The sequence below is a fragment of the Salvelinus namaycush genome, chromosome 5 (assembly GCF_016432855.1).
Source record: "Salvelinus namaycush isolate Seneca chromosome 5, SaNama_1.0, whole genome shotgun sequence".
Lineage (NCBI taxonomy): Eukaryota > Metazoa > Chordata > Actinopteri > Salmoniformes > Salmonidae > Salvelinus > Salvelinus namaycush.
In genome coordinates, this window is record NC_052311.1 from 27,957,776 (window position 1) to 28,101,452 (window position 143,677).

At 43.3% G+C, this 143,677-nt stretch overlaps 7 protein-coding genes and 1 long non-coding RNA gene across 13 annotated transcripts in view; 4 read left to right on the forward strand and 4 right to left on the reverse strand.

Moving 5' to 3' along the window:
- LOC120047472 overlaps positions 1 to 224 on the forward strand; it is a 2,389-nt gene extending 2,165 nt beyond the window's left edge. The window contains exon 3 of the long non-coding RNA XR_005476888.1: positions 1 to 224. This exon is cut by the window's left edge and continues 195 nt beyond it. This is a non-coding gene — a long non-coding RNA (uncharacterized LOC120047472).
- Positions 225 to 13,013: 12,789 nt separating this feature from the next.
- LOC120046998 (probable G-protein coupled receptor 101) lies at positions 13,014 to 14,357 on the forward strand. Its single transcript, XM_038992545.1, has one exon. The coding sequence runs from the start codon at positions 13,014 to 13,016 to the stop codon at positions 14,355 to 14,357; it is 1,344 nt and encodes a 447-aa protein (XP_038848473.1).
- Positions 14,358 to 17,359: 3,002 nt separating this feature from the next.
- Positions 17,360 to 37,962, reverse strand: LOC120048142 (transmembrane 9 superfamily member 2-like). 2 transcript variants are annotated; one of them, XM_038993872.1, is made up of 18 exons: positions 37,656 to 37,962; positions 33,680 to 33,747; positions 33,494 to 33,587; positions 32,113 to 32,240; positions 31,712 to 31,841; positions 31,311 to 31,438; positions 28,582 to 28,693; positions 28,362 to 28,441; positions 27,649 to 27,754; positions 27,447 to 27,494; positions 26,892 to 27,024; positions 26,590 to 26,709; positions 26,311 to 26,368; positions 25,962 to 26,121; positions 25,582 to 25,733; positions 25,313 to 25,424; positions 24,852 to 25,023; positions 17,362 to 18,375 (listed from the first exon to the last, which is right to left on the reverse strand). In XM_038993872.1, exons 1-18 carry the CDS (start codon positions 37,788 to 37,790, stop codon positions 18,308 to 18,310), a joined length of 2,004 nt encoding a protein of 667 aa, XP_038849800.1. In that variant the 5' UTR covers positions 37,791 to 37,962; the 3' UTR covers positions 17,362 to 18,307. The 2 variants fall into 2 exon arrangements, with proteins under 2 accessions (XP_038849801.1, XP_038849800.1); XM_038993873.1 differs by lacking the exon at positions 27,447 to 27,494 and having other exon boundaries at positions 17,360 to 18,375; positions 37,656 to 37,961.
- On the forward strand, positions 37,320 to 43,693 carry LOC120048144 (RNA-binding motif protein, X chromosome-like). 4 transcript variants are annotated; one of them, XM_038993876.1, is made up of 9 exons: positions 37,320 to 37,337; positions 40,813 to 40,938; positions 41,240 to 41,346; positions 41,444 to 41,597; positions 41,755 to 41,895; positions 41,994 to 42,108; positions 42,234 to 42,365; positions 42,450 to 42,535; positions 43,082 to 43,693. In XM_038993876.1, the coding sequence occupies exons 2-9, from the start codon at positions 40,830 to 40,832 to the stop codon at positions 43,393 to 43,395; spliced, it is 1,158 nt and encodes a 385-aa protein (XP_038849804.1). In that variant the 5' UTR covers positions 37,320 to 37,337; positions 40,813 to 40,829; the 3' UTR covers positions 43,396 to 43,693. The 4 variants fall into 4 exon arrangements, with proteins under 4 accessions (XP_038849804.1, XP_038849802.1, XP_038849806.1 ...); XM_038993874.1 differs by lacking the exon at positions 37,320 to 37,337 and adding an exon at positions 40,086 to 40,174; XM_038993878.1 differs by lacking the exon at positions 37,320 to 37,337 and adding an exon at positions 40,086 to 40,174 and having other exon boundaries at positions 41,782 to 41,895.
- Positions 43,694 to 47,498: 3,805 nt separating this feature from the next.
- Positions 47,499 to 75,763, forward strand: LOC120048145 (rho guanine nucleotide exchange factor 6-like). 2 transcript variants are annotated; one of them, XM_038993879.1, is made up of 22 exons: positions 47,499 to 47,786; positions 49,040 to 49,123; positions 51,366 to 51,450; positions 57,790 to 57,902; positions 58,075 to 58,279; positions 58,394 to 58,446; positions 58,594 to 58,688; positions 58,871 to 58,966; positions 59,262 to 59,384; positions 60,653 to 60,791; positions 61,643 to 61,702; positions 63,243 to 63,389; positions 64,649 to 64,735; positions 64,841 to 64,922; positions 65,857 to 65,972; positions 66,275 to 66,463; positions 67,479 to 67,499; positions 68,357 to 68,450; positions 69,261 to 69,347; positions 73,795 to 73,894; positions 74,310 to 74,364; positions 74,581 to 75,763. In XM_038993879.1, exons 1-22 carry the CDS (start codon positions 47,622 to 47,624, stop codon positions 74,701 to 74,703), a joined length of 2,319 nt encoding a protein of 772 aa, XP_038849807.1. In that variant the 5' UTR covers positions 47,499 to 47,621; the 3' UTR covers positions 74,704 to 75,763. The 2 variants fall into 2 exon arrangements, with proteins under 2 accessions (XP_038849807.1, XP_038849808.1); XM_038993880.1 differs by lacking the exon at positions 67,479 to 67,499.
- Positions 75,764 to 88,612: 12,849 nt separating this feature from the next.
- LOC120046999 (CD40 ligand-like) lies at positions 88,613 to 90,732 on the reverse strand. The gene is made up of 5 exons (XM_038992548.1): positions 90,550 to 90,732; positions 89,710 to 89,844; positions 89,560 to 89,581; positions 89,328 to 89,420; positions 88,613 to 89,212 (listed from the first exon to the last, which is right to left on the reverse strand). The coding sequence occupies exons 1-5, from the start codon at positions 90,730 to 90,732 to the stop codon at positions 88,845 to 88,847; spliced, it is 801 nt and encodes a 266-aa protein (XP_038848476.1). The 3' UTR covers positions 88,613 to 88,844.
- A 7,289-nt stretch (positions 90,733 to 98,021) lies between these two features.
- Positions 98,022 to 113,600, reverse strand: tmtops3a (teleost multiple tissue opsin 3a). Its single transcript, XM_038992549.1, has 4 exons — positions 113,222 to 113,600; positions 110,832 to 111,160; positions 102,757 to 102,990; positions 98,022 to 98,276 (listed from the first exon to the last, which is right to left on the reverse strand). Exons 1-4 carry the CDS (start codon positions 113,598 to 113,600, stop codon positions 98,022 to 98,024), a joined length of 1,197 nt encoding a protein of 398 aa, XP_038848477.1.
- A 22,715-nt stretch (positions 113,601 to 136,315) lies between these two features.
- The window catches only part of LOC120047001 (transcription cofactor vestigial-like protein 2), a 10,025-nt gene continuing 2,663 nt past the window's right edge, over positions 136,316 to 143,677 (reverse strand). The window contains exons 2-3 of the mRNA XM_038992550.1: positions 136,751 to 137,146; positions 136,316 to 136,320 (exon numbers count right to left, since the gene is read on the reverse strand). Of these exons, the coding sequence (XP_038848478.1) occupies positions 136,316 to 136,320; positions 136,751 to 137,146 (401 nt within the window). The remainder of the gene's footprint in view (positions 136,321 to 136,750; positions 137,147 to 143,677) is intronic.

Consider the following 143,677-nt stretch of genomic DNA (forward strand, 5'->3'; position numbering starts at 1 on the left):
AAACCTAATCCTAAAATCAAATCAAAGTTTATTGGTTGTGTACACAGATTTGCAAATGTAATGGCAGGTGCAGCGAAATGCTTGGGTTTCTAGCTCCAACACTGCAATAATTTAAAAAATACACACATAATACATAACACAAAAATAATGTGTTATATAGGATGAGCCATGACTAGAATGCAGTATATACATTTAAAGTGGGTGAAACAGTATGTAAACATTAACGTGACCAGTGTTCAATGACTATGTACATAGGGCAGCAGTCTCTAAGGTGCAGGGTAGAGTACCGGCTGGTAGCCGGCTAGAACAGTGACTAAGGCGCAGGGCAGCATACAAGGCCGGCTAGTGGTGACTGTTTAACAGTCTGATGGTCTGGAGATAAAAGCTGTTTTCTCAGTCTCTTGGTCCAAGCAAAGCTGTTTGCACCTGTACTGTCTCCACCTTCTAGTGGGGTGAACAGGCCGTGGCTCGGGTGGCTGAGGTCCTTGATGATCTTCTTGGCCTTCCTGTGACACCGGGTGCTGTAGATGTCCTGGATGGCAGGCATTTCTCTCATGTAAATGTAGCTCCATAAAAATATTAAATAAACGATTTATATTTAGGGAAATATTTAGCAGGCTGATGATTTCAAGTTGTATTGGATGTATTTATTATTTGTATCTGTTAAGACATTGAATGCATGTTGTTTAGTATATTTAGTATGTTTAGTTTACTTTTCTCTGTGAGGAGCAAGTTCATATGTGATTTGGTTTATGTAGATATGACATTTCAATGTTGTTAATAGCCAAAGTAACCAAAAACCTGATCTAATTTGCATATTCATAATGAGTTTGCAGCAAATTTAAAGCAAACTGTAGAATCGTCGCCACATGTATCCCAGAACTGCTTGCCAGAAGTTTGCAAATTTGCAGCAACACTTTGCCACAAAACACATTTGCGTGTGACAATATAACCAAATTGGTCAAAGATTTGCCACAGCTGTTTGCCAGAAGCCTGTTTTTTTTCAGTAATGGTGTTTTGGAAGGATACTGTCAAGCTGTGGGTAGTCTGCCTCTGTGAGAAGAGAGATGAGAGAGGGAGATTGTTGATGGGGTTCCAGAGTTCATTAATAGGTCGCCAGCCTCAAAGCTGGGGATGTTTTTGGATAATCCTTTACTCTTCCTCAAAAACAAGCATACACACACTAATCTAAACGCTTATTTACACATTTACCCTACTCTCTGTCTGCCTAGTCTCCTCGGCAACACATTGCTATTTATATGCACAGACCTCGAACGCACTGTCACAAATACAATAAGCGGAAAACTAAAATATAATATTTTTCTCTTTCATTCCCTCTCTTTCTCTTTTCTTTCTTTTTCTGTCACTCCGGGACCCTGGGAAGAAAGAGAAGGAGCGGCAGAGGAGGGTCGCTGCTCACAGCTCGACTTTTGAAGCGTCTTTATCGGGCCTGGCAGCGTGGTCCTGCGTGTCCAAACCTCGCCGCGCTTTTCATCCTTTGTGCTGTCCAAGGTGTGTCCAATGCACTGGGGCTTTGTGTTGGGGAGGAAGACGACACATCGCATTCTGTCTTCTGTCTCTAGCGGGGGTTGGTTGGGGGATGGGTGCGGGGTGTAGGACGATGGGGGGGGACAAAAAGGCAACTTATAGAGGGACCCGGCGCTTCAAAGCTGAGATGCACAAAGGACTATAAAGCGCTAGTTCATGCAGAGTTGTGCCAGATGTAATTGCGGGGTTCCCGGAGATAGGGAATCACATGCAACGCCTTGGCCCCGCCCCTGACACCATGAAAGGGCCCAGGCTAAGAGGCTTCGACGCCGAGAGAGAAGAAAAAGATGAGAAAAGTTTGGCTCACTTTGATTCGCCATAAACAAGTGAGTAAATAAGCTATCCTTAAGGCCTTGTTACAAATCCACCACTTGCTGACGCAAAAAGGCAATTTCATGCAGCTTGATAGATGCTCGGTGTGAATGGCTGCCTCCGTCACGACAGGAGGGGTGGAAGCTCCGCCAGGCGACAAGTGATTCCCCTCCCTCTCCTATCTGAGCGATCGGCTTCCATGGCAGCCTCTTTCAAGTCCAAATTGGGCTTTCTACAGAAAATGATGTCGATTCATTGTTGATAATGGCAGTGGTTTGGCGGTGCAACGTTGCGACACGTCACTCAGGGACATGTAGGCCGCACTATTCTCCTGATCAACCTGCCTGCATCTTCATCTGTTTCCTGTGGCCTCCTGCGGAGATATAAGGGTGTGGAAGCGTGCATCTTTAAATATGTTCCTGGGCACAAACAATTGGTGTGGGGGGGGGCAGGTAAGTTTGCGCATGCTGTGCCTTTGTGGTAGTCTATCTATTTGTGTGTAATTGGGGGTGCACGCTGATGGGTGTAGAGGAAGGGGAGGTTCCACCATCACCACCATGGGCCTGCAGATGGGGTTCCCACAGGACAGACACGCCCCTGTCTGTCTCCGAAAAGACAGAGATGATGAGCACTTTGTGCACAAACAAAAATGGCGCCGACTTCGTCTTCTTCGCCCAACCTGACTTAGAGCACTACGGTCCTACGCTGTTCGCCTGTTGTCTCTCCACAGACCTACTGGAGCCATGGTAATTCACACTCGGAAGGTGTCCATTCCACACACTTGATGGGTCAAGAGCCAAATCTCTGACAGGGTACTGTCTTTTTGACCCTTATCTCTAATGCTGTGGTGAAATAATGATGTTAAGATGCATGGCGTTCTATTGTGACGGTGCACCCTAGGTGTTACTTCTCGGGGGAAAGAGTTTGGCAGCTTGTAGCCTAGTAGGTGGGGGATTATGTAGAAGGGCCAGGGCCTAGCCTTAGAGGATGCTGCCCTTAGTACCTCAGATCCCATCTCAGGTTTACAACTCCTACTCAGCCATGGGAAAGAACTCGGCAGTATCTTCCTCCTCTATAGGCCGGTGAAATGACAATGGCTCTGTTTGGAATGAAATCATCCCCCTGATTAGAGTAGAAATGAAGGATCCTGTGTATTTCCAAGTGATATTAAATGGATACCTGGCAGGGCCCAGGGCAGTAAAGCCATGCCAGGCTCTCCTTTGCATATCAATGAGCCGTACAGTGGCCCTATGAAACAGAATAATTCATCCCTCTGTATCACCGTACTAACGTCACTTTCAATGGGGGAGTCGCAACCTGCCACGCTGACCCACGCAGAAACAAAATGGAGGAGCAGAGCTGCTACACAGAAGCACAGTGGGCCGTCACTGCCGCGGTGGAAAGAGACAGAAGAAAACGCCCACGTCGTGTTTCATAATAGCATCGGCCACCCGTTAATAAAGGCGGCTAAGAATGAGGACGAAATTACACGAGAAGTATAAAGTACGATATGTACATTTTGAGCTTCCATTATCCAAGTTGGCTATTGGTTAGAGAGGAACACAGAGTCCAGTAGAAACTGGTAGGTCAGAGCAGTGTCAAACTCAGTGGGTGGGTTCGTAGCTCGTAGCTCCACTGCTACAGCTCATGTCCAGAGGAATATTTCTGCCCAGCTTCAGAACTGTATATCATCAAAAACACCCAGCCCTGATCCACTAAGGTCACAGTACAAAGCATTAGGGTTGGCTAGCAGGTCTCAGGGGTCAGGGGTCAGCCTATCCCAAGGGTAACGCATCTCACTCACCCCTCATCTCCAAAACGAACTCAGCCCCCCTACCAGCCAACCCTGCTCAACCACTCATCTCCAAGTTCCCCCTATGCTCCCATGCGACCCCATGCCCTTCTCTGTTGGGCAGCAGGGGTGGAGGGGGCATCAGGGTGGGTCACTTGGAGCCCCCGGTACATAATAGCCAGACTGGTTCTTTCCAAGACCCAGTCAGGGACACAGTGGGGGGGCAGTAATGATGCATAAGGGGAGAACACATCCAGGGGGGGTAGCTTCCACTTGTTCAGTATTTCATAAAAATCCGTTCTCACATTTTGGTGCAATTCAAATATGAGTGAGAGAGGGGTTTACCCCATGAGAGACAATTAGCCATAACCCAATGACCCTGCTACCACAGTTCATGTACATACACAGTCAAAACTGTACATCCTATCCCCCTCATCGCTCGGCTTAACAGAACAAGAAGACAAGCCACAATAGGATAAACCGCCTGTTTGTTTTGAGATAAAAAAAGTTATCCACACTTTTGACCATCAGTCAACCTTGCATTTCAACACTTTGAGAGGATATATACTCAGGTGCTACTTCATCGAGCACAACAACAAAGCACAGCACAACGGCAATGAATGCAAGGTAGACTGGATTAGTCTATCTTCTGCTACTCTTGGCCTGAATTGATCTGTCTGCGAATGTGCTTATTTTGCTTGATAAAGACAAAGCGATGGGGTTAAAACCATTGACGCAGGAAATCCAAAACCTCCTTCCCCTTGTCCGCCCAATCAACCATTGATAACGTCTCTCTTCCCTCTCTCCCTGAGATACACATAGAGCTGGGCCCTAGTCCTACACAATGAAGCCTCTGCACGGCCCTCCATAAGGTTACATGCACAAGATTAAGGAACACAGTTACACATATCTTAAAAGGGCTTTTACCCTTGTACTTGTTTCAAGAGGAAGGAATAGGGAAAAACAGCTAACTGCAATCCAGTCTAAATACCTAAACGGGAGAATATTAAGACGTTTTAGTGTGGGCTGCGGCAGTTAAACATATGCATACAACATGTTGGGGCTGGGGACCCCCTGCCAGGGCCAGGCACGACAAAGCCTCTCTAACAGGAATACCTCTGGGATCGCTAATGATTAATTAGCTTGTGTCATTAAGTGAGGCAAATGTCACCCTAGCTTCCTGGGGAAGCTGTCACACCACGTGTACTACTCTGCAAGCTTCCCTCGAGCAGCGCCGGGAGCAGAGCTCTGTTAACAAGGCAAACTCTGACATCTAGTGGCCAAATACTACAGTACACCCGTTTCTACCAGCTCTCAAACACATAGCAGTGTAATCGGATACAATACATGGTCCTCCCTTTTTCCTATTACATAGACATTTGTAGACGTGAAAAACTACACTACAATACAACAGCAAGAGAGACACAGATGCACCCGCTGGACTAATCCCTGGTGTAAAGAGGCTTGCTACACTCAGGCAGTAAACATGAGGAGTTGGTGACCTTTGACCTGGAAGTGCCACTCACCCCGACAGTGATGCATTATTACTGTCAGACTGGGACGACCTGACACATGATGTCTCTGTACACCCCAGTGGTGCTATGTGGTGAGCCTGGCACTATCATAATTGCTAGTACATATGACTTATACACTTTAGCAAATCTATCTTTTTTAGGACATAGCTTAAGTCAATGAATTAAATCAAAATATATATATATATATACTTAAGTACAGTAATGTTATACTTAAATCCAGAGTTTATACTGATTGTTTAAAAAAGCATTCTTACCAGGTCTCCAAAATATCCGCTTGGTTTTTGGGGTTTTGCGTTTGAAGACTTCCACGGGTCTTAGATGAACTGCCAGTGGACCATTTGGAAAAGATATTCATGCACCAAGGCCTTTCCTTCCATCGATTAGCATTGAACCGGTGTCTGTCTGTCTGCTCCATCCACCGCATCCCTATGTACCTATGAGCTGAACTGCTGGCCGGCGTTGGCCGTCTGGTCTGTTAAGACTGGAGACCAACAGAGTGTGAGAAGATGGCCCCTCATTTCCAAACCATGATGAGGGGTATGAGGAGGTAGCCAGGGAGAGGCATTAAACACACAACTTAGAGAAGCTTAACTGGGGAAACACATCCGTCTATGCCCACGCTTACACACACACACACACACACACACCGCATGAACACACATGCACATACAAAGGCACACCTGTCAGTGCCTTTCCACTGCATGAGCACGAGCAAAGAAGCCTGGCCCTCCCTCGGCCTCTCTGTATGTGGTAGTCCATGTCTGTTTTATATAAGAAGATCAATCCCCCCTTTCTCATCTATAACCCAGAAATAATTGCATGAGCAATTTCACATTTACGCAATGCATTTGGACACACATGGATTGTTTCTCTGTCTCTCCTTTATATTTCTCCTGTTTCGCGCTTCTTCTTTTTTTCCTTCTTCTCTTCTCTCTCTCTTTCCTTCTTTCTCCCTCTCTTTCTTTCTCTTGCTCATGCATACACAGAATGTGAAAAGGCAGGAGCCTGAATCTGACCCATGTGGCCACAGTCCCCGACCCATCTTATTAGCACAGGCAGTTCCAAGCTCAACCCTGGGTCTCTAGATGCAGAGTACGGGAAAAACAGACTTTTTCCTCTATCCTCAATTTGTTGCTGCTCGTAGTCTAAGAGACTTCCTGAAGTCAGGAAGCATAAAGTGTAACGTGTATCCTTCAGTGCGCTGTTTGTGTGTGTTGGTATTATGAAAGACTCACACAGACAGCAGTATATATCTGTGTTCTTGCAAAGTCTCTGTGTGTGTTTCTTGTGTGCTTGCTCAAGGCGGGGGGCCAGGGGCCTCTAGCCAGGAGACTCCTCGTTATACTGGTGTGTTGGTCTGTGACGTCCATTTCCAGGGGAAGTCTGTCAGATAGAAAGGTTTAATTAAAGAGCACTTTGCTCCGGAGTGGTGCCCTCTCTTTGGAGCCCTTCCCCACAACACTGCTTGTCTAAAATTAATTAGCTTGGGGCCTTTGGTGGTGGAGCGGGCAGATCCTCAATGGTCAATGGGAGGAATCGTCTGTCCGTGAATGGAGGCCTCCCATCTGAGAGGACACTTTATTTTTCTACACTTGAGGTTTGTTGCCTTTTGTGACCATTATCCCATTCACTTTCATGCAGCTGTGGCCCCTCTAAAAAACTCTTTGTGCTTGCTCCATGAATACGGCGAATGTGTCCATGGCAGGTAGCCCTTATAGCAAGTTAATCTCCTGAAAGAGCCCCATACAAGTACTTTTAAATTCTCCCTTGGCCACTGAGGGCTGTCATCAATCGGGCACTTCTCTCCTTTGTGTTCACTTGCGTGAATGTGAAGCATGGCCGGTGACAATGGCTGCCAAGTGTGGCGAAGTAATCACCTTCTGGGGAAAACACAAGTAATTACTTCTAAACTGTTTGGGCTCTGGAGACAAACACAATTGTGGTGAGCAGAAGAAGTGAATGGGTCCTTTTCAGGGGCAGTAGTGTGACGCTCGCTCTGTGAATCTCCTGTTTATCTGTTTGTTTATGGATACAGCTCTCTTCAGCCACTGCCCCTCACAACCACAGTAATAGGGGATGTGTGTGTGTGTGTGTGTGTGTGTGTGTGTGTGTGTGTGTGTGTGTGTGTGTGTGTGTGTGTGTGTGTGTGTGTGTGTGTGTGTGTGTGTGTGTGTGTGTGTGTGTGTGTGTGTGTGTGTGTGTGTGTGTGTGTGTAATTGAGTCAAGTTGCAGGTTGTTGGTCACTAGATTAAAGCTAAATGCATATCTGTTGATAGTGTTTGAGGTGAGACTGGAGGTACAAGGACCGAGAACGCACTGATTATTCACTGTTGTATGGTACTGATGACATTCTGTGAACACTGTGTGATTCTGTAGCAGCTGACATAGTCACTGCCTTTTTGTTTTGAAATCCTACCAGCCTCTCCGGCTGGTGTTTACAGAACAGTTGGTGCTGTCTGATTAGGATATAAAGGGCCTGTCTCCAAGAGGCTGGTGTTTACAGAAGTTGCTGCTGTTTGATTAGGATATAAAGGGCCTGCTCAGAAGCGGCCTGCTCAGAAAGGGCCAGCTAGACTCGTAATAAACCGGATGGATGTTTGATTGACTTTACCAATGACAGCTCTCCTTTTTGTTTCACCTGGAACTTCCTATTAAAGTGTGTGTGTGTGTGTGTTTGTTTGTTTGTTTGTTTGTTTGTTTGTTTGTTTGTTTGTTTGAACATTCCCTGACCCCTAATGAACAGAAGTTATGGAATTTTCCAAGAAGAATAAAGCAAAAAATGTATGGGAAGGTAGACTTGGTAGTCTCTAAATACATTTGACTCAGCTGCTACCAGAGTGTTTTAACTCAGTAAGTTCATCCATTTAACTTTTTCATTTTGGCTCAGTTACAAGAGCAGTGAGTCTGAATTGCCTTTCAGCAATTTAATTTCTAGCTACCCTAATGAATTGTCAATGTAAAATGTAACTTTACATATATGTTTTATGCATGTACATCAAAGAGCTCTCTAAGCTAGGCTATATAATACTTAATATGCCTAAAATATTTATGATGAGGCAGCGCAGCAGTAGATTTGAGGCAATTGTTGAATAATGTCATGTAGTTTGATGTATTAAGCATGTGGATGGGCAATGTGAAGGGAATGCTAATCATGAAGATATGGATATCAGTGGTTTAGAAACAGAATGACGTGGGCTAAGGTGTTGCTTAACATTGCCACACACTTCACTCTGCCTACATTTTGCTAAGTGCTAAGTTAATATTCATGGTTATATGAAATCTTTAGATTTTTCTAATTATTTGCATTAATCCATTCAATTAAGATGAATGTAGTGATGTATGGTGAAATAATTACGATAACTATGAATCAGTGAGGCCCCCACAAAAAATCTGATTAAAAGTCTTAATTTCAGCACTAGATGGCAGTATAAAACCACTCTTATGACGGTTGAAAACCAATGGCGTCACTAAATAAATGGTGCATTTAAAATCTTCCTAATTTACAACTGTAATAAGAGATTTCCTCACATACTCACATTGTTGTAATGTTTGACAAGCCACTACTACACAGAACATTTGATGGCTCAATCTTCATCTGACAAAAGAACAGGGTTCTGTGACCTTGGTCTGCTACCTGGGTGTTGAGAAAGAGCCCCCCAGAGAGCTAACACAGACATTTAGCCACTTTACACATAGAAGTACTTTTCCCCCCCCACTCACCTATTCGTACTTTACACCTCCAAAGACAGTAGCAGCTGAGCCTGGTCTGAAGTATCATGAGTGCCCAAACCCAAAGTGAAATGCCTCTCCCAAATATAGCTCTCCCTCATCAGACCGGTTCATATTACAACTTGATTTGAACACATCAAGGAATCCATTTCCATGGCTGATCATTGGGAACGTTCTTCCGATCAACAGTCTGGGGACTAAATATGTTTCATCTCCTCTCTCTCTCCTCTCTGTGGTTCTTTTCAACACTGTGACTTTCTCTTTTGATCCGTCTCATCTCTGCCAAAGGTTATAATGAGCACTAGTTAACAGCCTGTGTGTGAGAGAGAAAGAGAGACAGAGGGAGTTATAGGGGCCTCACACCTGGGTAGTATTGGCTGGAAGGCTCCAGAGACAAGGGGGCCCTTCCTGCCCAGTGTGTGTGTGGCCCCTGAGGGTGTCCCTGACAGAGCCACAGGAACAGAGTCTAATCCCACAGGCCACTGCGGGCTGCTGGGCCCGCGGGGCTCCCTTTGAACCAGGGGCCATGGTGCAATAAGGAGGAAGAAGAGGAACGTCTTCCTAGAGCCACCAAGCATTTAATATGCAGTCAAATCTAACAGGGAGTGCTTACTCAGCACTTCAAAGGACTTTTTGATGCCTTAGATTCTGCAGACTGGTAACAAGAGGCTTCAATACAGACGATGAATAGGACGAGGCTGTGGATGCTACAGTTTAATTGGATTGGGCAGAGTATCCTAGATGCTTTTGTTTCTCCACACTTTCAACTGCAAAGACTTCCGGATGATGATGTAATTAACACATTCAATCTAGGATTGTTTCAAGTCAAAACAAACCTAGTTCTACTTCTGCAAGACGATTGGTCTATTTATATTAATTATGAATTATTCCATACATGGTTTTACATATTTCCTGATCACATGATCTGACCAAGAAACAAATCCAGACCCTATTATAGCCTGGTTTACAGAGCCAAACACACAGAGTTCTTACTGGTCAGTCTCAGATCATGTGGTCAGGATCAGGAAAAGCTCTTTGTCACTCACTGCAGGTTGTGTCCAGTTGCTGTGCCAGCTCCTGACACGCTATGTTGTTTACATCCCAAACATTACGATACCCACTTCATCGACTGTCTGATTGGATTATTTAAACACTGAGACCATTAAGATTATTGAAGATCCAATAAAACAAACTGGGATAGAAGGCCGACACATAAAACTCCACACATTGTCATGTAACTATATATAGCTTTAGGATTTTACTATCAAATCATTTGACAATGATTCAAATGATTCACATGGCTGCAAGTGTGCACCTACCATCCATACAAAATGCACCTGTGGATATTTCAGAGGTGTAGGCCTTTACTCCAGTAAATTACTTTGGTCTAGTTTGGTCACAAATATACATTTAGAGTTACATTTTTCCATTTGTTTTATTGGGAAAGGTCTCCTCCTAAGTAAGCATTTCATGGTAAAGTCTACACCTGTTTGTTGTATACAGCACATGTGACAAATAACATTTGATTTGATAATGCAAAACAATGGAAAATCCCATTTGATGATATACTATATACACAAAAGTATATGGACACCCATTCAAATTAGTGGATTTGGCTATTTCAGCCACACCCGTTGCTGACAGGTGTATAAAATCGAGCACACCACCATGCAATCTCCATAGACAAACATTGGCAGTATTATGGCTTTTCTGAAGAGCTCAGTGACTTTCAACATGGCACCGTCATAGGATGCCACCTTTACAACAAGTCAGTTAGTAAAATTTCTGCCCTGCTAGAGCTGCCCCAGTCAACTGTAAGTGCTGTTATTGTGAAGTGGAAACATCTAGGAGCAACAACGGCTCAGCTGCGAAGTGGTAGGCCACACAAGCTCACATAACTGGACCGGCGAGTGCGGAAGCGCATAGGTCATAAAAATTGTCTGTCCTCAGTTGCAACACTCACTACCAAGTTCCAAACTGCCTCTGGAAGCAACGTCAGCACAACAACTGTTCGTCAGGAGCTTCATGAAATTTGTTTCCATGGCCGAGCAGCCGCACACAAGCTTAAGATCAACATGCGCAATCCCAAGCGTCATCTGGAGTGGTGTAAAGCTTGCTGCCATTGGACTCTTGCTGCCATTGGAGCAGTAGAAACGTGTTCTCTGGAGTGATGAATCACGATTCACCATCTGGCAGTCTGATGTACTATTTCTGGGTTTGGCGGATGCCAGGGGAACGCTACCTGCCTCAATGCATAGTGCCATTTGGTGGAGTAACGTTTGGTGGAGGAGGAATAATGTTCTGGGGCTGGTTTTTATGGTTCGGGCTAGGCCCCTTAGTTCCTGTGAAGGGAAATCTTAACGCTACACCACACAACGATATTCTAGACGATTCTGTGCTTACAGCTTTGTGGCAACAGTTTGGGGAAGGCCCTTTCCTGTTTCAGTATGACAATGCACCCGTGCACAAAGCGAGGTCCATACAGAAATGGTTTGTCGAGATCAGTATGGAAGAACTTGACTGGCCTGCACAGAGCCCTGAACTCAACAACCTCTTGAACCCATTTGAGATTAATTGGAACGGCGACTGCGTGCCAGGCCTAACTAATGCTCTTGTTGCTGAATGGAAGCAAGTCCCCACAGCAATTTTTCAACATGTAGTGGAAAGCCTTCCCAGAAGAGTGGAGGCTGTTATAGCAAAGGGAAGACCAACTCCATATTAATTCCCATGATTTTGGAATGAGAGGTTTGATGAGCAGGTGTCCATATACTTTTGGTAATGTAGTGTACATCATTTAAATCAGGATTGAAATATGAATGCAGGGGGGGAGTTAACCATGCAGGGGTTAACCAAAAAGCCTTTGCATTTTGCACAAAGAGAAAAGGGGCTAATGTAGCTGATTACAGATGAGCAGCTATCAGTCTCACAAGGCAGGTGTCGTTGTTTTATGACAAGCTCGAATCGACTGTGTATAGGGCTAACCCACTATCAATGGGTAAGCGCAGTATTTCTAGTCCGTTATGTTTGATCTGTCATGAAAATTGACAGTAAAGAGCAGTGGAGGTTATATGCTTGTGAAAATAAGATGCCCCCGCTGAGTGAGTGATGACAAGCCGTGGGGAGGCTGCTGACATTGACGATACAGCAGTGACTGACTAAAATGGGAGCGCGGTGAAGCAATGACAATCGAACCGTATCAATGGGGGAACCAGCGATCTGGTGCTGAGGAGAACGGAGCATCATCACCGACCAAAACACCGCAGCCTTCAGCATCTCAACAGAACCCGCCACATAACAAAGTACAGATGGCCATTTCAAGGTAAAACGTATATGCTCAGTGATATTTGTGTTGCTGTTTGGAAACAATGAAGAGCACAAGATACAAAATTAATTGCATGTCTACAATTGATTGTATGGGGACATCAGTGAGCAAGGATGAACAATGGAAATTCGGAGGGGTTGTTTGAATCCTTTTCCTTCTTCATTTCAATTCGCCTATGTTTAAAATATATATTTATTTGCATTTAAAGTGGGGTATGTTATAATACTGTGTCTCGTGAAATTTTGGTCTGTGAGAACAGTAGCCTAATGTGTCTGGTGATTGGGTCTCAAATTGGCACAGGCTTCTGTTGACAGATAATGAAATGCATGGACAAGCTCATTGTGATACTCTCATTACATGTCTAATGCAGCTGTTACAAAGAACAATTGCCATAAAACAAATGATACAAACCCCCCAAAAATCCTATTTAATTCCAGGTTGTAAGGCAACAAAATAGGAAAAATGCCAAGGGGGGTGAATACTTTCACAAGCCACTGTATGTGTGCAATGGTCTTGCAGCTAAATGAATGAATTCAGAGTGAAATGAATCCGCCTCAACAGTGTAGTCCTTTAGAATTAGAGTGTGACATGTTATGATGTTTGAAAGCAGACAAACCCGTTTGAGCTTGTGCTTTTCTCTTCTCTGTCATCCTCTCCTTCAAGATGGAAATTCGACTGACAGATAAAAAGGACCTGTGAGACGTCGGGTGCAAATTGCGGACCCTGTCGGAGCTACAGCCACACATGCTGTCTCCCCCACCCCACCAGCCTCAGCATGCCCACTTCCGAGGCGCCCAGTGTGGGCAGTAACTCCAGTACCGTGCCCTGGGACCCTGGTTCCTCTGGTCCTCCTGGCCCCACAGATTGGCCGTCGGTGGCCAACAGCGTAGTGAAGATGGTGCTGATCTCAGCCATCGTGTGTGTGTCTCTGTTTGGTAACGTGGTGGTGTTGTTGGTGTTCCAGAGGAAGCCTCAGCTCCTCCACGTGGCCAACCGCTTCGTGCTCAACCTCCTCCTGGCAGACCTGCTCCAGACTGTGCTGGTCATGCCCTTCGCCATCGCTGCCACCATGCCCGGCATGTGGCCCCTGGACGCCCGCCTCTGCCAGGCCCTGGTGGTGCTCATGCACCTGTTTGCCTTTGCCGGGGTCAACACCATCATCGTGGTGTCGGTGGACCGTTATCTGGCTATCATCCACCCACTGTCCTACCCCACCCGTATGACCCCTCATCTGGGCACCAACCTCATCGCCTGCACCTGGGTGCTCAGCCTGCTCCAGAGCACGCCACCTCTCTACGGCTGGGGGGCCATAGACTTTGACCGCAGGCATAACGTGTGTTCTGTGGTGTGGTCCTCTAGCCTGTCCTACTCAGCCCTGGTTGCCACGTTCTCCTTCTGGCTGCCTGTGCTCATCATGCTGGGCTGTTACTGGATGGTGTTCAGGGCAGCGAGGAGGCAGAACGCCCTGGTGCACCCCATCCAGACCCACTCTAAGTCCCAGCCTAACCAGCCTCCGGACCCCCAGGCCCCCTGCACCGGCAGCCCCCAGTGCCAGCCCCAACAGCCACCCCCACCCTTGGACTCCTTCTCGGCCGGGGGGTACCCCATCCGGGGCAGGCACAGACGTTTCCACTACCACTGCAAGGCAGCCCGGGTGGTGTTTGTCATCATGGCATCGTACATCCTGAGCATGGGACCTTACAGTGTTCTCAACACAATGTCCATTCGCTTCAGTGCTGCTGTGCCTCCATGGCTAGCCTCCCTAGCCCTGGTCCTCTTCTTTTTGCAGTGCTGCCTTCACCCGTACATCTACGGCTACATGCACCGCAGTGTGAGGAAGGAGTTTCTGGCCCTACTGTGTGGTCCGCTCTGCAGGCAGGGCCTTATCTGCCACACCTCCGCACAGGACAGCTGCTTCACCGTGACCGACGGACGATCCACGCAGCCCCATCTGCCCAGCCTGGCTGCCCGCGTCTGCCCCCTCCGCACCTGGGAGGAGGGCACCACCACGGAGGCTACCTCCTCCACCATGGATAGGAGGTCCAGGGACAGCCGCAAAGACACCACCTCCACCAGCCTGAGCTCTGAGAGAGAGCTCACCGTCCACACCACCACGTAGTAGACAGGTCTACAGCAAAACAGCCTGGGAGATGGGTTGAACTGTTTTTTGTGTGGCAGTTTTCCCCTCCAGTGAAGACATGGTTATTCAGCATGGCTAAACTTGAGCAGATTTGCCTTTGGTCTACAGGGTTTCCCATTCTGACAATAGCTATGTTTCCATGAACTTGTCCAGTAATTTTTTTTGTTAACGTTTAGAAAGTTCGCATAGATGATAGATTCGTCAAATACCTGCTACAGTGAGTTTCCATTTAAAACAAACTTATGTCGATAAAAACAGCTGTACGTAATGACGTCACACCTAATAAAACACGTTTTCGAAAAAACCTATAGTGTCGAATAAAAATTAAGTGGTTGAAGTGTTTCCATTACCCGTTTAGGCAAATTGCGCATTAATAAATTGTCGACAGCCTAGAATAATTGGGTGGTGAAAGCCAACCAGAAAATCTATGTGAAGCAATTCAGCCATTCTTGAATGTCAGGACAAAGATCCTGCAAAGAAAGATCATTTTTATAGTTAAAACATTGATTTAGCAGGCATTTAGAATTAAAATGTGGAGTGGAGCTTCATAGTACGTGTTGACATAACGTGCCCCGCGTACATTCAAAAGACATTATTCGGCAATACATTTTTCCGAAAAACACAGTTTCTATCATCATTTGTTGCAATAAAGAAAGTTTGACAAAAGAAAACTCCACCCCTGTTGAATGGATAAAAATGTTGTCGATCTTAAGAAAATGTCTCCTATATCTGCCGTTTCCATTACACGTCACAATGAGACCTGTCCGGCAGTGTTTTCCTTGAAAAGCCATTGTTAGTTCTCCTATTGTTCAGTTATGGTTGATGCGTTATTTTGAGTGTTTTCTACCCTCAGAGAAAAATCTCTGTCAAACATCCACGAAACAGATCAGTATTATCATATCAAATTGAAAGAACATGTCGCAAATGTATTTGACTGTTCTGTTGTTACAGAACACAAACTCCTCATGGTGACAGTTTATTATGTTTGTCTCCTGTGAGGAGTATTACTACTCACCCTGCCTGTAGTGCAATAATGTTGTAACTGTACTGTATAATATAACACATGATGTCAAGGAAGAGATGGCTGAGAGGGACAAAATGACCGTGATTCATGTAATTCATGAATCTGGTTCACTAGTTTAGCACTAGAATTATCACAACTAGCTACCTATCATATGCACAGCTGTCCTTCTGCATTTCCAGAATCTCATCTACTATCCCCATTTATCTCTGTGCCCCCTTACTCAGTAAGATTATCTCTGTGCCCCATTACTCAGTAAGATTATCTCTGTGCCTCATTACTCAGTAAGATTATCCCTGTGCCGCATTACTCAGTAAGAGTATCCCTGTGCCCCATTACTCAGTAAAATTATCTCTGTGCCCCATTACTCAATAAGATTATCCTTGTGCCCCATTACTCAGTAAGATTATCTCTGTGCCCCATTTCTCAGTAAGATTATCCCTGTGCACCATTACTCAGTAAGATTATCTCTGTGCCCCATTACTCAGTAAGATTATCTCTGATTATCCCTGTGCCCCATTACTCAGTAAGATTAAGCAGCCTGCCAGTGTTGCCAATAAACTCAGGGTGTTATGGGGACTGTGGAGTGCCCATGCATGTCCTTGAAGCCTCTTGAGCCTGTGAACAGCACTCTCTCTGCCCCCTGTACCGTCTGGTTCCCTTTCAAAGCACCTCTTGTTACTGAGCTGTGCAGTGTCTCATTGACTGTTCCCCTCCACTACCAAGGGAACTGCTCTAGGCAACCTTCTGAGAGGTACACTGTTCATGTTTGCCTTAGCCAGTTTGGCTCTCTCATCTCAGAGGTTCAAAGGAGGCCGGCTGAGAGCTCTAACAAAATCCACATCTTGCCTGAATGCGGCCATGCGTCATGGTAGGGCTCCACTGACTCCATATTTGCCCACTTTGCAGCTTCTGTAAAGCATAGATAGTATTAGTATACCATATCAGTATTGTTGTTACTTTATCAGAGCATAGTGCATTAAGTATCCGTCAATATGAAACAGGTTGCAATGTACTGTAAACCATTAATAGGGATTTTATTCATGTTGAGACCTCAAAATATTGGTTAAAATATTCAATACAGTAAAATGTACATAACTCATACAAATGTGTGCATATTGATTTGGAAATGTATTGCTCAAAGCCATGATGAATGTACAGTTCATGTAGAGATCAGTCTCTGTCCATGGTCTTGAGGAACCATAACGGTTGGTTTTCATAGTACCTCAAGTGAAATTGTTCAATCTAAAGCAAGCTCATCACAGACCTGTTGGTTACCAAACTGGAGCATGGTGCTGATGTTGTAGTTACAGTAGTTCTTTTCAGCATTGGTTCTTCTCTGTTCTGAGTGGAAGTCCTTCAGCAAGTGTAATCTGTATGCATGTTGAGAGGCTGAAGTGTTACGTATGAGTGAAATGGACTCGAGTGCTGAGAATCTCAGTTTTCAGCTATTTTGTTTAAAAGGTAGTTGACTCGGAGAGATAGTTGACAATAGACACTATTGTAAAAAGTACTGTGTGATATGTTTCCTGTTGAATATGTCATAGTGAAACTAAAGTAAATAACATGTTTTATATGCAGTCCTAGAGATGTGAGGATTTCTATTGTGCTTTTTTTATTGTTCATAATTTTCAACATGGTCCGAGGATGTGTTCATTTATAAAAATTAATAAAATGTGAGTTAACAACGCTGAACAGAACTCCTTCAATGCAATGTCAGTAAGAGTGATGCTTTTCCTTTAAAGAGGCAATCCGGCATTTGAAAAACAAAAAGGCAACCCAGTCACTTGTTTTGGTAAAGTGTTATATTCTTCAAGAATCAATGCCTGTATATCATTAATTTAAGTCAAGAAAATTGTATGTACCAATCCCGGGTTGCCTCTTTAAAAAGGTGTGGAAATGTTCAAATGACGTCACCAAGTTCCATCTGAGAGTATACAGGAAGTGAAAATGCAGTAGCTCTTTCCAATGAATCAAATGTATTTATTATTTGTAAAAACATTATCACCTTAGGCGATGAATCCACTGCTAAAAAGAAAAAAAACGCAGTAGTTTTATACATATTAGTTACAGTAAGTTACCTAATAAGAAATACTGTAATAAATTTGCGTCAACCACCAACTTGCTTTCTCCTGTGCCATGTGAGATATTACAAACCCCAAAAATGTATATATATATATAATGTCGATGAGTCATAAGCGTGGGCTTACATTTCCACTGTTATAGCAAATTAATCTACCACGTGCTTCATAACCACGGTTGCTATTTATTCTTATTTTCATAAACCAAAATATAGCCATAAAAATAAGAGAACAAATAGATTCTATCATGGCAAGGTCATTTATACAGTAAACTATAATACAGGCCATTAATGGTTAGGATTCTATAGCCCCCATCTTCACCTGTCCAAACAGATATAAAACATTTTTAAAAGGACAGTTCCATATTAGGTCACATTTTTTAAGTATCAACATTTATATATTCTCATTACAGCAGAGTTGGTGAAAAACAAAACACGTAAATAGACGTTTGGGGTTCTGAGAATATAAAAGCAAAATAAAGTACGTATTTGATTTACATTAGAAACGGAAAATAAAAGCATTTCGGCTCATCCTTCACCACCCACCCCTACGTAGTCGCCCGTTCAATTAGATATTTGGAACTAACCTGGAGGATCACGGTGCAAGTCAAATCAAGCATCACTTAATCTTAAGCAGACGGTAAAAGCAAAAACAATGACAGCAACATATTAAGTTTCCGAGCTTAAACAAAGGAAGGCCCTCTTCAGGTCTTTTCTGAGATATGTGATGATTTCAAGTCAGAGTGTATTCAAAGGGCTTCCTTTCCTCATAACGGTCCACTGTAAAAGCACTGCACTGGGAGAGCAGGGACTCCGGGCCTCCTTCCTTTAGTCCACCTTGACCACACTGTAGATTTTATTTACAAACCAGAAGCAGGCAAAGAAGCCAATGGTACCTGAGAAGAAAGGACAGGGATGAATTTCTAGAGGGGAAAATTGTCTTTAGACACACATTACTGCTGTATACAAATTACACGCAACATAATACATACATTGCACATTACCCATGTCAGACGCATTGTACACGTCTCGTACAGACACTCATACATACTACATATTTGCACACTGCCCTCGCAAGAAAGGGTCACGTTAGGACACTGAAAACATTGAATTTGTAATCTTGCAAGAACCCACATCAGCCTATTGAAACGCCTGGGTAAGGCAGAGAGGTAAGGTGCGTGTGGCTTTTGAACGGGATGCGGTTTCATCTACACAGGGATGATTTTAGCAGTGAGACGCAGGCCCCGTGGAGCGCGGGGAGGAGGGGACCAGAAACGAATGAATAAAAACACAAAACTAATGAACGAGCTCAGGGCGTGGCACTTCAGGAGCATACACTCCCAAAATAACCCTGGCGTCACATCTTATAGCCGCCCGGCTCGCTATCCCACTCAGCGCCACCAAATTCTCCTCCTTTAAAAGGCTGATCAATTCCGATTGAAAGAGGTGGCTGGAAAAAAAGAAGATGAAGCCACAAGTCTGCCAAGGCAGTAGGCACCAACCAGCATTCCGTTTGGCAGAAAGAAATCAAGAGATAGCTCAGTTTGTTTGAGCTCCTCTCTGGAGAGAAGCCAGTAGATAAAATGTTAATTGGGCAAAATCCCAGGAGATGAAGAATTCGTCAAACTCAAAGCCTGTATCTGACGGCTCAATGGGGGCCGTACAAGAAACTCCCGGCTTTAGTTTTGATCAAAGTTTAGAGGAAGTGAAAAGGAAAGAAATAAGAAACGTCTTTTCTTAAAAAGGCAATTAGAAATAGGGCAGATTAGGATTATTCCGATGAAGATCCTGAGCGGCCGGGAGAATGAAGATCTTTTTATTGGATTTATTTTGGGTAGCGATGATCTTCTGCCAGCCCTTTCCAATACTGATTATCCCAGTCTTAAGATAGGGTCTGACACTGCTCCAGCAATACAGGCTACTTATTTGGCCTTAAAATGCCAAGTTTCTATGAGGATGTCATCATAAAACCACAGGCCAACTATGGGAAAAAACGAATGGCTTCAGTCGTAGTTTTGTATCGACTTTCCTTACATGGTGTCCTATGTCACATATGTGTGTGGGTGTGTAAGACAAGGCCAGAAGGCGCCAAAGAGCGCTGTTACCATGTCAACCCTTTGTCCATTTCTAACTGTTCCACACCACAGTAAGGACAGAGGGAGGCAGCTCTGTTCATCACAGCATTGTTGTGTGTGGATACGAAGTAAACGCCCACATTGCTCTCCTCATGGTACACAGCTATATATTTTGAGTGCCAGCGTGGGGAAGTTGCCATAACAGCCGTAGTCAGGGATGCTGGTGCATCTAATAGAATCCATGGCAACTGGTAAATTGGGCGCTGCCCCACATCGATTTTCTAGGAGACGAAAGTCGCCATCTGTAAAACGAATACCTTTAGGAGGGTTAACCACAGATCAAGTACTACAAGCAGCAATGCCTAATACGTCTGTTACTTGTTTGCTGATGACCTAAAAAAAGAGATGTGCTCCGCTTTAACAGTGCTGATAATAGCTAAAGTCCAGTCAAATGTCTCACTGAGGAGACCAGGGGAGGGCCTGTTGATCTTGGCTAACATGTATTGAATCAGGTCTGATGAACACTATATGTGCATATACTGTGCGTTCGTAAAGTATTCAGACCCCTTTAATTTTTCCACATTTTGTTACAGCCTTATTCTTAAATTGATTAAATTGTGGAGGGGGTGGGGGGGAGAAACAATCTACACAAAATACCCCATAATAACAAAGCAAAAACAGGGTTTTTAGAAAATGTTACAAATCTATAAAAAAAATATGGGAATATCACATTACATAAGTTGGATGGGCAGTGTAGCTGCACAGAAATTTTCAGGTCTCTCCAGAGATGTTAGATCGGGTTCAAGTCCGGGCAACTCAAGGACATTCAGAGACATTCCAGATGGACAACCATCTCTGCAGCACTCCACCAAATCAGGCCTTTATGGTAGAGTGGCCAGACGGAAGCCACTCCTCGATAAAAGGCACATGACAGCCTGCTTGGAGTTTGCCAAAAAGGCACCTAAAGGACTCTCAGACCACGAGAAACAAGATTATCTGGTCTGATGAAACCAAGATTGGACTCTATGGCCTGAATGCCAAGCGTCACATCTGGAGGAAACCTGGTACCATCCCTACGGTGAAGCATGGTGGTGGCAGCATCATGCTGTGGGGATGTTTTTCAGCGGCATGGACTGGGAGACTAGTCAGGATCAAGGGAAAGATGACCGGTTTAAAGTACAGAGAGATCGTTGATGAAAACCTGCTTCAGAGAGCTCAGGACCTCAGACTGGGGCGAAGGTTCACATTCCAACAACCCTAAGCACACAGCCAAGACAATGCAGGAGTGGCTTCGGGACAAGTCACTGAATGTCCTTGAGTGTCCCAGCCAGAGCCCGGACTTGAACCTGATCTAACATCTCTGGAGAGACCTGAAATTGGCTGTGCAGCGACGCTCCCCATCCAACCTGACAGAGCTTGAGAGGATCTGCAGAGAAGAATGGGAGAAACTCCACAAATACAGATGTGCCAAGCTTGTAGCGTCATACCCAAGACGACGAGGCTGTAATCACTGCCTAAGGTGCTTCAACAGAGTACTGAGTAAAGGGTCTGAATACCTACGTAAATTGGATTTGTTTTTTTATTTTTAATACATTTACAAACATTTCTAAAAAACTGTTTTTACTTTGTCATTATGGGGTAGTGTGTGTAGATTGATGAGGGGGAAAAAGTCAAGGGAACTGAATACTTTCCGAATGCACTGTATAATGCGTGAGCAGGAACATGGAGAGGTGGCCAGAGAGCAAGGCTGAGTGCTGTTACGCCAACACTCCTCTGACCAGTCCCCCCCCCCCCCCCCCATACAGTTGAGTGAGAGGGGTTTACTGTGTAGAACAGTCAGTCTGGCCTTTCTAGACCTGACAAGAGGGCAGCCTTGTCATGTCACCTCCTCTCAGCATATGAATGAGCTGCTCAGTGCCAGACTTGGCACAGGAACCAGGAAGAGGCAAAGTCACTAAATATAACCGATTCATAACACTGGTCTGTTTCTCTGCAGTATAAATTACCACATTTATACTACAAGCTAACTGCACACTATTCCTTTAACTTTATGATCAAGCATAAAAATTGCCTTTATATAGTCTGTTTCAAGGATCCACTCCAGCATCAACAAAGACATCTTTAAGACATTGCTGTAAAATCGGAGACATCTGCAGTAAAAGTCTAAAAAGTTTACATTTAGCACAGTGTAGCTGTACCATGGCCTCATTTCTATTACAGCATATTGGATGACTGTCATTCATATTCCATTCACCCAGTTCAATGTAACATTGATAGATTTAGGCTACTACATGATACTCAATTTCCCTATACCCATCATGAGGTTGCTACAACCTAGCCTATGAAAAGTTTACAATGTAGGTGCACAGGTCGATAGAAAAAATGTTTAGTGATCAAGGTTACAGTGACACAATACCGCCTTGCACACTATTGCCTGCATCTAGCTGATCTAGGGTGTAATCATTAGCCCAACAGTTGCAAACAAGCGTTTCTATTGCACAAATTCAGGTATGTTTATCCCCTTTTCATTCAGTTTGCTTCCATTTAATAAATGTTTAACAGAATTGACGGAATTAATACACCCCTGATCACAGTTCACTTTCATAGCAGCCACATACAAACAGCATGATCCCTTTGATCGTTGTATAATTCCTTCTCGCATCTACGCGCTCTCCTCCTGTCACATTTCCCCATCATTTGTGGACTTCAGTGCACAAATGAAATTGTATTGGTCACATACACATATTTAGCAGATGTTATTGCGGGTGTAGCGAAATGCTTGTGTTCCTAGCTCCAACAGTGCAGTAGTATTTAACAGTTCACAACAATACACACATCTAGAAGTAAAAGAATGGAATTAAGAAATATATAAATTGATACATACTAAAGTGGCCAGTGATTCCAAGTCTACGTATATAGGGCAGGAGCCTCTGAGGTGCAGGGTTAAGTAAACCGGGTGAAAGCCGGCTAGTGATGGCTATTTAACAGTCTGAAGGTCTTGAGATAGAGGCTGAAAAACAGCTTCTCGGTCCCAGCTTTGATGCACCTGTACTGACCTCGCCTTCTGGATGATAGCGGGGTGAACAGGCCGTGACTAAGGTGATTGATGTCCGTGATGATATTTTTGGCCTTCCTGTGACACTGGGTGCTGTAGGTGTCCTGGAGAGCAGGTAGTTTGCCCCCGGTGATGCTTTGGGCAGACCTCACCACCCTCTGGAGAGCCCTGCGGTTGCGGGCGGTGCAGTTGCCGTACCAGGCGGTGATACAGCCCGACAGGATGCTCTCAATTGTGCATCTGTAAAAGTCGGTGAGGGTTTTAGTGGATAGGGGGGTGCTCCCTCTGCTGTTTTCTGAAGTCCACAATCAGCTCCTTTGTTCTGTTGACTTTGAGCGAGAGGTTATTTTCCTGACACCACTCTCCCAGGGCCCTCACCTCCTCCCTGTAGGCTGTCTCGTCATTATTGGCAATCAGGCCTACTACTGTTGAGTTGTCTGCAAGCTTGATGATTAAGTTGGATGCTTGCGTGGCCACGCTGTCATGGGTGAAAAGGGAGTACAGGAGGGGGCTGAGCATGCACCCTTGTGGGGCCCCTGTGTTGAGGATCAGTGAAGTGGCGGTGTTGTTTCCTACCTTCACCACTTGGGGATGGCCCGTCAGAAAGTCCAGGACCCAGTTGCACAGGGCGAGGTTCAGACCCTGGACCCTGAGCTTAAAGGGTACTATGGTGTTGAACGCTGAGCTATAGTCAATGAACAGCATTCTTACATAGGTATTCCTCTCGTCCAGATGGGATAGGGCGGAATACAGTGCGATGGCATCGTCTGTGGATCTATTGGGGCCGGTAAGCAAATTGAAGTGGGTCTAGGGTGTCCGGTAAGGTAGAGTTGATATGAGCCTTGACTAGTCTCTCAAAGCACTTCATGATGACAGAAGTGAATGTTACATTTAGTTCCGTTACCTATGCTTTCTTGGGCACAGGAACAATGGTGGACACAACACATCAGCTGCCTGACCAGGCAAAAAAAAAAAAAACTTCCAAGCCAAACCTTCATATCATAACTGTTAGCCTCTACACACAGCCTACATCGTTTTCCCCATATTAGCCAATGTCATAGTCAACATAACTACTAGAGCAGTTACACCAAGGGGCCCCAGTGGCAATAAATTAATAAAACCAAAAGCTTACCTTGACTTGGAAGAGTTCCAGTGTTTGATAGCAATAGCCAGCTAGCTAACATAGATAGCATCCCTATTTGAGTAGGCTAAACTAGCTGCATTCATTAGCTAAGTAACTGGAAGAAAAAATACAAATATAGCTAGCCCCTCCATTTAAGAAATTAATTTGTTAAACTGTCAACTAAATCACCACATGCTAGCTGTAGCTTATGCTTTCAGTACTAGATTCATTCTCTGTTCCTTTGATTGGGTGGACAACATGTCAGCTCATGCTGAAAGTTTAGTATAGTTCTCTAAAAAGGATCACTTTAATGTCTCACTATTTAAAATGTTTCTGAAATTCACTGAGGATGTTCCCTCCTCCTCCCTCTGAGGCTCCTCCACTGAGCTGAACTGCCAGTAAAACCAGAGGTGTGACACCTGTCACAAGGGGGGGGGGGGGGGGGGGTTGAACCAACAAAAGTGTCGCAACACTAGTGCATTCCTAGGTTTATGCCGTCACTGGAACAGGATACGAGTTCCTGCATCCTAAGTAAATGTGTACAGGAATGGGCCGAGCTGTCCCTTCTGACATTAACCTACTGGGATTCTTCAGAAACGAACCAATTCCCATTCCCCATGCAGAAACGTAAGATCAATAAAGCTCATATTCAGTTTAGAGTAATTAACACGTTCAGCATATTTATACATTTGACCCTTTCTGTTATACACATGTTTTACGTGTTCTGTTTGTGACGCCTCTAGATGCAGGTTGATGGTCACTAAACTTGGAGCTGGTTGTTGGATGGACTGTTCTCATCCGTTGATAGTGAATGATGCCAGACTGGAGGTACCGGGACAGAGAACACGCCGATTACTATCGAATTCTGTGAACACACAGATAGCTACTACAGAGGACCCGTCACTGTCATTCATAAAACTGCAAGCAGCAGCACACTTGACACCAAAGTACTTGGCGTTGAAGGATGGGCAAGTTAATGCCTCTTAACCATAGTCCGTGAACAAACAATAGGACGGGTCTTTGCAAATTACACAAGGTAAATGTTTCATTGAGGTGACGCCAACCTGTTTTAGTATCCCAATCAAAACCTGGCTTGCGCAGTGTTCCCAGTTCACTCACCTGTGAAGAGGAAGAATATGAGCACCATAATAGAGGTATAGCCAAAGTAGAGGATGGTGCTGGCGGCTCCTACGATCTGCAGCTTGGAGAAGAAGTAGTGGACGGCGTAGACGAACAGGTAGACCGCCGTGAAGCCGCTGGTCAGGAAGGCGCGCCACCACCAGTGATAGTCCTACAGGAAACAGGACGTAGGTTTGGCTACAGACAGTGACAGTCTGACTGTAAACAGTCGAATACATCATCATTACGTAAGTAGTAAGCCAGCAGTCGAAATTAAGTCATTGTGATGTCATTTCCACCCATTTCGCCCACTGGGAAGTCCCAGGAAACTCTACCCTGGAAAATGTTTGTAATGTTATTTCGTAGTACACCACAGTCCACATTTCAGTAACTTAACACCTAAACGTTTCAGTAGACCATTACTCTGAGAGAAAGACCCGTGAACAGTAGTTTCCTCTCACCTCTGCACACAAGTGGAAGTAGCACAGCAGGATGGTGGCCTCAGAGCAGGTGATGAGGAGGATGATGAAGACCAGGAAGAGGAAACCAAACATGTAGTACATCTGGTGAGACCTGGAACAGAAGATTACATTTATTTTTAACTTTATTACATCAATCAGTCAAACAAGACTCCCAGCTAAGCAGGTGAGTTGCTTCAACCAGAAAGACACAGACAGATGGTCGTACAGATGACAGACACACAATTGTATTACTGTTTTTCCCCCCCTACCAGATGCTGTTGAGGATGAAGAAGAGCTGGATGAAGATGCAGCCGAAGGGCAGGATGCCCCCCATGACGATGCCGGGGACAGGCTTGGTGAAGAAGGACTGTTCTGGGATCTGTCTGGGGATCTGGTTGGTTCTCACTGGCTGCTCAATGGCCTGTAAAATGGAGCAAGACAGAGGTGTGATAACTCACCAAGACATGGAAAGTTGTACGAAATACAAAAAAAACAAGGGCTGGGTATTAACATGGACAAATTATCATGGTCCGTAGTAATAATCCATCTTAAAGTAGGACTGCTGATCTAGGATCCGTTTTGTAATTGAGATTACATGGACAGAGAGGGGGGGGGGGGGGGGGGGGGGGGGGTCTGATTTTGGACTCACAGGTTTCTTGAAGCCGAAGTAGGCGCCGACGAAGGTGAGGGGCACGGAGATGCCAAACCACAGAGCTAAGATAGCGACTAGCGTGCCGAAGGGGATGGCAGCCGACGATCCCTCCACCCACAGGATCAAGTTCATCAGGAAGAAGTCTGCAAATACAATCCTGGGGGGAAGCGAGAGAAAGAAAGGAGAGACGTGAAGCTTCTGTACACTCCCGGGTAAGGAGGAGAGTGTGTCAAATGAATGCAGCTTTGGATGCTACAGTATGAGGCCGTCATTGTAAATAAGAATTTGTTCTTAACTGACTTGTCTAGTTACATTACATTTTTACAAATGAGAACAGCCGACCTACCCTGGACACAACAGTGCTGTCAACAGGACATTGGTCTTCCATTTCTCACCACCGAAAGCTGAGGACACAGGAAAAAAAGGGTGCAAGTTATAAGCAGGGCATACAGAATAGAGAGACTGTTCAGACAGAACAGAAATACATATCTAACTGAATGGTTGGATGGAATGTCATGGTCCTGAACTGACAATGATCTGGCTTTGCATTTATATCGTACCTTTCTAAAACTCAAATTTGTCCATTCACGTGTGGTACGCTGATGTGTGTGTAAACGAGGCTTACTCTTGTAGAGGCGTGACGACACGTATCCTGCAGGGGTCCCGAGCAGAACCCACAGCACCACAGAACAGGTCATCAGAGCCCCTCGGTTAGCTGGAGACAGGAACCCCAAGCAGGCCAGGACTAGAGGAGACAAGCCTACATCACTACACAGAATACTCATACTACAGTTATACAAACACTATTACTCAAGTAAAATAAGAGACGGTAATAACTATTACACGAAAGAAAAACTATTCTGAAGACGCTGTAATGCATTGCGAGTTTACATTGCTTATTAAAGTATCTGAGGAAGAGTTACTTACAGAGGGTGATGAAGGTCATGATGAAGATCTGGGTTCCCTGGCCGAGGAACACAGAAAGCAGCATGCCCTTCCTTGGAGGCCGGAACACATCCCCGTGCACCTGCTTCCACCCAGACTCCTCCTGGGCATCCTCCTATTGGGTTAGAGTGAATCACAACCAATCAAAACCAAGAGAACGGTCAAAGTTATGCACATATAAATTGCTTCGTTACGGATCAGCCAAATCACCAAGAGTGAGTCATTAGCCTATCTTCCAGCTTGTCTAACACATGCCAGTGCAGCAAAAAACACATCAAGACACATGACGTTACCACATTAGCCAATGGCTGTAAAATATGGTGTAGACATGAACTCTCAGCTTAGCCGAAAAGCAGACAAACATTGATGGAATCTTTTTTTGTTTTTTTACTCAAATGACTTGGCGGCTGTAAAATGATGGCCTGCACTACACCACATTTTAAAAAGGTTGAAGTTTTATGACGCCTCAAGAGACAGCTCCCAGAAATCACAACACCAATCCCCAGTTTGTGCTCAAATGGCTTTCGATAAGCTTACATAGGATATGGATTTTCCTTGTGGTGATGGAACCTTTATCAAGTCTCCCTGTGAATGTGAAATGTTACAAGGGTTTCATTCTTGTGGGTCGGTAAGAAACAGAACACACATTAACTTTTGGCAGACAAATCCTCTGCTATGTCCGACTCACCCATTCACTCTTGATGGATTCATTTGTGTACAATTGAATAATCTGGTTTACCTGGTCCACCTGGTTATACCTGGCGATGTCCTTGTGCAGAGTCCTCAGCATTATCATAGCCACCATGCCAGACAGGAAGAGCACGATGACCAGAGAGTTCATAATGCTGGAAAGAACACAAGTCATACACCATTAACATGACTAACAGCAGCAGATGAGCACCATATTCTAATCTACTGTATAACAGCACTGGAATGGGAATATTTAACATGACTAAAGTTCCTATCACATTTAGAGCGATCAACACAATGTTTAGCATATTTGGAGTTTCTGTTAGACACGAGTTCCAGTGTTCTGTTTGTGACATTTAAGATGTGGGTTGATGGTCACTAAACTTGATGCTGTATGTTATGGATTAAACTGATATCTATTGATAGTGATTGACATCAGACTGGAGGTACAAGGACAGAGGACTTACTGATTATTATTGTATTTTGTGAAACACTGATATATTAGCAGCAAACAAAGTCACTACCTTTTGTTTTGACTTCCTACAAGCTTCTCGGGCTGGTGTTTACAGAACATGTGTCTGCCTATTAGGATATAAGGGCTTTCTCAGGGAAGTCCTGTTAGACATTTTCTCTACTGTAAGATTTGGCCGGGGTAGGCCGTCATTGTAAATAAAAATGTGTTCTTAACTGACTTGCCTAATTAAAAATAATAATAATAATAAAAAGTCTCTTATGAGGGCTGTCTTGAGAGACCTAACAGACCTGAACCACTGGATGTTGGTGTGAGGCATTGAGACCAAAATGTAATCCCATCTGGAGGCCCACTTGATGTCATTGTTTTCCTGTGAATGAAGAAAGTATTATTCATAAAAGAGAACACTTCAATGAACTATGCTGAGGACCACACAAATTCAAAAATGGTGTACTTACATGTGCAAAACAAATCATTTTTGTGGTTAATCGTTCTATTGGTCTAACATACCTCGAAGGTGACAGAGTAGGTGTATGTGATCTTCAAGTCACTGTCAAACTCTACAGGAACCTCCATAGGAAGGCCTTCACATGTCGGTTTTTCACCATCAGCATTTTTGATACTGTCAATCAAACAAATATAAAAATCCACTTAGATCTGGGCAAGCGGAAGAATTAAGTACTGCCACTTATATTTGAATTAAATTCAGAGCATGTCGGTGTGTGTTTGAGGCCGTAGGTTGGAATTCTCCTGAAGAATCTGATATTCTCGTCAGTTTGCCCTACTTTGACACTAGAAAAATCACGAGCCAAATCACCAGAGCGCGCGGGTGTTCCCAAAGCATATCCTTAATCCCACATGCGGAAAAAAATAGCGCATCTCAGTGTGGATGGAGCGTAGTTCATAAACCACGAATCATCTTATCAGCTCAGTGACAGGTACATTTGCTGTAGCATAGCCTTTATATGCTCCAGTAATAGGGCTAATATATCTGAATGATAAATGTATATTAATCTCCATCGGTCACTGGGTATTATGGCTAGTTCTACAGCCGGTAGTTCCGGGGGTCACCTATTTTTTTTTTATTATGTAGACTAAATAATATATAGTTTAAAATTGCAGCTGCAGCGTTTTAAAAACGGCCTATCATTCGAATATCCTCGCTTGAAAAAAAAAATTGTGCGCACATGGTCACAGTCTATCAATTCCATGAAAAAAGATAATCCTGTTCAAGGTTGATATTTAAATGGCCTAGATGTCTTACCTTTGTGGGCACCAGTCCATTTTCTTGAAATACCCATTTGAATCGATTGATCAAGAGGTTATAACAAGTGGTTATAGCCTACTGTTATAACCTGGCATACTTGACAGATTGGTGCCATATCCAAGTTTTTATACTGCATATTTTACTTTAAATAATTTGAATAGGCTTACAACATCTGTAAAATGTTTTCCTTAGGCCTATATAAGTGTTCTGTTGTTCTGAGATATGCAACATTGCAGTTGCTTTTATGACAAGTATGCCTAGCCAGGGCTCGAAATTAAGGGCATTACAATTATTAGTCGTTTTTTTAAATTTATTTTTTTATTTTTATTTTTTTTATTTTATCCCCTTTTCTCCCCAATTTTCGTGGTATCCAATCGCTAGTAATTACTATCTTGTCTCATCGCTACAACTCCCGTACGGGCTCGGGAGAGACGAAGGTCGAAAGCCATGCGTCCTCCGAAGCACAACCCAACCTAGCCGCACTGCTTCTTTAACACAGCGCGCCTCCAACCCGGAAGCCAGCCGCACCAATGTGTCGGAGGAAACACCGTGCACCTGGCCCCCTTGGTTAGCGCGCACTGCGCCCGGCCCGCCACAGGAGTCGCTGGAGCGCGATGAGACAAGGATATCCCTACCGGCCAAACCCACCCTAACCCGGACGACGCTAGCCCAATTGTGCGTCGCCCCACGGACCTCCCGGTCGCGGCCGGCTGCGACAGAGCCTGGGCGCGAACCCAGAGACTCTGGTGGCGCAGTTAGCACTGCGATGCAGTGCCCTAGACCACTGCGCCACCCGGGAGGCCCATTATTCATTTTTTTATGTCAAAAACAGACTCTAGGACAATTCTGGGATGATAGATCCAAAGTTCATACAACTCCTGCAAATCCCAAAAGTAAAAAAAAACGATACAAGACAAAACATTGTGCTTGTTAAAATGTTGATACATTATTATTTCTTCCCAATAAAGGCTAAGCGCAGCAATGCACACATGGCAATACGCGCAAATGTTCCATAATGCAAGTAGGCCTAGCGGAAACCACCATTCTAATGCGCACTGCACATGATAGCGGTTTCCTTTTTAGAGGCAAATATTTGCTTGTGAATTTGCGGCTCAGTTGACAGCCGCATTCATCTATTTAAGTACGGTTACTATACTTAGCCTATTAAAAGCCATGTCCTACGCAAATCAAGGAACCATCATTGTTGTGTGTTCTCTCCCAGCTTCATGGTTTGAAAGAGGCACACAATTCCAGTCCATACTACAGGCCTACAGTATGCATAGCCGAATCATGGATACCATATATTTAAGAGTCCAGCCCCCCGGCTCTGACCCTTTTTTTTCTCTTCACACTGGCGGGACCACCATACGGACTGGTATACATTTCTAATTGGGCCGCGGGGTGGGGGCATTCCAATGATTTGGGTCCGGCACTGTTGTAACCTAATGCGTTGTGTTTATAACCAGCTACAACACAAAACCCTTCAAAAAGTATTATAAAAGGAGGGTGCTTTCAGTGCTTCATATGAAACTCTGCTTGTGTATACGGACGATTGCTAAAACTGTTCATTCAATCAAACATATTCATAAATATGGTTTAATGGATTGTATAATTAGGTTTGGACATTTTGAAATCACGCCATAACAATAGAACTGCCAATTAATTTACCTAATGATGCATGGTGAATTTATACCTGCCAGATACAGCAGTGGGGGGGGGGGGGGGGGGGGGAGAGGGAAAAAAAGTAGGTGTTTCGGCCTCCTCTTGTGAAATGTGGAAATGACACTGATCAACAATCAAATCAAACAAACGTGTGGCAAACAGTTTTAAAATGAATATAGGACAGTGCATATTCATAAACACCTAAGGAAGCGTCGGAGACAATAAGTTCAAGAGCTGCTATTGAAAAATGAATACATATGCTTACACACACACCTGATTTCCTCTGTCTGGGTCTTTCTGAAGTTCTTACCTCTTGGGCTCCAGTGTGGCAGCCACCAGCCGAGCTCCTCTCCACCCCTCCCCCTCCCCATTGTGGTAGGTGATTTTGATGGCCACATGGTTGAAGACGTAAAACGTATTCTTCTTGTTGAACTCCGACTGAAAGTGATAAAGATGCCAGTCAATTACCGCCAGATTCCATAGTGCATACTTATACTAAACACAACCACGTACAAAACAGGTTATCATTAGAGCTATTCAAAAAACAGCATGTCTCAGTCAAGGTCTAAACGTATGATGGTGTTATTATATTACTATAACACAACACAGCCTGGCTTGAACTACAATTGCCATAGCTTCAAATATCTGGCGTTATCAGATTGATATTGGGCAACCATCCTGTATGTGAGACAACGTAACAGTATGGCTCACATTGATGACACAGGCATCTTTAGCCCGGCCATCGGCAGTGACGAGGCAGCCAATGGGGAATCCAGGATTGCAGTATTTCTGGCTGTCTTCCACATCATAGCACCAGGTGACTGGCATGTTGTCAACAATCCTGAACACACACACATTTTGTTAAATCCAATTAAAATACTCTAAATACACTGGGGGGGGGGGGATCACTTGCAGGGTTTTTAGTTTAAACAAATCTGTCTCCTGTTCATCCATCTGTCTAACCAAAGGCTGTGCAAAAACACAGTGTTAACCAGTTGTATAGGATTAGTGTCATGCTAAGAGGCTCTACTATGCTTGGGGGGGTAAGTGGAACGGTTTCTGTAAAATTATGTACAATTATCTCAACCTATTCATGAGAAAGATTAGCTCACCAATGGTGCTGGTAGTTCAACTGCATTCCTCTCTTGAGGAAGTCCAGCATGTTCTTATCCTCAGGTTTGCCCTTCACATAGGCTTTGGTGCACAATTCCTGGCATTTCACATCTTTTTTGAATGAGAACTGAGGGAAAATGGAGGAGAGAGAAAAAAAAAAACTTTATAAGAACTACTGGGTATAACAGGAAGAACAGGGCAGACAAGATAGCGTGAATAACCGGTCTTTCCAGGAGTGATTTAGCAACACAAAACAATGCAATCCAATACCTGAAAGCTGAGCCCAGAGGACCTTTAGGGTAATTAAAGCCCAGTGGTAGATCAGACTATGAATGAAACCTGCAAGGAAGAGTCGCTGTTTGCAGATGGACTGCATTATTAGGGGATCTGAAAAACCACAAATCAATGATGGGAAATATCATTATACTCTTAGGTAAATTGTTTATTTTTAGTGCACTATCAGTAGAAATGTTACAAATAGGGAGGTTCAAGGTCCTCCTATGACATCGCTGTCAAAGTATTATACCATTTTGCCATTTCCTTTTGCAATACATCCTTCGTATTGTAGAAGGAAATAGCAAAATTGTATAATACTGGGAAAGATGGGTTAATCTGTGGACATCGGCACAATGGAGATAAGATTAGAATGAAATGGTTGATTGGCTGCCTGTGGGTGGTATTACAGCAATTGCAGAAAGAGGAAATTAGGAATATATGTGTAGCCTAATTAATTAACTACACGTAACATACATGTGAGCGAAAATAGCTCCAAGTAGCAGTATTGCTGTAAGTATTATTTTAACCACATTTTCTCCCCATTGCTGCAACTCCCCTACGGACTCGGGAGAGGCGAAGGTCGAGAGCCATGCGTCCTCCGAAACACAACCCTGCCAAGTCGCACTGCTTCTTGACACACTGCTCGATTAACCCGGAAGCCAGCCGCACCAATGTGACAGAGGAAACGCCGTCCAGCTGGCGACAGAAATCAGCTTGCAGACACCCGGCCCTCCATGAGGAGTTGCCAGAGCGCGATGGGAAATGAAATCCCGGCCGGCTAAACCCTCCCCTAACCCGGACGACGCTGGGGCAATTGTGCACCACCTCATGCGTCTCCCAGTCACGGCCGGCTGTGACTGGGAGATCGAACCCAGGTCTGTAGTAGTCGGGATCAAACCCAGGTCTGTAGTGACGCCTCAAGCACAGCGATGCAGTGTTTTAGACCGCTGCGTCACTCGGGAGGTGCTGTTAGTTGACTTCAATCAAGCAGGGATTAGAACTTATTCAAACAATTAATAGAACCCAAAATATTACTGCAATATTTAAAGGTGATCTACTACCCCCCCCCCCCCCCCCCCAAGGAAGATATATGATGAGTTCCACCTTGTATGGTGATGTCTCAATTCTCTCGCCAAATAGCACCTGGCCCAGGTTCTCAGACGGTCTCCTCTCGTTATCATCTTTGCAGAAGTCAAAGCTGTGAAAAAAAGAGATAACAATGAATGCGCAATGATCCAACAAAAATAAGGTAAAGTAAAGACGTATGTGCCAGTCAGAGCAACTACTTACACATCATATTCATAGGGCAGAACTGATTCTACTGAGTCCAAGCGATTCACAAATAGCTGGATGAGAGTCTGTAAGGAAGGAGAGAGGGTCTGTATATAGGCATGCAACAGTACAATGACAAGGGAAGACATGGATAATTATTGGGTTGTCAGTATTGGTATTGTTTCTAGCCATTTCAATCTGTATCATTACACACACACAGGGGCCTAACATTTCTACTTAAATAAATTACAATATGTTTTCCAAACATTATTCTAGCTACAAACTCTGCTAGTTAGCTATAGAGTAACTTACTTACAACCAGGCACGGATTACCAATCTGAACAGACTTGTTCGTCAACCTTATGAAAAGATAAGCATTGCATGACTCATGTTTTTCTAGCTAGCTAGCCAGCCACTGAGCAGCCAGCCGTGGGGCATAAGCTGCTAGCTAACGAGTTAATGATCTTGGCAAACTAAAAATCAAGTCTAGTTCTCTAACTAGTGAACAATAATTGGGACATAGTCAAATATCATATAGCCCACTTCAAATAATGAAATCAAAGTATATTGGTCGTGTACACAGATGTTATTGCAGGTGAAGTGAAACGCTTGTGTTTAGTTCCAACGGGGCAGTAATACCGAGCAATAAAAACACACAATTCATAAAAACAACAAAATGTCAGACCGAGCAACGTCAGGGACCGGAATATATATACAGTGGGGAGAACAAGTATTTGATAACCTGCAAAATCGGCAGTGTTTCCTACTTACAAAGCATATAGAGGTCTGTATTTTTTTTTTTCATAGTTACACTTCAACTGTGAGAGACGGAATCTAAAACAAAAATCCAGAAAATCACATTGTATGATTTTTAAGTAATTAATTTGCATTTATTTGCATGACAAAAGTATTTGATCACCTACCAACCAGTAAGAAATTCAGATCTCACAGACCTGTTTGTTTTTCTTTAAGAAGCCCTCCTGTTCTCCACTCATTACCTGTATTAACTGCACCCGTTTGAACTCGTTACCTGTATAAAAAGACACCTGTCCACACACTCAATCAAACAGACTCCAACCTCTCCACAATGGCCAAGACCAGAGAGCTGTGTAAGGACATCAGGGATAAAATTGTAGACCTGCACAAGGCTGGGATGGGCTACAGGACAATAGGCAAGCATCTTGGTGAGAAGGCAACAACTGTTGGCGCAATTATTAGAAAATGGAAGAAGTTCAAGATGACGGTCAATCACCCTCAGTCTGGGGCTCCATGCAAGATCTCACCTCGTGGGGCATCAATGATCATGAGGAAGGTGAGGGATCAGCCCAGAACTACACGGCAGGACCTGGTCAATGACCTGAAGAGAGCTGGGACCACAGTCTCAAAGAAAACCATTAGTAACACACTACGCCGTCATGGATTAAAATCCTGCAGCGCATGCAAGGTCCCCCTGCTCAAGCCAGCGCATGTCCATGCCCGTCTGAAGTTTGCCAATGACCATCTGGATGATCCAGAGGAGGAATGGGAGAAGGTCATGTTGTCTGATGAGACAAAAATAGAGCTTTTTGATCTAAACTCCACTCGCTGTGTTTGGAGGAAGAAGAAGGATGAGTACAACCCAAAGAACACCATCCCAACCGTGAAGCATGGAGGTGGAAACATCATTCTTTGGGGATGCTTTTCTGCAAAGGGGACAGGACGACTGCACCGTATTGAGGGGAGGATGGATGGGGCCATGTATCGCGAGATCTTGGCCAACAACCTCCTTCCCTCAGTAAGAGCATTGAAGATGGGTCGTGGCTGGGTCTTCCAGTATGACAACGGCCCGAAACACACAGCCAGGGCAACTAAGGAGTGGCTCCGTAAGAAGCATCTCAAGGTCCTGGAGTGGCCTAGCCAGTCTCCAGACCTGAACCCAATAGAAAATCTTTGGAGGGAGCTGAAAGTCCGTATTGCCCAGCGACAGCCCCGAAACCTGAAGGATCTGGAGAAGGTCTGTATGGAGGAGTGGGCCAAAATCCCTGCCGCAGTGTGTGCAAACCTGGTCAAGAACTACAGGAAACGTATGATCTCTGTAATTGCAAACAAAGGTTTCTGTACCAAATATTAAGTTCTGCTTTTCTGATGTATCAAATACTTATGTCATGCAAATTAATTACTTAAAAATCATACAATGTGATTTTCTGGATTTTTGTTTTAGATTCCGTCTCTCACAGTTGAAGTGTACCTATGATAACAATTACAGACCTCTACATGCTTTGTAAGTAGGAAAACCTGCAAAAATCGGCAGTGTATCAAATACTTGTTCTCCCGACTATCTATCTATATCTATATATATCTATCTATATATATCTATCTATATATATATCTATCTATCTATATCTATATATATATCTATCTATATCTATATCTATATCTATATCTCTATATATCTCTATATATATCTATATATATCTATCTATATCTATATATATATCTATCTATATCTATATATATATCTATCTATATCTATATATATATCTATCTATATCTATATATATATCTATCTATATCTATATCTATATATGTGTGTGTGTGTATATATATATACACATACATACACAGTACATACTGTGGTGTGTAAAGATATATGAATAGAAAAGGCATGTACAGCAGTAGTTATATAGGATGAGCCATGACTAGAATACAGTATATACATATAAAGTGATTAAACCGGCATGTAAAAACTATTAAAGTGACCAGTGTTATTACTATGTACATAGGGCAGCAGGGTAGAGTACCGGGTGTTAGCCTGGCTATAAAAGTGACTGAAGTTCAGGGCAGGCTACTGGGCCGAGGCCGGCTAGTGGTGACTGTCTGATGGCCTGGAGATTGAAGCTGTTTCTCAGTCTCTCTATCCCAGCTTTGATGCAACTGTACTGTCTCCTAGATGGTAGCGGGATGAACAGGCCGTGGCTCGGGTGGCTGAGGTCCTTGATGATCTTCTTGACCTTCCTGTGACACTGGGTGCTGTAGATGTCCTAAAGGGCAGGCAGTGTGCCCCCGGTGATGTGTGACCGCACCACCCTCTGGAGAGCCCTGTAGTTGTGGGCGGTGCAATTGCCATGCCAGGCGGTGATACAGTCCAACAGGATGCCCTCAATGGTGCATCTGTAGAAGTTCATGAGGGTCTTAAGGGCCAAGCCATATTTCTTCAGCCTTCTGAGGTTGAAGAGGAGCTGTTGCACCTTCACCACGCTGTCTGTGTGAAGGGAACATTTCAGGTTGTAAGTGATGTGCACGCTGAGGAACTTGAGGCGTTTGACCCTCTCCATGGGGGCGTGCTCTCTTTGTGGATGGGGGCGTGCTCTCTTTGCTGTCTACTGTAGTCCACTATCAGCACCTTCATTTGGTTGATGTTTAGGGAGAGGTTATTTTCCTGGCACCACTCTAGTGGTGGCAATCAGGCCTAGCACTGTGTCATAAGCAAACTTGATGATCGAGTTGGCGACTTGCGTGGCCACGCAGTCATGGGTGCACAGGGAGTACGGAAGGGGGGTGAGCACGTACCCCCACTTGTTACGTTAACGTTTTGATAGTTTAGCTTATGACCGGTAATAATAATAGCTGAGAACGCCACATCTGTGTGGCGATGCGTTTTGGCCGAGTGTACCTCCGACTAACTTACATCGAAACGGTAAACATGTCAATTATTTAATGCATACCTTGTTGTACCTAACTATGTTTGTCCTGTGCAAATGCGTTATTTTTTGGGCTGCTGCAATCCGTAGTATTTCCAACTCATCACCACTTAACTCCATTGTATCGTGGAGTTGAATTCTCAGCTAACGTTAGTTACAATAATAACTTACTCCTGGTGTCACTTGACTAGTTAGCAACTAACTAACCACCTAGCTAGCCAGTATGAAGGAGATAAAGTACAAATGGAACATTTATAAACTTCAATCTGAAAACATTAATATTTCAAAGAAAACCACCATCCGTGTTAATTTACCTGACAATCATCACCTCCTTTATCGTCTTCACAAAAGCTCACTGGGGCTAAACCCGGAAGGTAGAATCCTGAACAAGTACTGAAGACAACTAACGTGAACACAAGTACAAAATCCATGTCTATCCGCGTCTTCATTGTCCCGGTTTTGTTGCAAACTTAAATTCACCTGATGTGTAGTTTCGTTTTTAATTCTGCAAGGAGAAGTGACGTTAGCTAGCCAACTTGTCAGCCACTACGAAGACGGCCAGTTGAGTTTAGATAGCTAGCTAGTTAGCGTCCAACACGTCGTTTGTGTGATTGTCGTGAGGAAGAGGGAGGGGCGATACGTTTGATTGGTCGTTTTTCAGACTCTTCTTCTTTGGTTTTATTGGCGAACTACACGCAAAACGTGTATTATCGTCTCCAACTGGACGGCGGTGAAGAAAAAAATCACTAGAAAAGTTAATTCCACTACAGGGTGGGTGGGACCTGAGAGGGTGGGACCGCACGATTCATTAATCCATGTAGCGCCTCAGATGTTACATCTTCTAATCATAGAAATACCTCAGCTGCAGAAACAATGATGTCAATCTTTCTTGACATATTTTACATTTTGCGCTGTGCTGTTTACCATCATTGCTGTAAAAGCAACACAGTCCACTTTCTTCACATGTAGCATGCCTGGATCCTGCTGATGACACTCAGGCCTCAGTGCATGTTCTTCCAGACTCTTGTCTTCTCTGTTATTTTATACATCATTGGTCTTCTCGATAACATCATGTAATTTGAAATTTAGCAAACTACCTAAATTCTTCTTCTTCCATGCTTTCAATGTTCTATATTTGTATATCTTATTTAGAAAGTATGCTGAATATCCCATTAAATTGGGAAAACATGACATGCACATAAAAAAACAGCAGGCCGTGGTTGTTTCTGGACCCTTACTATCTGGGGTCCTTGGGACGGCACTACCACATTGAAGTTGACATTTAAAATTGTTATCGTTAGGAAAAGGGCTAGGAGGTTATCGAAAATGCTATCCTAACCTGCTACGAAAATCACTTCTGGTCTGAACTGTATCGAAGTGGCGTGAAGTTAAGGCAATTCCACAAATTATAGATGGATGTCAATTCTTAGATAAAATGCAATAGCAATTTCTTAAGAACTACTCTTACTTCTGAGTGTTTCTCTTCAACTTTGAAACGGAAATATATATGACAAGATTTCACTAGGATTTATATAGTCATAATAACAACCAGATACCTTTCTTTTCGTTTATCACCTAAAGCTAAATAAATTCTGTTCATCTCAAAACAATGAATGACATTTACCCATGTAATGATTTCTTAAGACACATATTTAACCTTGACCACTGTCTTTTTTGTAACTCTGCTATTCTACATTGTCGTCATTCAGCAGACACTCTTATCCAGAGTGACTTGCAGTAGTGAGCGCATACATGTCATACTTATTTCTTCTTCTCTGTAGTAGACCCCCTTGGGACTTAAACCCACAATTCTGGCATTGCAAGCGACATGCACTACCAACTGAGCCACACGAAAAACATCAGAACATGTTTTCTTCACATGTCAACTCACTAAAACCTGTTGGGATGCATTTCAATATGGTTTACATATAATAATCTTATTAAACCCACTTTAATTTATAACAATGCCAGATTTGGTTTCCTAATGTAGGATAGAAATGTTGCATTTATTTACAATAATTGTATTATTATGGAAACATATTTCAAACACAAATGTTGTTTCTTAAAATCTACCCCTCATTTTGTAGTATTTTTGAATGAGGTTACATTGTACATGAAGTCTTTGAATTTAGTTAATTCTAAACAAGCCCTATGTTTTTATAATAACTTTTGTACTCCGATGCTACTCCACGGCAAGCGGTACCAGAGTGCCAAGTCGAGGTCCAAAAGACTTCTTAACAGCTCTAACCCCAAGCCATAAGACTCCTGAGCAGCTAATCAAAGGGCTACCCAGACCCCTCTTTTACGCTGCTGCTACTCTCTGTTTATAATCCACGCATAGTCACTTTAACTCTACCTACATGTACATAATTACCTCACTTACCTCAACTAACCGGTGCCCCCGCACATTGACTCTATAGCGGTTTTTCTTAAACGTATTAAAGCATTGTTGGTAAGGGCTTAAGTAAGCATTTCACTGTAAGGTCTGTAAGGTCATCTGTTCTATTCGGCGCATGTGACAAATACAAATTAATTTGATCCCTGGTTAGAAAACGTTGTCTTTGTTTTGTTTACTTCTTTGTTTAATTTTATGTTATATTATTTATTCGTGATTTTTCTAGTTGCTCGGTCTGTTAATTAGCGCAAGTGTTTTTTTGTATGTAAAAGGTGGCAATTTGATTGTAAAAATGTTTGAATAAATTTAACAAATAAATAAATAAAAAGGTTGGCAACTACTTCCGGATGCGTGATACCACGTGATCAGTATACGTTTACCTTCGTCGTTTCGTATTTTCCTGGAGGAGGCTTCGAGCGTGTCGTGAAATTTTAAAAGGTAGGTGTTAGACACTGCTCACATTTGTGCACAATGGCTTGTCTGTTTTGCAGATATTAAACAGCCAACACACTTTAATGTTTTATAAAAATCCGTTGAACGATACATTTATGCACGCACGTTTGTTTTATCGACCAACAGCTTGCCAACCAGTCGCCATTTTGAGCTTTGTTGAATGAATCCACAGTTTCGTCTTTTTTTATTTTATTGTTAATTTACTAATAATGCACTTGAACTGACAATGCCCCCACGTGGTTATTTTATTGTAAACTAACTAGCTAGTTTGTAACGTAGCTTCCAAACAAGTAAGCCATCTTAACTGGAAGGAGTAGCCACAAATGTTTGGAAATGCTAGTTAGCTTGTCATTCATTCCCCCTTTGACGCCATTTTGTGCTGTTAAAACGTACCATTCTAGTGTACAATGCCGTTGTTGGTAAACGTGGCATACTTCCAACAGTTAGCCACCGCGTATATTTGAATTTAATATTATGCTAGCCAAGATGGCTACCTGCATGTTTCGAAACCGAGGTCAGGACAAGTTGTTTTCTCAAATATGCCCTAGTCCAAACATGCTCATTTGTTTCACAAACGTTGATCTGGTGTCTCCATGGAATAATGACTGTTCTCTTATTAATAGCTTAAACCGACCCAAATATGGCAGAGGCTGACCGACCAGGGAAGCTCTTCATCGGTGGCCTGGACACTGAAACCAACGAGAAGGCCCTTGAGAAGTATTTCAGCAAATATGGCAGAATAGTAGAAGGTAAAAATAAATGCGTTGGTTAACTAAATCATTCTAAATGGATTGCCCATGCATGGCTAATACATATGTATGAGGACAGATTCAGTAGTACCAAGTTGAAATGTCTTGATTCCTTTAGTGGATAAACTGTTATGATTAAGTAAAGTGTGAAAAAGTAAGTTAATAACCAAATGGTTTTGATGAGCAATAGGTTCGGAAAAACGCACAATACCTCTAAAAAGTAATGAGTATCAGTTCAGATTAATATTTTGTAACCTAGTACAGTTCCTGTGAGCACTAAGTAGATATTTTTCCTTTCCAGTTCTGTTGATGAAAGACCGTGAAACGAACAAATCAAGAGGTTTTGCTTTTGTGACCTTTGAGAGTCCGGCAGATGCAAAGGATGCTGCGCGTGAAATGAATGGGAAGGTAAACAGTTGTGCACTGTCTTTTTCTTCAAACGACCCCAACTTATGTAGATTGTATACATTTGTAATATTAACGTTATAATCTATTTACTCCTCAGTCACTTGATGGTAAGCCAATTAAGGTTGAACAAGCAACAAAACCTCAGTTTGAGTCAGCAGGAAGACGCGGCCCACCCCCCATGCGTGGCCGCGGTCCCCCTAGAGGTCCTAGAGGATCTAGAGGAGCACCAATGAGGGGTCCACCATCCAGAGGTACCTTTACAGAAGTACTCACAGGGGTTGTGGTGTTGGGCATTTATGCAAAGTCTTATTGTAAAACCATCTAAATAAGTATGTAGGCTATGAAACTGGATTTGTTTTGTGAGTTCTGAGCTTGCCATTAATATTTGCATTTCTTGTCTGCCGAAAGACTACTATGATAACGTAGGGATTGTAGAACCCTTTTTCAAAGGGATTTCGTCCAGAGGCCCCCCACCACTGAAAAGGGGACCTCCGATTCGTAATGGAGGCCCCCCACCCAAGAGACATGCTCCTTCTCCGATGGGCAGACGTAAGTGTGAGGACCTCTCGACTTTATCACTGAGGACTGACTAAGCATGTAGTGCCACAAAGACTTATGATGTTTACATGGGATCTTGTTTTCTTTAGCTTCCATGTCTAGGGACAGGGACCCCTATGGCCCACCCCCTCCCCGCAGAGACTCAATGTCCAGAAGGGATGATTACCCATCACCAAGAGATGAGTATTACAGCACAAAGGACAGGTGGGTGTTCCCGTGCAACAAATCTCTCACTACCCATTTGTGGTTGGTTACACATTCTGAATGAAACTTCTTTAGAAATGTCACATTGCTTGTTTACACATGTGACATGTTTTCCCATTTGGCAGCTATTCTAGCCGGGAATATGTGAGTTCCAGGGATACAAGGGACTACGCACCAACACCACGGGACTATCCGCCAAGGGATTATCCCCAATCCAGTTCCCGCGATGAATATGGGTCAATGTCAAGGGGCTACAGGTATGGTTGACTTGTGAATCTAAAGATTGTGTAGGTTTCCGTTGGCATCAATGTGAAGTAATGTTACACCATTTCTTTCACCAGTGATGGTTATGGTGGAGGCCGGGAACCCAAAAGCTATATGGAGCGCCCTAGTGCAGCCTCTTATCGAGAGCCCTACGATGGTTACGGTAAGATTGACCACTTAAGTGTAATGGCATCAAGTTGCTCTAGTCTCGCAACCTGCTCAATGTGGCCCTGGGATTTGGTGACCGTATATGCACCACGAGTCGGTGGAAACGCCCAACAAAGCTTCTTGACCAATCGTTGTTCGTTCGACAGTGTCACAAAGGAATCATGCACATAAGTCTGTTTTTGGGGGTTAAAACGACCCTCACAAAACCATCAAGACCTCACTGAAAAACACGTGTGACCAATGTGCGACTCGAACAACTGGAATTCTAAAAGGAAAAAAAACAGCTACTCAACAAAACATGGCATGCCGAAAGGGGTTTCATTGCGTATTTTATGTTCTGCCAAGCTTGGATAAATAATCTGCCAAAGCACCTAAATGTTCAGTGTACCTTTTTGTTCAGATCCGTAGCGTATTGGAGATTTAAACGTGTAGTTGCTATTGATTGTCATTAAGAAATACTCACGGAAAAGATTGGCTCATAACAATTCAGCAAAGTGTGTGAAGTGCAACTTGCCAATTACCTGACCCATTGACCCTGCAGGTAACTCACGCAGCGCCCCACCCTCAAGGGGCCCCCAACCATCCTACAATGGCAGTGGCGGAAGCAGTCGCTATGACGACTATGGAAGCAGTTCCCGGGATGGCTATGGCAGTCGTGAAAGTTACCCCAGCAGTCGGAGTGAACCATACCCTCCTAGCCGTGGTGAGCGAATGGGCAAGCAGGAGCGGGGGCCAGCACCTCCAATCGAGAGAGGCTACCCCCGTGAAGCGTACAGTGGCTCAAGTCGCGGGGCGCCCCGTGGTGGCCGCGGCGGCAGCAGAGTCGATAGAGGAATTGCCCGCAGCAGATACTGAGATAAATATGACATCAGAGCGATCGTTACACAACGCCTGCTCATTCACTACTTGTATAGTGAGGGGGGAAAAAACTAGGATGTCAAATTCCGTGGACAAGCTTAGGTTTTTAGCTGTTTATCCTCAGCCTGTCAATTTCTTTTTGTTTTAAGTGTTAAAATTACTTGTTTTATATTTCCCCGGCCCATGTGATACCATTGCCAAGTGATGAGTGTTTAGTTTTTGTACATTTAGTGCTGTTATGTCCTGCTATAGTCTTGGATATGGCTTTCATACACTAATAAAGTTTTTAACCAAAGACCTTTCGCAACGCTAATGGATGTTCAGAAACTGACATGAATGTACACCCATATCTCAGCGCACATCTACAAGTTCTGTCCACTAGAGATCAGTTGAGATGCAGTTAACTGTGAAGCTTGTAGATAATACTTAACAGTCCTGTACTTTCAGTCAACCAACCGGTTGTCTGAGGACAAAGCAAATGTCACTTTCCAAACTCTTCATCGGTGTAGTTTTCTCTGGATATGGATCCTTCGCCATAGAGCCAAACAATGGTGGCTTGCTACGACCTAACCAAAGAAAGACCCCAACAACCAAACGCAAGAGTCTTTTCAACACGACTGATAGTGTCAACAGCTGGTAAGCAAAGCAAACCTTTTTGTTTCTCGTCTGAAATTAATTTCATACCCGTAAATTGGTCTTCTCAAATAGTTGGTGTGCGAGCCACTGGGTGCACCAGGAAGTGAAATGAAACAATGGCGTTCAATTTAAATTGTCATATTTCGTCAACCAAATTGATATCAGCAACTTAAGGAGTTATATTTCGCTTGATAAATGATGACTTTGCCACTAAACCTAGGTTAAGGGTCAACAGGTAACTTGTCAACAATGTGCAGAATCACGAGGAGATCACCTTTGCCGGAGACCTTTTTATTTATTTATTTTTTTACTTAAAAGTATGGTAAATTAGTTTATTTTACTAGGTGCAATATTCATAAGGTATCTTTGTTTTTGTGTACCATGGATTTAATTTTCTATTTTTAGTAAGTGGTGTAGTCAAAGCTCATCTTGTCACAAGCATGCCGACTCTCACAAATGGAGACAACTCGGAAGACCAGCCATGTCCTAACAACAAAACTGGAAAGTGAATGGGAGCGAGAAAATCAAATCGGACCATTGACTTATTTTCAAGGGAAACTGGCGGGTTGGGTTATCAACTTTCTGTAATACAAAATCAAAGAAATGGCAGGACATTAATTTATATTGTCTTGTTTCAGGATGAGCTCTAAAAGAGCAGTCTTCTGGAACTATTGCTGATTCAAGCATTCCTGTTGGTTGATGTTGGACCATTGCACAGAGAACCGAACAGGTATGTCCAGCACCAATTCAGGGATCAAAAGAACAGTGTTTTAATAACTCTTAAACACATTTGAAGAACACCTGTGGACGGCTACATGCCCCATGTTAACTTTGTGATAGACTATGCATCTTTTCTTCACTGTTTCAGGTACCTGTGCTGTCACCGCTCCCAATTACAACTAAGAGTGGCAGGCGCCTGCATGGAAACAGCCAACATCATTGAACACAAACCAGGCAGAGAAATGAGACTCAAAAGGAAGGTCATTCCAATGCCTGGTTTCAAAAATAAAAACATTTGGAACAGCAAAAGTTAGGAATTACACCGTTCCCAAAAGCACAATAATCATTCATTGCTGGAGTTATGCAACTTCATTAAGATGGTACACTAGAATTGGAATGCAGATTCTGTTTGGTTTGCTGAGCCACATTTGTGATAGGCATCTCTTACAGAAATCTAGATTATGGAATGTTTCTTTGCCGGATATGGTAGAGCCCATCAGATAACGATTTTCTGTTTCCTGATGTTATTGCAGTGGAATTGGAATCACACGCACACAACCATAGCTCAGAATTCTCGAGTGTCTCCCAGGTGTGTACAGGAGAACAATTATTACAAAGAATCGAAAGACCCATTAACCCCTGTGTGTGTTTGTTATTCACCCAATGTCTAATGGACCCACAACATTATTGGGTTAAAACAATACCGCCATAACAATATACTTAGATGTTGACTTATCAATTACAAGCAATATAGACAACATACATGGTTAATAATTGACATTTACCTCTGCTAGATCACATTTATCAATATAACCGCTATTTATTTTCTAATGTTTTTTTTTTTTTTTAAGCCAAAAATCTATAATCAAGACATTGGTGGAATAAATCATGTTTATCTCGAACAAATATAAATGATTGGTTTTTATCACTATTGATGTTTATTGCTTTGAACTGGACAAATTGGAAGGACAAATTGTATTTTATGGAAAAGATAAATGAGCCCCACTGAACATAAATAATTAAAGCCGGTCTACACACCGAGGGATTATTTTACTGTGTTGGAAATGTATTTCTTGCACTAGATGTATGTGTACTGTGTCTTCTTGTCCTTGTGTCCATACACATCGCAGCGCCGCTTCTTGGTGCTATAGTTATAACATATAGTTACAGCAGGCCATGGTAGGAGAGTCAGGCACACACATGCAACAACATCACTCACTCTTCTGGTATTGGAGTGGTTGGTTCTGTGGGTTGAGCGGATGGTGGCGCCAGCATCCGCCTGAATCCTTATGATGGCTGCAGAACCTGGGGACCTTGGGATATGTTGAATCCTCTGGATTTGAGGTTTTACCCATGCCTTGCCCAGCTCTTTGAGAAAGAGCCATCTCTTCTGGAGCTTCCCTCTGCTCCAATCTGGGTGCTACGCCATCCAGATGACAAATGCGTTGTATGCCAAAATGTTGAAGAATATCATGTGGCCAGTGTAGGGTTGTTTTACAGCTGTAGCCAGGCACCAGCTTGTCTAAATGGTCCACCCCTCCTTTTGTGGCATTGTAATCCATTATGATTTGTTTTTTGATGTTCCTGGCCACAGATTCTCCCATCCCTTTGCAGTGTTCTCATGAGTACCACATTTTTGCCTTTCTTTGGCACGTAGGAGACTAGGGATGTGTTGGCCATGAACACAAACTTAGAATAATTTATTGGTCTGTTCTGTGTATTCAACAGCTGAGGTGGGAGCTCTGGCTTGTTTTTTTCGTACTGTTCCTACCATTGTCAGCTTTGTCTTGAGGAGCTTGTCCGAAGTAAAAAAGTTATTGCATGTGGTGTGGCCACGGAGTCCCTGTGTCTTGTCCAGGACAACCTGCCTCACTTGGTTCTTCTCAGGGGCTTCTTCTGGCTTCCCCGTAAACACATGTAAGTTCCACGCATATGATGAAGCAGCGTCAGATCTTGATTTCATATTTTGCGGGTTTAGACGGTATCGGCCCCTAAATGCCATAAGCTGCTCGTCAACAGTAACGTTGGGCCCAGGGTTGGAAAACGGGAAAGCGGTCCACCCATTTGTCCCACACTGACCTGATTGCAGCTAGCTTGTCGCTGCCGCAGAGCTGGTCTGGTGTCTCGGTTATCGAAGCGGATAATACTGGAAGGAATGTGGAAGATTTCCAGAGACATTGTTACACAGAAAAGTTCTCTGCCGGTTTCTGTATCCTACAGGGATTCTGTGGACTCCCCATTGGATCTGAAAACACCAGCAAGGATAAGAACACCAAAGTATGCATGTAAATGAGTTTGGTCCATCTACCTCATGGAGCTGGTTGAGAGAATGCCAAGAGTGTGCAAAGCTGTCATCAAGGCAAAGGGTAGCTACTTTGAAGAATCTCAAATATAAAATATAAAACACTTTTTTGGTTACTACATGTGTTATTTCATAGTTTTGATGTCTTCACTATTATTCTACAATGTAGAAATTAGTTTAAAAAAATAAAGATAACCCCTTGATTGAGTAGGTGTGTCCAAACTTTTGACTGGTACTGTACAATATAAATGAAAATGTGTTCTTTTACATGTTTTTCACAGAAAATGAGCCAAGGCCAATAAGTTGAAAAAATAATTAATTTTTTAATTTTTTAAAAGGTAAACATTGAAAATGGGTCCCTTAGATCCGAACGCCACACAAGGGTTAATGGCTATATGTCTTTGTACAGTGCTTCTTATTAACCAGTAGGGCTACCCCCATACTAGTGCTAACGGAGTTTTTACAAGCAGAAGTGTGATACGGATGTGGGTAACAACATTTTGATACAGAGTTCTAACTTTGCGCCTTCGTTGGGGATGCATAATAAGGAGGGTTAATTTGAGCTATGAACCCAGAGGAGCAGACGGTTACGTGGCTGATATCATTAGGGGTACTTAATTCACCCAAGAAGAACATAGCTGACCCAGAGGAATTTCTGAAAACATCTCTGAAAGATGGGGTCGTCCTGTGCAAACTTATGGAGCGGCTTGTGCCCGGCTCTGTTCCAAAGGTAAGCGCAGCATTGTGACTGCACTGTTATAAGTGCAATATAACAGTGAGTGATAACGGGAAAAGTAATTTACAAAGTCATAACGCTTTTCAACTGCGAGGGGGAAAAAACACTGGCAGCGCCTCTGGAGAGGAAGGGAGGGGTAGTTTGATCAAATTGCTCATCTAAGACATGTAATGTAACATGTCTTAGTTAAAACATTTGGAATAAATGAATGTGCCACATGCAACTTTACGATGAGCCATTTATCAATAATGTAAAATATTGTTACATTTGTATAGGATAACTTGCTGACTTCCTGTGAAGTGAAAAGTGTTCCGCATTCTGAAGTTCACTAACGACTCGGAAAGAGTTTAGTTATTGTTCTGTGGTTTAGTCTTAAAAGTAACTATAACGTTCCAAAACACATTATGTAACCAAATATCCTAATATATTCAAACTGATGCACATTCTGCTATCCGATGCTTTTTCTCACCTGTGCTAGATGCATTTGCATCTATTGTTTATGTTGAAGTCACATCACATGAAAGAATATCTAGGGTACAATTTTAGAATGATATGATGGTTACAAGTTAAACTTTTAGAAGATATCACTTTTCTTAATTGTGGTTTTATTAATGTATAGTAGTTCCACGTGCATTTTATGATACAAAAAGTAGGCTCCGAGACAGAATAAATGACAATCAACATGCACGCATATCGATATGCAGCGTTGCACTTTTAGCAGGTTGATTTATTTGGGGCACCAGACATTCACTGTACTGTAATGTATTTTGTACATGCCAACTGAATGCAGTCCGTTAAACAAAGGAAAACATACATGATTCATTTAGCATACATCGGCTGTAGGCACTCTTCTAAATTAATTTAATCCAATTTAAAACTGATGACTGTCACTGACTAAACAAAAAAATAAGACGCAACGCAGCGGAGAAGCGAGAGGTCATCTGCACGTCACTTCCTTCTCAAAGGCTCGCTTCCTGATGCGACTGCCCCCTTGAGCGAGAGGTGGGTTTATGACCTGGTGGGTTTATGTATACATGAATGAGACAGGCGTAGGAAGAATCCACAGTTACTTTGTAAACTGTAAGATATACCAACATTCTAAAGGATACAGTGGATTGTTACTTTGTTTCTTTTCCCATCTTAAGTTGTCATTTGCGTCAACGCCTATAATTAAACTAAATTAACCCGTTATCTTTATTTCCAAGGTATGCTATGTTTTTATATATTTATTTCATGTCTGGTTTTAGTACTGTCAGGATCCGAGAAACGAAGCCGACTGCATCGCCAATATCAAGGAGTTTTTGAGAGGATGTACATCCTTGAAAGTAGAGGCAAGTCATTTCAAAGATCTTTTGTTTGTGGTGGTTGTTTAATGAATCTATTTTATGTTGCAATGTTTTGCTTTCTTAAATCATATCACATTTTAATGGTCGCATACACATATTTCGCAGACGTTATTGGGGGTGTAGCGAAATGCTTTTCTAACACATCTTATATGATAATGTGTTTGTTGTTGTTGGACATTTTGACTTGAGTTGGTTGCCGAATTCTTGTTTCTAGGCTCCAGTAAATAGTTACCAACAAACTTATTTGAGGACTGGTGTCATAGCTGAGAAATGTGAAGCCATGGTTAGAAAATAATACTGCATGACTGTGGCAATATATTCAACACAGGTTAGTCTTAACTTGCCTAGAACTGGTTTGCTGTTATTTCAGCACAGGTTGTTTTCTTCTGCATGTAGAATGTTTTTGTCACATGTCTCTTGATTGCCTTGTGGAATGGGCTACCCTCTTAAGTAGGCATGCTTTCAGTCACTCCCACAGAACACACAGACAGACAGCGGCTTGTTGATGGGTCTCAACTGAGACTGCTTCTGTCTTGAATAAGGCTCCACTGTCCACTGTTTGAGCAGTGTGCATTGAGCAGCAATGCAATTAAACAGAAATTAGACATCTAGCTGTACTCTCTGCCTTTCAAGTGCAAATGATCCCCCCCCTTCAGCCACCATAAGAAGTTACATTGATATTTATGTCTGCATGTAGCATATTCAGCAGAATCCGCACTAAACTAGTCTCTCCCTCAGGCCTAACATATTTCCAGCACAATGAGTGGTGATGCAGATAATAAGAGGGTGATGGAAGTCCTTTCCTTCCCTATGCAGTATAGTGACTGCTGTGTTGGACAGTAGTGCCTCTCACTCCCCAACCTTTTATAAATAGTCCTTTCTGGTCTTGAACCACATAAGTTGGTTTGTTAAAAAAGAGTAATTGAATCAGCCAGGCTCGCTGCTGCAAGTCAAGTGGTTGAGGAAGGGAAACGCTGGCTGGCCTGTTTTTGTTTTGGGAGGTCCCTTCTGCTTTCATGCAGCGATCCCACTTCTCCTCCATAATTAGAGCCTTTGCGGCAGTGCAGTAGCTCACAACCGTACGGATTTGGAGAGCCCCAGTAAAATGGCATCTTGACTTTTTTTCCGGACCAATGCAGTTCGGCCCTTCCCATGCTCTGGTCAGTGATGTGATGCTGAAACCCTCTCTCTTTTTCTTAACCACAGACAAAATAGGCACGTGGGGCTGTCATGTGACTAGAGAAAGGCAGCAGTCACTCACAACTTTTCCTTCTGCGCAGAGATGCACAAAGGGGAAGCAGCAGCAGTGGATTGAGGGCTAACTTGACCAGTTCTAGTCGACTACAGTATAGTTTAATTTTTAGAGCCTGAGCCTGCAGTCTTTTTTTTCATAGACACCTACAGTAATATACAGTTATAACATATGTGAGTCACATACTACCCAGCCCCTGCTCAAGGCTCTTTGACAAAGACGAACAAGTGAGTTTCATATGTCATATTTTAGCCTCAGATGTCAGATTGTTCAGCTTTTATGTAACTGTCTAGTTTTGATCGATGCTTCAGTTCTCTGTGGATGTTGTCAAAAATGAACAAGCAACAGATTGACACATGTCAATATTACAAGCTGCCCCAGTAGTCTGTCATCTTGACATGGTTAACAGAGAGCCAAATGTGTTGTGATAGTCTCACCAAAGCTGAAGCGTGGCTTATGCACTACCCCTGAGTCACAGTAGCTTTGGCTCTGAAGGGCTAGATAGTCAACAGATTCCTCATGCCCTGCTACCCAAACTCTATATCTAAGATGTTTTATTTAAAATGTGAAACTATAGCTGCTAGAGGAAAGTGGATAGCTGGCTGTCTGTGAGGCCGGGAGACCGAGAGCCAGCGAGTGCTCAGTGTGCATCGAATGGCAAATGAGGAGGGAACCGTCTCTTTCGTTACCAAAACCGCTATGCCACGAAAAATATGGTTCACATTCAACATGTCTCTGTCTTGTTGTGTGCAAGTCGTATCCCATTGTGTGTTGTTGCTGGGCTGCAGTCAGGCTTCTCAGTGTGATAGTTAGCAAGGCAGCATCTCCTACTTCTTTGTTATCAGTGAAAAGCCTCTCTGCTGCTAATGATTTTTGACATACTTCTCTTCCTCTGCTGTTTTCAGTCATATGAGCAGCTAGGCATTTTGCTTTTGAATTGAAAGTGTCTTCTTTGTGTCTTTTCTCTCCTGCCAGGGATTTGAACCGGAGTGCCTGTACACTGGGGAGAACTTTAACAAAGTGCTGACCACTCTGCTGGGAGTCAACTTTGCCACCCAAGGTCAGTCTGATGACTGTATTGATCTGCTCTGGGCCTCATTCAGGAGGATGCAAAGCTGCAACACGTTCAGATAGAAATGCACTGTGTAAAACGGACATGATTCTCACTCTATACAACTAGCTTATACTGCTATCTCCAAGGTTGTAAACGTTGCACCCCACCGAATAAGACCATAATGGTTTTTTTTAAGGCTGAGACTGAAATAATATTTACTCACCTTCATTATTATGCAATGTAACATTGTAATCATTGATGTGTATGCTACTAAAGATTATACACATGTATGCCACATGACTAATCTGCCCTCTCTAAAAGACGAACCAAGTGGAGTGAGTCATTTCACAGCTACTTGTTAGCGTGTGCTCTGTGCACTGCCGAGACTCCTAATGACCACGTGTGGCGTTGTTGTTTATAACGCACTCTGCCATGTCTGTGAGGGTGTAAATATGCTTGTGTGTAATTTTTTTTGTTTTTGTTTTGTTGCCTGGATTGGTCCCAGAAGGCCTCGTGAATCATGAAAGGTGTCTTGTTCACAGGCAGCTAGCATGGCTGTGTCTCGCTGTTTCTATGGGCCTCCTGCGGAGTACCATATTTACTATGATGACTACCGTGTCTTTGGCTCTCGTCCTACTGAACACGCCTGTCTCTTTTCTGTCACATTGCATTTGAAAGACACCTGGCTGAGCTTGAATAAGGCTTTATTTGTTGCAGCAAGTTCAGTGGTATGAGTGGAATTTACTTGGCGGACACAGTGTCTCATTGTCAATATGAGGAAATTGTATTTTAAGTCAAAGCAACGGTGCGGCTAGGCTCTAAGACGTGCACGTGCTAAATGACAACCCGATACTGTCACTCCAATCAAACCAGTGTTTGTCTTTTTGCTAGTGCGAAGCTTTTGCTGCTAAGTCTAAAAGCTTTCAATGTCTTCAAAGCCATCAGTTCACTGTGTCCGTTGCAGTCTCGTTATCAGTTTGAAGTTGTCTTAGCGCCAGTCCTCATCAGAGAGCATGGATAGTACAGGCCACAGCATGAAAACTGGACCAAAAGCTCTCGCTCTGCCCTCTCTCCTCTCAGTGATGTGATCAGCTTGATATGCAAATCATCTAATGGAGTCAGAGGGCCAGAAGCTATTTGCCAATCTTCAAAACTTCTAGTGCTGTTGATTTGGGCTGAATTAGTCACACACGCTTTAATGTGATTAAGAAGAGGCATCTCTCTGTGTTTCTGCTGCCTGTGATTTTCTGGCAGGCCTCAGCACTGAGTGTCCTCTCTCTGTCTCGCTGTCTCTCTGTGTGCTTGTGTGCACCATCTGACAGTGCAGCTGCAAGAAGCAGTGGTGGCCAGGCCACAAGGAGGGAGCTGCTGACTACAGGGCATGTCTGGGCGTCTCACTGCATGTGCAGAGGCATGTGGAATCCGTGTGATAACCCCCCCCTCCCCCCACAGCACTAAGAGAAACACAACCACTTCTACTATATTGGCCTGTCGTTTTTGCTCTTTTGGCCCATCTGCAGCTGCAAAATTATGAGGAATGGGGGTGAGGTCAAGATTGGCTTTGACTCTTGGCAGTGCCCTAGAAATTGTTGGCTGAACCAACATGGATATACAGTACGTAGACCTCATGCTGATGGGAGTGCCCTCAATTGTTAAAGGGGAACTCAGAACCCCGGAGGCACCTTTTGTCATTTGATATCTGGCTGTGTCGTTCCTGTAGCATCCATGGCCAGGTCTCCCATGGATTTGTTTTTCTCAGGTCTAAAAGGTTGAATAAAAACATAATCCTGGTGTTCTTTCCTCCAGAGTCGTTTCCAGACTGTAGCAATATGGTAAATAACATGACTCACTGATCAGTGTCAGAGATACCGCCTCTGCCAATCTCTCTTTATCAATCCTCATTACAATGGTCTCAGTCTGTACAACTAAGAGGATATCTAGCTAATCCTGTCTTCCAGATGGTTGGCTCTCTATCAAAACATGTCTAAAAAGCTTAGCGATGATCCACTCCTATAACGAAAGGAGATTAGACAAAGGTGTTACTCCGGGACACTGGATTTAGACTCCGTACCAGCCAACAAGGATGCACATGTATCATGTAAAGTCATGTGTTAGCTCATTAAAAGAGGATTTGCTGTCACGTCCCGACACCGATACAAGTATTGATCTAATACTGTGTTGGCTCAGTCGTAAAGGATGGCTATGGGTCCATATTTGGCTTAGTTTTAGCAGCTTGCATTGGGAAAGAGTGTGGCTGTGGCAGAGACATGCCCAGGTCTGTTGGTACTGCTGTGGCTGGGTGGCTGTTTGTCTTATCTCTGTGTGAATCATAAGGAGCTGATGCATCACTGCGCCTTCAAGGGAATCCTCTCACATGATTGTTGCCAGGTGTTTTCCAGTATTAGTCTGGTAGTCCTACAAGGCTTTCCTCCTGTCTGAGAATGCTAAAGAGAGTTTGTTAGTCAGCTCTTTGAAGACGGTTTTGTTATTGTCCAAATCAACCTACAATACATTATTTACCATTCATTTCTATTGGGCACAACACAATCTGAAACGCAAACCAAAACCAACTGCAAATGCATCCAACAAGTTTGTAGAGTCACAAGCTTGATGTAGTTATTGTGTGCTAGGAATATGGGACCAAATATGATACTTTTGACTTCTTTAATACACTATAAGTGAATTTGTTCAAATAATTATGACGCCTTCAAATGGAGGTACTAGATGCATAAAGTGCTTTAATTTCTAAACAGTAAAACAGATACAGTACCAGTCAAAAGTTTATTTTTACTATTTTTCTACATCGTAGAATAATAGTGACGACATCGAAATTATGAAATAACACATATGGTATCATTTAGTAACCAAAAAAGTGCTAAACAAATCAAAATATATTCTTCAAAGTAGCCACCCTTTGCCTTGATGACAGCTTTGCATTTTCTCAACCAACTTCATGAGGTAGTCACCTGGAATGATTTTCCAACAGTCTTGAAGGGGTTCCCACATATATTGAGTAGAAGTCGACCGATTAATCGGAATGGCCGATTTAATTAGGGCCGATTTCAAGTTTTCATAACAATCGGTAATCTGCATTTTTGGACACCGATTATGGCTGATTACATTGCATTCCACGAGGAGACTGTGTGGCAGGCTGACTACCTGTTACGTGAGTGCAGCAAGGAGCCAAGGTAAGTTGCTAGCTAGCATTAAACTTATCTTATGAAAAACAATCAATCTTAACATAATCACTTGTTAACTACACATGGTTGATGATATTACTAGCTTGTCCTGCGTTGCATATAATCATTGCGTTGCCTGTTAATTTATCACCGAATCACAGCCTACTTCACCAAACGGGTGATGATTTAACAAGCGCATTCGTGAAAAAAGCATTGTCGTTGCACCAATGTGTACCTAACCATAAACATCAATGCCTGTCTTAAAATCAATACACAAGTATATATTTTTAAACCTGCATATTTAGTTAAAATTGCCTGCTAACTAGGGAAATTGTGTCACTTCTCTTGCGTTCTGTGCAAGCAGAGTCAGGAAATATGCAGCAGTTTGGGCTGCCTGGCTCGTTGCGAACTGTGTGAAGACCATTTCTTCCTAACAAAAACCGTAATTAATTTGCCAGAATTGTACATAATTATGACATAACATTGAAGGTTGTGCAATGTAACAGCAATATTTAGACTTAGGGATGCCACCCGTTCGATAAAATACGGAACGATTCTGTATTTCACTGAAAGAATAAACGTTTTGTTTTCGAAATGATTTGACCATATTAATGACCTAAGTCTCGTATTTCTGTGTGTTATTATATTATAATTAAGTCTATGATTTGATATTTGATAGAGCAGTCTGTCTGAGCGGTGGTAGGCAGCAGCAGGCTCGTAAGCATTCATTCAAACAGCACTTTCGTGCATTTGCCAGCAGCTCTTCACAATGCTTCAAGCGTTGTGCTGTTTATGACTTCAAGCCTATCAACTCCTGAGATTAGGCTGGAAATACTATAGTGCTTATAAGAAAATCCAATAGTTAAAGGTTTATGAAATACAAATGTATAGAGAGAAATAGTCCTATAATTACAACCTAAAACTTATTGCCTGGGAATATTGAAGACTCATGTTAAAAGGAACCACCAGCTTTCATATGTTCTCATGTTCTGAGCAAGGAACTTAAACATTAGCTTTTTTACATGGCAAATATTGCACTTTTACTTTCTTCTCCAACACTTTGTTTTTGTATTATTTAAACCAAATTGAACATGTTTCATTATTTATTTGAGACTAAATTGATTTTATTGATGTATTATATTAAGTTAAAGTAAGTGTTCATTCAGTATTGTTGTAATTGTCATTATTACAAATATATATAAAAATCAGCCGATTTTAATCGCTATCGGCTTTTTTGGTCCTCCAATAATCGGTATCGGTGTTGAAAAATCATAATCGGTCGACCTCTAATACTGAGCACTTGTTGGCTGCTTTTCCTTCACTCTGCGGTCCAACTCATCGCAAACCATCTCAATTGGGTTGAGGTCGGGTGATTGTGGAGGCCAGGTCATTTGATGCAGCACTCCACCACTCTCCTTCTTGGTCAGATAGCCCTTACACAGCCCGGAGATGTGTTTTGGGTCATTGTCCTGTGGAAAAACAACTGATAGTCCTACTAAACGCAAACCAGATGGGATGGCGTATTGCTGCAGAATGCTGAGGTAGCCATGCAGGTTAAGTGTGCTTTGAATTCTAAATAAATCACAGACAGTGTCACCAGCAAAGCACCATCACACCTCCTTCATGCTTCACGGTGGGAACCACACATGCAGAGATAATCCGTTCACCTACTCTGAGTCTCACAAAGACATGCCGATTGGAACCAAAAATTTCTAATTTGGACTCATCAGATCAAAGGACAGATTTCTACCAGTCTAATGTCCATTGCTCGTGTTTCTTGGCCCAAGCAAGTCTCTTCTTCTTGTTTGTGTCCTTTAGTAGTGGTTTCTTTGTAGCAATTTAACCATGAAGGCCTGATTCATGCAGTCTCCTCTGAACAGTTGATGTTGATGTGTTTGTTACTTGAACTTTGTGAAGCATTTATTTGGGTTGCAATCTGAGGTGCAGTTAACTCTAAATAACTTATTCTCTGTAGCTCTGGGTCTTCCTTTCCTGTGGCAGTTCTCACAAGAGCCAGTTTCGTCAGAGCGCTTGATGGTTTTTGCTACAGCACGTGAAGAAACTTTAAAAGTTCTTGAAATTTTTGGGATTGACTGACCTTCATGTCTTAAAGTAATGATGGACTGTCGTTTCTCTTTGCTTATTTGAGCTGTTCTTGCCATAATATGGACTTGGTCTGTTACCAAATAGGGCTATCTTCTGTATACCACCCCTACCTTGTCACAACACAAGTGATTGGCACAAACACACTAAGAAGGAAAGAAATTCCACAAATTAACTTTTAGCAAGGCACACCTGTTAATTGAAATGCATTCCAGGTACCTCATCAAGCTGTTTGAGAGAATGCCAAGGGTGTGCAAAGCTCTCATCAAGGCAAAGGGTGGCTACTTTGAAGAATTTCAAATATAAAATGTTTTGATTTGTTTAACACTTTTTTGGGGTACTACATGATTCCGTATGTTATTTCATAGTTTTGTTGTCTTCACTATTATTATACAATGTAAAAATAAAGAAAAACCCTTGATTGAGTAGATGTGTCCAAACTTTTGACTGGTACTGTATGTATGAAAATACCCTCAAATAAAATGTGACATTCTGTACTGTTGCTTCATATAAAACACAACTAATCCAAAATGTTGTAGAACCAAATTAAATGCTTTAGCTTCACCATCCAAATAAATACGTGTGTAAGCACATTAGAGGTATGAATCATTAGGCCTTTGCCCTCTTTGATGTTGGTCATTGATAATGTACAACAAGGTCTCTGGGCTTGTCTGTGTTAGATGGCTGCTCTGAGCTGGCCAGGGATCAATGCTAGCTAGCAGAGTTGAGGTGATTCTGTCAAGCGCAGCAGAGCCAACAGCCTGCTCTGCAGTACACAGCCCAATGCTGTTTGACCTAACTACTGAAGCAACACTGACGTGTATGAGAGAGCGAGATATTTTTGTCATCTCATCTGTTATGAGTAATGTGTAATTGTATAAATGTGACAGGGATTTTTGTACTTGATTACAAGAATGATGTAAGTTGTTGTATTCATGACTGACTGACAAACATCTATATAACCTCCTAAGTTATTTGAGTCCTTGCACTCACAATGTGTGTTTTTTTTTTTTGTGGATCAGAATGAAATATTCAAAAGTCTCGGTCTGTGTTTTTGCTCCAGACTGTGGCACTGAGAGGTCATGTCCCCAGTCCGGCACATCCGCTCCTAGTCAGTCCGCCTCTTCCCACACACTATCCTCGTCCAAGTCCCTGCGCAGACAATCCAAACCAGTGGTAGGGTCACACAAACACACGCACAGCACACAGAGTTCATGTCAATTCCATCTCAAGAATGTCTGTTTATGTCCTGAATTGGCTGCATTGAAATGGAATGGACCCCAACACTGGTCTTAACAGGTGCGGTTGTTTACCGCCCAGTAAACTGACAAGCATTCTACCCAACCAGGAGATGTCGGAGAACGGCGGGGGCGGACTGCTGCTGGTGAAGGCGCGCTTCCAATTCAAGCAGAATAACGAGGATGAGCTGTCCTTCAACAAGGGAGACCTGATCGGTGTGTCGCGCCAGGAGGAGGGCGGCTGGTGGGAGGGCTCGCTCAACGGCAAGACGGGCTGGTTCCCCAGCAACTATGTCCGCGAGGTCAAGCCCTGCGGTGGGTCGGGTTGGGGAAGAGTTTATGTATTACCTGGAATGGATTTAGACTAGATCATTTTGCATGTCACTTGCTGCTCCAAAACTCCGGTTCTAATTCCTTTATGTCCTGCAGATAAGCCTATGTCTCCTAAAGCCACTCAACTTACCAAGAACTACTACAGTGTGGTGAGTGGGCCCATCTCCCATTGGATCTCCCTTTTCTACAGCTCCGTATGCACTGGGCCACGACGGCTTTGCTTAGGGGCTCTGTATAGGCTGTAACACCATGCCTGTTTCCAATAGGATGTGGCTTATTTCAATGATCTTTCTCAGGTGGTGCAAGACATCCAGGAGCATGAGCGGGAGTTTGTCAAGGAGCTGCAGACAGTCTTGAGCTCTTACCTACGACCTCTACTGGCAAGCGACAAGTAAGCTCCAGGAACAAGGATGGAGGATTCATTCAGATGTCTTTTTCATCTTAAAATACCAATTGCTAAAGAACTTTGTCACGAATCTCTCTTAGAATGACCTATGTACCTTGTTTTAAAACATTTTTTATGAGTATTCATTCAACTCATTAATTCTATGTTGTCTGTTGTGTGGTGTCCAGACTGAGCGTTACAGACAGTGGCATTCTGGGCGCTAACCTGGAGGAGATCCTCACCTTCCAGCAGGGCCTGGTTCTGGCTCTGGAGGAGTGTACCAAGTAAGTGTGTGAGAGTGTTAATGGCTGTAGTGGAGGCACTGCTAATTTGAGGCAACTGAATCAAATCACATTACCCTAACCCCCATGTCAAATCTGCCACTAGACTTTTTACATGCCGGACTGTTTCTATCAGATATTCTGTAGAGAAATAGATTTGTTGCGATGTAGATCTAGATTGGATGGCCTCGGACGACGTGCACCCCCTAGTGACCGATATCTGAAACCAAAGATAAAGGAACAACCCAGCTGTTGTCTTACCAACTAACTCACCCACTTCTCTCTGTGCGTGTTGCAGGGTTCCAGAGAGCCAGCAGCGTGTGGCTGCCTGCTACCTCAACCTGATTGGTCAGATCAGGATGCTGTACCTGTCCTACTGCTCCAGTCACCCCTCGGCTGTCTGTGTACTCACTGACCACAGGTCTGGCCTTATGGGCGTCTCAGTTCTGCATGACATTAATCTAAATTTGATTCACATTTCATTGCATTTAACAGTCAGTATAATAATACAAGTAAAATATTTTTGTGGATAACTTTGGAATTAGTTGGTGTTTCTTTTTCACCCACTAGGTGTCATACTTTCTCTCTGTAAATGTAGAGGTGTAACCAATGATGTGTATATATAAACCCTGGATGACTGACAGGGGGCTTGTGTTGAAGCCACCTCGCAGCCATCTTGGTACTCCTCCTGCGTTGTAAAAAAGATTTTGGAAGCTATGGAGATGCATTTATTAATATCTGCATTTGTTTTTCTATTACAGACTCCTTAATGCATACTTTTAAATTATATCTGAGCTAAACCTAAAAATAAAAAAACCAAGAAAAAATAAATAAATTAACATTTTCCCTTTTTAAAGTATTTTTTGTTGTTGTTAGGGCTAATGTTACTGTCCCCAGTACAACAACAAAAAATACTTATATTTTGTCCTTGAAACATTTTAATTGAAATACTGTAAAATTTCATTCATTCCTATGGAGGACTCCTCCTACTTGGGAGTGCCAAAATGGCCGACCAGTGGCTTCAATGCCTCTCAATGGCCAATGCATATCGTCATAAATCCAGGGTTTATATACGTCATTGGACGCGACAGAGGGGTTTCTCACTTATCAGTTGTAACTATGAGTGAGTGAGTGACCTTCAGTGTGTAGCCAACCCTCATCATATCCTCACTGTGTCATTCACTACAATCAGCCCGGAGCCTCTGTGCACCTCTTAATGGTTCGTCTGCTGTCCTTCACACACGGTAGTGGTAATTAAAACCAAGAAATGAATCAAGCGATTGTGTAATTATTATGTTAGTTTAGCAAATTAATCATGTATGCTATTTTTCAACGATTGTTTATTTCCTTCGTCTCCTGCTGCACAGTTGTTAATGTGAAAAGATGCACTGCAGCGAAAAGAACACACACGTACAGGAAGCTGCACACAGGATATCTATAGTTGTGGTTGTTGTTCGAGACAGATGAGGCACTTTCGATTTCACACTAAACTAATTAGCATCTTTCATACTGTGGGATCTTTTTAAGTTTTGTCCTTTCACTATCAAACAAATTCAACATTGTCTTAATTGATTGTTCACTCAAATCAATGTCTTCTTTTTTGGGAATCTTGGTAGAATCTTTCTCCTTTATCTCTTTACATCGTCAGCCAGCAGTATAACTGTGTGTGTGTGTGTGTGTGTGTTGTAGTGAGGAGCTGGGAACGTTTATGGAGAGCCAGGGGGCCAGTATGCCGGGCATCCTGACCCTGACCACCAGCCTGAGTAAACCCTTCATGAGGCTGGACAAGTACCCCGTCCTGCTGCAGGAGCTGGAGAGACACGTGGAGGTACAGAAGGCCTCATCTAGAGCCAACATGGAGGGCAGTTGCTTAACTCTCTATAGGCCCATCTATGGAACCATATGCAACTGAAATTTAACTCGCCTCCACTGTCCCAGATGGCACTCCGCTTCAATCCTCAAATACCATTGATATACCATGTTTTGATATCCCTCCCAAACGTCTTAATGTAGTTGGATTACTTTTTAAATTATTTTTTACATCCACCTTTATTCAGGGGTGAAAGTATATTTAATGTCTTACTGGTACGGTACTCCGTGTGTGTGTGTGTAATAGCCTAGGTGTAATCCTAGAATTACATATAGAATCCCTATTCATTTCATATGATCTCTGTGGGCCTAGTAGGCTTAGTAATGAATTGTCATAACATTTGGCATATATTACATTTTAATGTGGCATTAACACACTCAGTCATGATGTCTTCATCTGATTGTCGAACAATCACATGAAAAAGGTTCTCCTGTAGGCTACCTGTGCACGTTCGTCCACTCACAAAATAATTCCAGCATCCGAACATTGCACTGTGCGTGCGCCCACCATTTGATGAATGGAAAGGGCCTTCTGTTACAAAACACCTAAACGTGTATTGTAATTACATTCTGCGATGGTCATTAGACTACACGATGGATGCGTCCCCTGCTGTCTGCGCACGTCTCTGTCTCGGCCACTCGTCTTCACCTTGGCAAAATGGAAGTGTTCTCGTCGAACCACTATGTAACCCACTTATTATTTTCCATTGACTCCGTACTGGCTTACTTTCACCCCTGCCTTTTTATAAGGTGTTGTGTATAAAATCTAAGTTATTTAACATTTTTTTGTTGTTGTTGACTGTCTTGCAGGAGGCTCACCCGGACTACAGTGACATCTTGAAGGCAACGGTGGCCTTTAAGAGCTTGGTGGTAGGTACAGAACCCCTGTGGTTCCTCGTGCAATGTTAATGTTGGCATGGTCCATAGAGATGAACCACGCGCATTGTAGAATCTTACTAGTCTATAGTAGCATCATCTATTCTATATTACTAACACACTACAGAGAGAGAGAGACAAGTCACTGAAAATTATCAGTGAGTACATTTACATATACAATAATAATTGAATATTAAACGGATTATGGCTGTAGGCAAATTATGAAATAGTCATGTAAACAGGGTACGGTGTTTATCCTCATCGGCGTAAGGTCAAAATCTAATTAAACACATGCCGATTTTGTAACACCTGGGTTTCTGAGCAATCTTTTGAATGATTAGGACATGTAAACAGCTTAATCAGCGTTCCAGCGGTGTATTTGATCTGTGCATGTGCCAGGACCAGTAGCACAGAGCCTTCCTCTAACGCTCGAGTGAAGTGAGTTCAGAAAAACTGAAAATACGCATCTTAGAAATAGTTTTCGCATACACACGTTATATGTCTGAACTCCGAATCAAAAAGCTTTCGCAAAAATAACATGGTCAATGTGGCAGGTTTTATTTTGATTGCCAATTTTCTGCATTTCTCAAAAGTCCCATCAGGTAGCCTGATTTCAGATGTGTCCATGTAAACAGGATTATTATGGACATCGTTATTCTTGCCAAGCATGTAAACGTTTTAAACAAACTATTATATTAACCTTACTATCCACAATAATCGCATTATTGTGTGCATATAACCGCGCTCAGTGTCTTCATGCAGGCACATTTTCATTGTATGAAATTAATAAAGGCTTATCTGAAGATGGGTCAATGTTTTTTGTATCTAGTTCTTATGTTGCCAAACTGAGGGGGAGGAGCATCACACGAGACAGCCTTGCATAATAAAGGTCAAATAGGGGGTGCTTATATTAACCTGTGTAAAAGGGCAATGATACGCCCATCTCTGCAGTTTTAATGAAGAAAATATATTGCTTCCTGTGTAATATGTCCTCAGTGAAAAGCTTTTTCCTAAGGTGGGTTGTTACTGAAATAGCAGCACAGATTTTGAAGACGAGCGTTAGATGAGAGTCAATACAAGGTGTCTGTTGGAGAAATAGTTTGAGAGGCAGTTTCCACTGTGGCTGAGAGTACTGTAGTCTCTTGAGGTGTCTGTGTGAGATGTGTGCTGGGGCGTGTGTTTGTGCTTCCCAAAGGTTAACTTGTTCTTTTGGGTCACCCAGGCCTATTTACATACGCTCCTGCTCTTTATGTCTGAGTCAGAACTTGGTGGATGTTGCTTTGTCATTTTGTCTTTGTGAGAGGGGGAATCCCCCTTCTGGTCCTGTAAACTGTTCTCTGTAACTCACCTTTGCGTGAGGCACAGTTATGTTATACCTGTTGCAGTAATGCCGTATCATGGACATTTTATATTACAGAGTTACTAGCTTTGCACTAGTGCAAATGGCTATTTTATTGTGTGTCTGTTTCCATCACACACTAACAGTGTCTCATATGCACTATACATTAATTGACACCTCTCCCTCTCATTTCAGACCCAGTGTCAGGACCTGCGGAAGCGTAAGAACCTGGAACTACAGATCCTGTCAGAGCCAGTGAGAGGCTGGGAGGGAGACGGAATGAAGTCTCTGGGTCACGTGGCCTACATGTCCCAGGTGCACATGCAGAACGGGACCAATGAGGTGAGAGCAACAGATGCAGGTGTCCTTATATGCTGAACTAAGATCAGTCTTGCATCCCCCCCCCCAATGGTTAATGTTAGGATTGGGGGCGGTAAGCTAATCATAGATCTGTGTGTAACGGCAACTATCCAGACGGAGCGCTACAGGCAACCTCCGAGAAGGTCAAAGTTCAAATGAACGACTCCAATGGCTCCTTTCACAGCCATGTGGTTGAATGGATATTAATGTTTTGAGCAGCATGAATGTGTGCTTGGGCAAAGCAAATAACGGGAAAAGTGAGGTGGACCAGTTACTTTTTATGCTTGACAAACAGGAAGTAAAATTGTTGCTTGTTTGTTTACTCACAGGCTTAGAATCGATCCAAGGACTTATTTCCCCTTTCAGAATTGTAATATTTCAGCACCTGACGACTTTATTCGGAGCAGATAAGTTTGTTTCCGTCCAACACGTTCTGGAGATGAGTCCTATATTGTTATTGCCACCGCCTCTCCCACATTAAGCCAATCTTATTCAAATATTTGAATTCATTATGAATCAGAAACCACAGACTGTAGAGTGAAAAGTCATCCCCCTGTAGTGTGGTTTCTGTGTAGGGGTCGAATATGAGGATCTGAGGGCTGAGGGGAACAAATGTCTGGCTTTGTTTTAGTCTTATTGAAGCACCAACCAACATCTATCTAACATATTTCAAACAGATAACCTGTTTTCTTTACCTTTTTAAAGCTGCAATATGTAACTTTTTGGGTGACCTGACAATATTCACATAGAAATGTGAGTTACAAATCTTTCATTTTCATTGAAAGCAATTCTAAGAAGTGGTAGATCTGTTCTATGTGAGCTTTTTCTTACTTTCGGTTTTGTAAACTAGCTTCAAACAGCTGAAAATACAATATTTTTGATTGTGGAAAAAAATTATGTATTTCACAGCGGTTTAGATGGTACAATGATTTTTTACACTATATTCGCTTGCTCTGTCACATAAACTGAAATTTGGCGAATGATTTAGAATTTTAGCAACACGGGAAATGGTAGAGCAATTTCTGCATAGTGCATCTTTAACTTAGCTGAAATATTATGATTTGTGGATTCATAAACTACCATATTTCTCCCCAAATATCATCGACGCAACTGATTTTCACGTCCCTTTGCCAGAGTTCTCAAACACTCATCTCTGTCTGTGGGTGTCAATGTGTGTATTTGACACACAGCCATGTCTGATTCTTTCATGCTGTATCTGTGTTAATGTGTGTTCTCCATAGGAGAAAGAGGAGCGCTATCTCATGATGTTTCCCAGTGTGCTGGTCATGCTGTCTGCTAGTCCGCGGATGAGCGGCTTCATATACCAGGTAACCTACGAGCACCAGATGTGTGCCCTCTAAATGTGTCCCAGGTGTTTCCCAAGTATCTGTGGCAGTGTGTCACCCCCTCTCCTCCTCTCTCTTTTCCAACAGGGAAGGCTGCCACTGACGGGCTCCACGGTATCCAGACAGACAGACGACACAGAGAACGGCCACTATGCCTTTGATATCACAGGTACAGTAAATTAATCTCAGAGGAGATGGAGAAAGACCGGAATACTCTATAATGTGCGGCACAATTATTGAAAGGGCCGTATCATACACAGGTCCTGTTGAGTAGATTGGAGGTCACTGGTCCGTAATCATATTCCTATTACATCAGTGGGTTGTAGGCTATTAATGGCCGTTTGCGCCTCATTTAAGTGAACCAATGGAGTATTTCTTATATAGCATTCCTTTGATAAAATAATATCAAGCTGCTTTGGCAGTCATTCTTATTCCAGTCCCTTCAGTACAAACTCTGGCTGTGTAAACCTTGATTTAATGTCTGGTTAAACGATTTGGGACTTATGACATTCACTGAGGGGGAAAGGAAACGATCCGATCCTAAGTGAGTTATGTGAACTATGAATCATAGTGTTTATGTAATGCTTTCTTTTAACATGACAAGACTGCTGGGAGAACCACTCATCAGAGTTGTTTTATTTACTTGCCACTTGACACATGCTATGATATATGCCGAGTTCAAGACAACTGGGAACTCTGAAATAAACGAGCTCAGACTGGGGGAAAACTGGATTTGAACGGTCATCCAACTCGGAATTCCAACTCTGGAACTCGGGCCTCTTTCTAGGAGCTCCTACTTTCCGACCTGAAGATCGCTGACGTCATGATTTGACCTCGTATTCTTCAGAGTTGCCAGTGGTTTTGTACTGAGGCTTACTTGTTTTGTAACCATGACACCATGATCCAGTTTGTCATCCAGTCACGACACTGTGCCATGGTGGGCGTTTATGATTCATGTCAGACTTGTGGGCTTTAACGAAACATCTCGCTAACAAAGTGTTACCCGTACCTAACTTTAGGTAGCTTAGCCTGGAACTTCCCCACAAAGTGCAACCCACTGAAGTGTATGTGTGTGTGTGTGTGTGTGTGTGTGTGTGTTGCAGGGAGCATGTTTGATCGTGTCACAGTGATCTGCAGTAACCCCCAGGAACTGCAGGACTGGCTGGACCATCTCAACGCCTACACCAAAGGCGGAAGCCCTGTGGGCACCATAATCAGGGTAAAGACATGACACACACACGTGTTCATACACACGCAAGGAGAGCACACTGCATTATTTATTGTTTCAAAGATACAGGAAGTGCTGTTGTGTGTAGAGAATGTGCACTAAACAAAATGGTGTATTTCCCTTTAGACATGGCCAGTGGTGTCACAACGTGCACACCACTCCACACGTAGCTAGAACTCACACTGAACTATGAACTGCCACTGCACTTCACACATGGCTGGCACTTGCATTAAACTTCCATCACACATCCCCTCTTTCTGACTGTGGCTTACCTCTGTGTATGGATGATATAGAACGAGGGGGGGAAACCGGTCAGTATGGTGGGCACTCCCACTCACCAGTCCCACCTGCCCATCTTCAGCACCCCCAGCCAGGCCAATCGGGGACCACTGGAGCCCCCCAAGACCACCAAACCCTGGTCCCTGAGCTGCCTGCGTCCCGCCCCGCCCCTCAAGCCCTCTGCTGCACTGGGCTACAAGGAGGTAGGCCAAACCAGATTTATAGTCCATCTATCTCTGGGTTCTTCACTCTTGATTCTGGAGAGCTGCAGTGTGCGCAGCTCTGTAGCCCAGCACTAACCCTCCAGATTGTTCTTATCGAGGTCTGGAAGAATAGTTGATTACTTGAATCAGGATGTTGGGCTGGGCTAGGACAAACGCCTGCACACACTAAGTTTCTTCAGGAGCTGGGGTACAGAACACTGCTTTACGTCTCACAGTAACTTGAATCTAATAGGACTATGGAAAAACCCTCTGGGATATAGCTCTGTTTGTGTGGGCAGAGTGCTTAGTAGATGAGTAGGCAAACGGTGCTCCCGGAAGCTATAGGATGACCGTGTAGTGGAGGGGGGGGGGGGGTGTATTCGTGTTTAGTAACCACATTAGTTCTGGTAAAGACTTGTCTTTGAGTGGTGTTTGACCTGGTGGTTGGCTGCAACAGATACAGCTGTGGTCATTGTGAGATGAGGGTGAGCTAGTATGATCAAATGTTAAAGTTCTCTCTAGTTCATTCCATTTCCATTTATTTAGCCAGAATAGTCCTTTTTAAAAAATGGCTATAGTTTTGCGAGTCCTGACATCCATTTAAAAAAAAGCAGACAAAAGACGTTACATACATGCAATAACCAAAAATGGGTTATGTGTGGTGCGCTTGAGTGCGACAGTTCATCACTGAGAATTACGCACCATGCTCTCTGCCCCCAGGGTTAAAGCAGCTAATAACTGGGACTCCTTCTCTACCCTTTTGTATAATGCATCCATCTCCCCTTTAACTCTCTCCTCTACCCTGTTATATTTTCATCACTGTTTTCTTCACACTACAGGATGGGGGGGGGGGGGGGGGTACTGAAATGTTCACTGTTCATCTACTTCTATCAAAATTCTCAAAGAAAATTCTCTCTCTCTCTCTCTCTCTCTCTCTCTCTCTCTCTCTCTCTCTCTCTCTCTCTCTCTCTCTCTCTCTCTCTCTCTCTCTCCCTCTCCAAACTGGCTTCTATAGAGAATGTCTTATATATTGAAGGTAAGGCTAGAACTATCTATCTCTCTTACTGTGTGGATATGTGTGTGTGCTTGTTTGCGCCCTTGGCAACACATTGCTCTGTTTTCCTCTTCCTCTGCTGTAAGCTGTTGGTTTCCTGTGTACTCTGCTGCCTTGTCTGTCTTTTATCCCCCGTAGTCACCCAAAACCTCTGGCAGACGGTCTACCTGAGATCTCTATCTGTTTTCTAGGTAACAACAAAGCCCGATTTCTAGGTAACAGAAAGCCATACTTGTACAAGTGGAATTTGACGCAGAAACACTCATTCCCTTTCCAGGTTTTCAAAATAGAATCGTTTACAAATAGAATACAAATGAAAGGATTACATTGAATTATTCATTGTTTCAATTAGGATCTTCATCTTTGGCTCGTTAATGGTGAAGGATATCCATTTTAGCTGACATGACATCATAGGCCACACCGTTTGCTCCAAGTGTGTGACGTGTGTGCTGGAAATCACATGTTAATTAATGACTCAGAGAGGACAATTTTGTTTTTTAAAAGTAAACTGTTTAAAATGACACCAGGGTCATGTTCATTAGCCACCAAATGGAAGAAACCTGACTGAAAGAGGGAGTAACTACTTAGACTTGTTCAATAAGAAACGCAACATGAAAAGAAAATTGGTGTGTCCTACTGAACATGACCCAGGTTTCTTTGGTTTTTTCCGTCCCATGCTTATGCAATATGTAAGACTTTGTTCGACCTTGTTTGTTTTTGTCCATGGTGGCAATGTGTGTTACTGTAGGCTTACAGTTACCGTTGTCTTTTTCCCCTGGCTTGACGACGTTTGTCACTGTGTACTCTACCCTGCTAACACTTCTCCCCGACTCCTACAGGACTCAGGTAAAAGTCCGAGGCCCATTAAGAAGTTCCTCCCGAAACGCAAAACGGAACGAAAACCTTCCGACGATGAGTTCCTCCTGCGGAAAAGTAGGTTTGATCATTACACACTATTATGTATAATTTCCTAGTGTCCACATGTGTTGCCACCAAGGAAAGCACAGATTCACACTCTGTGTGACAAATTCCACCCGCCACCTAACCAATGACCAATTTCTAGCTCTGTGAATCAACACAATGTAATTCTCTGCATATTAGCTCAAACGTGTATCTCATGCGGTTGATGGTAACTCGCAGTCGGTGCCTTCTCAAGGTGAGATTGAAAGTCAGTTACTCATCAAACACATCCAGCTTCTTCTTATTAGTGTTTAAAGTTGAACTCGTACCCAAATAATGTTGTAATGTAAATTCGAGGGGGGGGGGGGGGGGGGGGGGGGGAACACCACCTTGTATCTCAAACAGACTGTTTCAAAAATGCTTTCTGTTTCCTCGTTTAACATGACGTAACATTGGTTTACTTGTTGTCATTAATATATTTTTCATGACCGGCATACACCCACACAATTCTGTTGTTGGGGTACGCCCACACCGTTCCAACACAGAAAAGCTGCTTTATAATATGCTTAATTGCCATTTCTTGGAAGGAAAACTGTTTTGCTCATGTTATGTTGAAATAAAAGTCATATTTCATAGACATCTGGAAACACTGGACTGTTACTTTAAATTGCATGGAACGATGAGAGGGAAATGGACCATCGGTAGCATAAACCCATAGAGATGCTGCAGCTAAATCTGTTGGACCTGACTGTCAGTGGAATGTTGACGGTTTGAATATAAAGTCAGTTGTTGTGGTGCAGAAGGCACCTGACCCATTTCCCCCTGCGTGCCTTTGATTGACAGGTACAGCTGCTCTGGAGGAGGATGCACAGATTCTGAAGGTGATCGAGTCCTACTGCACAGGGGCCAGCCTGCATCAGAACAACACAGGTGAGACGGAGTGTGTGTGTGTGATTGATGTCTCTTTTTTTTCAACCTGTCAATCAAAACAAATATATAGTTGAAGTCGGAAGTTTACATACACTTAGGTTGGAGTCATTAAAACTCGTTTTTCAACCACTCCACAAATTTCTTGTTAACAAACTATAGTTTTGGCAAGTCGGTTAGGACATCTACTTTGTGCATGACACAAGTAATTTTTCTAACATTTGTTTACAGACAGATAATTTCACTTATAATTCACTGTATCACAATTCCAGTGGGTCAGAAGTTTAAATACACTAAGTTGACTGTGCCTTTAAACAGCTTGGAAAATTCCAGAAAATTATGTCATGGCTTTAGAATTTTCTAATAGGCTAATTGACATCATTTGAGTCAATTGGAGGTGTACCTGTGGATGGATTTCAAGGCCTACCTTCAAACTCAGTGCCTCTTTGCTTGACATCATGGGAAAATCAAAAGAAATAGGCCAAGACCTCATAAAATAATGGTAGACCTCCACAAGTCTGGTTCATCCTTGGGAGCAATTTCCAAACGCCTGAAGGTACCACGTTTATCTGTACAAACAATAGTACGCAAGTATAAACACCATAGGGCCACGCAGCCGTCATACCGCTCAGGAAGGAGACGCGTTCTGTCTCCTAGAGATGAACGTACTTTGGTGTGAAAAGTGCAAATCAATCCCAGAACAACAGCAAAGGACTTTGTGAAGATGCTGGAGGAAACAGTTACAAAAGTATCTATATCCACAGTAAAACGAGTCCTATATCGATATAACCTGAAAGGCCGCTCAGCAAGGAAGAAGCCACTGCTCCAAAACCGCCATAAAAAAAGCCAGACTACGGTTTGCAACTGCACATGGGACAAAGATCGTACTTTTTGTAGAAATGTCCTCTGGTCTGATGAAACAAAAATAGAACTCTTTGGCAATAATGACCATTGTTATGTTTGGAGGAAGAAGGGGGAGGCTTGCAAGCCGAAGAACACCATCGCAACTGTGAAGCACGGGGGTGGCAGCATCATGTTGTGGGGGTGCTTTGCTGCAGGAGGGACTGGTGCACATCACAAAATAGATGCCATCATGAGGTAGGAAATGTATGTGGATATTTTGAAGCAACATCTCTAGACATCAGTCAGGAAGTTAAAGCTTGGTTGCAAATGGGTCTTCCAAATGGACAATGACCCCAAGCATACTTCCAAAGTTGTGGCAAAATGGCTTAAGGACAACAAAGTCAAGGTATTGGAGTGGCCATCACAAAGCCCTGACCTCAATCCTAAAGAAAATTTGTGGGCAGAACTGAAAAAGCGTGTGCGAGCAAGGAGGCCTACAAACCTGACTCAGTTACACCAGCTCTGTCAGGAGGAATGGGTGAAAATTCACCCAACTTATTGTGGGAAGCTTGTGGAAGGCTACCCAAAACGTTTGACCCAAGTTAAACCATTTTAAGACAATGCTACCAATTACTAATTGAGTGTATGCAAACTTTTGATCCACTGGGAATGTGATGAAAGAAATAAAAGCTGAATTAAATTATTCTCTTTACTATTATTCTGACATTTCACATTCTTAAAATAAAGTGGTGATCCTAACTGACCTAAGACATGGAATTTTTACTTCGATTAAATGTCAGGATTTGTTAAACTGAGATTAAATGTATTTGGCTAAGGTGTATGTAAACTTCCGAATTCAACTGTATATTTGTCACATGCGCCCGAATACAACCGGTGTAGACCTTACCGTGAAATGTTGACTTACAGGCCCATAACTCTATTTATTGAACTGCATTGTTGGTTAAGAAAATATTTACTAAATACATTTTTGTAAAAATTTAAATAAAAAGTAACACAATAAAATAACGAAGCTATGTACAGGGGGTGCTGGTACCGAGTCAATGTGCGGGGGTACAGGTTAGTCGAGGTAATTTGTACATGTAGGTAGGGGTAAAGTGACTGTGCATAGATAATAAACAGCGAGCAGCAGCTGTGTAAAAACAAAGGGGGTGTTAATGTAAATAGTCTGGTTGGCCATTTGATGAATTGTTCAGCAGTATTATGGCTTGGGGGTAGAAGCTGTTAAGGAGCCTTTTGGACATAGACTTGGTGCTCTGGTACCGCTTGCCGTAAAGTAGCAGAGAGCACAGTCTATGACCTGGGTGACTGGAGTCTTTGACAATAGTTTATAGGTCCTAGATGGCAGGAAGCTTGGCCCCAGTGATGTATTGGGCCGTACAAACTACCCTCTGTAGCACCTTACGGTTGGATGCCGAGCAGTTGCCATACCAGGCGGTGATACAACCTGTCAGAATGCTCTCGATGGTGCAGCTGTATAATTTTTTGAGGATCTGGGGACCCATGCCAAATCTCTCCTGAGGGAGAAAAGGCGTTGTCGTGCCCTCTTCACGACAGTCTTGATGTGTTTGGACCGTGATAGTTTGTTGGTGATATGGACACCAAGGACCTGCTCCACTACAGGATCTGCTCCACTACAGGACCTGCTCCACTACAGCCCCGTCAATGTGAATGGGGGCGTGTTCGGCCCTCCTTTTCCTGTGTTCCACGATCAGCACCTTTGTCTTTCTCATGTTGAGGGAGAGGTTGTTGTCCTGGCACCACACTGCCAGGTCTCTAACTTCCTCCCTATAGGCTGTCTCATTGTTGTCGGTGATCAGGCCTACCACTGTTGTCGTCAGCAAATTTAATGATCGTGTTGGAGTCGTGCTTGGCCACACAGTCGTAGATGAACAGGGAGTACAGGGGGGGACTAAGCACGCACCCCTAAGGGGCCCCCGTGTTAAAGATCAACGTGGCAGATGTGTTGTTGCCTACCCTTGCCACTTGGGGGGGGCGGCCCATCATGGAAGTCCAGGATCCAGTTGCAGAGGGAGGTGTTTACTCCCAGCGTCCTTAGTTTAGTGATGAGCTTTGTAGGCACTATGGTGTTGGACACTGAGCTGTAGTCAATGAACAGCATTCTCACATAGGTGTTCCTCAGGTTTAGGTAGGTTACTTTCTAAATGTAATCAGTTAGTTACTAGTTACCTGTCAAATTGTAATCAGTAACGTAACTTTTGGATTACCCAAACTCAGTAACGTAATCTGATTACGTTCAGTTACTTTACTTTCTCCTTTAGGCATTAGAAGAAGACAATATATGTTACCAATTGAACAACATCTATTGCAGGATAAAACAATGTTAGTTTACATAGCTGGCCATATATGGATGTTAAATTTTACTTTGTGGGTTGGTTATTTGGCTTCTTCTAACCCATCACCTTCTACTACATATAGTAATACGATTAAATTAGATCTTTAGACTTTGGTTTATAATGTATCAGAATTCCAGTCATTCCAATAAATGTTATACCCCTTGATCTTCAAGAATAGGACTTGGAAATATGGAAGTATAGATTACCCAAAGTTTTTGGCTTATGCTGAGGTAAAACAATAAGGAGTTCGATCCATCAAACACATTTGGTGTGTCATCATAGTGGTCTCTGACTTGTGGTCAGACACGCTCAAGTGAAACTTATACTTGCGCCTTTTTTCAATGTTGATTGGAATGTCATTGAGAAAACAGAAGTGTCAAAGATTTTTTTCAAACATCCTTTCTGAATTTAAAAGTAATCCTCGAAGTAATCTAGTTTTTCAAAAGTATCTAATCTGATTACGTTTTTGCTGGTAACGTAACGGTTACTGTTTTTTTTGTAATCCCTTACATGTAATAGATTACAGATTGTGTAATCAGTTACTCCTCAACCCTGGTGTTCCTTTTGTCCAGGTGGGAAAGGGCAGTGTGGAGTGTGATTGAGATTGCTTCATCTGTGGATCTGTTGGGGTGGTATGTGAATTGGAGTGGGTCTAGGGTTTCCGGGATGATGGTGTTAATGTGAGCCATGACCAGCCTTTCAAAGCACTTCATGGCTACCGACGTGAGTGCTATGTGGCGGTAGTCATTTAGGCAGGTTACCTTCGTTTTCTTGGGCACATGGACTACGGTGGTCTGCTTGAAACATGTAGGTATTACAGACTCGGTCAGGGAGAGGTTGAAAATGTCAGTGAAGACACTTCCCAGTTGGTCTGCGCATGCTTTGAGTACACGTCCTGGTAATCCGTCTGGCCCCGCGGCTTTGTGAATGTTGACCTGTTTAAAGGTCTTGTTCACATCGGCTACGTAGAGCATGATCACACAGTCGTCCAGAACAGCTGGTGCACTCATGCATGCTTCAGTGTTGCAGTAACTTACCTCAACACGAGCATAAAAGGCATTTAGCTAGCCACGTAATACATATACGCGTGTGTGTGTGTTATACAGACAAATAGTTTTCTTCAACACATCCAAGATGTGTGTGTACCGCACCTTTTAATGGCCCATAGATAGACATGGCAATGACAAAGGCTTACTCGCGTGTGTGTGTGTGTGTATTGTGTGTATCTGCAGCGGTGAGGAAAGATTCTGTCCCTCAGGTCCTGCTGCCGGAGGAAGAGAAGATGATGGTGGAAGAGATGAAGAACAACGGTCAGACCATCATAGAGGAAAAGTAAGACTGCCGTCACTCAGGAGAATAGACTCTTATTAGGCCATTACATTACTGTGTATGCACATGGATCTGCAGTTAGTTATCGTTCAGCCGGTCGTTTCAACACATCTAATCCGAAGCTTTTTCAAGGATACTGTAGGACACTAGTATTTTATTTATCAGTTAAAATTGAGAAATTAATGTCTTTACGTGATGACCTTGAAGTGTTGGCAAAACAGGGGTTTTGTCTTGAATGTTGAATAGCAAGAAATTGTGGTCAACATTGAAAAGCATGAAATTGGGACTTAACAATTTAACAAATATTAATGTTCAACTACCGCGAACACTCAAATTCCAAAGCCTTTATCATATTGTAACATGAAAATAATTTGCTATTGTCCGGCTTTCTGATAACCTTTTGTTTCTTGACTTGCAGGAGTCTGGTTGATGCGGTGTACGCTTTAAAGGACGAGGTCCATGAATTAAAGAAGGTAAAATAACTGTTGATCTAAAACTCACTCTGACACATTTAAAGTCTGACAAGCCATTTTGTTCAGGAGCGTCGGTGTTGTGGTTTATGTGGGTGCGTGCTTGTCTATCTGCAGGTACATGTTGTGATTGTGGGTTCCTGCTTGTAGGTGTGTGGGAATGTGTGTGTTCTCACATCTGCTGAGTTTCAATGGATATTTGTGTATGTGTCTCGCCAGGAGAGTAAGTGGATCAAGCAATGTCTGGAGGATGAGCAGAAGTCTCGTAAGGAGCTGGAGAGAGTGGTCAGGAAGCTGGCCAAGCAGAAGAACGACTGCGCCTGGGAGGATGGAGACCACTGAACAACCCCACACACCTATCCATTTACCTATACCGCATATATGTGTGTGTGTGAGTAAGTGAGCAGTGTGTGACTGTGCAGTGTGTCCATGCTTCCATCTCTACAACACAGATTCATTTAGCTGGACTCTGGTTGGAACAACTCTCTGTTCTGATGCTTGGCCTCACACGCTGAACTATTCATTATCTGTCTTCCTGATCCAACCCTGTTGGAGGATTTTAAAGTCATGACCATGGGTCTTACTCAAGCACCCGGAAAAGCTAACTGAGACCAATGGGAGGGGAATAACCAGAATCGAACATTCTGATTGGTTGCATCCCTTCTGCTGCCACTGTAATTGGTTAACTCTGATGGAACCATTTTGGACAAAGGATAGATAACTAGTCCTGCAGTGTCACCAGCTGCATCGCCACTCTGGACTACTGTGTCTACATTTCAATAGGAAATCTAATGGGTGCGAGAAGCCTTCTTTAGGTACAATGGATGTTTTCTTGCATGCCCTTGTTTCAGCGGGAGAGTGACTCCCTCCACCATAACTAGGGCTCATCTGTCCCACTCTACATCTGTTACAGCATTGTTTGTCGTTTGTTTGTTTAGTTTGGTGTTGAGGACACCCCCGCAGCCTTGTCGGGAAAGAGAGAAGCTTGCATCGAGCTTCAGTGAACACGATTGGCATTTTGCGATTGCACATTCTAGACGTGAGACTGCATCTCCAAGATATTTTGTAGGCTTTAGATTTTCATTTCAGATAGGTGAGACCTTTCCATAGACTATCAAAACGGTCTACTATCAAAACGGCTCATGGAGAGTGGATTTCAATACTGCTCCAAGCTGGTATTCATTTCATTGAATAAGGTCCTTGACTGTGTACCTTACAATCTGCATGGATGTACAGTGTTTCTAAGATAGTATTACGCATTACACATGCTAATCAATATATAGTCCAAAGCTATCAGGGATATAGATATTTATAAACTGGGTGGTCCGAGCCCTGAAGTGCTGATTGGCTGACAGCCGTGGTATATCAGACCATATATCACGGGTATGAGGACATTTATTTTTACTGCTCTAATTACATTGGTAGCCAGTTTATAATAGCAATAAAGCACATTTGGGGTTTGTGGTATATGGTCAATATACCACGGCTAAGGGCTGTATCCAGGCACACGGCGCGTTGCGTCGTGCTAAGAACAGCCATTAGCCGTGGTATATTGGCCATACACCCCATCCCCTCGTGCCTTATTTCTTAAAAGTGTATTGTGTATAGAATACACACATACTTTCTTACCGAAATAACAATATATAAATAACAATTCAATACATGTACTAATAATTCATAGCTTTGCTTTATTTGGGGGTTAAATAATATATATTGCTTATTTATTTTCCATTAAAACATTTAATTGTGTAGAAAAGTGTATGTTGTATGTATATGGTACTGGGAACCCACTTGGGGCGGTCGTTATGGGTTTTTGCCTTTTTTTAAAAATGGGCTGGAATTCAATCCAACCCGAACTGCAGAAACGACCTCTACAGAATGTTAACCTTGTTCTGATGCTAAGGGGAAAACGTTTTTAAGTGATCTTATTTATTGGACATTGTCCATTGGGGAAGACTAAATAACTCAGTTTGATTTTTAAGAATTTGGTACAACAGGAACATTCTTATTTGTATGTAGTAGAGGCTATGTCCCACATTTTGAGTTTGGTATAAATTCTAAGAAAGTCTCATTACATTTAACATCAGTGTTCTGGGCCCGTATTCACAAAGTATCATAGAGTAGGAGTGCTGATCTAAAATCAAGCCCCTCCTGTCCATATGATCACGTTTAATTATGGTCTAAAAGGGAATAAATGATCCTTGATCAGCACTTCTATTCTCAGACACTTTAGGAATACCGTCCCTCGTCTCATAGTCATTATTATGCTTCCTTCCCATGTTGGAGCTAATCCAGGCAGAAGGAAAGATGTCCCCACTTTGATTGTGTTGTTGGAGAGCGTATAGAGTGAGTCAGTGTGAGTAGTGTAGGAGAGGAAGTGATAAAGTGCCTCCTGATAAATTAAGTGACAGGGATTAAATGGGTTTTCTAGCAAATTGCCCAGGTTGGTTTTTATGTCATGTTTTCACATTTCAATGCGTCTGATGGCACTGGTTAGATGTTCATGGGGAGAGGTAAGGGTATTATAACAATTCTGTGTGGATTTGGGCTTTGGTGCCTTATGTCAGGGTTTCCCAAACTCTGTCCTAGGGCCCCCCCCTGGGTGCACCCAGGTGGAGCCTCAGGACCGAGTTTGGGAATCCCTGCCTTATGTCGAGGCCTTAGGTGAGAAATGATTCATTGCAATCACAGCACTTCATCCCAGGATTATATGTAGTGCATACACTGTAACACCTGATGCTGCAGAGCAATAGTAACAGTAAAAAACTTGTGACTGCTTCAGTTTGGCTGTTTTACTTTACAGCAGGGTTCCCCAACTGGCGGTTATTTTGGCCCCCCAAATATTTTTTTAATTTTTATTATTAGAATTTTCATTGTTGGACATAAGACTGTAAAAACAGCATGAAATCAGCACCAATTGATAACCATTTTAGATATCTGTTCCCAAGTATTCTCACGCATAATAGAGACCTGTGATCGTATACAAATGTAAGGTTTTAAATGAGATTTTAGTCATATTAGATCTGTTTGGGCTTCTTGCGGTCAATTTGCAGTCTAAACATTATTTGTAAGTAAGTTCAGGCCCCCCAACCAGCCGCTCAAGAAAAAAAATCAGCCCGTGGCTGAATCATCTAATCGGTGATCCCTGCTTTACAGTGTCACTCTGAAACGGTCAGTTGGGCAAAGTAGAACCAGGATGTATAAAGAAATAATGTGCAGTGATGACTCCTCCTTTGCCCCTTTAACCAAAATGAGCCTGTCTCAGCAGTGTGTTCTCTCTAGTCATGATGGATAGCAGCATTCTGGAACACGCCGTTGTGTTCAGGTCCCATTGTCAATGTCAGCTCAGTTCTGCATGTTTTGTCACCTGTACAAATGTCCTTCAGTATCATTTGTTCATGTTTTATTGCTAAGTTGATTATTATTATTATTATTACATCAATATTTGTATTGAATAGTTTTCATACAGTGTCTTATAATGTTTAATGCCTGAAAGCCTAAGTGAGCACTTGGAGGGATATAACCTATCCCATCCTTCTCATCGAGGCTTGTCAGACTGCTCCATGTGTATCATTTAAAAAAAGTTATTCTATGCAAAAGTATGACTGTTAGAAGTATAAGTCTTTTTTGTAGCGGCTGCTTACTTTCATGTTATGCTTTCAGTATGCTCATTATTTTAATAAAAATGTAACGCAAACCATAGTTTTATTAACAGTATTCATTCATGTTGTGAAAGTCCATTGGTAAGCCTATTCCACTACAGGGATCATCAACTAGCGACCCGTGGCTGATTTTATTTGGCCACCTAAAGTTTGCTGATATCTTTTTTTTAAAGTGTACAGTGGGGCAAAAAAGTATTTAGTCAGCCACCAATTGTGCAAGTTCTCCCACTTAAAAATATGAGAGAGGCCTGTAATTTTCACCATAGGTACACTTCAACTATGACAGACAAAATGAGAAAAAAAAATCCAGAAAATCACATTGTAGGATTTTTAATGAATTTATTTGCAAATTATGGTGGAAAATAAGTATTTGGTCACCTACAAACAAGCAAGATTTCTGGCTCTCCCAGACCTGTAACTTCTTCTTTAAGAGGCTCCTCTGTCCTCCACTCATTACCTGTATTAATGGCACCTGTTTGAACTTGTTATCAGTATAAAAGACACCTGTCCACAACCTCAAACAATCACACTCCAAACTCTACTATGGCCAAGACCAAAGAGCTGTCAAAGGACACCAGAAACAAAATTGTAGACCTGCACCAGGCTGGGAAGACTGAATCTGCAATAGGTAAGCAGCTTGGTTTGAAGAAATCAACTGTGGGAGCAATTATTAGGAAATGGAAGACATACAAGACCACTGATAATCTCCCTCGATCTGGGGCTCCACGCAAGATCTCACCCCATGGGGTCAAAATGATCACAAGAACGGTGAGCAAAAATCCCAGAACCACACGGGGGGACCTAGTGAATGACCTGCAGAGAGCTGGGACCAAAGTAACAAAGCCTACCATCAGCAAGGGCATTGAAGATGAAACGTGATGGGTCTTTCAGCACGACAATGATCCCAAACACACCGCCCGGGCAACGAAGGAGTGGCTTCGTAAGAAGCATTTCAAGGTCCTGGAGTGGCCTAGCCAGTTTCCAGATCTCAACCCCATAGAAAATCTTTGGAGGGAGTTGAAAGTCCGTGTTGCCCAGCAACAGCCCCAAAACATCACTGCTCTAGAGGAGATCTGCATGGAGGAATGGGCCAAAATACCAGCAACAGTGTGTGAAAACCTTGTGAAGACTTACAGAAAACATTTGACCTCTGTCATTGCCAACAAAGGGTATATAACAAAGTATTGAGAAACTTTTGTTATTGACCAAATACTTATTTTCCACCATAATTTGCAAATAAATTCATTAAAAATCCTACAATGTAATTTTCTGGATTTTTTTTCTTCTCATTTTGTCTGTCATGGTTGAAGTGTACCTATGATGAAAATTACAGGCCTCTCTCATCTTTTTAAGTCGGAGAACTTGCACAATTGGTGGCTGACTAAATACTTTTTTGCCCCACTGTATATACATACATACATACAGTTGAAGTTTACAAACGCCTGAGCCAAATATTTTTTAACTCCGTTTTTCACTATTCCTGACATTTAATCCTAGTAAAAATTCCCTGTCTTAGGTCAGTTAGGATCACCACTTTATTTTAAGAATGTGAAATGTCAGAATAATAGTAGAGAGAATGATTTATTTCAGCTTTTATTTTAATTTTATTTCACATTCCCAGTGGGTCAGAAGTTTACATACACTCAATTAGTATTTGGTAGCATTGCCTTTAGATTGTTTAACTTGAGTCAAACGTTTCGGATAGCCTTCCACAAGCTTCTCACTAAGTTGGGTGAATTTTGGCCCATTCCCCCTGACAGAGCTGGTGTAACTGAGTCATGTTTGTAGGCCTCCTGGCTCTCACATGCTTTTTCAGTTCTGCCCACAAATTTTCTATAGGATTGAGGTCAGGGCTTTGATGGCCACTCCAATACCTTGACTTTGTTGTCCTTAAGCCATTTTGCCACAACTTTGAAAGTATGCTTGGGGTCATTGTCCATTTGGAAGACCCATTTGCGACCAAGCTTTAACTTCCTGACTGATGTATTGAGATGTTGCTACAATATATCCACATAATTTTCCTACCTCATGATGGCATCTATTTTGTGATGTGCACCAGTCCCTCCTGCAGCAAAGCACCCCCACAACATGATGCTGCCACCCCCGTGCTTCACGGTTGGGATGGTGTTCTTCGGCTTGCAAGCCTCCCCCTTTTTCCTCCAAACATACCGATGGTCATTATGGCCAAACAGTTCTATTTTTGTTTCATCAGACCAGAGGACATTTCTCCAAAAAGTACGATCTTTGTCCCCATGTGCAGTTGCAAACCATAGTCTGGCTTTTTTAAAGGTGGCTTTGGAGCAGTGGCTTCTCCCTTGCTGAGCGGCCTTTCAGTTTATGCCGATTATTGGACTCGTTTTACTGTAGATACTTTTGTACCTGTTTCCTCCAGCATCTTCACAAGGTCATTTTCTGTTCTGGGATTGATTTGCACTTTTCGCACCAAATAACGTTCATCTCTAGGAGACAGAACGTGTCTCCTTCCTGAGTGGTATGACGGCTGCGTGGTCCCATGGCTTTTTCTTTGCAACTCTGCCTAGAAGGCCAGCATCCCGGAGTTGCCTCTTCACCATATTTATACACACACGTATGTATGTGCATATCTCAGACTGGCCAATAAAAGGAAAAGATTAAGTTGGGCTAAAGAACACAGACACTGGACAGAGGAACTCCCTAAAATGCCAGCATCCCGGAGTCGCCTCTTCATTGTTGACGTTGAGACTGATGTTTTGTGGGTACTATTAAATGAAGCTGCCAGTTCAGGAATTGTGAGGCATCTGTTTCTCAAACTAGACGCTAATGTACTTGTCCTCTTGCTCAGTTGTGCACCGGGACCTCTCACTCCTCTTTCTATTCTGATTAGAGCAAGTTTGCACTGTTCTGTGAAGGGAGTAGTACACAGCGTTGTATGAGATCTTCAGTTTCTTGGCAATTTCTCGCATGGAGTAGCCTTCTTTTCTCAAAACAAGAATAGACTGACGAGATTCAGAAGAAAGTTATTTGTTTCTGACCATATATATGTGTGTGTATATATGTGTGTGTTCGGAAAGTATTCAGACACTTTGCTATGAGACTCGAAATTGGGCTCAGGTGCATCCTGTTTTCATTGATCATCCTTGAGATGTTTCTACAACTTGACTGGAGTCCACCTGTGGTAAATTCAATTGATTGGATATGATTTGGAAAGGCACACACCTGTCTACATGAGGTCACACAGTTGACAGTGCATGTCAGAGAAAAAACCAAGCCATGAGGTCGAAGGAATTGTCCGTAGAGCTCCGAGACAGTATTGTGTCGAGGCACAGATCTGGGGAAGGGTACCAAAGCATTTCTGAAGCATTGAAGGTCCCCAAGAACACAGTGGCCTCCATCATTCTTAAATGGAAGAAGTTTGGCACCACCAATACTCTTCCTAGAGCTGGCTGCCCAGCCAAACTGAGCAATTGGGGGAGAAGGGAGGGCTCAGGGAGGTGAACAAGAGTCCGATGGTCACTCTGACAGAGCTCTAGAGTTCCTCTGGGGAGATGGGAGAACCTTCCAGAAGGACAACCATCTCTGCAGCACTCCACCAATCAGGCCTTTATGGTAGAGTGGCCATACAGAAACCACTCCAGTAAAAGGAACATGACAGCCTGCTTAGAGTTTGCCAAAAGGCACCTAAAGGACTCTCAGACCATGAGAAACAAGTTTTTCTGGTCTGATGAAACCAAGATTTACTCTTTGGCCTGATTGCCAAGTGTCATGTCTGGAGGAAATCTGGCACCATCCCTATGGTGCAGCATGGTGTTGGCAGCATCATGCTGTGTGGATGTTTTTCAGCGGGAAGGACTGGGAGACTAGTCAGGATCAAGGGAAAGATAAACGGCGCAAAGTACAGAGAGATCCTTGATGAAAACCTGCTCTAGAGCGCTCAGGACCTCAGACTGGGGAGAAGGTTCACCTTCCATCAGGACAACGAACCTAAGCACACAGCCAAGACAATGCAGGAGTGGCTTCGGGACAAGTCTCTGAATGTTCTTGGGTGGCCCAGCCAGAGCCCGGACTTGAACCCCGATCAAACATCTCTGGAGAGACCTGAAAATAGCTGTGCAGCGACTCTCCCCATCCAACCATACAGAGCTTGAGAGGATCTGCAGTGAGGAATGGGAGAAACTCTCCAAATACAGGTGAGCCAAGCTTGTAGCATCATACCCAAGAAGACTTGAGGCTGTAAACGCTGCCAAAGGTGCTTCAACGAAGTACTGAGTAAAGGGTCTGAATAGTTCTGTAAATGTGATCAGTTTTTTATTTTTAATACGTTGGTAAAAAATATTTGCTTTGTCATTATGGGGTATTGTGTATAGATTGATTAGGAAAAAACAAATGTACTCCTCTTTAGAATAAGGCTGCAATGTAAAAGAAATTGGAACATTTTCCCGAGATGATGTATGTGTTTGTATATATACACACACACACACACACATCTCTACATGACCAAAAGTATGTGGACACCTGCTCGTCACATCTCATTCCAAAATAGTGGGCATTAATATGGAGTTGGTCCCCCTTTTGCTGCTATAACAGCCTCCACTCTTCTAGGAAGGCTTTCCACTAGATGTTGAAACATTGTTGCGGGGACTTGCTTCCATTCAGCCACTGGAACATTAGTTAGGTCAGCCACTGATGTTGGCCGATTAGGCCTGGCTCGCAGTTGGAGTTCCAATTCATCCCAAAGGTGTTTGATGGGGTTGAGGTCAGGGCTCTCTGCAGGCCACTCAAGTTCTTCCTCACTGATCTCGACAAACCATTTCTGTATGGGCCTTGCATTGGGGCATTGTCATGCTAAAACCGGAAAGGGCCTTCCCCAAAATGTCGCCACAAATTTGGAAGCATGGAATCATCATTGTATGCTGTAGGGTTAAGATTTTGCTTCACTAGAACTAAGCTCGAACCATGAAAACCAGCCCCAGACCATTATTCCTCATCCACCAAACTTTACAGTTGGCACTATGCATTGGACAGGTAGTGTTCTCCTGGTATCTGCCAAACCCAGATTTGTTCATGCCAGATGGTGAAGTGTGATTCATCACTCCAGAGAACGTGTTTCCACTGCTCCAGAGTCCAATGGAGGCAAGCTTTACACCACTCCAGCCGACGCTTGGTATTGCGCATGGTGATCTTATGCTTGTGTGTGGCTGCTCGGCCATGGAAACCCATTTCATGAAGCTCCTGACGAACAGTTATGCTTCCAGAGGCAGTTTGGAACTCGGTACACAATATGGGCTTCAGCACTCGGCGGTCCCATTCTGTGAGCTTGTGTGGCCTACCACTTCGCGGCTGAGCCATTGTTGCTCCTAGACGTTTCCACTTCACAATAACAGCACTTATAGTTGACTGGGGCAGCTCTAGCAGGGTAGAAATTTTACAGACTGACATGTTGGAAAGGTGGCATCCTATGACGGTGCCACGTTGAAAATCACTGAGTTCTTCAGTAAGACCATTCTACTGTCAATGTTTGTCTATGGAGATTGCATGGCTATGTGCTCAATTTTATACATCTGTCAACAACGGGTGTGGCTGAAATAGCCTAATCCACTAATTTGGATGGGTGTCCACATCCATCTACCTGACAGGTGTGGCATATCAAGAATCTGATTAAACAGCATGATCCTTACACAGGTGGCCCTTGTGCTGGGGACAATAAAAGGCCACTCTAAAATGTGCAGTTTTATCACACAACACAATGCCATAGATGTCTCAAGTTTTGTGGGAGTGTTCAATTGGCATGCTGACTGCAGGAATGTCCACCAGAGCTGTAGCCAGAGAATGTAATGTTCATTTCTCTACCATAAGCCGCATCCAATGTTGTTTTAGAGATTTTGGCAGTATGTCCAATCAGCATCACAACCGCAGACCATGTGTAACCACACCAGCCCAGGACCTCCACATCCAGCTAATTCACCTGCGGAATCGTCTGAGATCAGCCACCCGGACAGCTGATGAAACTGACAAGTATTTCTGTAGGTAATAAATCAGTTTTGTGGCGAAAAACTCAACGCCTATGCCCTCCCAGGGCCACCCATGGCTGTGCCCCTGCCCAGTCATGTGAAATATATAGATCAGAGCCTAATTTATTTATTTAAATTGAGTGATTTCCTCAAGTAAAATCATTGAAATTGTTGCATTTTGTGTTTATATTTTTTGACATAAATACTGTAAAATCAACAGGAATTCACCTCAAAATAATTTTTATTCAGGAAATCTATTCAAGTATTTCCACTCATAGAGAGATGTAATCATTTACCAATGTAATCAATATTTTAAATTATCATGTTTTTGTCCAATGCAATATCTATTTGGGCTTCTTCTGTCAATTTGCAGAGTACAAATTATTTATAATTATGTTCAGGTGGCCGGAACATAATTATGAAAAAATGTGTTCCACCGCTGAATCTAGTTGATGACCCCTGCACTACGGGTACATAGAATATGCTACAGTGACTAGCCTATGTTGAGAGACCCATTACATTGGTGAGTAGAGATGACATCCTGTGAATGCCACCTCCCCTCTACACCTCTGGCAGGGTGTTCTGCACCTCTGTGCTGTAGACTCGCACTTTCCATGCCGTTAAACAACTCACTCACTCGTTCTCTGGAGTGGAATGGTATATATGACAGCAGGGCTGTGTAGAGTTTCAACCTTTGTACTGCCCTTACCATTTTTTTTTATACACACAATAGTCATTGAATAGATGTTACTTTACACAGTAGCTTACCGTCAGTGTTAAGATCTCATATTGTTGTCAAAGCATCATCATGTTATGGTCTGGTGAAGAACCTCTTACACACTGCACTGATCTATTTCCAGTCTGTGGTTTTCCTGCACAGATCTTCTTGCTGTGGTGCATAGGTCTGGAAGGTCACTGTATTACATTTGATGTGAGGGGATGCAAAAGGATGCAGAAGGTTTGAGTGCAAGGCTGCAACTTGGTTTCATAAACTTTGTTGCTCTGTGGGGCACCATAATGCCTCCTTACAAAGTGCATGACCTTTGACATGTCTGTGGTGATGTCTCATGCTCTTGATCAGCCTATTTGGTGGTGTTCTTGAGCCAAACAACCAACCATTGGTTTGATCATTACACTTAGCAACCCACAAAACTGCAGGGAGATGAGGGGGCTTGTGAGGTTTCACAGGCTGCATCAGTTCCAACCACCAAGCACTGAGCCGATACTGTATGTGATAAACCAAGTGGAAACTTAGCACAGAGATACTTACTGTATGTGATAAACCAAGTGGAAACATAGCACAGAGATATACGGTTATATTTCATTAAATAATCAAGAACGTTTTCAATAAAAAATAATTTATTATCTATACAGACACCATACGTCACAATAAATACACAGTCATTGCCATATTCCTAGTAATTAATATTAATATCTAACATCGTAGGGCTGGGATACTAAGTTATCCAATCAACAGAAATATGTTCCAGTTCCAGGGATTTGTGGGTTTCACCGTGGGCTTGGTAAAAAGATTCTAAGTTTTAAATTGATCTAGTCCAGATATTCCCAAACTGGGGGGTACGCCAAATAAAAATGTGATTCACTTTTATTTTTATTTTTAAAAAATATATAAAAAAATCTTCCCATTTTCAAACAGTCCATTTATATTTTCCAATGGGGCTATACATTTGGGTGAGTTTTTTTTTCTCTCGCCTGAGTAGCCTCATTTCACTGCCAAAAATTAAATTAAACCATCTAGTGTTCAGCGAAATAACAACACAATGTCAAATACAGGTAGCCTAGTCAAATAATTAACATCCAATCGCATTAACCGTTACTCTCTTACGGGAATTCCACTAACGGTCCGTATGTAGCCAAACGTAGCTGCTGTTCATGTTGGTATCTGTACTGTTGGCGCAAAAGCCATGACACGGAGACATAGTGGAGTGGCAGTTGCCCCCGACACCGCTTGGGTACACTGCAGCATCCACCGAGAGGCTCTTGCTACCAAGGGAATGCCTGACAGCTTGAAAGATGTTTTGGACACTACAGTGAAAATGGTTAACTTTGTTAAAGCAAGGCCCCTGAACTCTTGTGTATTTTCTGCACTGTGCAGTGATATGGGCAGCGACCAAGTAACGCTTTTACAACATACATAAGTGTGTTGGTTATCAAGGGGTAAAGTATTGATGCGTTTTCTTGAATTGAGAGACGAGCTTAAAGTTTTCTTTACTGACCATAATTTTCACTTGTTTGACCGCTTGCATGATGACGAGATTCTCATACGACTGGCCTATCTGGGTAATGTTTTTTCCTCACCTGAATGATCTGAATCTAGGATTACAGGGACTCTGCAACTATATTCAATGTGCGAGACAAAATTGAGGCTATGATTAAGAAGTTGGAGCTCTTCTCGGTCTGCATTAACAAGGACAACACACAGGTCTTTCCATCATTGTATGATTTTTTTGTGTGCAAATAAACTCAAGCTTATGGACAATGTCAAATGTGATTATAGCTGAGTGAGTGCACAATTACGCAGGTACTTTCCCGAAACGGATGACACAAACAACTAGATTCGTTATTCCTTTCATGCCCTGCCTCCAGTCCACTTACCGATATCTGAACAAGAGAGCCTCATCGAAATTGCAACAAGCGGTTCTGTGAAAATGTAATTTAATCAGAAGCCACTGCCAGATTTCTGGATTGGGCTGCGCTCAAAGTATCCTGCCTTGGCAAGTCGCGCTGTTAAGACACTGACGCCCTTTTGCAACCACGTACCTATGTGAGAGTGGATTCTCGGCCCTCACTAGCATGAAAACTAAATACAGGCACATACTGTGTGTGGAAAATGATTTAAGACTGAGGCTCTCTCCAATACAACCCAACATTGCAAAGTTATGTGCATCCTTTCAAGCACACCCTTCTCATTAACTTCTTATGGCTGCAGGGGCAGTATTGAGTAGCTTGGATGAAAGGTGCCCAGAGTAAACGGCCTGCTACTCAGTCCCAGTTGCTAATATATGCATATTATTATTTGTATTGGATAGAAAACACTCCGAAGTTTCTAAAACTGTTTGAATGATGTCTGTGAGTATAACAGAACTCATATGGCAGGCAAAAACCTGAGAAGAAATCCAAACAGGAAGTGGGAAATCTGAGGTTGGTCGATTTTCAACTCATCGCCTATCGAATACACAGTGGGATATGTATCAGTTTGCACTTCCTACGGCTTCCGCTAGATGTCAACAGTCTGTAGAACCTTGTCTGATGCCTCTACTGTGAAGTGGGGCCGAAGGAGACAGGAATGAGTCAGGTCTGCCATGAGCTGACCATGCTCTGACCATGTGCGTTCACATGAGAGGGAGCTCTGTTCCATCGCACATCTGAAGTCAATGGAATTCTCCGGTTGGAACGTTATTGAAGATTTATGTTAAAACATCCTAAAGATTGATTCAATACATCGTTTGACATGTTTCTACTGACTGTTACGGAACTTTTTGACATTTCGTCTGCTTTTAGTGAATGCGCTTCCTGACTTTGGATTTGTTTACCAAACACGCTAACAAAAATAGCTATTTGGACATAAATGATGGACAATACCGAACAAAACAAACATTTCTTCTGGGAGTGCATTCCGACGAAGATCAGCAAAGGAAAGTGAATATTTATAATGCTATTTATGAGTTTTGTTGACTGCACAATTTGGCGGGTAACTGTATGGCTTCCTTTTGTGGCTGAACGCTGTTCTCAGATTATTGAATATTGTGCTTTTGCCGTAAAGCTTTTTGAAATCTGACACAGCGGTTGCATTAAGAACAAGTGTATCTTTAATTCTATGTAAAACATGTATCTTTCATCAAAGTTTATGATGAGTATTTATGTTATTTGACGTGGCTCTGCAATTTCTCAGGATATTTTGGAGGCATTTCTGAACATGGCGCCAATGTAAACTGAGGTTTTTGGATATAAATATGAACTTTATCGAACAAAACATATATGTATTGTGTAACATGAAGTCCTATGAGTGTCATCTGATGAAGATCATCAAAGGTTAGTGATTAATTTTATCTCTATTTCTGCTTTTTGTGAAAAATGGCGGTGTTTTTCTGTGATTTTGCGGTGACCTAAAATAATAGTTTGTGGTGCTTTCGTGTAAAGCCTATTTGAAATCGGACACTTTGGTGGGATTAACAACAAGATTACCTTTAAAATGGTATAAGATACATGTATGCTTGAGGAATTTTAATTATGAGATTTCTGTTGTTTGAATTTGGCGCCCTGCACTTTCACTGGCTGTTGTCATATCGATCGTTAACGGGATTGCAGCCATAAGAATTAACCTGTGGTGAGTTATTCACAATTTCCGATGAACAAATACGGTTTTATATGTAAGATGGTTAAATAAAGAGCAAAATGATTGATTATTATTATTTATGCTCTGGTCCTATCAGAGCTTTTTGTTACTTCCCATGAGCTGGGTTGTGACACAAACTCACACTCATTCTTATGTTTAATAAATGTATCGTATACTGTGTGTGGCAGGCTTACAATGATGGCAAAAAACAACATTTGAGAGTGCGCTGACCCTGGTGCTAGAGGGGGGTACGCAGCTGGAGGTTGAATGTTTGAAGGGGTATGGGACTATAAAAAGTTTGGGAACCACTGGTCTAGTCCATGTTTAGATCCATTTAGCAGATTTGTTTTCAGTTCTGTCCCACTCCAACCACTTACATGGCCTTGATTCCATTCATCGCTCCAAAAACAGGCATAATCCAAAGTAACGCAGTCCATCATCTCCATACTGTAGGCAATGTCCATTGTGATGACCAGCCTACAGCTTGTACAATCCAAAGGTGGTAGTCCCCTCCTCATAGTTGACTAGGCTGGGGTCCGTCACCCACACACTAAGCTGATCGTCTGGCTCCAGACTGAACACTCCTCCCTGGAAAGCTGTACACACGTCTGTATGATCCTGGTCCCCCAGGCTGCAGTAGGCTGTCATCAGGTCTTTCTCCTCTCCCGTCTCCCCCTTCCTTAGCTTCACCCGGCTGGCCAGAGGGGTTTTGGGGTGCCATTTGGAGAAGGCCACCTGGGAGTAGATGTTGTAGTCTCCAGGCTGCAGCACCTTCAGCCAGCTGGACATGTAGTACTGGACGTTCCTCCGCACTGAGTGGCCTATGTTCCACTCCAGATACTTTGCTGTTCAAGCAGACAATTTACATGTTTAAGTGCATTTTAAAACCTTATACTGAAACTCTTATATCTTGTAGGAACATAGCTACAAAACAAACCTAGAATTATAGGGGTATGTAACATCTCTTACTTGGAGGCGCACCAGAAACAGGTTGCTTGACGATCATGCGTGCCATGGCTCCATACGAGGGCCCACCCCCAGTGAGTTTAGCAGCTGAAACAGAACAGACAAACAGTTAGTCTTCACCCTCTCCGAAGAGAAGGTTCTCTGCTGACAGAAGGTGAGCTTGGTAGAGTAGCAAGTAAAGAAAATATATATACATACGTAGATGCTATAAAAGATTTGAACATACCTCTTCCTTCCTTTTGTGAGACCTTGAGAGGAGAGACAGGAGAGCACAGCATTGCTTAATCATATGTTAATACTGCATGTTTTTTCTTCTACAAAATGTACTCACGAAACCTCAGATATCTTCATTTGAGTCTCGGCAACCTCGGCCTACCTTTGCCAGGATGCTTTTGTATTTCTCCACAAGCGTCTTACAGTCCAACACTGACTGGATGTCTTTCTCACACTCTTCCAGTCTCTTCAGGACGATCATATCATCCAGGTACTTGCGTTCAAGGTCCTCGTGATACTGAGCCCCAACAAAGCAGGAATAAACGTTAACTCTATTCTAGCCAAATGCTTCTTAATATCAGCACTGCTTAAGGATGATCATATTTCAGTCTTTCAAGTTCACATCAGGACAAACTCATGAAACGTTAGGACTAGGCGGTTGTTGTGTACGTGCTGTTTCTAAATGTATCTGTTGGAAGTTTTATTGGGATCCTGGGAAGTTTCCTGATAGACCCCCTGTGCTTGAAGAATAGGCCTAGGTTGTCACTGACGTTTTTTTTTTATGTTGAAAAGATGCTCTTCATTAAACCCCATCGCTCTTTGAAGAGTGATCCAAGAGGTCGTTCTCACGTGTAGTCAAACAATATCCCACTCTGTAAGACACCCCAGGATAGATTTTCGCTATAACACTGTTATTATACAGAACTAAATTAATACATTTATATCATTCCCACTTACACGCACATTCTTGAGAATATTTTTTTAAATGAAACTTTAGGAAAATAGGCCTACTGTCTTTATAATTGATTATTTTTTAAGTAACTACAGTGAAACATGTTATTCTCAAATAGGCTGCATAACAAAAATAGACTTGTATCCAAGATCTATGATAGTTATGAATTTGGCACTAAGAAACTTTGCCCAACACCAATGAACCTGAAAGTCAGACCCACTCTTAGACATATAACTGTGTCTATATATTTAAAGAAAGGTGAGTTCTTACCTTGTTGTCCGTGTGGTACAGGTAGGCGAATCCCCCCAGTAGCAGAACCATTTGAAGCACTATCATACCAATGAGGAATTTGAGGAGAGGTTTGCTGTGGCCTGGTCCTGGTGCCGACATGACAGAGCCTAGCCGTGGGGGAATAGGTGGTGGAGGCATGCTGGTCTGGTAAGTGTTGATCATGGTGGTGCAGAGGGAGAGGAGAGATCTGACTGCCTTCACACACCATACACATCTGAACAGCTACTGTCAGTTGTCACTAGCTAGTGTATTTCTCTGAGTTCACTTCCTGGAATCTCTCAACTTTATGATGTGTGTGTGTGTGTGTCTCTGAATGCATGTGTGTGTCTGTACAGTGTGTCTGTACAGTGTGTATGACTTGAAGGCGTCAACCCCTCCAAAAAAATCTACTTTTATTCTTCACATGCTTCGTAAACAACAGGTGTAGACAAACAGTGAAATGCTTACTTACCAACAATGCAGAGAGAGAGAAAAACAACCCCAGACAACCCCCTTTTACATTTAGTGTTCATTCCTTGACCTTTCACCTGTTGGTTTCTCAAGTCCAGGTTTCCCCAAGGATTAATTCCAAACAGTTCCTTTCTTGAAGTAGTTGGTGTGTGATATGATAACAGCATATCAGAAATGCCCATGAAAATCTCCCGAAAAATTGTTTGAATGTTGCGCAATCAATGAATTTGCTGAGCAAGGTATTGCGAAATTTGTCCATGTAACCGAAGAAAAATGCAACCAGGGCAACAGCACCTAAAGATACATCTACCCAGCAAACAGGGTAGATGTTTCCCTGAGGAATAGATGTTTCCCTGAACAATTTCCCTGAGGAAATTCGGCGACGTCCTAAAAACGTCCTAGGGACAAACTGGGAACTAGACAAAACCTCCAGGGAACCATGAGACAACGTCCTGAAGACTTTAGGCGACCATCATGATTCACAGTGGACAACATAACAAGCTGAAACTTTACACCACTGAATCAGTTGATCGGATGCAATCCAAAATAATAGACAAAAGCAGTGTCTATGCACATTTTAACTGTGTCATCAAATTGGTGTTAAGTGGAAATCAGCCCCTCTTTCAGGTGCTCCAAAACCCACACTGTTTGCCCTGGTTACAGAAAGCGGTTTCATATTTGACACGTCAACGTACACTCATTTAATAGTCTACTTATTTGATGCATAGCTTTCTTTCTACCTACCGTAGCTCTATCTGTCCATGAGATTTCCACTGAGGTTGCAGAATTAGTCAGTATCAACCACACCAATGCTTGTGTGGCCAATGTTGGCAAACCCCAAAAAAAGCTGGATGGTTGGTTTTCTTTAGAATGATGAATGTTGCTTTAAGAGCCACCCCCAGCCTCTCTTTTCACAGTTAAGTATTTATTTGGACTAGCGAGAATGGAAAGACTGCTAGCTTGAAGACAACGTGTTATTATACATAGGGTTTTACGGGTGTCACTGAAAATGCAACAGTGGTCTGCATTCCCATGCAAGATTTCAAAGAGGGGCTGTGTGCACAAAGTCATCCCCTGTGGCCTGCCTTGAAACAGACCTCAAAGAGGTGACGACAACCTTTAAGATCCTGATGGCTTGATGGCCTGCAGTTGTTGTGAAGCTTTCTTTTTACATGACAGATGTTTGTTCTTCACCCATATGAATAAACATATTTAAATTATGCAAATACAAAGACACTTTCTTTCTCTCATATCTCTATTCGCACACACACACACACACACACACACACACACACACACACACACACACACACACACACACACACACACACACACACACACACACCCTAACCTTAGACCCTAACCCCTAACCCTAATTCTAACCCTAACCCTTGAACCTAAAATAAACGTTTTCCTTGTGGGGACAGGCAAAATGTATAGTCCTTGTTTTACTATTCTTGTGAGGACTTCTGGTCCCCACAAGGACGGTAAAACCAAAAACACAAACACAGACGCTCTCGCTCTCTCTCCTTACTTTATGAATCTTGTACTGTATGTCTATGCAGCACCTGTGTCATCATTGGCAGGATAAGCCAATTAGAGACTAATTTAATGAATCTACCTGTTAAAATGTATTTTACACCAGCGCTCGGAATGAGCATCTTTTTACATTCGCGCTAATTCAAACCTTAATTATGTCATTCAATTTGGGGAAAACATTTAGCTGCCTTTTGCTAAATATTTAGCAGCCATTTGTTTGGCCCAGCTGCAGTAGTTAAATCAGGAGAGAAAATGACTGTGCTTGTATTACAGGCACCTTAATGAGAGGTAGGCTACTTGAAACACACTCAAGTCTTCATTTCCTTCTCTAAAAGCCAATACAAGCAGGATGCTAACAGCTGGATCAGGATCTGACATTCCCCATGGAACCAAGGTTATAGAGAAATAATTTACATTTTCTACTTGGTTCCCCCAGAAATTGTACCCCTGGGTGCAAATGACACTTCTCTCCATCAGCGTGAGGGGGCAGGACTTCTAAAGTGCATCAGCAGGTATCATGACTCATACATCACATTTTTAAAATGTAACCTTTATTTAACTAGGCAAATCAGTTAAGAACAAATTCTTATTTACAATGACGGCCTACCGGGTTAACTGCCTTGTTCAGAGGCAGAACGACAGATTTTTACATTGTCAGCTAGGGGATTCGATCCAGCAACCTTTCAGTTATTGGCCCAACACTCTAACCACTAGACTACCTGCCGCCCCAGGCTGGCATACATGACTATTTCTCTCTCACTCCCTTTCTCACTTACAGACACACGAGGTGCAAGCGTGCACACACAGACACATACACACACGTGCACACTCCTACACACTCTTACAGGGTACAGAAATCACGATGTGGAACTTCGAGAAGGGGAAGACTATGGTCAAGTTGGGAGTTTCTCAGACAAGAATCTTTCCATTTACTAATTCTATTGAGTCAAGCAGTTTCCATAGAATGTCAACACATGTCATCTGCCGGCTCATTTGGAGTGTTAGTCTGCGTCCTAAATGGCAACCTATTCCCTTTTATAGTGCACTCATGTTGACTAGTGCTTTTGTCAAAAGTAGAGCACTATGAAAAGAATAGGGTGCCATTTGAGAAGCAGACATAGAGAATGTCTTGGGTTGACATTCACTCTGCACTAGCAGTAACAGAGGACTTTAGACAAACTAGAAATAAACTCAACTTTTATTTTCATAATGCACATTGCTAAGCAGAGAAATGACACACAATTTGGAGTGTCCCATTACTGAATGCAGCATTGGCAACAGGTTTAAAACGGCTACAAAAAAACTGTCTTGGCGTCAGCTTGGTTATGTGAAAACTTTAATTAAAATAATATCTGAACAATGTCATGTACTTCAACAATACTGAGACTAATATTGAAGCATATTTACATGCAGACTGGCAAGCTGTCCTGCAATACACAACTGCCCAAGCAATACATTCTACAGTATAGGCATCCGACCGTAAGTTACTTCAGAAGGTAGTGCGTACGGTCCAGTACATCACTGGGGCCAAGCTTCCTGCCATCCAGGACCTATATACTAGGCGGTTTCAAATGGCCACCGGGACTATTTACATTGACCCCCCCCCCCCCCTGTTGTTTTTACACTGCTGCTACACGCTGTTTATTATCTATGCATAGTCACTTTACCCCTACCTACGTGTACAAATTACGTCAACTAACCTGTAACCCCACACATTGACTCGGTACCACCTTTATATAGCCTCATTATTGTTATTTTATTGTGTTACTTTTTATTACATTTTTTTATTTTATTTAGTAAATATTTTCTTAACTTTATTTCTTGAACTGCATTGTTGTTAAGGGCTTGTAAGTAAGCATTTCACGGTATGGTCTACACCTGTTGTATTCGGCGAATGTAACAAATACATTTGGATTTGATTTGATTTTGAGAGTTATAAAAAATAAAAATAAACACTTAGATGTTATGTGGCTATCAGTAATATGACGTAGGGCTTCCCCTAGTGGTGTAAGTATTAATCTCTCTGGTGGCATGCCACTCTTAAGTGAGGGCCGCATTCTAACTTGAAATCCATGTGCTTACCTTAGGCTGGCATTAAAAGCAAAAGATGCGAGTCTGACATAAGGCTAGGTTGAGGATGAAGATACAAGGCTAGAGCTACATTTAAGGTTAAAGTTCAAGTTAGGTTGAAATTAAGGTAAGAGCTAGAGCTACAGTGGATGTAAGATTGGAAATGTTTGAATAGAAAAATCCTCACTACTGGCAAAGCCTCACAGTTTAATTAACCCAGAGTGTCATGTAATCGCAACGCGATTCCGGGTAGAACAGTCCCAGTGGTGCCTTCAGTTCAAGTGAACATGAGCCTGTATACTGTACAGTATTCACACCCCTTGACTTTTTCCACATTGTGTTGTGTTAAAACAGATTTGTCATTTTTTGTCAACCACCTACACAAAATACTCTGTCAAAGTGAAAAAACACTTCAACATTTGAAAAAAAAAAGAACAAAAAAACACTATCTTGATTAGAGAAGTATTCAAACCCCGGAGTCAATACATGTTTGAATCACCTTTGGTAGCAATTACGGCTGTGAGCCTTTCTGGGTAATTCAAAGAGCTTTGCACACCTGGATTTTACAATATATGCACACTTTTTACAATTCTTCAAGCTCTGTCATATCTGTTATTGATCATTGCTAGACAACCATTTTCAGGTCTTGCCATAGATCTTCAAGCAGATTTAAGTCAAAACTGTATCTCGGCCAATCGGGAACATTCACTGTCTTCTTGGTAACAACTCCAATGTAGATTTGGCCTTGTGTTTTAGGTTACTGTCCTGCAGACTCATCTCTGCAGGACAATCTCCCAGTGTCTGGTGGAAAGCAGACTGAACCAGGTTTTCCTCTACGATATTGCCTGTGCTTAGCTTCATTCCGTTTATTTTTTATCCTGAAAAACTCCCCAGTCCTTAACAATTACAAGCATAACTGTAACGTTCGTCTTGTGGTGAATGAACGGACCAAGGCACAGCAGGTGAGGAATACATACTAATTTATTGAATGGAAGACGAAAACACTGACAAAACACTAGAACAAACTACAAAACAATAAACGAAGGCAACAGACCTGAAACAAACGAACTTACATATAGACGAAGAACGCACGAACAGGAACAGACTACCTAAAACGAACGAACAAACGAAACAGTCCCATGTGGTATACACTGACACAGGAACAATCACCCACAAACAAACAGTGAGAACAACCTACCTTAATATGGCTCTCAATCAGAGGAAACGACACACACCTGCCTCTAATTGAGAACCATACCAGGCAAACCATTAACCCAACATAGAAAACACATAACATAGACTACCCACCCCAACTCACGCCCTGACCAATTAAACACATACAAAACAACAGAAAACAGGTCAGGAACGTGACAATAACACAATGCAGCCACCACTATGCTTGAAAATATGGAGAGTGGTACTCAGTAATGTGTTATATTGGATTTGACCCAAACATAACACTTTGTGATCAGGACAAAAAGTTAATTGCTTTACCACATTTTTGCAGTATTACTTTCATCCTGTTTGCAACAAGGCACTAATGTTTTGGAATATTTTTATTCTGTACAGGCTTCCTTCTTTTCATTCAGTCAATTAGGTTAGTATTGTGGTGTAACTACAATGTTTTGATCCAGCCTCAGTTTTCTCCTATCCCAGCCATTAAACTCTGTAAATGTTTTAAAGTCACCATTGGCCTCATGATGAAATCCCTGAGCGGTTTCCTTTCTCTCCAGCAACCAAGTTAGGAAGGACGCCTGTGTTTTTGTAGTCACTGGTTGTATTGATACACCATCCAAAGTGTCATTAATAACTTCACCATGCTCAAAGCGATATTCAATGTCTTTTTTGTATTTTTACCAATCTACCAATATGTGCCCTTTGCGAGGCATTGGAAAACGGGTCTTTGTGGTTGAATCTGTGTTGTAAATTCACTGCTTGACTGTGGGACCTTACAATTATCTGTATGTGTGGGGTACAAATTGAACCTTTATTTAACTAGGCAAGCCAGTTAAGAACAAATTCTTACTTACAATGATGGCCTAACTGCCTTGTTCAGGGGCAGAGCGAAAGATTTTTACCTTGTAAGCTTGGGGATTCGATCCAGCAACCTTTCTACCTCAAAGATGAGGTAGTCATTCAAAAATCATGTTGAACACTTATTGCAGAGTGTATCCATGCAACTTATGTGACTTGTTAAGCACATTTTAGTCCTGAACATATTTAGTCTTGCCGTAACAAAGGGGTTGAATACTTGTTGACTCAAGACATTTCAGCATTTAATTTTTTAAATAATTTGTAAACATTTCGAAAAACATAATTCCACTTTTACATTATGGGGTTTCGTGTGTAGATCAGTGACAAAAACTCTCAATTTAATCCATTTTAAATTCAGGCTGTAACACAACATGTGAATAAAGTCAAGAGGTGTGAATACATTCTGAAGGTACTGTAGCTACATAACACCAGGCTCATCAATCTGACTGAATTAGAATATAGGTAAGACACTGCACTGGTGTTGAGATATCAAAAGGGAGGAGGAAACATCATGGCACTGACAGAACATTCAGGTAGCCTAAGGCGTCTAGCTGAACGAGTGTGCTCGTATTCTCCTTTAAAAGACCTTCGCTTGAAATAAGAGAAAAAAGCGGCAATGGTATACGCTTCCTCAAAATAGTCTGAATTAATCTAAAATAACTCAAGAAATCTGTCAAATTTTTGTTTTTGCCGAGGAGATCTTAGTTGCGCAATTTTACATCTAACTAAGATGCTTGGTGCAGTATTTCTCAATGAAAACATCTGCATGAAAACGAGTCGTCTATCGTTGAATGACAGACTTTATTGAAGAATTCCTTCTGTTGACCAATCACCGACGATGGGGCGTAGACTTCGGCTCCGAACTTCGGCTTGCCTCTAGAAAGAAATGTGTGCTCAAACAGCCGGAAAAACTCAAAGTCCAAAACATCACAAAATGTCATCATAATATATGTACAAACTCTTCCGAACTATTTCATCTGGGTAGCATGTGGACGCCTTAAGAGATAATCTAAATGCTACAGGTCAGGGTGGGCTGAGTCTGACATTAAAGTGTTAATGTTGTTGGATTTTGCACAATGAGAACGGTAAAGGTAGAAGGTAACAGGAGCTGGAGAGGGAGGACCCAGTTGGTATACATCTTGTAGAATCCAAGGCAGAGTTTCCTAGATGGCTGGGGAACAACTGATGGGTCGCGACCAGTTCCTTTTGGTTAAGGGCTTAAGACTGGGTTGACTTTGCTCATCTAGTGGATCACAAAGAAATTCAGAAGGTTCCACAAGAGAATGCAGGTGGCTATCTTTTCTCTGAGCCTCTCCCACCTCAAGAGTGTGGTTCCCCCAGCCCAGTAGAGGAGGTTCTCAGGGGGTGTAGTGGACCACCAGAGACATGGTGCGCCGTTCCCGCCGCAGGCCACACAGGGGGGCATTGCTGGGGCTCCTGTAGCTCTCGGTGTGTGGGGAGCAAAGAGAGGGCTGTTTTTGGGCCAGGGAGGGGCGTGAAAGCGGTTTCCCGGGGGTAGCGTTCTCCTCTCTGCTGCACTGCTGGGTGTTAAAGCCGTACACAGACTGGGGCTCCCCTCTGCATCTCACAAAGGCAACGAAGCATCTGTAAAACTGACACACACACACACACGTCACTTTGAGTATCAATCTCACTCACACACACTGAGGCGATAGCATTTGACACATCAACAGTTAGATGGCACCGACAGATATGGCAGCTCTGCTTCTAGCTCCTAAGCAACTGTGTTATTTCTTACATTATTATCCCAGAATTTTTTGGGGTGTTTTTACATACATCCGGAAATAACTTTTGGATATCAGAGCGGCAGTAACTCAGCATTACGACCAAGAATACGACTTTCCCGAATTGGATCCTTTTTTTGTACCCCCAGGGCAATTTAACTTATTCCAGAGGCTACTTCAAAACACCGCCAGCGGAGAAGAGGTATTCGGATTGGACTTCTAGTCAGACTCCGGAGGCGTGCACACCATCCACCTCTTCAGAGTATATTACTAATATTCAGTCTCTGGATAATAAAAGTAGACAAGCTCAGGGTGAGGATCTCCTTCCAGAGAGACATCAGGGATTGTAACATACGCTGCTTCACAGAAACATGGCTCTCTCGGGATATACTGTCCCTGTCCATTCAGCCATCTGGGTTCTTAGTACATCGCGCAGAAAGGAATAAAAACAAAAACTCTCCCGGAAGAAGAAAGGCAGGGGTGTATGTTTCATGATTAACCCTCCCTTCTGCAAATCTGATCACGACTCCATTTTGCTCCTCCCTTCCTATAGGCAGAAACTCAAACTGGAAGTACCCATGCTAAGGTCTATCCAACGCTGGTTCGACCAATCGCAATCCATGCTTCAAGATTGTTTTGATCACACGGGCTGGGATATGTTCCGGGTAGACTGAGAATAACATTGACGAATACACAGATACGGTGACTGAGTTCATCAGGAAGTGCATAGGAGATGTTGTACCCACTGTGACTATTAAAACCTACCCAAACCAGAAACTGTGGATAGATGGCAGCATTCGCGCAAAACTGAAAGCGCAAACCACCGTATTTAACCATGGCAAGGTGACTGGGAATATGGCTGAATACAAACAGTGTAAGTATTCCCTCTAAGGCAATCAAACAGGCAAAACGTCAGTACAGAGACAGTGGAGTCGCAATTCAACGGCTCAGAAACGAGACATATGTGGCATGGTCTACAGACAATCACGGACTACAAAACCTCATGTCAACATGTTAGGACATACCTCAATGATATCCATAGTATGGACTCTGGAGGCTGTGTGTGATTTGTCTTTCTGGCCTCACATGCCAGGCTTGAAAAAATAAAGGAGAGCCGCACACTCTAGGAACTCAGATGCAATAATTGAATAACCTAATAACCAATGTTTCGACAGACAAGATGTCCTCATCAGGGTATAATGACAAACACTGCGGGTCACTAGTTTATATAGTGTCAAAGGACACACACAGGTGTCTGTAATCATGGCCAGGTGTGGCCTGATATCATTGGTTCATTCTCAGATATAAAAATAACATACCAAAAACGTGAATGGATAGCATACGATCATAGATACAATATGGCTACATAGGCCTACAAACATTTACAATAACAAAATCACAATAATCACAAGAATGGCTTCAGATCAAAGTCTACGTTAAGACCGAAGGGAGCAAGGGTCTTTAAAATAAAGATCCAGGCAGCCTCTCGTTTTAACAATAAATTGTCGAGGTCACCCCCTCTCTTAGGGAGGGTGACATGTTCGATGCCGATATAACATCCATTTAAGTGTCACGACTTCCACCGAAGGTGGTTCCTCTCCTTGTTCGGGCGGTGGTCGGCGTCGCGTAGCCATCACCGATCCATTTTTATTTTTTCCGTTTGTTTTGTCTTTGGTTCATTCACACCTGGTTTTTATAGGCTTTATGTATATGTATATTTGTATATTTGTATATTTACCCCTGTTTCCCCGCTTAGGTTTGTGCAGGATTATTTTCATGTTGCTCGTTGAAAGTTTCCTCAGTTTATTCTCGTGTGTTAAGTATAGTAAGGAGCGTTGTTTTTTCTCCTTCCGTGAGTAACTGTGTGTTCTATTGTCTTGGGCGTTTATGGACATTGTACCTGTACCGTTTTGGGACTTGCCTATTAAAGACGCTACATTGACATCTCTGCTTTCCTGCGCTTGACTCCTTAACTACCTTCAGTACGAGATCGCAACATTAAGGAATACATTTGCTCCCCTAATAGTGATATTTCTACTGAACATGTAGGTTTCTCACCTGCACATACTCTGACTCCTTTTAGAAGTAAGAGTTATTTTGTACCTCCATCCAATCACAATCACTCTATTGAGACGTATTGCAGACTCGTTGAAAAATGTTGTTCGTCTCCTTAAGAACAAACAGGAGTACATATCTTTCCATAATTTACCTAAGGATGAAAAACAAGCTTTGCTTGATTTACCATTCGACACGTCAGTCCTTACCCGCCCTGCTGATAAGGGTGGGTTGGTTGTACTCATGGATAGGACAGTTTATGTAAATGAGTGTAATAGACAACTGCTTGACACCTTTTACAACAAACTCAGAAGTGACCCCACTGCCCAATTTCAGAACAATATCTTTACTGTCCTACATTGGTATTTAAGTTCTGGTCAGATAACCAAAAGATAACACGACTTTTTGGCTATTCAACACCCTAAAATTGCTACTTTTTATACTTTGCCGAAATTACACAAGAATGTTACAAAACCTTCTGGGCGCCCTATTGTAGCGGCCATTGATGCAGTAACGGCCCCTCTATCGACTTTTGTTGACTTTTTTTCTAGACCACTCGCAGAACAGCTCCCCTCCTTTGTAAAGGACACCAGCAGTGTGATCTCTATTACTGAATCTCTTGATCCTCTCCCTGATAATACTTTGTTAGTTACTTTTGATGTCGAGTCGTTATACACGAATATTCCACACGAGGGCGGTATTGCAGCTATGTTACATTTTCTTATGCAACGTGACCCTAATTAACTATCTTCCAGTGCAGGCATTATAACATTGGCTGAAGTAGTACTCTCACACACAACTACTTCATGATTCTAAATTATTTCTTTATTCAGACGAAGGGTACTGCTATGGGATCCCCCATGGCTCCTAACTATGCTAATTTGTATGTGGGTTACATGGAGAAACAGTCCTTTTTCAATCCTCTCAACAACAAAAAATCTTGCCTAACATCATTATTTGGAAAAGGTATATTGATACAATTTTTGTTCTATGGAGGGGTGATGCTTTTCTTAACTCTTGTTCTGAGCATCTGAGATTTACTATGCAATCTGACACACGTCAAATCAGTTTCCTTGATCTTCTGATCTTGTGTGAGGATAATGTTCTATACACTGATCTTTACAGGAAACCTACTGATCGTAACAGTTTGTAGAGGGCTGAAAGTTGTCACCCGCATCACTTGAAAAACAGTTTGCCAATTCAGTCGAATCAAAAGACTTTGCAAAAAAACAAAAGCAGATTTTGACAGAAATACAAAAATGGTACAAAAATGGTCCGATTAATATTGCTATTGAGAAAATTCAAAACAAAACAAACAAACAAACAAACCTCTGATTTACCACCCCAGGATATCCCTGCACAACGTCTATTTGTGCCCCTACTGGGTGGAAACTACAAGTGTAATGGCTGTGCTACATGCAATGGCACTTATAAATGTAGATCCTTCAAACACCACCAAACAGGGAAACAGATCCCAATCAAATGTGTTATCACGTGCTCCACTAAGGCAGTTATTTATCTTATAACTTGTCCTTGTGGTAAAAATGATGTGGGTAAAACAAAGCGCAAATTAAAAGTAGGAATCTCAGAACATGATAGCACCATTAGGTGCAAAAACTCGACTTACCCAGTTGCGGCCCACTTCTTGGAAGCAAACCACTCGATTCTGTCCCTACGTTATATCGGCATTGAACATGTCACCCTCCCTAGGAGAGAGGGTGACCTCGACAATTGTTAAACGAGAGGCTGCCTGGATCTTTAATTTAAAGACCCTTGCTCCCTCGGTCTTAACGTAGACTTTAATCTGAAGCCATTATTGTGATTTTGCTATTGTAAATGTTTGTAGGCCTATGTAGCCAAATTGTATCTATGATCGTATGCTATCCATTCATGTTTTTGGTATGTTATTTTTATATCTGACAATTAACCAATGATATCAGGTCACACAGACACCTGTGTGTGTCCTTTGACACTATATAAACTAGTGACCCGCAGTGTTTGTCATTATACCCTGATGAAGACAGCTTGTCTGTCGAAACGTTGGTTATTAGGTTATTAAATTATTGCATCTGAGAGTGTGCGGCTCTCCTTTAATTTGTCAAGTGTTCTACTCCGCTAGCCAGCACCTCACCTAAATAGGTGTGCGTTTCTTTCGCCTCTATATTACTCACATGCCAGGCTGTCATAAGGCTGTCTAAGCTGCATATAAGTTTCTCCCCACCGCTGTAAAGGCTACACGACAGGTGAACAACACCATTGTCCCTCTGGTCCGTCCTTTAGCGCCCCCTCTCACCTGGTTGTTGAACAGCACATAGATGACAGGGTTGATTACGGTGCTGCTCTTGGCCAGGACGGCGGGCACCACGCTGGCCACGGGGGTGACCAGGCCTGACCGGCCGAAGGTGGCCGCCAGGGCCATGACGCCGTAGGGCATCCAGCACAGCAGGTAGCAGGACACCATGGACAGCACCATGAGCAGGATGTGCTGCTCTCGCCTCTGGGCTGACAGCAGGTTGGTTTTAGCCACCTGGGAACAGGAGGGGAGAAGAAAATTGTCTGGCAAAGCTTTGCATTGATTATACTGTTGTATTCTTTTTTCTATTACCAATGTGTAGCACCCCACTCGTAATGCTGTAGTGCTGGTCATGTATGTTAAGGGTTCAAAGACAGTGGATTTTATGTCATGTAAGACAGATCCAAATGATCAGCTGTGTTGCAGTCTATTTTTTACTTTATCTGAAAATAAGGTTTTTCTGTGTCATGTCTTTGTGTCAAAAGTAGCTCGTTTCTGGCATGAGAACCAACAGTATCTTTGCCTAAGCCAGAGAGGCGTGTTTTCCACCTCCCCAGAGTTGATTTCATGCTCCCTCAGGTGCGTCGTTCTGTAATGTCCACTCTGACGCCTGTCGCAGCACCCCGACCAATGAGCATGGCCGACTGAGGATATCAGCCAATCAGGAGGAATAACAGGATGTCAGCTCCTGTGTCTCTGTCAGCGCCACAAACCTTTTACATGATCAACAGTGGAGGCTCCTCGGAGGAGGAAGGGGGTGACCATTGCCGTCAGTAAATTTCATGATTTTTTTTATTTAAATAGTGAAAAAAAACTATACTAAATATATTCACGTCACCAAATAATTTATTAAAACACACTGTGTTGCAATGAAGGTCTACAGTAGGGTTGACTATTTTACCAGTATTTTACAAGTGTTCCCTCCTAAGAATAAATCACTTTTCTCCCAGGTAACCCGGTATTTTCCACGAAAACCGGAAGTGTCATTCAAAAGCATTATAAAGCATATAAATAGGCCTATGTCTGGATTTGATTAGAGCTTTGATCGAAAATTGACGCCTGATGCTACCTGAGCCTGATGAGTCATACATTAATGGGGCGGCAGGTAGCCTAGTTGTTAGAGGGTTGGGCCAGTATCCGAAAGGGGTAGGCTGTCATTGTAAATAAGAATTTGTTCTTAACTGACTTGCCTAGTTAAATAAATTAAATACCTTTAAATGAGCCCAAAAACTCCCAAATGACTGTGCTGTTATCCAATACATATACAGTACCAGTCAAAAGTTTGGACACACATACTCATTCAAGGGTTTTTCTTTATTTGACTATTTTCTACATCAAAACTATGAAATAACACATATTGAATCATGTAGTAACCAAAAAAAAAAGGTGTTAAATCAAAATATATTTTATATTTTAGATTCTTCAAAGTAGCCACCCTTTGCCTTCATGACAGCTTTGCATACCCATGGCATTCTCTCAACCAGCTTCACCTGGAATGCTTTTCCAACAATCTTGAAGGAGTTCTTATATGATGATCACTTGTTGGCTGCTTTTCCTTCACTCTGCGGTCCAACTCCTCCCAAACCATCTCATTTGGGTTGAGGTCGGGTGATATTGGAAGCCAGGTCATCTGATGCAGCACCATCACTCTCCTTGGTCAAATAGCCCTTACACAGCCTGGAGGTGTGTTTTGGGTCATTGTCCTGTTGAAAACCAGATGATAGTCCCACTAAGCGCAAACCAGATCGGATGGCGTATCACTGCAGAATGCTGTGGTTGCCATGCTGGTTTTAAGGTGTGCCTTGAATTCTAAATAAATCACTGACAGTGTCACCAGCAAAGCACCCCCAAACCATCACACCTCCTCCATGCTTCACGGTGGGAACCACACATGCGGAGATCATCCGTTCACCTACTCTGCGTCTCACAAAGACACGGCGGTGAAAAAAAAAAAAATCTAATTTGAACTCATCAGACCAAAGGACAGGTTTCCACCGGTCTAGTGTCCGTTGCTCGTGTTTCTTGGCCCAAGCAAGTCTCCTCTTCTTATTGCTGTCCTTTAGTAGTTTTTGTGTTGCAGAAATTCGACCATGTATGCCTGATTCACTCATTCTCCTCTGAACAGTTGATGTTGAGATGTGTCTGTTACTTGAACTCTGTGAAACATTTATTTTTGGCTGCAATTTCTGAGGTTGGTAACTCTGCAGCTGAGGTAACTCTGGGTCTTCCTTTCCTGTGGTGGTCCTCATGAGAGCCAGTTTCATCATAGCGCTTGATGGTTTTTGGGACTGCACTTGAAGAAACGTTCAAAGTTCTTGAAATTTTCCACATTGACTGACAGTCATGTCTTAAAGTAATGATGGATTGTCGTATCTCTTTGCTTATTTGAGCTATTCTTGCCATAATATGGACTTGGTCTTTTACCAAATAGGGCTTCTTCTGTATACCCCCCCTCCTACCTTGTCACAGCACAACTGATTGGCTCCTCTGCATTAAGGAAAGAAATTCCACAAATTAACTTTTAACAAGGCACACCTGTTAATTGAAATGCATTCCAGGAGACAACCCCATGAAGCTGGTTGAGAGAATGCCAAGAGTGTGCAAAGCTGTCATCAAGGCGTGGCTACTTTGAAGAATCTCAAATATATTAAATAGATTTTGATTTGTTTAACACTTTTTTTGTTACTACATGATTCCATATGTGTTATTTCATTGTTGACATCTTCACTATTATTCTACAATGTAGAAAATAGTAAAAATAAAGAAAAACCCTTGAATAAGTCGGTGTGTCAACTTTTGACTGTGTCGTAACGTGAATGTTGTTAAATGTGAAGACTTTTATCAAATCAATTCTGTGTAATTATTACATAATTATTGGTTACTAACACAATGCATTGATAAGTCCCTAGTGGGCTAAACCGGTATGACGGCTTGGTAGACAATGGAAAGGGGTGGGGATAGATAAAAAGCGGGAAAGACAAAATGGATTCACTACAAACAGTTGATAATTATATTAATTGAAATGCTAATCCTTTGCACATGAACAGCCGCTCATTCGAAAATAATTGCAATGTATATATTTACGCCCATATGTCGTTGTTGTCTTCTCTTTTGGAATCGCCGGTCCGTCTGCTGGAGAGTCAGTTCATCAGAAAGTCTCTGGTTAACTTCCCCAGATGTCACAATGTCTTTCGTAGTTGTCGCTTTCTCAGCGGGTCTGGATAGTTTCTGTTGTAATGGATAAGTCAGGTGTACAGATGGTCGTGGCATAGAATAGATGTTTCCGCGGTTGTCGGTATTCTCGTACTAGACTTACATAATTTCCAGCTGCAGACTAGTAATTCTACGTCTTGGATTTGCTCTTATTCTGTAGTGATCGATAGTCTCAGAGTTTAACCATTTCCATCCGTGGGTGACTGGAATATGAATGACAGTCATCTAATATGCTGTAATAGAAATAAGGCCATGTTCATAAGAAAAGTAATCATCCTCCCTCATCTTAAAAGGCACCGACCACCACTGATGCTCAATTAGACACAGCCTTGTTGCCGGCCGAGTAGGCCATAACCTCTGTTACATACGCAATTTTCTTAAACATGTAATAGGAATTCTACTGCTGCCAAGCCATCACAAAGGGTATTTCCGGTGTATTGCCTGGATTTCTCGATTCCAGACCCACAAAGGAAGCAGGCACTTCTATCTTGGAGGCTCAGGCTGTTCTTTTCAGGAAATGGATAAAAAAGGTACATTTGTGACACCTGGAGATTTGGCCATGCATTGGAGTAACACATTAGGATGCAGTCGAATCGATATTTATGCTGAGGCACAGTTATGGCATGATAAATCTCACAGTGATGTGAGACCATGGGAGAGGCTTTTACGACCAACAGTGTGCCTGGAATTAAGATGTGCAGTGAGGCCCAACCATAAAATCCCACCCTTGATACATACTGATTCTCTTCATATGAATGTCATTTCTCTGTGTGATGTGTCACTGCATGGTGAATTGTAATTCACCTTTCAGATGACGGTACTGCTCCACAAGCTGGCGCTTGGTTTCTAAGAAAAGCCTGAGGGGGGGCAGCTTCAGAAGGAAGGTGACTGGTGGATCAGCGAAGCGAGAATTCACAAGTAATCAGGCCTGCAGCGCTGGTCCCCTCAGCTGAACAGGGTTAAACAAACCCAGGGAAAATGAGCATGAGGGCTGCCGATTCCACAGCCCAAAAATAGCTCCTAGATGATTCATTCATGGAGTAGCGCTGGCGGGTAGCATAAGGCGAGGGCACTCTGAGCAGGGCAGGCAGCCACAGCCACCAATTGGAACCCTTTAATTACAAATTGGTTGTGTGAGCCAGATGCCCAGGGTTTATAAAAGCCCCTCAAAGGCAAGGATGATTCACAAAAACCTGAGGAGGGTTGAACACAACCAGGTCCAGATTCCCCAGAGAGCCTGCGTCCAATACTCCCCAGAGAGCCTGCGTCCATTACTCCCCAGAGAGCCTGCCTCCATGACTCCCCAGAGAGCCTGCCTCCATGACTCCCCAGAGAGCCTGCCTCCATGACTCCCCAGAGAGCCTGCCTCCATGACTCCCCAGAGAGCCTGCCTCCATGACTCCCCAGAGAGCCTGCCTCCATTACTTAAATAGCCATGAAAACACTGGGCTACATGTTAATTGGACACTGCCCATGAGCCAATGTCTAGCTGCTTCTCCTAATAGACATGAACTATTTTCTTCCATGCTACGTGTTACCATAGATCTTTATAGCATGGTCACAGCAGTGGTAAAAAATACATTGAGGAAATGATCTAGATTGTGTCTCCGTATGTGTTTTTGAAACATCTTGTTTGTACTGTGTAGTGCTATCTGGTTTTGGCCTCCAGTCATTAAATGAAGGAAATACTTCCGTATAAATGTAATAATATCTCCCAATCATCCAGCCAGACAGATATATACCCAGATGCCCTGTTTGTCAAAGGGATAATGGGTCCAGAAGCACAAAGGCTGAGTAGGGCCCATAATTGTGTATAACGGTGAATCATGGTCTGGCTTGAACCATTATGCCGGCAGCCACAGAGCCTGCCGGCATAATGCCTGCAGACATTTTGATTTCTGTCAACATCAAAAACAAAGCTATTTTGGTATGCATTCTACAATTACCCGTATGAACTACCAATATCATTGGTATAAAATGTTTTGCAGTTACCCAACAGTAGCTCGATGTGCTGTTGATGATTTTGACCAGGATACACTACATGACCTGCTTGTCGAACATATCATTCCAAAATCATGGCCATTAATATGGAGTTGGTCCACCATTTGCTACTATAACAGCCTCCACTCTTCTGGGAAGGCTTTCCAATAGATGTTGGAACATTGCTGCGAGGACTTGCTTCTATTCAGCCACAAGATCAACAGTAAGATTGGGCACTGATGTTGGGCGATTAGGCCTGGCTCGCAGTCAGCATTCCAATTCATCCCAAGGATTTTCGTTGGGATTGAGGTCAGGGCTCTGTGCAGGCCAGTCAAGTTCTTCCACACAGATCTCGACAAACCATTAGTATGGACCTCGCTTTGTGCATGGGGGCAAACAGTTGCCACAAAGTTGGAAGCACAGAATCGTCTAGAATGTCATTGTATGCTGTAGCGTTAAGATTTCCCTTCATTGGCGCTAAGGGGCCTAGCCCAATCCATGAAAAATAGTCCAATGGCAGCGAGCTTTACACTACTCCAGCCAACGCTTGGCATTGCGCATGGTGATCATAGGCTTGTGTGTGGCTGCTCGGCCATGGAAACCCATGACGTTGCTTCCAAAGGCAGTTTGGAACTCGGTAGTGAGTGTTGCAACCGAGGACAATTTTTCCGCACCGCACGCTTCAGCACTCGGCGGCCCCGTTTTGTGAGCTTGTGTGTCCTACCACTTCGCGGCTGAGCCGTTGTTGCTCCTAGACGTTTCCACTCCACTATCACATGACTTACAGTTGACCGGGATAGCTCTAGCGGGGCAGAAATTTGACGAACTGACTTGTTGGAAAGGTAGCATCCTATGACGGTGCCACGTTGAAGGTCACTGAGCACTTCAGTAAAGCCATTCTATTGCCAATGTAAGTCTTTAGAAATTGCATGGCTCTCTGCTCAATTTTATACATCCGTCACCAACCGATGTGGTTGAAATAGCCAAATCGACTCATTTGAAGGGGTGTCCGCATACTTTTGTATATATAGTGTATATTTCAATGCAGACTCTCTGTCTTCATGTCATGTAAAGCACAGATCTGACAGGTAGAGTTACTATGTCACCAGCTGCAGAGTACACACTTCATTAGCACCGGAGTGCACACTTCATCACAATCTCATGATCTTCATCACGAGTCTCAATAAGGCACCAGACACCATGTAGCCAACCACCAATGAGAGACAGCACCACTCTAGGGTTGGAGTCCATTTAGGAAGAAGAACAAGAGCATTTGAAATTCAGTTCATGAATGAATGGAAATGGGAACATTTTCAATTCATACAATTCAATTCACTTCCGGTATTGACTGCTTTCAAAAAGTACCTTCCCCCACCTGAGTCCCACTCACTAGAGGTCGACCGATTATGATTTTTCAAAGCCGATACCGATTATTGGAGGACCAAAAAAGCCGATACCGATTAATCGGCCAATTTTTATATGTTTGTAATAATGACAATTACAGCAATACTTCTATTTTAGTTAATATAATACATAAATAAAATCAATTTAGTCTCAAATAAATAATGAAACATGTTCAATTTGGTTTAAATAATGCAAAAACACAGTGTTGGAGAAGAAAGTAAAAGTGCAATATGTGTCATGTAAAAAAGCTGAAGTTTAAGTTCCTTGCTCAGAACATGAGAACAAATGAAAGCTGGGGGTTCCTTTTAACATGAGTCTTCAATATTCCCAGTTAATAAGTTTTAGGTTGTAGTTATTATAGGACTATTTCTCTCTATACCATTTGTATTTCATATACCTTTGACTATTGGATGTTCTTATAGGCACTATAGTATTGCCAGCCTAATCTCGGGAGTTGAGATTCATAAAGTCATAAACAGCGCTGTTCTTCAAGCATTGCAAAGAGCTGCTGGCAAACGCAGGAAAGTGCTGTTTGAATGAATGCTTACGAGCCTGCTGCTGCCTACCACCGCTCAGTCAGACTGCTCTATCAAATTTCAAATCATAGACTTAATTATAATATAATAAACACACATAAATAAGAGCCTTAGGTCATTAATATGGTCAAATCTGGAAACTATAATTTCGAAAACAAAACGTTTATTCTTTCAGTGAAATACGGAACCGTTCCGTATTTTATCGAACGGGTGGCAACCCTAAGTCTAAATATTGATGTTACATTGCACAACCTTCAATGTTTTGTCATAATTATGTAAAAATCTGGCAAATGAATTACGATCTTTGTTAGGAAAAATGGTCTTCACACAGTTCGCAACGAGCCAGGCGGCCCAAACGGCTGCATATACCCTGACTCTGCTTGCACTGAACGCAAGAGAAGTGACAATTTCCCTAGTTAATATTGCCTGCTAACATGAATTTCTTTTAACTAAATATGCAGGTTTAAAAAAATATACTTGTGTATTGATTTTAAGAAAGCCATTGATATTTATGGTTAGGTACATTGGTGCAACGATTGTGCTTTTTTCGCGAATGCGCTTTTGTTAAATCATCACCCGTTTGGCGAAGTTGAAGTAGCCTGTGATTCGATGATAAATTAACAGACACCGCATTGATTATATGCAACGCAGGACAAGCTAGTTAAACTAGTAATATCATCAACCATGTGTAGTTAACTAGTGATTGTGAAGATTGATTGTTTTTTATAAGATAGGTTTAATGCTAGCTAGCAACTTACCTTGGCCCCTTGCTGCACTCGCGTAACAGGTGTTCAGCCTGCCACGCAGTCTCCTCGTGGATGTAATGTAATCGGCCATAATCGGCGTCCAAAAATGCCGATTACCGATTCTTATGAAAACTTGAAATCGTCCCTAATTAAAATCGGCCATGCCGATTTAAAACGGTCGACCTCTACCACTCACCCCCCTGATGGCAACCAGTATCCCGCCGTAGGAGTAGACCATGATCATGAGGGGCAGCAGCAGGCAGAAGATGAACAGGCAGACCACGTAGGAGACACTGGCCGGAGAGCGCTGGGTCCACTGGACAGAGCAGGAGGTTCCGGCCCCCTCCGGGCCGTAGCTGCTCCAGCCCATGAAGGGGGGCAGGGCCCATAGCAGGGAATAGAGCCAGGAGCCCCACACACACAGCCAGGCCTTTCTGAAGTCAGACACGTCAGCCTTGGTGGAGCGCTGCACCGTGGCGTAGCGCTCATAGGACAGAATGGACAGAGACACCAGGGACACGATCCCTAGGAGGGACAGAGAGAGAGAGAGGGAGGGAGAGCGAGGAAAAGAGAGAGAGAGAGAGAGATGAGGGGGAGGTTATCAGGGTGTCATGGGGCGCCTGGTGTTGTTATAACAGATGCCAGTTATCACCGTTTCTTTCACCAGTTTGAGAATTCAGATGCTAAGGAGAATGGGAGAAGGTTAGATAACAATCATTAGCTCTGTTTTTCCCTATTTTGGTAACATTTAGCTAAATGTTAAAAGTAATATTTAGTAAACCCAAGAGAGAGCTGGCATGCCATGCCACACAGGACAGTAAGAAAATGTATGGTGCAGTATTATATTCATACATGAAGTCAGACCACTGCAAGTTGGCTTTTAGTGCTGTTGTTTCCAAAGAGAACTGGGTGATTTAAGAGGCTTGTCTTTTATTATTTTCAGCCGAGGTTGAGGATAAGAACTTTTCATCAGATAAGCACTAAGTGGAGTGAGATAAAACATGAGGCACTTGAAGGACGTGCTGTACAAATCTTTACTGTGTGTGTGCACGTGCATGTTTGCCTGTCTTTCTGCCTGTCTGTAAGTGTGTGATTGGGACGTGTGTGTGTGTGTGTGTGTGTTTGTCTATAGCTGAGGGAAAAATAGGTTTATGTCTTTATTATGCTAGTCTGTCTCAGAGTACTAGCCTGACATTCTAGGAAGTGTGACTTGTTATTGAATTGACAGTGTGTCCTCTCAGGAGGTGAGAACTTGCTAAAAGTTTTCGTCCTGTGCAACAACTGAAAGGCAATGAAAGAAAAAGTTTGCCCAACTTAATTTAGTCGACCTAAGTGCTCAGAGTACTTTGAGACTTTGTTAGTTGTGAATGGATGCCATCCTTAATTAGTGGTTGCTGGCTGTTATGAAGAATGACAGCATATAGAGCCTTCAGGAAGCAGACAGAGTAAAATATGGCATTGATTAGAGAAATTGTTCAGGGCCGGCGTGATGTGCCCACTCCTCCCCTCCAGGAGTGTTTACAGGTTTGGTTGAGCTTTCTGCGGAGTGGGGGTTTGCATGTGTGTGCGCTTATGTGGTTGTGAGTCATGCATGCGTGTGTGTCACTGCCCTCCTGTGTGGTTTCAAAGGGAAGGGGAACAGGGGAGTCCAGTCTGCCCTATCGCTCCCATCGGGATAATTACTGGGCTTTAAAGATATCCAACAGCCAAATGTCACAGCATTGGACCAATAAACTGCTTTGACAATGTATTTATTTGCCAAGCTCATTAAAAACGATAGCCATTTTTGTACACTTTAATCAGAAACATGAATGACGCCAACATTTTTTAATCTAACCTTTATTTAACATAATGAACTGCATTTGTCAAACACCCACAGATTATATTTCAATCAATTTTGGTTATCCAATTTTGGATCCAGAGACATGCAAGGAGAGATGACAGATGAGAAGTGTACATGTATAAGATCAGCTACAGTTTGTATGAGTGGCTGATCTAAAAGGGTGCTGTAGGCTATGTTCTACTCTGTGTTGAATGGGCGGTCTCATTATGGGGTTATACATTAGAATAGTCGACATGCTTTATATTTTCAAGGTCCTATGCAAAGTCCCTAAATTTACTATGTCAAGCTTCCCAGTCAAGTGCACATTGAAACTTATTCACACACAGAAACGAATCAATTTTGGCATAAAGGTTGAATGCAAATGTCTCTTGCTCTTGCTAAAGCTTTATGCAACCGTTTTTCATTAATGTTCCACTGTTTCCATATTCAAATGTAGGTTAATGAAAATGTTACAAGCACAGGGAGGAATAAAATACCATTCATTTATTAATTAGATTGGAGATACTGTCATAAATTGATGATGAATTGTGCTCTGAGACTTTTCATAATGAGCCTGGAGGACTTATTTAAGAATTGATCGAGCAGTAATGATCTGATGGATTTGCATGCCCTTTTGCCAGTAAAGTTGCTTAGGCTAAGAAACTACTATATGCAAAATATTTGTTTTACTTGTCACATGGGGGTTAGCCTAAAGTGTAGGATACACGGCTTTCGCTGCCTGTTGAAATATTTTAAAAACTCACCGAAAAGCGAATTGGCGAAGCCGTACCACTTGCAACCATGGTGTCCAATGAGCCATCTCCCTTGTAGACTTGCCGCAAAACTGAATGGAGTTCCACAAATACACACGAGGATATCGCTCACGCTGATGTTCAGAAGGATGAGGTTGATGGGCGTCCAAAGCGACCGAAACTTTGCGAAGATAAGCAGGACAAGAAGGTTGTTGAAGAATCCCAGGACCAAAATGAGCCCAAGGCATACTGCCACCACCGTGTGGCCTTGCCTGCTCAGGTCGAGGGGGTCCTGGGGAACCAAGGTGTCCCGAACACTGACATTGGTGCTTAGGTTGGAAGCAGAGCTTTCGGTGCTGCTGAAATTCAGAGCTCGTATGTGGACAACCATCAGCACCCTCAGCGCACGCGGGGGTGACTTACAACACGAGGAGTGAACGCTCTCTCACTCATTCAAACTCGCTCACAGCGCAGAACACATGCTCACAACAGTCTCGGTGACAAAGAAAGACATACAGAACCCCCATTTATTATATCACCTTACAACCCAGCTAGCACATAACGTTCTGACAACCATATTGGTATGAAACAGACAGGGACCAGGTCTCGAACCCTCGACCTTCTAGCCCAAAGTCCAGCGCGCTATCGACTATGTCCCAAAAGCAGGCAGTCGATATCCGCCCTTATAAACACAGGGTCGTTACACTACTCCCTCCTTTCAAAGAGTGCGTCCTCGCGCTAGCTTGAGACTCATCGTCTGATAGGAACGCGCTCAACGGCCAATGTAATGAAACGGCAGGGAGCAGGCCTCGAACCCTCGACCTTCTAGCCCGAAGTCAAGCGCGCAATCGACTGTGCCACAAAAGCATGCTCAAGCGGCACAGTCGATATCCGAGCTTATAAACCCAGGGTCTTTACAATATGTTTCTTAGAGTTTGGTGAGAGCGTGGTTGTCCTATGATTATTTTGCATACAACCTTCCAACAACTTCCTGGGAATGGTGCAGGATAGTTACTTGACTTTGTAACATTCTCAGCACATTTAAGAATCTTAACAAAAAAAAAAACGTTATTTCTTGGCATTTCTTTACTTTAACAGAACGATTCCTACAAGTTAAAACATGGTTACATTTCATTTACATTTTGGTAATGTTCTAGGACCGTTCTCCAACTGGTTTGACATTGGGAATGTCCTCAAATGGTTCAGAGAACGTTAAGAAACAACGTTATTTTGTGGGAATTTCAGTACTTCAGCATGGTTCTATTAAAATTAATATTCTCAAATTGTTCTGAGAATGTTAAGACTTTCCATAAAAAACACATGAAAAGTTTAGTAACATTTAGAATACATTCTAAAATGTTTATTTAAAAACACATTCCTTTCTCAGATTTTTTTTTTTTAAATTAACCTTCTAAGAATGTTATTTAAAAGGCCTGTGGTTGCGAATACAGAGTTTTTGTCCCTGCCCCGCCCCCTCCGGAAACCTATTTCTCAAAGCTAAGAATATGGATCACGTTCTGCGCTGTGTTAATTTACGCACACAACTTAGTTACTGCTCATGCTCCCCCTCCTTTAATGTTTATCTCTTTACTCACCCTCTTCTGAACCATGATGATGTAGCCTATGTCTGCTTCATATTTCTGAATAAAAAACCCTGCAGCTATTTGAACAAACAAAATATATATTGAAAGCTAGCCTTCTCTGTCTGTTGTAACGCATATTGCAGTTACACAAGAGGTACAGAGACCCTGTATTATGTGTATGTGAATAACTCACGTCAGAGTTTTGTAAAATGCAAGCATAATCCTTTACTCAGGTATCACATGTTACAGGTCATGACATCCCACTCAGACATTCATAATAACCCAGTTTATATATCCTAGATATACGCCTTTGTAGATGACCTCTTCCTGCATTGTGAGTTTGTCTCTGTATGTCCAGTAGTCCCTCAACAGGATGGGCGTACTCTTTGAGTCCGGCCAGCCTCTTAGGATAAAAGACTGAAGCATTCGAGAAGTCTTGTCCTCTGCTGAATGAGCTTTGATAGTATCCCGTGTCTGCAGGCAGATGTTTTGACCTGTAGCATGGTTCACATCTTCAACCTCAGCCTGTAGAGCAAACACAGTCTCATTTGTCCGATATTGCGGGTGACTAGTTGTTGGTAGTGATGCCCTAGACAATAAATCTGCAATGTGAAGCTCTGTTCCTTCTTGTATACTACCTGTAGTTGATAACGCTGAAGCTTTAGCATCATTCTTTGAAGTCGCTTCGGGGCAGACAAAATTGTTTTTTGAAGATAACCTCAAGCGGCTTGTGATCAGTGTGCACCGTGATAAAGTCCCTACCATCAAGGTATTGATCAAAACGTTCACAGGCAAATGGACACTTGCTCCGTGGGTGTCAATGTCCTTGAAGCAAATGCACTGGGCTGCCCCTTCTGCAGGAGCACTGCCCCTGGGCCTTTGTCACTTGCATCACATCGTAGGGTCACTTCCCCAGAGAGGTCATAGTACCTCAGTATTGGTTGGTTGCTTATCAATTTCTTGATTTGCTCCAATGCAGCATCATGTTGAGGAAGCCATGCCCACAGCACATTTTTATTGGTCAGCCGACGCAATGGCTCACATACGTCAGAATTTGGCTAAGTCATTTACAAAACCAAGCAGTCGCTGCACTGCTTTTGCGTCTGTAGGTGGCGGCATTTGCTGTACTGCCTCCACCTTCTTGGGGTCTGGCTTCAGGCCTTCAGCTGTCAAAATATGTCCCATGTATGGAATACTTGTGAGCCTGAGCTTAACTTTGTCTTTATTCGGCTTTAGATCCATCTCCCTTGCTATTTGTAAGAGCGGAGTCAGGTTGTGGCCATGGCCCTGCACTGCTTCTTCCATTGTAGCACCACAGACTTATACCAGGATGTCATCAGCTATGATGCTTATTCCTTGCAGTCCCTGAAGTGCATCATGTTGCCTTCGCTGTCATTCCTCTGCAGCTGGTGTCACTCCAAAAGGTAACCTTGTCCACCGATATCTACCTTTGGGGGTCCAAAATGTGGTGAGGTAACTACTCTCTTCATCCAACCTTTCCTGCCAGTACCCATTTTTTGCATCCATAAACAAAAAGATTTTCGCTTATGCCAGGCTTGGCAGTACTTCTTCAATAGTAGGTATTTGGTAATGTGCCCTACGTAAGGCCTTGTCCAGGGCACTTAGATCGAGGCAGACTCTTATTTTGCCAGGCTTTTCCACCACAACCATGTTGCTTATACACTTAGTAGGTTTGGTGACCTTTGTAATGACACCCTGTTCCTCCATTGAATCAACGGCCTTTAGTGTCTTTTCCTTCAGTGGAACGGGGATTCGGTGGGGAATCTGTTGAACTGGTCTAACAGACTCCTCCACCACTAGCTGAAGCTCCCTGACAGAGCACCCTCCCTTCAAAAACATCATCAAACTGCTTCAGTATTGCCTCTGAGGTGTTCAAGTCTGATGGGACATTTTGTTTTTCTTGAGTGCTGACATGATGAACGACATGTTGGTGCTTGAGCTGTAGCAACTTAAGCGTTTCACACATTTCTGCTGAAAGGAGAGACTTTTGCAAGGTTTTCACCACTTGGAACTTTAGAAAATATGTTTCCCCATCATGATTGGCTTGTAGTTCACACTCCTCTTCTGGTGCAATGCACATTGCATTGGTGCAATGCACATTGCATTGGAGCAAAAACGGTCAGCGTTTTGTGTGTTGATGTAGGTTGGCTAATCTTTATAGTTGCTGAGATGTCGTAGCCACTAGCCAGAGCTCCTGAAAAAAAGCACACTACTACCTTGACTTCCTGTCTGCCTCCTGCTTAGCCAATGTTTGGAATTATGATGGAAAAAATAACAGTAAATCGCTAATAACACTGCATGTCTGTGTCTTGCTAGCAGTTCCACCTCTGGGCAGCCGAATGTTCTAGGCAGCCGACCATCTGTATCCTGACCGGTAACCAGAGTCTGACAATAGGCGAGTTTGTTTTGTGTGTTCATAATAATGCTGCCATATTGTAGCAAGAGATGCTGAAAAAAGAACTAGCCAATTTTTGTAATGAAAATTATCTATATTTTGACTGCCTGTCTGTGTCTTGCTTGTGTTTGATATGCTTGCCTAAATAGCTGCATGTAACTCATCAGCTAATAACATGAAATATACTGCCTTTGTGTCATGTTTATGCACAATAAAGTTTGTACGAACACATCGATCAAGGCCTTTTGTATACAACATGATAGCTGCATGTAGCCTAACATCCCTCCTGAAAAAAGAACATGACATCGCATTTGAGGAATGGAATGAATATTTAGAACATGTCAACCGTATACTTAGTGTACAACATTAAGTTTCCCCTTCCATGTCAAGGGGTCGTCACTAGTTACCACAGCCAAAAAGTCACAACAGGGGGCAGCGGAGTAATGGGAGCACTGAGTGAAGCTATGTAGGCAGCAGAGTGGGCAGCAGCTACAAAAAAATTAAAATGATGCACAGAAATCTCTGTATCAATAGCCACTGCAAGTCGGGTTACAGAAAATCCGGAACTGCAGCCACTCCGTATTTAAAAACATACAGTACAAAATCTGTTCTCAACATCAACAAAACTTGATCCTCTATCTTGTTAAGTGTGTTCAGGTGTGTTGGCTGCACCCACTACTTGGCCACACCTGATCTTAATGAGTGCTTAATCCTTTGAAATGAGGTCCATTTAAATAGACGAAGATGAACAGCTTTGTATGCGTAAACAAACAGGGCATACTAGCTCCATCCTGGTGGTGCAGTGGACTTATTCCATGGATAGAGAGAAGTTTATAGGTTTGAACCTCACTTATACTGTGTCACAATAAATAAATAAATGTGTTTGCATGATTAACGCCTAAGGAAATTCATTTCCATGTGTCCTATCTGTGCTTGGAGTTAACCCAAAAATACGCTAGCAGTGTAATTGATCCGCTTCTGTGTGTGAATATGTTTCAAGTTTTAAGGAAGTTATTCAAAAACCTCCAAATAACCTATAATTTCTGTTCTCAGAGCATTATTAAAACCTCCCAGGAAAACTTTCAAGGAACTAGAATAAAACGTTCTCACAACCTCCCTGCAACCTAAACATTTATTTTCACTTCCGTTCTCAGAAAACTTTATTCCACTCATTCATTAAATTCTTGATAGATGACTGTGCCATTCCAACTGTTAATTAAGCAGCAGAAACATGGCAACAATGCACCCCTGTAAAATTCCTATAGAGAATGGCAGGTACTGTAAGTGTGTCAGCAGCAGAGAAAAGGTTACACTCTTCCCAGCCAAGTCCATCCATCAGACACTACCTCCTGCAATGCAACCCATCCTCAATGTGTTTTTATTAATGACCACCCCATATACAATGTAGGCAGCAGCCTCTCTGAGTTAGTGACTGCTATTTAGCAGTCTGATGGCCTTGAGATTGAAGCTGTTTTTAAATCTTTCGGTCCCAGCTTTGTACTGTACTGACCTCGCCTTCTGGATGATAGCGGTGTGAACAGGCAGTGGCTCGGGTGGTTATTGTCCTTGATGATCTTTTTGGCCTTCCTGTGACATCGTATGCTGTAGGTGTCATGGAGAGCAGGTAGTTTACCCCCGGTGATGCATTGTCCAGACCGCACCACCCTCTGGAGATGCTCTCAATTGTGCATCTGTAAAAGTTTGTCAGGGTTTTGGGTGACAAGCCTCCTGTTGCGCCTTCTTCACCACACTGTCTGTGTGGGTGGACCATTTCAGTTTGTCTGTGATGTGTACGGCCAGGAACTTAAAACTTTCCACCTTCTCCACTGCTGTCCCTTCAATGTGGATATGGGGGTGCTCCCTCTGCTGTTTCCTGAAGTCCACGATCATCTCCTTTGTTTTGTTGACGTTGAGTGAGAGGTTATTTTCCTGACACTACACTCCGAGTGCCCTCACCTCCTCCCTGTAGGCTGTCTCGTCGTTGTTGGTGCTCAGTCCCACTACTGCTGTGTCGTCTGCAAACTTGATGATTGAGTTGGAGGCGTGCATGGCTACGCAGTCGTGGGTGAACAGGGAGTACAGGAGAGGGCTGAGCACACACCCTTGTGGGGCCCCAGTGTTGAGGGTCAGCAAAGTGGAGATGTTGTTTCCTACCTTCACCACTTGGGGGCGGCCCGTCAGAAAGTCCAGGACCCAGTTGCACAGGGCGGGGTTGAGACCCTGGGCCTCCAGCTTGATGATGAGCTTGGAGGGTACTATGGTACATTGTTATCATCAGGGGAGATCCCTGTAAATCTCAGAGGCGTGCTGGTCAATAGTGTCACTGTGCGATTGATTGCGACCCCTCTCTGCCTCTCGCTGCAGGTATGACTCTTCTTCCTCCATCCCTTTTCAATCAGCTTCATTGGCGTCACTGACTTCCTGAGAATCTAAAAGCCTATGAGTCAGTGGTCTTTCTGCCTTAGAATACACGCTGAAAACACACTTAGGTTCTATCAAACTAATTGTTTGCATAATTTCTAATCCCCATATTGTTATATATTTTTTCAATCATACCATTACTCCTCTGATTGTAGTAAAGAAATGGACAACAATATGTCATCTAGTGCTACTTACAGCTATTTTTGCTCACATATACAATACACTCAAATTTTGTCCACAGACTAACGCATCTTTCCCAGTACACTACCGTTTTACTATTTCCTTTTGCAATACATCCTTCTATTTTGAACCTCTCTATTTTTACAATTTCTACTGAGATTGCCCTAAAAATAAATACTTTACCGAAGAGTATAATCTTATTTCCCAATGGTTGATAATGTTTTTTCAGAACCCATCTGAACACCGGAAATGTGACTTTTTGTACAACGGGTGGGTCTAATCCTGAATGCCGATAGATTAAAATCGTATTCCGGCCAGTGTCTATTTCACAAGTTACTACCAGCTAAATTGATGATGTTAAAATGCCTATTTACTCTGTTCCATCTGACTGCGCAATCCACTGTCTTATCAGCCCAGCCAGGCAATTTATAAACTTGATCTCCACTATAAAAACCATCTAGACATTATCTACCATTTCTTTTAGACTAAAATGTAGTTTTCAACAGCAGAGATTTGTATAAACCTTGCTGTCTGTCTCTCTGACATTTGCAACATTGTTTCATTATTCAAATTTGATCTCCAGCTGTCCCGTAGTAATGAATGTGTCGGGAGTCGGGATGAGACAGACAGGCAGGCAGCGTTTCTCAGCCAGTCGAAGTCATGAATCAGCTGGCATCATATTTTTTGATATATATAAAGAAATGTAAATTGAAAAAAGCTAGTTTGCAGCCTTTCCAGCTTCAGTTTGAAGTGATTGTGTTAGCTGTGTTGTTGGCTAGCTCCTCTGAACAACAGTGTCGTGACGAGTGAGCACATTTTCTATGCCAGGCGAAATCGCGCCTCATTAGCTCATTGTTATGGATGTATCCAAATAAATGTCACTTGAAAACAGCTTAAACAAATGCAAATGCACCTACTTTGCTGTTATTCTTGCTACACTTTTTCACATGACTGTAAGTTAGCTGTAGTTGGCTATCTAGCAAGCAAAGGATAAGAACATTGCCAGCGAGTATGGCAATGGAACATTAAAACAAATGACTGCGTCGTGTCCATAGATACAGAACAAAAGACTGAATGACTGGGTCGCGTCTCTGGCAACCGAACCGATAGAACAAATGACCAGCCGGCTTGGGTAGCAACTCTAGATTTGTGTCGGGACTATATCTTGTGAAAGGATAAAATATTATGAATAAATTCATCAAAATAACATTTTTTATGAAAATATGTAAATCATTATTTGAATATGTTGGTAACCCGTTGTATAAACGTGATAATGCCCTCGAAGCCGGTGTTTGGAGGATATATTGGCACGATTTACCGGCCCTCGTCTTTGTTTCTGGCCTAACAACACCCGTACCAATATATCCTCCAAACACCGGCTTCTCTGGCTTTATCACTTAAACAACTACTCCTGGACATGACTCCAAAAGCAAGCCACTGAAGGACAGTACCAAAGGAAGTAATCTATTGATTCTGTTTCCATGTGGCAGTCTTCACAGGGATTACTGTTCAATGCCCCATATATTGAGCATTCTTTTTGTGGCGAGTATTTTACATAATAGTTTAAATTAAAAGAATGGATTGATGCACTTTAAGATTTATACTAGCCGTTTTACAGGGGCAATCAGCATTTGCTTCATCCATTTTCGGACTCATAAAGTAATATGTTCCTATTGATTCTTTAAGAATTTTACTTAGAAATGCCTCATGAGCTGACTCCAAATGCCGTACGCCATCAGAACCCAAATCACTGCTCCAATGTATGTAAACAAAGTAAAAGTAAATAGCCTCAAAACATGGTTAAACCTATAATGTTGATATCACGGATGGTCAGTCCTTGCATCCATACTGTCTGTGAATTTGAGTGTGGTTACATTTATCCAGCCCCATCCCTCGGCTTTGTTATTGTTTCAACTGCCGATTGTCACTAAGAAATAAACAGGTTATCATTTGGAGGCAGACAAACCAATGAATTCCTTTCTCTTTGGAGTAATTGCCTCTTCCATTTTTGAACATATATCAGGGATTTCACCATGAGGTGAATGGTCACTTTAAAACAGTTACTGAGTTAATGGCTGTGATAACAGAAAACTGAGGATGGATCGACAGCATTGTATTTACTCCACAATACTAATCTGATTGACAGAGTGAAAAGAAAGAAGCATGTACAGAATAAGCATATTCCAAAACATGCATCATGTTTGCAATAAGGCACTAAAGTTAAGCAAAGCAATTTCCTTTTTGTCCTGAATACAAAGTGTTATGTTGGGGGCAAATCCAATACAACACATTGCTGAGTACCACGCTCCATATTTTCAAGCATAGTGGTGGCTGCATCATGTTACAGGTATGCTTGCAATAGTTAAGGACTGGGGAGTTTTTCAGGATAAAAATAAACGTAATGGAGCTAAGCACAGGAAAAATCCTAGAGAAAAACCTGGTTCAGTCTGCTATCCACGAGACACTGGGAGAAGAATTCACCTTTCAGCAGGACAATAACCCAATACACAAGGCCATATCTACACTGGAGTTGCTTACCAAGAAGACAGTGAATGTTCCTTAGCCTGTCTGGCACCGGGGTTCCGCTAGCGGAACTCCTCCCACATTCCACTGAAAAGGCAGAGCGCGAAATTCAAAAAATATTTTTTGGAAATATTTAACTTTCACACATTAACAAGTCCAATACAGCAAATGAAAGATACACATCTTGTGAATCCAGTCAACATGTCCGATTTTTAAAATGTTTTACAGCGAAAACACCACATATATTTATGTTAGCTCACCACCAAATACAAAAAAGGACAGACATTTTTTCACAGCACAGGTAGCATGCACAAAGCCAACCTAACTAACCAAGAACCAACCAAACTAACCAAGAAACAACTTCATCAGATGACAGTCTTATAACATGTTATACAATAAATCTATGTTTTGTTCGAAAAATGTGCATATTTGAGGTATAAATCAGTTTTACATTGCAGCTACCATCACAGCTACCGTCAGAAATAGCACCGAAGCAGCCAGAGTAATTACAGACACCAACGTCAAATACCTAAATACTCATCATAAAACATTTCTGAAAAATCGATGGTGTACAGCAAATTAAAGACAAACATCTTGTGAATCCAGCCAATATTTCCGATTTTTTAAGTGTTTTACAGCGAAAACACAATATAGCATTATATTAGCTTACTACAATAGTCTACCACACTACCGCATTCATTCATCAAGACACGTCAGCGATAGCAATAGGCACGTTAGCGATAGCGAATAAACCAGCAAAATATATTAATTTTCACTAACCTTCATAAACCTTCATCAGATGACAGTCCTATAACATCAGGTTATACATACACTTATGTTTTGTTCGAAAATGTGCATATTTAGAGCTGAAATCAGTGGTTATACATTGTGCTAACGTAGCATCTTTTTCCCAGAATGTGCGGATATTTTTATGACACTCAACTATTCTGACCAAATAACTATTCATAAACGTTACTAGAAAATACATGTTGTATAGGAAATGATAGATACACTAGTTCTTAATGCAATCGTCGTGTTAGAATTCTAAAAATAACTTCATTACGACATCCAGCTTAGTTATAGCGAGAGAGTACCCAAAATCTGGGCGCAAACTACCATTTCACATGTTCGACAGATATATGAAATAGCATCATAAAATGGGTCCTACTTTTGCTGATCTTCCATCAGAATGTTGTACAAGGGGTCCTTTGTCCAGAACAATCGTTGTTTGGTTTTAGAATGTCCTCTTCTCCAGTCAATTAGCACGGAAAGCTAGCAAAGTAGCGCAAAGCTCTCCTTCCTGAACAAAGGCACACAACGCAACACGCCTAACGTCCCGAATAAATTTCAATAATCTAATAAAACTATATTGAGAAAACATACTTTACGATGATATTGTCACATTTATCAAATAAAATCACAGCCGGAGATATTAGTCGTCTATAACGACAGCTTTTCAGAAGGCAATACCAGGTCCCTTCTCGCGCGCTCCAGAAAACAGGAAACTGGTGACACGTCATGCCGAGAGCTTTTATTCGACCCCAGATCAAGTTATACACTCCATTTCTTCTCTCACTGCCTGTCGACATCTAGTGGAAGACGTATGAAGTGCATGTATACTAATAAATATGAAGGACATTTATAGGCAGGCCCTAGAACAGAGCATCGATTTCAGATTTTCCACTTCCTGTCAGGAAGTTTGCTGCAAAATGAGTTCTGTTTTACTCACAGATATAATTCAAACTGTTTTAGAAACTAGAGAGTGTTTTCTATCCAATAGTAATAATAATATGCATATTGTACGAGCAAGAATTGAGTACGAGGCCGTTTAAATTGGGCACGATTTTCCCCCAATGGTCGAGTTACAGTTTTGACTTAAATCTGCTTGAAAATATTTGGCAAGACCTGAAAATGATTGTCTAGCAAGGATTAACAACCAATTTGACAGAGCTGGAAGAATTTTGAAAATAATAATAAGCAAATGTTTCACAATCCAGGTGTGGAAAACTCTTACAAACATACCCAGATAGACTCACCGCTCTAATCACTGCCAAAGGTGATTATAATGTATTAACTCAGGGGGTTGAATACTTATCTAATCAAGATATATTAGTGTTTTATTTTTATTCCACTTTAGAATTTGACAGAGTATTTTGTGTAGATCGTTGACAGAAAAATTACAATTAAATCCATTTGAATCCCACTTTGTAGCACAACAAAATGTGGAAACAAAATAGAGGCGGCAGGTAGCTTAGCGGTTAAGAGCGTTGGGCTAGTAACCACGAGGTGAAAAATCTGTCGATATACCCTTCAGCAAGGCACTAAACCCTAATCGCTCCTTTAAGTCATTCTGAATAAGAGCTTCTGCTGAATTACTTAAATAGAAAAGTTAAGGGGTGTGAATACTTTCTGAAGGCACTGTAAATATGCCTGTTTAACCTTATCTGCTTTGCCATTCCAAATAGAATGTCATATTTGTTTATCTCACATGACTTGACAAAGTATTCTCCTTGGGTCGATAGAGCCATGAATAAATATGTAAGCTGCGATATCACTAGAGAATTCATCAGTGTAACTTTCCATTTAATCAGGAGACCACATGGCAATTTCAAGTTTGTATCTTTTAGAGACCCAATCCGTAACATAGTACACTTGGGTTTTAAGGGTGGCAGGTAGCCTAGTGGTTAAGGGCCAATAACCTAAAGGTCGCTGGTTTGAATCTCCAAGCCTGGAAATTGAAAAAAAAGCTGCTATTCTGTCCTTGAACAAGGCAGTTAACCCCCAATAACAACTGTTCCCTGGGTGCTGATGATGTGGATGTCGATTAAAGCACCTCTCTGATTCAGAGGGGTTGAATGCATTCAGTTGTGCAACTGACTAGGTATCCCCTTTCCAGAGAAATGATCCAAGTCCTCAATAAGGCCTTTGAAGATTGAGGACTCAAGAGAAACCTTTAATCATCAGCGTACATTATTACTTTTGTCTCTAATCCTTTCATTTTTTTGCCCCTTAATTAGATCATTTGATTTTTAGAGCTAACAGTTCAATGGCCATAATAAATAAGTATGGTGACAGAGAGAAACCTTTTTACGCCTCTTGACAATTCAAAGTTCTCAGAGAAGTAACCGTTATTTATTATTTTATATAAAAAATTGTTGTACATTATTTAATAGTTATTTAAAAAATCCAGGCACTTATAAACTGATTCTAGACATGCTGGTTCGAAGGCTTTCTCAAAATCTGCTATGAAGATTAGACCCTGCTTTCTCATAGTTTTCAATTATTTCTAGTAGTCTAATGTTTTCTCCAATATATCTTCCTTTGAGGAATGTCCGGTATTGGAAATGAGAAATTATGCAAGTAATGTTATTTGATAGTCTAAAAAACAACAAAGTAGTGCCTTTTTAATTCTATGAGAAAAACATTCTGCCAATATTTTTGTGTGTAAGGGTTATGGGCCTCCAATTTTTCCTTTGTATTGCCCCCTGGCTCCTGCTTCAGTAGGAGAGAGATCAGTCCCTATTTTTGTGTGTCTTTTTTGTGCGTATTTACCAGTAATTAAAACATAGTAGTAATGGATCTTTCAGTAGTTCCTAAATTGGAATGCCATCAAGGCCCGGGGTTTCTCCTGTCTGAAAGGAAACAATTTTCAACCATAGTTTGTCCTGTGTAATTAGGACTCGCAGCTAGTTTAACATTATTTTTGGGGGAGAAGGATGTCACAAAACTCTGATTCATCCAGATGGCTGATTCATCCAGATCAACGCTTGCAGCGTTTTCATCTCATTAAACTAGATTGTGAGGCCACAAAAATTATTCCACCCAACGGGCAAACCAGAATGAATTTTTCCTCTTCAATCTGAGCCAGATTGACAGCACTCTGACCCAATGAGAATGGGGGGAACCAAAGGTGGCCAACCATACATCAGTGGTGGCTAGTGCTCCCCCCCCACCCCCTCGTACCTCCGCTGCTTCCTAAGGCCGTCATGACCAATATTGCTCCTCCAAACTATTCCCTTTATTGGCACTGACTAATGCAACTGATTACGTGTTTTGACAATGGATTGGAAATGGATTGGTAATTCAATGTGGATATAGTGGTGCTGGCTGAAACTGAGTTAAAGGTTAGAGACTGATAGAGATGAAGATAGAGACAAGAAAGAGCAGACAGTGGAATCCATTATTTTGGCCAAATGCCACCTGAAAAATCACAGGTCAGTTTATAGTTTTTAGATAGAGTGGAAAAAAGGCATCGTCAACATGGTTTGAAGTGACTTTGGAAGTGTGTGTGTGTGTGTGTGTGTGTGTGGGGGGGGGGGGGGGGGTCCGGTAAAACGGTTTCGCACTCAACAATGCTAACTGGCCAATAAAACAAACCCTTGGGATACTAACGCACTCGTCCATTAACTTTTAAAGTATCAATACGAGGTCAATCTGTAACTTGGACAAACTATTAGGTTCTAAATGTGTTTGTGAAACTGAAATAACACATTACCATGGGAAAAATCTAGATTATAATGTCACCTGTAAGTTTCTTATTGTTACACATTGACATCCCTGTTTCTCTGTAACTAATTAGCTAATTAGTCATGTGTAGCGCTGCACTGCTACTGTGGTGGCACACCTGGCTTCTGAGTCACTGATAAACTCTGAATAAGGGAGAAGAGCGTGTCCTACAAATTGATTGGACGGAGACAAAGGCAGATGGTGACAAAGGCAGATGGTAGCGAATCAATCAAACTGCTGAAATGGACGTCAAAGAACTCCCCTCATCTCACTCTAAAAAAACTAAAATGTGAATAGAATGCTAATGATGCCTGGAACCTTGATTAATTAGCTAGTAATGTCAAATTACGATTTTTTTCTCTCCATGTATTGAGATATGGGTGAATACTGTTTGTTTAGATGTCCTCAGATGTCTATTGGTGTTGAAGCCAAGGAACAAAGGCTCTTCTCTACCACCAGTGGTGACACGATACACACAGGAAGGAACCACTGTCACACTCTGGCCTTTGTTATATTGATTTTCTTTATTAGTTTAGTTAGGTCAGGGTGTGACATGGGATGTTTGTGTGTTTTGTCTAGTTTAGGGTGTGTGTATTGTTTAGGGGGTTTTGTATAGTGTATGGGGTTGGGTTAAGTAGAGAGGTTTAGGAAAGTCTATTGTTGTCTCTGATTGGGAGCCATATTTAAGGCAGCCATAGGCTTTAGGTGATTGTGGGTAATTGTCTATGTTGAACGTTAGTAGCTTGTGTGTGCACTTTCGTTTTTAGCTTCACGGTCGTTTATTGTTTTGTTAGTTTTGTAAGAGTGTTTCGTGTTAAGTCTTCGTCTAATAAAAGGAAGATGTATGTCTCTCACGCTGCGCCTTGGTCCGCTTATTATGACGATCGTGACAGAATTACCCACCAAACCAGGACCAAGCAGCGTGGTAAAAAGCAGCAGCAGCGATGTCAAGACTCCTGGACGTGGGAGGAAATCCTAGACGGGAGAGGACCCTGGGCACAGCCAGGGGAATATCACCGCCCCAAGGCAGAGATGGAGGCAGCACGGCGACACGGTTGGAAGCCCGAGAGACAGCCCAAAAAAATTATTGGGGGGGGGCACTTGGAGCAGTCGGCGAAGTTGAGGGGTGAGTCTGAGATTGTCGAGGAGTTATTGGACAGATTGGAGGAGAGTGAACGAAGGGGAGATTATGAGACATTCGAGGAGTTGTTGACGAAATTGGAGGAGAGTGAAGAGAGAGAGCTGTTGGATTGGCAGAGTATGCATTGCATTCTCCCTGAGGAGCGTGTTAGCTGTCCGATGCCACCTGTGTCAGTTCCTCGTACTCAGCCTGAAACTTGTGTTAAAGTTCCGGAAGATTTGATGCCGGCTATACACACCAGGTCTCCAGTACACCTTCACAACCCGGTGTGTCCTGTTCCTGCTTCTTGCACTCATCCTGAGATGCGTGTCCCCAGCCCGGTACCACCAGTTCCGGCACCACGCACTAGGCCTAATGTGCGTCTCCAGAGCCCTGTTCCTCCTCCACGCACTAGCCCTGTGGTGCGTGTCTCCAGCCTATTACCACCAGTGCCTACACCACGCACCAAGCCTCCTGTGCGTCTCCAGAGTCCTGTGCATCCTGTTGCTGCTCCCCGCACTAGCCCTGAGATGCGTGTCCCCAGCCCGGTACCACCAGTTCCGGCACCACGCACTAGGCCTAATGTGCGTGTCCAGGGTCCAGTATGCCCTGTTCCTTCTCCCCGCACTAGCCTTCAGGTGCGTGTCCCCAGCCCGGTACCACCAGTTCCGGCACCACGCACCAGGCCCACAGTGCGCCTCAGCCGGCCAGAGTCTGCCGTCTGGCCAGCGGCGCCTGAACTGCCCGTCTGCCCAACGCCGTCTGAGCTGTCCGTCTGCCAAGCGCCGCCTGAACTGCCCGTCTGTCCTGAGCCTTCAAAGCCGCCCGTCTGTCCTGAGCCTTCAAAGCCGCCCGTCTGTCCTGAGCCTTCAAAGCCGCCCGTCTGCCCTGAGCCTTCAAAGCCGCCCGTCTGCCCTGAGCCTTCAAAGCCGCCCGTCTGCACTGAGCCTTCAAAGCCGCCCGTCTGTCCTGAGCCTTCAGAGCCGTCTGCCAGACAGGAGCCGCTAGAGCCTTCCGCCAGACAGGAGCCGCTAGAGCCTTCCGCCAGACAGGAGCCGCTAGAGCCTTCCGCCAGACAGGAGCCGCTAGAGCCTTCCGCCAGACAGGAGCCGCTAGAGCCTTCCGCCAGACAGGAGCCGCTAGAGCCTTCCGCCAGACAGGAGCCGCCAGAGCCTTCCGCCAGACAGGAGCAGCCAGAGCCTTCCGTCAGACAGGAGCAGCCAGAGCCTTCCGTCAGACAGGAGAAGCCAGAGCCTTCCGTCAGACAGGAGAAGCCAGAGCCGTCAGCCAGCCAGGATCCGCCAGAGCCGTCAGCCAGCCAGGATCCGCCAGAGCCGCCCGTCAGCCAGGATCCGCCAGAGCCGCCCGCCAGCCAGGATCCGCCAGAGCCGCCCGCCAGCCAGGATCCGCCAGAGCCGCCCGCCAGCCAGGATCCGCCAGAGCCCGCCAACCAGGATCCGCCAGATCCAGCCAGCCAGGATCCGCCAGAGCCAGCCAGCCAGGATCCGCCAGAGCCAGCCAGCCAGTATCCGCCAGAGCCAGCCAGCCAGGATCCGCCCCTCAGTCCGGATCCGCCCCTCAGTCCGGAGCTGCCCCTCAGTCCGGAGCTGCCCCTCAGTCCGGAGCTGTCCCTCAGTCCGGAGCTGCCCCTCCGTCCAGTGGCGCCCTCTGGGATGGTATTCAGTCCGGGACTCGCCGTTCCAGAGGCGCCACCAAAGCGGGTAGTGACTATGGTGGAGGGGGGTCCACGTCCCGCACCCGAGCCGCCGCCATAGGAAGGCCCACCCGGACCCTCCCCTTCTGTGTCAGGTTTTGCGGTCGGAGTCCGCACCTTTGGGGGGGGGGGGTACTGTCACACTCTGGCCTTTGTTATATTGATTTTCTTTATTAGTTTAGTTAGGTCAGGGTGTGACATGGGATGTTTGTGTGTTTTGTCTAGTTTAGGGTGTGTGTATTGTTTAGGGGGTTTTGTATAGTGTATGGGGTTGGGTTAAGTAGAGAGGTTTAGGAAAGTCTATTGTTGTCTCTGATTGGGAGCCATATTTAAGGCAGCCATAGGCTTTAGGTGATTGTGGGTAATTGTCTATGTTGAACGTTAGTAGCTTGTGTGTGCACTTTCGTTTTTAGCTTCACGGTCGTTTATTGTTTTGTTAGTTTTGTAAGAGTGTTTCGTGTTAAGTCTTCGTCTAATAAAAGGAAGATGTATGTCTCTCACGCTGCGCCTTGGTCCGCTTATTATGACTATCGTGACAACCACACAAGAGTTTTGTGTATGCGTGTGTGTGCGCGTGTACGTGTACGTGAGATGTGTCTGTGTCAAAATCAAATCAAATCAAAATTTATTTGTCACATGCACCAAATATAACTTTGAAATGCTTACTTACAAGCCCTTAACCAACAATGTAGTTCAAGAAATAGAGTTCAGAAAATATTTACCAAATAAACTGAAGTAAAAAAATGTATTAAAAGGAAAACAATAAAATAACAATAACGAGGCTATATACAGGGGGTACCGGTACCGAGTCAATGTGCGGGGGCACAGGTTTGTCAAGGTAATTTGTACATATAGGTAGGGGTAAAGTGACTATGCATAGATTATAAACAGCATGTAGCAGCATTAACAGTGTAAAAACAAAGGGGGAGGGGGTGTTAATGTAAATAGTCCGGGTGGCCATTTGATTATGGCTTGGGGGTAGAAGCTATTAAGGAGCCTTTTGGACCTAGACTTGGCGCTCCGGTACTGCTTGCCGTGCGGTAGCAGAGAGAACAGTCTGTGACTTGGGTGACTGGAGTCTTTGACAATTTTTTGGACCTTCCTCTGACAACGCCTAGTAAATAGGTCCTGGATGTCAGGAAGCTTGGCCCCGGTGATGTACTGGGTCGTACGCACTACCCTCTGTGGCGCCTTACGGTCGGATGCCGAGCAGTTGCCATACCAGGTGGTGATGCAACCGGTCAGGATGCTCTCGATGGTCCAGCTGAACTTTTTGAGGATCCAGGGACCCATGCCAAATCTTTTCAGTCTCCTGAGGGGAAAAGGTATTGCCGTAACCTCTTCACAACTGTCTTGGTGTGTTTGGACCATGATAGTTCATTGGTGATGTGGACACCAAGGAACTTGCTACTCTTGACCCACTCCACTACAGCCCCGTTGATGTTAATGGGGGCCTGTTCGGCCCTCCTTTTCCTGTAGTCCACAATCACCTCCTTTGTCTTGCTCAAGTTGAGGGAGAGGTTGTTGTCCTGGCACCACACTGCCAGGTCTCTGACCTCCTCCCGATAGGCTGTCTCATCGTTGTCGGTGATCAGGCCTACCACTGTTGTGTCGTCAGCAAACTTAATGATGGTGTTGGAGTCGTGTTTGGCCACGCATTCATGGGTGAACAGGGAGTACAGGAAGGGACTAAGCACGCACCCCTGAGGGGCCCCAATGTTGAGGATCAGTGTGGCAGATGTGTTGTTGCCAGACCTTACCACCTGGGGGCGGCCCAACAGGAAGTTCAGGATCCAGTTGCAGAGGGAGGTGTTTACTCCCAGGGACCTTAGTTTAGGGATGAGCTTTATGGGCATTATGATGTTGAACGCTGAGCTGTAGTCAATGAATAGCATTCTCACATAGGTGTTCCTTTTGTCCAGGTGGGAAAGGGCAGTGTGGAGTGCAGTTGAGATTGTTTCTGTCTGTGTCTGCATTGTGTTGGATGGTTGGGGGATTGGCTGGGTTCTGGCATTGTCCTTTTTTCATTTGGACCGGGGTTGTTACAGTACCAGATGAGAAGGTGCTAAAATTAGTGCAGAGCCACCAATAATCAACAAGCAGATGTGTGGAGATAGCTGTTCCTCTATCTGCAGCATACAATGGTGCCTATAGTGAGGGGTAGACCTCAACATGCTTGGCAATCTGATTAGGAAAGGGGTGGGTGTAGGAGAGGGCACCAGTATACCACCAATCTATTACCATGTAACTGCAGTCTCATAACTGCAATCTCTTATCTAGTGAATGCAGCAAAGAATGCAGCGGGACAATTGTTCCTAGGTGAAGGTAGAAGTGAGAGTTTTGGTGTATTGTTGTTCACAGTGCCATACATTTATTTTTATTTTTTATGAAAGGATGCAGCAGGGCTAAAGAATCACACAAGAGCTCATCCAGACGTGTTGTTTGATTGATTGAGGCTGACTTACTTCCGTTTGAATGAGGTAAACAAACATACTCATTGTTCTCCTTCAGACAAATAAATCAAAATTGAAAGTACTCTCGCCAGGCCGTTGACATTTTCAGACGGGAGAGGATTTAAGTCTACAAAAAGTAGAAAACTCAAAGTTTAAGTAAAAGTAAAGGCTTTAAGTAGCCTACATCAAAAAAACAGAGTTCAAATTTGATTGAGGATGTTTTTTCTTGGTCTAGTTTTTTGGAAAACAGAACAAAGCCAACATTTAATCTTCATTTTATAACATCCTCAAAGTTAGAGTGGCCAAATCCCAGAGCCAACCAGCGGAAATATCTGTCGCTGTGCCCTTGAGCAAGGCACTTAACCCCAATTGCTCCAGAGGCCAGGTGACCCTAGCCATAACCCCACTCCCTGCTAGTGTCTCAGGGGGAGTTTTTAATCACCTCATGCTTCCTGCTTTTCTTCTTTGCTTTTTCTTCTGATTTTCAGACTCTTTTCAGTCCAGTTATTCAACATAAGTTGCAAAGGAGTGTTATAATGTAGGACGGGGCAGAGAAGAAAGGAACAGCCATTAGGCATGGTACAGTATGCCGTCAAATAGTACCTCTGAGAAAGGACGTATGAGCTCAGCGGAAAGCTGAAATGGGCAACTCACAGAATAAGTGACACGCTAGAGTAGCTAGAGTAGCTTTAATGGCCACCCCCTATTAGCCTTCTCCCATATCTGTTTGCACTCTACCTATGCTACTGCAGAAACACAATGCAAACACAATGCAAACTCAACAACTTAAAGTTTTCATTGCTCTCTTTTTAGTGGCACTGAATAAGGAATATGGCAGTGAGGTTTGAGACCTCTTAGCAGAGTGCTTGTAATTGTATTTTGTCATGTACAGGACGGTCATTGTCACTTATAACCAAACATTTTACATAAATTATCAGTCCCAAATTCTAAAACAAAAAATTGTATTATTGAAGATAATCCACTATACACCCATGTGGAATTCCCCGGGTCACTGGCAGCATTTGGAACTGTCGATCTGTGGTCAAGAACACAGAGTTCATCTCAGCCTATGCTGCCTTTCAGTCCCTTTACTTTTTGGCCCTGACGGAGACATGGATCACCCCAGAGAACACTGGTACTCCAGCTGCTCTCTCTTCATCTGACTACGTTTTCTCTCATAGTCCAAGATCATCTGGTTATCGCGGTGGTGGCACAGGGCTACTAATTTCTCCTAACTGGAGATTTTCTCTTTTCTCCCTCTCTCATCTCCTCATTTGAATTCCATTATGTCACTGTCACTTGTACACTCAAGCTTAGCGTTGTTGTCATCTATCGCCCACCAGGTGCCCTTGGGACAATGAGCTTGACACCTTGATAAGCTCATTTCCTGACTACGTCTCACCGCTCTTCATACTTGGCGACTTCAACCTCCCTTCTATTATTTTTTTCAACTCTCTCTTTCCCCTCCTTGCCTTTTTTGGCCTCACCCTTTCCCAATCCCCAACTAACAAGACAGGCAATACGATGTACATCAACTTTACCAGAAGCTGTTAGCCTTCTCATTTCACTGCAACCCCCCTCCACGTTTCTGATACACCACTTTGTTTCCTTTTCTGTCTCCCTTTCCTCCAACCCTAGCCACTCAGCCCCTACCCAGATGGTCTTGCGCCGTTGCAATCTTTGCTCTTTCTCTCTCCCACTACTCTCTCCTCTTCTATCCTATCATCTCTCCCTTCTGCTTAATTCTTCTCCCTCCTGTCTCCTGATTTTGCCTCTTCGACTCTAGTCTCCTCCCTCTCTGCATCCTATGACTCGCACTGTCCCCTTTCCTCCCGGGTGGCTTGGCCCTCCCCTCCTGCTCCGTGCCTGAGTGACTCATTGCGAGCTCCCCACTGCCTTCTCTTCCTCAGTATCTGCGGCTAAATCCACCTTCTATCACTATACATTTGAAGCTTCTGCCTCTAACCCTAGGAAACTCTTTCCCACCTTTTCCCTGCTCCTTAATCCTCCTCCCCCTCACTCCTCCCTCTATGCCTGCGACTTTGTCAACCACTTTGAAAAGAAGGTTGACGACATCCGCTCCTCATTCACTCAGCCTATTGAGTCCACTGGTCTCACTCACACAGAACTACCCCACGCCTTGACCTCTGTCTCTCCTCTCTTTCCAGAAGAAATCATGCGACTAGTGAGGTCTGGTCGCCTGACAACCTGCCCGCTCGACCCCATCCTCTACTCCCTTCTCCAGACCATCTCTGGAGATCTTCTCCCAATCCACATTTCCCCGATCAACTCATCCCTGACCACTGGCTGCGTCCCCTCTTGACTTTAAAATGGCCCGAGTCGCTCCCCTTCTCAAAAAACTAACACTCAACTAATCTGACATCAAAGACTATAAACCTGTATCCCTTCTTTCTTTTCTTTCCAAAACACTTGAGTGTGCTGTCTCTGATCAACTCTCTCGTTATCTCTCTCAGAATGAACTTCTTGACCCCAACCAGTCAGGCTTCAAGACGTATCACTCAGCCGAGATTTCTCTTCTCTGTGTCACGGAGGCTCTCTGCACTGCCAAAGCTGACTCTCTCTCATCCTCCTAGATCTATCCGCTGCCTTTGACACTGTGAACCATCAGATCCTCCTCTCCACCCTCCAGGGCTGGGTGTCTCAGGCTCTGCACACTCTTGGATTGCATCATACCTGGCAAGCCGCTCCTACCAGGTGACGTGGAGAGGATCTGTGTCTGCACCACGTACCCAAGCTCTTCTCTGTCCTGGCACCCCAATGGTGGAACCAGCTTCCCCCTGAAGCTAGGACAGCAGAGTCCCTGCCCATCTTCCAAAAGTACCTGAAAGAGGTAGGGACCTCTTCAAAGAGTATCTTAAATAATCCTCCTCCTCACCTCAACCCCCCCCCCCTTTCTAGCTCTGACTTTGCTGCTGTTAGCTACTTTATTGAGGAAAAGTGTACTTACTATGCCTGTGATATGTGGTTGTCCCACCCAGCTATCTTAAGATGAATGCATTAACTGTATGTTGTTCTGGATAAGAGCATCTGATAAATTACTGAAATTTAAATGTAAATACACATAATGAACATAAAAAATGAATGCAAAAACATGACCATATTTAGTAGTCTAGTATTTATTTCTTAACATTTTCAATTTGAAAATAAAATACATTTGGCACCTTTTCCCTCTTCTTATTTTCAGCCACGGGATGGCAGTATTGTCACACTTGTTCTAAATGGCTTGAGGTCTGTTCCTGTGAAAGTAATGTACACTATGTGCACTTGCCAGGCGAGAGATATCTCATCTGATCCAGTTCATCATGTATTTCCACTTCATTGAAGGTAGACTCAGCGATATGACGTAGATGCACAAAGTAAACAGCAAGGCTCAACTTCTCCCGTTTTGGTCCTGTGGCTACCACACTCTAACAGCGTGAAGTGAACCCATGCACAGATACTGTGTGTGACTGTGTGGGAGCAAAGTCTTGCATCTTGCTCATCTCAATATCTGTGATGCTGCTCGTGGCAATGTAATTTCCCTGAGTCTACTTTTAAGATGGAGCAGATTATTTTTTTATGTTTAATCACGAATCACAACTCAATTATTACAGTAAAAGAGGTTTGTGTCAATTCCTACAATGCAATGCAGATTGTCTACTTGGTATTCTCAGCAGAAATCTCTGAATAACAAAAACCTCTTCATAAACATCTTTCATTTTCATGGTTACTTTGGCAATCATTTATTAGGATATCAACTGCATTTCATTAATTTGTTATGTGCAAAAAAATGAAAACAGTTTCTGTTTCCATATCACAATTGAAAATCACATCAAAACCCCCTCCTTTAGAAGTCCACACATCAGAGGAAACAGATATTCCTAAACACCAACATTTCAATAAAATACTCTTAAAAAACATTGTAAAGTTCCTCCACAGTCGATACAGGCTAATTTTGACATAACACTGTTTTTCTTACACATGCAAAACACCCCCCTTCTCCCTCTCCCTCCCTCTCTCTCTGTCCTTCTGTATAAATGCTTAAAGTTATTGAGTTGTAGGCAGCATACTGGCAGTGGTTGTTACCTTGGTCTTTGATGTGAATTATGATCCGGTTTGCAAACTGGTTAGTCAGTAAGTGATTTGTTTCTGAGAGGCAGTTCCAGCTGTTGCATTGCAAGGAACTGAAGTCATCCTTTGAAGAGGAACAGAGGGGAGAGTTACCGGCACTTCCTTCTTCTAGTGGCTGTAGAGGAGGCCTGTCTGATAACCAGAGGAGTGAACACAGCATGCACATGTTGCAGACTCCTCTCTTCCCTGCGCGGTCATGCTTCATTTAATACCAATAGCGTTCCTTTTTCTGCAGACCTGTTCCCAAAAGAGGGTAGAATAGGTGTTGAATAACTCAAAAGAGACCTTTGGAAAACCAAGCAAACCACCAAATTAAATTAAGTTTAAAAAAATACACTGTGGCACAGATACTGTAAAACCTCCCTAATCTTTACAAAATCCAATGGATTTGGAATTATATATTTATTTGTCAGTTCACTATCTAATCTATGTGAAAGAAAGAAGTCTCCCTACACATGCATAGTGATAAGGTATCTGGGTAGAGGCAGCCATACCTGAATCTGGATTCATGGGGTCTCTGAAGCCAGGTTGACCTGTCCAGCTAGGGAGGAGCTCTGGTTTGGAGCCCGAGGCCACGCCTGCAGCCTCCTCTGACCGGTCACTGTGGAGGAGATTGAGCAGGGAGTTGGTGTAAGGCTGTCCAGTGACCCCCAGGCCCTCATGGGACATGGAGTGGGGATAGGCCATGGCAGGCAGGCCCAGACCACCATGTTGCCTAGGAGTTAAGGCTAAGGGGTTGGTGCTCTCATCTGGGGAGCTGAGAGCCTGACGGTGGCTGGAGAGAGACTCATTGGTGCTGCTCAGATGAAGGCGACCAGACACAGGGGAAAAATGGTCTTCAGACCAAGATGGGGTTGGAACAACCCACTGGCAAGATGTTGAGTCAGACTCTGAAACAGATGTGGATTGAGAAAAATACACCCACAAAGTAAGTGTCTCGAAATGTGTTAATTTTGTACATTTCACATGTCAGTGAGCACACGTTTTCTTGTTTGGTGCACACAGCATCATGATGATAGCATACAAAGTTCATTGCAAAAGAATGTAATGCCTTTTTTTATATATATATTTTTTAGGGGATAGACAAGCTATGAAATTAGCAGATAAAATGTAAGTCCATAAAATAACATTCCCTGCATCATTTCAACAAGAAAAATATCATATATATATACTGTATATACATACATATATATGTACATACATACAGTTGAAGTCGGAAGTTTACATACACCTTAGCCAAATACATTTAAACGCAGTTTTTAACAATTCCTGACATTTAATCCTAGTAAAAATTCCCTGTCTTAGGATAGTTAGGATCACCACTTTGTTTTCAGAATGTGAAATGTCAGAATAATAGTAGAGAGCATGATTTATTTCAGCTTTTATTTCTTTCATCACATTCCCAGTGGGTCAGAAGTTTCCATACCCTCAGTTAGTATTTGGTAGCATTTCCTTTAAACTGTTTAACTTGGGTCAAACGTTTCGGGTAGCCTTCCACAAGCTTCCCACAATTAGTTGGGAGGAATTTTGGCCCATTCCTCCTGACAAAGCTGGTGTAACTGAGTCAGGTTTGTAGGCCTCCTTGCTCGCACACGCTTTTTCAGTTCTGCCCACCAATTTTCTATGGGATTGAGGTCAGGGCTTTGTGATGGCCACTCCAATACCTTGACTTTGTTGTCCTTTAGCCATTTTGCAACAACTTTGGAAGTATGCTTTGGGTCATTGTCTATTTGGAAGACCCATTTGCGACCAAGCTTTAACTTCCTGACTGATGTCTTGAGAATTTGCTTCAATATATCCACATAATTTTCCATCCTCATGATGCCATCTATTTTGTGAAGTGCACCAGTCCCTCCTGCAGCAAAGCACCCCCACAACATGATGCTGCCACCCCCGTGCTTCACGGTTGGGATGGTGTTCTTCGGCTTGCAAGTCTCCCCCTTTGTCCACCAGACATAATGATGGTCATTATGGCCAAACAGTTCTATTTTTGTTTCATCAGACCAGAGGACATTTCTCCAAAAAGAACGATATTTGTCCCCATGTGCAGTTGCAAACCGTAGTCTGGCTTTTTTATAGCGATTTTGGAGCAGTGGCTTCTTCCTTGCTGAGCGGCCTTTCAGGTTATGTCGATATAGGACTCGTTTTAATGTGGATATAGATACTTTTGTACCTGTTTCCTCCAGCATCTTCACAATGTCCTTTGCTGTTGTTCCGGGATTGATTTGCACTTTTCGCACCAAAGTACGTTCATCTCTAGGAGACAGAACGTGTCTCCTTCCTGAGCGGTATGACGGCTGCGTGGTCCCATGGTGTTTATACTTGCATACTATTGTTTGTACAGATGAACGTGGTACCTTCCGGCGTTTGGAAATTGCTCCCAAGGATGAACCAGACTTGTGGAGGTCTACCATTTTTTTCTGAGGTCTTGACTGATTTATTTTGATTTTCCCATGATGTCAAGCAGAGGCACTGATTTTGAAGGTAGGCCTTAAAATACATCCACATGTACACCTCCAATTGACTCGAATTATGTCAATTAGCCTATCAGAAGCTTCTAAAGCATGACATAATTTTCTGGAATTTTCCAAGCTGTTTAAAGGCACAGTTAACTTAGTGTATGTAAACTTCTGACCCACTGGAATTGTGATACAGTGAATTATAAGTGAAATAATGTGTCTGTAAACAATTGTTTGAAAAATTACTTGTGTCAGGCACAAAGTAGATGTCCTAACCGACTTGCCAAAACTATAGTTTGTTTACCATACATTTTTGGAGTGGTTGAAAAACGAGTTTTAATGACTCCAACATAAGTGTATGTAAACGTCCACCTTTAACTGTATACAGTGCATTATTGTCACGACTTCCGCCGAAGTTGGTCCCTCTCCTTGTTCGGGCGGCATTCGGCGGTCGACATCACCGGCTTTCTAGTCACCACCGATCCATGTTTCATTTTCGTTTTGTTTTGTCTTCATTGTACACACCTGGTTTCCATTCCATAATCATGTTCCTTATTTAACCCTCTGGCTTCCCCTTTTGTTTTGTGCGTGATTGTGTTTTGTCAAATGGTTCCGTGTACGTGTTCTGGATTGTTTATGTTTATCCTTGTTGGATTATTGTTGATATTGAGTAAAGATCGTGGCTTTACTCATACCTGTGTTCTGCGCCTGACTCCGCTTCATTCCATTCACCTGGAACACTGACAGAATCACGCACCTAAAGAATGGAGTCAGCAGGTGCACCCAGCCATCCTCTACCAGTGGAGGAGCGCGTCCAGCAGCACGTGACTATGTTACAGAGTCTCGGTACTGCCATGGATCGCGTGCTGCAAACTATGGAGAGATGGGAGAGAGGGGGTTTTCCGGCAACCCCATCATCATCACCCCCGCTCCCACAACAACCTCCCTCGACTCCACTCCTTCTTCACCAGCACCCAGTGGAATTCGGCTATCGCTCCCGGGGGTATATGACGGAACGGCTGCCGGGTGCCAGGGGTTTCTTCTCCAGGTCTCCAGCTCTACCTGGCAACAGTCGGCCGGCTCCTTCGGGACGCGAGAGTGTGAACGCCCTCATCTCCTGTCTGACGGGTAAAGCACTGGAATGGGCCAACGCCATCTGGGGAAGAGAAGGACCGGCGTTGGACGATTACGAAGATTTCACCCGCCGCTTCCGGGCGGTTTTTGATCATCAACCTGAAGGGAGAGCGGCGGGGGAAAGACTATATCATCTCAGACAGGGGATGAGGAGCGCACAAGAGTTAGCGCTGGACTTTCGCACTCTGGCGGCCGGCGCGGGATGGAATGAGCAGCCCTGATCGACCACTACAGGTGTAGTTTACGCGAGGATGTTCGCAGGGAGCTAGCCTGCAGGGACACCACCCTTAAACTTGACCAGCTGGTGGACCCTATCCATCCGGCTGGATAACTTGTTGGCCTCCTGCGGACGTCCGGATCGGGGTCCGTCAGTTCCATCCCCCAGCACTTCCGATCCAACACCGATGGAGCTGGGAGGTGCTGCTATGAGGGGGACCGGAGGGGGTTCCATTCCCTGCACCACCTGTGGCCGCAGAGGGCACACTGCTGGTCGGTGCTGGGGAGGTTCCCCAGGGAGTCGAGGTAGCAGGCGGAGCGCTGGTGGATCATCCCAGGTGAGTAGGCACCCGACTCACCCAGAGCTCGCTGTTGCGCACATGTGGTTGTTTATAGAATTTCCTGAGTTTTCCCCACATTCCCAGCATAAGGCGCTTAGTCGATTCAGGCGCGGCTGGGAACTTTATTGACCGTTCCTTTGCACGTAGATTAGGGATCCCTATTGTTCCCGTTGATGTTCCCTTCCCTGTACATGCCTTAGATAGTCGTCCTTTGGGGTCGGGGCTAATTAGGGAGGTCACAGCTCCACTCTGTATGATAACGCGGGAGGGTCATGAGGAGAGAATTAGACTCTTTCTGATCAACTCTCCTGCGTTTCCTGTTGTGTTGGGCCTTCCCTGGTTGGCCTCACATGACCCCACTATTTCATGGCAACAGAGGGCTCTCAAGGGATGGTACCGTCAGTGCTCAGGGAGGTGTGTAGATGTTTCCTTAGGTACAACTAAGGTGGAGAGTCCAAACCAGGTCTCCACCATGCACATTCTCCCCGAATATGCCGATTTGGCACTCGCCTTCTGTAAAAAGAAGGTGACTCAATTACCACCCCATCGACGGGGGGATTGTGAATTAAATCTCTTGGTAGACGCAGCACCTCCCAGGAGTCACGTGTATCCTCTGTCACAGGAGGAGACGGCGGCTATGGAAACATATGTCACCGAATCTCTGGGACAGGGATACATTCGGCCTTCCATTTCACCTGCCTCCTCGAGTTTCTTTTTTGTGAAGAAGAAGGATGGAGGTTTACGCCCGTGTATTGACTATCGAGGTCTTAATCAGATCACGGTAAAGTACAGTTACCCGTTACCTCTCATAGCCAGTGTGACAGAGTCATTGCACGGGCCGCGCTTCTTCACAAAATTGGATCTCAGGAGCGCTTACAACCTGGAACGTATCCGGGCGGGGGATGAGTGGAAGACGGCATTTAGTACCACTTCTGGGCATTATGAGTACCTCGTCATGCCGTACGGGCTGATGAATGCTCCATCAGTCTTCCAATCCTTTGTAGATTAGATTTTCAGGGACCTGCACGGGCAGGGTGTGGTGGTGTATATAGATGACATTCTAATATACTCCGCCACACGCGCCGAGCATGTGTCCCTGGTACGCAGGGTGCTTGGTCGATTGTTGGAGCATGACCTGTACGTCAAGGCGGAGAAATGTCTGTTCTTCCAACAGTCCGTCTCCTTCCTAGGGTACCGCCTTTCCGCGTCAGGGGTGGAGATGGAGAATGACCGCATTTCAGCCGTGCGTAATTGGCCGACTCCAACCACGGTAAAGGAGGTGCAGCGGTTCTTAGGGTTTGCCAACTACTACCGGAGATTTATCCGGGGCTTTGGTCAGGTAGCGGCTCCCATTACCTCCTTGCTGAAGGAGGGACCGGTGCGACTGCAGTGGTCAACTGGGGCGGACAGGGCTTTTAGTCACCCGAAGGCTCTGTTTACCTCGGCTCCCGTGCTGGCTCATCCTGATCCCTCCTTGGCATTCATAGTAGAGGTGGACGCATCCGATGCTGGGATAGGAGCTGTGCTGTCTCAGCGCTCGGTTACGCCACTAAAACTCCGCCCCTGTGCTTTCTTTTCGAAGAAGCTCAGCCCGGCGGAGCGAAACTATGATGTGGGGGACCGGGAGCTGTTGGCTGTTGTCAGGGCTCTGAAGGCGTGGAGACATTGGCTTGAGGGGGCTAGACACCCTTTCCTCATTTGGACTGACCACCGCAATCTGGAGTACATCCGGGTGGCGAGGAGACTGGACCCTCGCCAGGCGAGGTGGGCCATGTTTTTCACCCGCTTTGTTTTCACCCTATCATACAGTGTAACGGGCTTCCTCTTTCTCTTCATCCGAAGAGGAGTAGCAAGGATTAGACCAAAATGCAGCGTTGGAGTTATACATATTATTTATTACAAGAAACCAGACGAAGACGGAAAACTCTTGAACAAATACCAAAACAACAAACGAAGTAGACAGACCTGGACTACGAACTTACACGTAACAAAGAACGAACGAACAAGTACTGACTACAAACAAAACGAACTCACGATACAGTCCCGTATGGTGCAACAAACACTGACACAGGAAACAACCACCCACAACAATCAATGTGAAAACACCTACCTTAATATGACTCTCAATCAGAGGAAATGAAAACCACCTGCCTCTAATTGAGAGCCATATCAGGTCACCCTTTAACCAACATAGAAACACATAACATAGACTACCCACCCAAACTCACGCCCTGACCGTCAAACACATACAAAAACAACAGAAAACAGGTCAGGAACGTGACAGAACCCCCCCCTCAAGGTGCGAACTCCGGGCGCACCCCTAAAACTCAAGGGGAGGGTCTGGGTGGGCATCTGTCCGCGGTGGACGAGGACACCACTCCACCACTGTCTTTGTCCCCCTCCTTAGCGTCCTTTGAGTGGCGACCCTCGCCCCCGACCATGGTCCAGGAACCTTCACTAAGGCCCCTCCTACATAGAGGAGACAACTCAGGAACGAGAGGTAGCTCAGGCCAGAGAGGTAGCTCAGTACAGAGAGGTAGCTAAGGACAGAGAGGTAGCTCAGGACAGAGAGGTAGCTCAGGACAGAGAGGTAGCTCCGGACAGAGAGGTAGCTCCGGACAGAGGGACAACTCTGTACTAATGGCAGCTCCGGACTGGGTGGCAGCTCCAGACTGGGTGGCAGCTCCGGACTGGAGGGCAGCTCATGACTGGAGGGCAGCTCATGACTGGAGGGCAGCTCATGACTGGAGGGCAGCTCATGACTGGAGGGCAGCTCATGACTGGAGGGCAGCTCATGACTGTAGGGCAGCTCATGACTGTAGGGCAGCTCATGACTGGAGGGCAGCTCATGACTGTAGGGCAGCTCATGACTGTAGGGCAGCTCATGACTGTAGGGCAGCTCATGACTGTAGGGCAGCTCTGGCAGCTCCTGACTGGCTGGCGGATCTGGCAGCTCCTGACTGGCTGGCGGATCTGGCAGCTCCTGACTGGCTGGCGGATCTGGCAGCTCCTGACTGGCTGGCGGCTCTGGCAGCTCCTGACTGGCTGGCGGCTCTGGCAGCTCCTGACTGGCTGGCGGCTCTGGCAGCTCCTGACTGGCTGGCGGCTCTGGCGGCTCCTGACTGGCTGGCGGCTCTGGCGGCTCCTGACTGGCTGGCGGCTCTGGCGGCTCCTGACTGACGGACGGCTCTAGCGGCTCCTGACTGACGGACGGCTCTAATGGCTCGGGACAGACGGGCGGCTCTAATGGCTCGTGGCAGACGGATGGCTC

What these genes read in the sequence shown, in the direction of transcription:
- LOC120048142 (XM_038993872.1), bottom strand. Translation starts at nt 37,790, where the DNA reads ATGAAGACGCGGATAGACATGGATTTTGTACTTGTGTTCACGTTAGTT. An exon ending in TTGAACTACCAGCACCATTG is followed by an intron (nt 31,842 to 32,112) that starts GTGAGCTAATCT and finishes GTGTGTGTTCAG; the next exon opens with GATTGTTGACAACATGCCAG. An exon ending in TTCATCCTCAACAGCATCTG is followed by an intron (nt 25,425 to 25,581) that starts GTAGGGGGGGAA and finishes CTTCTGTTCCAG; the next exon opens with GTCTCACCAGATGTACTACA.
- LOC120048144 (XM_038993876.1), top strand. Translation starts at nt 40,830, where the DNA reads ATGGCAGAGGCTGACCGACCAGGGAAGCTCTTCATCGGTGGCCTGGAC. An exon ending in ATATGGCAGAATAGTAGAAG is followed by an intron (nt 40,939 to 41,239) that starts GTAAAAATAAAT and finishes TTTCCTTTCCAG; the next exon opens with TTCTGTTGATGAAAGACCGT. An exon ending in CGCGTGAAATGAATGGGAAG is followed by an intron (nt 41,347 to 41,443) that starts GTAAACAGTTGT and finishes TTTACTCCTCAG; the next exon opens with TCACTTGATGGTAAGCCAAT.
- LOC120048145 (XM_038993879.1), top strand. Translation starts at nt 47,622, where the DNA reads ATGAACCCAGAGGAGCAGACGGTTACGTGGCTGATATCATTAGGGGTA. An exon ending in CCAAGAACTACTACAGTGTG is followed by an intron (nt 58,447 to 58,593) that starts GTGAGTGGGCCC and finishes GATCTTTCTCAG; the next exon opens with GTGGTGCAAGACATCCAGGA. An exon ending in TGAGCGGCTTCATATACCAG is followed by an intron (nt 64,736 to 64,840) that starts GTAACCTACGAG and finishes CTTTTCCAACAG; the next exon opens with GGAAGGCTGCCACTGACGGG.
- LOC120046999 (XM_038992548.1), bottom strand. Translation starts at nt 90,732, where the DNA reads ATGATCAACACTTACCAGACCAGCATGCCTCCACCACCTATTCCCCCA. An exon ending in ACAAAAGCATCCTGGCAAAG is followed by an intron (nt 89,582 to 89,709) that starts GTAGGCCGAGGT and finishes TCTCCTCTCAAG; the next exon opens with GTCTCACAAAAGGAAGGAAG. An exon ending in TGCGCCTCCAAGTAAGAGAT is followed by an intron (nt 89,213 to 89,327) that starts GTTACATACCCC and finishes CTGCTTGAACAG; the next exon opens with CAAAGTATCTGGAGTGGAAC.
- LOC120046998 (XM_038992545.1), top strand. Translation starts at nt 13,014, where the DNA reads ATGCCCACTTCCGAGGCGCCCAGTGTGGGCAGTAACTCCAGTACCGTG.
- tmtops3a (XM_038992549.1), bottom strand. Translation starts at nt 113,600, where the DNA reads ATGGTTGTCCACATACGAGCTCTGAATTTCAGCAGCACCGAAAGCTCT. An exon ending in CTTCGCCAATTCGCTTTTCG is followed by an intron (nt 111,161 to 113,221) that starts GTGAGTTTTTAA and finishes TGTCCCTCCTAG; the next exon opens with GGATCGTGTCCCTGGTGTCT. An exon ending in TACTGGTTGCCATCAGGGGG is followed by an intron (nt 102,991 to 110,831) that starts GTGAGTGGTAGA and finishes TCCTGTTCCCAG; the next exon opens with GTGGCTAAAACCAACCTGCT.